Here is a 140,401-nt window from a genome sequence, read left to right on the forward strand (position 1 = left end):
GGACATCCCAGTACAGATAAGATTATGTCTCTATCTGGAATAATCCATCTATAAGGTAAGACAGGAAACGTTTTCTGTGGAAGTCCTGGCTAGAGAGGAACCTGAACAAGATTGGAGACCTGTATAAAGAGCGGGTGTTTCTGTCATTTTAAGAAATCAGTGCACATTTCAGCCAGGTAGAGAAAGGGGACTTTTGGCAGTACCTCCAGTTAAGAAGTAGTGGTAGAACCTCGGGCATTAAACCAGGTGAAGGGGAAAATATGATCAGACTCTTTTTTGAGTTTCCTAGTTCTGCTCACTCTGCCTCAGCCCTCTATAATATGGTTGTGGATGCCCAATGTGGAAAATATAATAATTTAAGACTAATTTGGCAAAGAGATCTAAAACACAATAACAAACATAAGGTGGTTCATCAGAGACATCCGAGGTAAATTCACACATTATAAAATTATTCATAGGTATTATTATATTAATTTGACCAGAATTTACTGACTGGCTTAAGCTGATGACGGCTAATGCCTCCTATGAATTGATGATAGCAAGGTTGAATGATAACAAAGGGAAATGTGACCAGGTCTGGGGCCATTTTCTGAATCATACAAGATGGGAATAGGTGCTTATAGCATGCTAGGGGAGGACGACTTGTGTGTGTGTGTATTAGCGTTGGGTGATGTGCTGCCCTGTTTAAGGGCTGGGGTTTGTGTGTATGTAAATATGTATATGCATATTTTGTTTTTATTATGTGTATTTTTGTTTAATATGGTTGATTTGTTTGTGCTGAAGTTTGATGTCTTCTGTATGATGTTTGACATACAACAAAACTGAATAAAAATTTAAATAACAAAAAAATGGCAGAACAAAAGAAGCGCAAGACAAATGAGTGAAGAAAATTTCCGACTAGAATACTTCTTCACAGAAAATGAGAAGTGTGTCTGTTTGATGAAAGAGGGTTAGTAATATACGAAACCAAATGTCAGACCTACTACATTCATTGCACAACATTGAAAATCTCTCTGATGGTTACATCATAAGACTCACTACAGTCACAGGATGAATGTTCCTGGAATAAAAAACAACAGTGTCAGCATGTCTAGAAACACAGTTGTGCTGAGAATTGAAGACCACTGATTCAACAGACACTGCACAGCTATTCATTTTTTACTGGGAAGTTGATGATAACTTACTTTGTATTACAGGAAAACAGATTAACAACCCAAATGACCAACAGCCATCCGGTAATGTTTTTCACATCTCCACCACCAAACTTAGTCCTGCTCTCCAACCATCCTTCAGTCCAAAGCATCACTGTTCCCACTGAGTACAACACTGTACTGCAAGTAACAATGAAAAACGTTTGGACACCCCTGTGTTAACCTGAACAGACAAGGCCGTCTCTCATACCCAGTTAGAGCAACAGAAGACCTTCTCTATCATGCATGAAAATGTTGGTTGTAAAAAAATATTTTTTTCATTTAAAGCTTTGTGTGGTTTCGTGTATCTAGGATGTTCACAAAGCATGTGTGGGGATTCAGGTCTGACTCCCATACGATCCTGGGCGGATTTTCTTCATGATCCTGTCATGCTCTGGTGAACGGAGCACTAGAGACAGATGCATTTATAAAACAGAATTAAAAAATAATGTCAATACATATGTCTTTGATTTCATTAAATCTCCTGTAGATGTTTATTTACTCATTGCACAATTCCTCATGCTAATTCCGAAGTTCTTTGCATATGGATGGATGGATGGATGGATGGATGGACTTTCAGACCACTGCTACGATGGCCCTGAGAGCTCAGCACACTTTAAAGTGTTGCAACACAGGTAAGTCCACCCCTTCTTCTTCAGAGCACCCCAACACAGTTCTGACCCAAAGTCACACTCACCCAAACCAAGCATTCCTGCTTAGTTCAGACCCGGTGCCACATGGAGACAAGGAAATAACCACAGCCACATTTTGGCTGGAGCTTCACTAACCAAACAGTCAGGAAAGAACGTTGTTGGTTTAATTGAGGCTGATCTCTTGTATGTCTGCATCTTTCACACATATGGTAGTTGACTTTTGTCTAGATGCACAATACTTTTAGTTGGTGTATTCTCTCCATTTTAATTTTTTTACATATTTTTCTGAACGGAACAGGCGTTTTATTTGTGTTTTTCACTACAAGAGGTAATTATTAGTCAAGGGTAGTTTTATAACTGTTTTTAAATTGTTTGGCACAACCACAAGGTCCTAACCCTTCCATATTTTAGTTTACAGTATAGACAAAAACACAATTATTCCTTCCCCATCAGCACTATTTCTCTTTGGTTGTTGTGTGCCCACCCACACTTTCCTTTATTTTCACCAAGGGCATGGGCGTGGTAGTGGGGGGAAAAGGGGACCTGACTACCCAGGGCCCGAGTAGGGAGAGGGCCCATGAAAATCCTGATTTTTATTTTATTTTTTTGGAATGAATTGGGCCCTCCAATTAATTGGTGTCATAATGTATTTCAAATATACTGATAACATCAACTGAGAGAATGAACTTTGTGTCACATTCTAGGGGCCCCCTCTTGCAGACGCAAAATGGTTTAGCCTGCTCATAGACAGCGGCCGGCGACAAGCACGTCAGTGAGCCCAGGTTGAATGACCTGGAGGCTAGCTGCCATCATGCTGTCCAAAAAACACAAATCGGGGTATCAGAAAAAGAAAAATAAATAAGGCAGAATGAGGGGAAGCAACTGTTAACTGCTTTCTTTCCAAAAGGTGAACCGAGTTTACTTGTTGTGTAACTGCAGTGGGCATTTACTGGGATGTAAATTACATCCTTACGTCTCGTGTAAGGCTTTAGCAAGGCTTTATTTCTTTTTCTGCAAGCTGAAGAACAATTTTATTGAAAAATGAGATAGTTTATTTGATTTTATTCTCTGTGTACAGTTGTTGGCTCCTGTTCAAGAATAAATGTTTATAAATCAAAATGTGTCATGGATCATCCCATGTCACAGGTGAGGAGAGTAAACCTACCCCCTCCCATTCTCACCACCTTCTACAGAGGTACTATAGAGAACATATTGACCAGCTGCATCTCTGTCTGGTCAGGGGCTTGCAGAGGCGGCAAGTAACGAAGTACAAATACTTCGTTACTGTACTTATGTAGATTTTTCAGGTATCTGTACTTGAGTATTTATTTTTCTGACGACTTTTTACTTTTACTCCCTACATTTGTACACAAATATCTGTACTTTCTACTCCTTACATTGGAAAAACAGGCTCGTTACTTTTTTAACCTCCACGGATGACAAGACGTAAAAGACGTGACGTGATCGGACATGACTAGAACATCGGACTAGAGAAGGAAAGTCGACGATGCGCTGCCTGTGTTCTTCTTCTACTGTTTTGAACAGGCAGCATGTTGATCAGTTTGAGCTCTGCTGCCACCTAGTGACTGGAGACTTGTTTATCGTTCAAGCATCAATAAAGACAGGAATACTGAAAGTGCACCTGACCCCACTATTTGAGAACTACTGGTCTAATCTGAAAAAAAAACTAATTCAGGTATGGTGTGGTTTCTGTTGCTATCATTAGCTTTTTGAGGATTTTTTGGAAGCTAGCTTACAACGTTAGCAATGCTATGGAAACACACCGTTTTGATTTAAAATTAAAAATTATTCAGATGTTCATGCAGGACATCTGGTCAATTCAGTCTAGATTATTCTGCTAGAACTTTTTCATTTGCAAAATTATCAACGGATGAATTGTTTCATTTATGGCAAAATCATTTTTCCTTTTTCCTTTAGTACATTTCAGAGCCTGTACTTTCTTACTTTTACTTGAGTAAAGGAGTTGAATCAGTACACAAGTATCCATACTTTTACTTAAGTACAGAATGTGAATACTTTTGACACCTCTGGGGGCTTGTCATGCCTCTGACTGGAAGTCCCTACAGAGGGTGGTGAGGAAATCATCGGGACTTCACTTCCTCCCATCCAGGACATTGCAAAGAAACGAAGGGCCCATAACATCACCTCAGACCCCTCACACCCCCAACATGGACTGTTCTCGCTGCTGGCCTCTGGAAGGAGGTTTCACAGCCTACAGAGCAGAACAGCCAGGTTCAAAAACAGTTTCATCCCGTATGCCATAAGACTGCTTAATGCATTATAAATAGTTCCCCCCTCCTCACCCACCCACTCCTATTACCCTGCAATTAAAATGTGCAGTAATATTTATCTCCACTTTTAAGTTTTATATATATATATATATATATATATATATTCTATTTTGTATATACCGTTCCTGTAAATTGTATATACCGTTTCTGTCAATAATTCCTGCTGTACTCTGAGCCATTGCACCGAAATTTCATTTTGATGAAAATCTAAATGACAAATAAAGTCTGTCTAAGTCTAAGTCTCTAAAACGTTAGTACACAAACCAGAGGTAGCCTGATGTTTATAGGTGTTTGAGCACAAGTAGGCCAAATGCATCAATTCAGGTGGTGAACGAAATAACCAGTCATCAGTATAATCTGATTTTAGCTTAAAATGCTATTTATGCTTGTTTATTTATAAATAAATGCCCCATTTTTTTTCCTTGCACGCTTCGTGCACTGGCATGGATAGGGGCCCACTGACATTAAGAGCGTACAGGGCCCAGAATTTGGTGCTACGCCCCTGACCAAGGGGACACAATAATTACGTAGTTCAAATACAATCTAGTATAACATCAGCTGTACACTTAAGAAAGATAACATGTCACCGCTTGCATGTTATCACAAGATGTGTTCACACATGCACTGCAACCTTAAACTTATCTAGACATCTAGACAGTACATGGAGGAGCTGTATGCGAGAACATCCTGTTCTTGGGAACTGTGGAGTAATGGTTAGAGAAGCAGCTTGGAGTGCACAAGTTTGCATCCCTCTGTGGACACAGAGTAAGCACTGCAGCACTGCATAGGTGCAAATAAATGCAGATGAACTAAGTCTAGTAGTGATATGCTGCATGTTTACATAATTTTGATCTCTCTCTCTCCACACAGAAAGGCCCCAGTCGGCCCATGGATGCAAACCTGGAACCTTCTTGCTGTGAGGAATCAGAGTGTTTTTTATGTGCAACAAAGCAACTGTGACCAGCAATTTCAATCAATGGATGTCTGTCTAAATACAAGGGGGCTTTCTGAGGAGCTCTGAAAAATAGGAATTGTTGATCATCAAGTTGGAAAATATTACAAAGTTTAGAATCCACAAATCCACAGTCAGACCATGTTCTTCATGTAAGGTGACTGTTAACCTCCACAGGAGTAGTCAATCAACCAAAAAAGATCACTCCAAATGCAAGATGCATAATAGTCAGAGAGAAAGGAACCCGTGGTAACTTCAAAGCAGCTAAAGCCTCTCTCACATTGTCTAATGTTAATGTTCATGAATCCACCATCAGGAGAACACTGAACAACCATGGTGTGATGGCGGAGTGCCAAGGACAAAGGCACTGCTCTCCAAAAAGAGCATTTCTGACAAACCAGAAGACTACTGGGAAAATGTTTTGTGGACAAATGAGACCAAAATAGAATTATTTGGTTTAAATGGGAAGTGTCATGTTTGGTTGCTTAATCAACAGTCCGTTCCAGCATCAGATCCATCTGTGAAACATGGGGTTGCTAATGTCCTTGTTTGGGCCTGTTTTGCTGCGTCTAGATCAGGATGGCTTGCCATCATTGATGGACCAGTGAATTCTGAATTATACCAGAGAATTCTAAAAGAAAATGTCGCAACATCTGTGCCCATGAGCTGAATCTGAGTCATGCATGAAGACAACAACCTCAAAGAGGTTAAAGAAGAACAAAGTGTTACAATAAAATGGGAAGTGTTTATCTTTTCTTAGTTTAATCATTTCTTTTAACGTTATCCTCACTATGCTGACAATAGTCAGATATAAAAGTGCTGCTGAAGTAGAAGGATGCCTTCTCGCTCAAGCCACTCCTGTTGTGTCTTGAAGACATTAAAACCTGGATGGCCTTGAACTTTTTTCTCAGCTCAATTACTGTGACGCACTTTATTTTGGGGTCAGCCAGTCCTCCCTCGTCTCCAGTTGGTTCAGAATGCGGTTGTTCGTCGCTGTTCGTTTCTGGAGCACAAAAGAGGGAGCACGTAACTCCTATTCTGGCCTCCCTCCACTGGCTGCCTGTGCATTTTAGAGTTCATTTTAAGATTCTTTTATTTGCCTTTAAATCTTTAAATGGTCTTGCCCCGCCTTATCTCTCCGAGCTTCTCCATCCTTACACTTGTCTCAGGTCAGTTGATCAGGTGCTCCTGGAGGTACCGAGGTCTAAGCGGAAGCTCAGAGGGGACAGAGCTTTTTCTGTTGCTGCTCCCAAATTATGGAATGATCTACCACTGCACATCAGACAAGCCCCCTCACTGTCCATTTTTAAAACTTGTCTTAAAACCCATTTTTATTCCTTGGCCTTCAACCCAGCATGAGTTTTTTTTATTGTTTTATTACTTTTATTGCTTTTATTGTTTCATTGTTTTTATTTGTTTGCTTATGTCTTATGTTATTATTCTTGCCTATGTACAGTATTTTGTTTTGCCTGTGGTCGTTTTTAAAGTATAAATACAGTTGAGTTGAGTTGAGAGTTGTAGTCCATTACGCACTACCAGTCATTATTTTGCAATTTAAAAGAGATTTTTTCTGTGATATCAGTATTATAGGAGCTCTCTGCTTTCAATCCAGAAAATCTGTTTTCCAGAGAACACAGGAATACTTACTTTGGTTACACAGAAGACCAAATTTGGTAACACAGAAGACTGGCATTACACAATAATCTGCCAGTGGTCCTGATAAGCTCACATGCCATAGCAGACAGTGAAGGTCTATGAACTTTATTATTTACTAATAAGACTGAATACCAGTCTATATCAAATGTGCAGTTTATTGATTGATTTATTTTGCTCAATGTTGAATTCTAACAGTTACCAGTATATCTGTTTCTGTATATCAGTATATTTGCCTGGAGAGTCCCATCACTGTTTAAAAATTGAACTGCAGTACTATAAAGACAGCTAGAGTGATGTGTATTATCCTGGATGAATGTAGCTAAGTGACTTTGTCAAGGTGAAGGTGAACGGAGATGAGGAACTGCTGTATTAGTTAATTGTCCTTCTCTTATCAGACACAGTCATACAGCAGTCAGACCACCCTTGGCAGAAAACAACTATGTATGGACCTTGAAAAATGGCTTTGCACGCATCATTTACAGTTGAAAGGCTGCCTGGTTCACATCTAAAAAAATACTACAAGAATATATGGGCTCTTGATGACAATCCAGTTGTAGAAGTTGCATTCATGGCTTTATATACATACAATTAAAAGTTAAAATGTTTTTCTTTCCAAATCCTATTTAGTCAGCTGCGGAAAACGTCTGCCGTGGAACTGTTACTGACTGAACATGATTCTTTTATACAGAAGGATGTTTTTTTTAAGGACAGAATAGCCTAGGTTAGCCAGTTTCATAGACTGCCATGGCCCATTATGTGTCAATATGGGAATTCATTTACAACTAAAAATACTGGCATGTTTTAACAAGTCAGTGTTTACAACACAGACATTTTGCATATTATAGGTCAGAAAAATGATTAATATTAAACAAAAAATCAACAACGAGGCAAGTTGAATCTTGCCACAAAGAGACTGTGGTTTACAACATAGCAGCATGGTGTAATGTTAGCATAGCAACAACGATTTATTTTCAGCTTTGTTCTGCCTCCATGGGAATGGCATGACATATTATCTTCTTAATAACGTTTGGCCACATGGAAACAAATGCTCTCTTCCTTGTTATTCCCGATGGTGGAAACTTTTCTTGAAAGCATAACAATCTCTCAAGGACACAACAACAACTGTGTTACTGCCTTGGTTATGATGGGTTTGGCAGTTCAAGTCAAAAAGTGACAAAACATCATTGTCAACACTGCACTCCACTCTCCCGTCAACACTGTGATACCTAAGTTTGTCATTTTTTGCATTAGTTTGATATATCAATAACAGCAGTAATCTCAATCAGAATCACATTCATGGGGTCACATGAACCAAGAACACTTGATGAGTTCAATGTCCCACGACACTGGGCGGTCAAAGGCTTTCCTGCATGATCACTCAGGGTGACTTACAGTTAATAGAACTTAACAGTTACACATCCCCAAACACTTTATTGGGTTATAAAATCAGATACTGATATCAAATATGTGCAATAGTCTGTTCGTCTGATAAACGTGTGGAAACTGCTTATCCAAGTTTGATCTGCTTCTGTGTTGGCAGGAATCTGCAGGCTGGTATAACTTTAACAGGTATTGCTGAAGGCCAAGAGAGAGAGAGAGAGAGAGAGATGAAGATAAGGTCAAGAGAGCAAAGACACTAAACGATAATCACTAAGCTACGACAAACAAAAACTTCCCATTAATTGACAGTTCAGTCAGCCTGGCCTTGAAACTCCTGATAAACTCCAGTCGTGTAGTAAAACAACCTGTATGATGAAAGAATAGTTGATAACCTTATCATCTTAATTAAGATGCTAAGTATATATCCTTTGAAGGCGTGGAGGGTTGACTTAGTTTTTCTTAGAAAGCAGAGAAATTATACAGAAATATTAAATTGTGCAATACAGTACATTGCAAAGACATTAGTTCCAGTGTTGGTGAAATATATTCATAATGGGTTTTTTTCATCAACATATAATTCTCCCTTTTTGAAGAATTTTCCCTGGTTGACAGAGGATACATTTGTGTTAGTCTCCTGTGCAGGAAAAAGTCTGGAAAATGTGGAACTTATTCTATGTCTGCGAGGATGACAATGTATACCAAGATGAGATGTAACACCAAGTTTGCTCAAAACCATTCAGGTATTTGGCACATAACACCTTATGGGGATCAACCCATGCTAAGTGGTAACAGGGTGTTCCAAGGTGAATCATAAAGCACAGAAGCTTTAGAAATGTCTATAAGACATCATTTCTATATAGACTCATCTATTTTGAAGCCCTAAGAATTATTTCATCGAGATCATCAACATCTCCACTAAAAAAGGTTTCTCTTGCAGAGCCAACTCTAAACCCACTCCCATGCATTTATTTCTAAAGTTAGAAGTTGTTGCAAGTCAACTATTTGACCATTTTGACAGGAAATGGGCAATTAGTATTTTGAGTATTATACAGAACAGAAACTGCTCCCATGAAAGAACCTGCAATGTTCTCATGGCCACAGACAATACTCAGGCTCATCTCTATGCTTGTCCACCTCAATATTTATTGTGCAATTGGCCACAACTGATTACAACATTTTATTACAGTGACTGAAACTTTAAAACTAGGGACTACAACTTCCCTTTTTGATAGAGCTCATAGTCAGGGCTAGCTGTAGTGACACTGAATCCTCCCTTAAAGCACATGTCAGACCACCATCTGACATGTGAAACTGACATGATATGGTGATACAAAAGTTGAGATATATGTTACATAAACACAAATCCTTAGCTTGACGTCAAGTACACACAGTACAGTGCTGACCTTGAAACTCGTATACCTTTCAGTGATCCCGTGTCTTATCTTTATCATGATACTGTGTTACTTTCGATAGAGTGCACAGTCCTATGTGTTGAACATTTCAGTCCTGCAAGATGTGCAGCAATGCAGTGCTAAATAGAACAGTAAATAAACTAAACTAAACTAAAATAAAATAAATAGGACAGTAACATAACAAAATGCTGGGGGTTCAGTGTCTTGCTCAAGGACACTTTGGCATGTGGCACGTTCCCAAGATTGAACAGCTAACCCATCGTTGACAACCTCCTCTACCACAGCCATCCGAATGAGGAAGGAGGAATTGGATTTGCCAGACAAGACATCACTGAACCCTGGAATGTCATTTTAAAGAGAAACGTGACCCTCAACTTTTACATATGTTCTGACAAAACGTGAACCCTGCTCTAAGAATGAATGCATACTGTATATATTCTATGAAAAATCTGGGTTTCCTATAGTGTGACAAAAATAACACAAACAGACAATTTAGTTTATTACTGAATTCCAGATCAATAAATAAGAAAGAAGAAAAAAAATCTACCAGTCTACTAGTGACAGAGCATGGACAGTCAGCTTTATGTCTTTTCCCCTTTTTTGAAAAAGCCATGATGAAAATGGAGCTAGAAAAGAAGAAGAGAAAACTCAGCTGCAATGCAAATGTGCAAAACTGATTCACTCTTGTCAACAGGCACCCCTGCTTGGGGTCCCAGGCCTGTAGGGAGCCCCTGAGGCCTGACAAACTTTAAACTACAGCAGTGACAGTGGGCTAAGTTTTCAATGCTCTTGTGAGACCAGCGGTCATATACCTTATATAACTCTGCACACTCATTCTCAGTACATGTTGTGTGCATGATTCTTTAAAGCAGTTAAGTCTGACACCGGTGCCCAATTCAAAGTTTAAAAAATATCATTCTGTGAGTGAAAAAAGAAAGAAAGCAAGTGAGTAATTACGATTAATGGTAATAATAAAAAGCTAACAGAAGGCTGGTCTAGTCTGATCTAGTGTGTCCAGCTCTGTTGTCCATGACCTATTGTGGATATTTTTGCATAGGGCCCCAGTAAACATCTTCAAAACAGTGTTAAATCCCTACTGTATCAATGTTTGTTCTTCACTTCAGGTGCCTTATTACTATTGGATTCATATAATAAAGTCGATTCATGTAATAATAATTGATCTCATCTCGTGCGAGACAGAATTTAGTTGTGCGGTTGCAACAGACATATCTGAAAGTTGTTACAGTAGTCATACCCAGATAGAGGACCTATTATTGATGTCTTGATTTCTTCTGAGATTACAGCTTACAAGGCCACAAGAGTAAAAGATAGGAGATGGGTTTAAATGGGCAAGGTCAACCGTGTTGATAATGGGTATTTATATGTGACCATCACCTTGACCTAATAAAGCCTGGTGAAACACAACTTATTCATTCAGGGTGCCAAAACAAAAACATATCTGGTTAGCAATTGACGTTAGCAATTCATATAACTGGTTGCTTATTAACAAGTGGACTAAAGCTGTCTTCTTCTCATTGCTCAGACCATGCTGACCAGTACCATGAAAAGACTGTGAATTAACCTGATTTGTTTGAACTCATCCTGCTCACCACTGAAGGTCAGGACGTAATGTATCTGAAGAATAAATCATGCTTGTTGACTGTAGATGATTATGTTATCAAGATGATACAGCATGAAAAGCCAGGATAACTCTCCTCTCATCATCACTCATCAACTCAACACTGTTGCTATTACTACGTCTGGTGGCCATCAAGAAATACTTTTAGACGGAATAATGTCAGCATGCCTAAAATTAGTGACAGTAAAATGAAAGATATTCGAATGAAAGCAAAGTCAGCATTTTATCCACACCATCTGGGTTACATTTACAGTGTAAGGTTAGCTTTCCAGGCAGGGACGTGCGCAGGAATTTTGAGGGGCAGTTGCTCTGACCTGAAAAAAGGGCACCCCCCCCCAAAAAAAAAAAAAAAAAACTCACGGGCTATATGAAGAACTGAAAATAACAGGGTCTTTATTAAAATATATATACACAAAGAAGTAAAACACTGAAATACAGCACTCAATCACCTTAACTACTGCTAATAATAACACAGAAAAACATGACTTGAGTCATGAAAATCCCTACATCAATATCCCTATCAATATCCTATCAAGTCACTGATACTGTAGGTTTCTCCAAATTTACATACTAAACATGAAAACTTACAATACAATGCATTACTTCCATCATTCATTCTTCTTGCTAAAACGAAATGTGAGAAACTAACTATCAGCAGACATGTAGCTTAGTTTGTCTAATGCCTAAAAAATAGCCTAGGCTATATGTGATAACGGGCTGCTTGTCTGCAAGCTATCTGTCTGATTATTTAGGCAAAACGTGGCAAACTCAGAATATAATAATTAACGTATTTTCCGGACTATAAGCCGCACCCGAATATAAACCGCACCCGACTATAAACCGCTGGTGTTTTAATGTTTAATTACCGTAAGGGTTTCTTCTACCACGGAGGGGATTGTCGGGACAGAAATGACTGTTTGGAAACGCAAAGCGTCCCATTTATTTACTTTTGAGAAACACAATAAATCTTTCGATCAATCAAACAAAAAATCAATCGATCAAACTTTCACATCTTTGATATTACAAACAGCATTCGTGCAGTGCACAAATAATACAACGGTGCGCTCCTAGCGCACTTCCTGCAGTCATAGTACCGTAGTAGTGCAGTATAACAAAAAACAAAGCTTACAACGCTTGACGAGTCAATAACGTTAAATGGCTAAATTTAATTTGTTTGTAAAAGTGCTTGCCTGTAACACGGCAGCAAAAGTGCAGTAACCCGGCTGCTCAACTAAATAACCAGCATCTTTTTCGAAAACAGCCAACACAGCAGTAAAGGTGCAGTAACACGGTTTACTGTATCAAAATAACCAGCCTACTATACCAGAAAAGTCAGTTCTTAATCCTCGTGTCATCGTCCATGACATGATAGTGCGCCCCTGGTGACCGTCCGCCGTTGTATAAGACGCAGGGTCCAAAGCAAGTGACAAAAGTAGCGGCTTATAGTCCGGAATTTACGGTAATGTGATGCATTACTTCCATCATTCATTCTTCTTGCTAAAACGAAATGTGAGAAACTAACTATCAGCAGACATGTAGCTTAGTTTGCCTAAGGCCTAAAAAATAGCCTAGGCTGTGTGATAACGGGCTGCTTGTCTGCAAGCTATGTCTGCTAAACGTGACAAACTCAGCCTGGATTTATGAAGATTTTAATTCATTTAATAAAACTTGATGATGATGATCGTTCGTTTGTTATACATCACAAACTCACCTTCTCCGACAACGTTGAGTCGTCTCACCCGACAACCCTATCTTTTACTGTCTATAGACAACCTCGACGTGCTCCTACTGGGGCCGCTGCCGGTCGTGTGCAGCGCTGCAGCCACGTAAACAGAGTTTGCCCCTACTGACTTTCACTTTCGGTGTCCGAATGGAAGTGAATGAGGCTTTGCGATTATTTTTTTTTTTTTATCTAGGCCTACGTGAAATTCTGCATCCATTGTACAATTTATTTATTTTTTTTTTCCCCTCAGAAGGGCAACGTGAGTCGAGAAGGACATATGGGCAGTTGCCCGAGCAACCTGAGCAACCCCCCTGTGCACGTCCCTGTTTCCAGGACATCTGAAAGACATCTGCCCTATTGGATTGAGATCTGAAGGCCGGGTCAACACCCTAAATTCTTGTCATGTTTCTCAATCCACATTGTTTTGCAGTGTACTAAGGGGCATTAGACTGTCAAATTAACACATGAATGCCAGGTTTTTGACAAACATCCCCCAAAGCATCATACTGCTTCAGTCAGCTTGCAGTCGTTCAATAATTCATCCTGCTGCCATCTATGCCCTAGGTAAAACCATACGGCCTATGGGTAAAACGAGTGTTGTATGCACCCAACTACTGACATGATCAAAAAGAGATTGTGATTCATCAGACCAGATCATCTTCCTCTAAAGCTGCATGGTCCAATTCTAAAGCTCACTTACCTTTTTGTAGACACATTTGATTGGGCAACAGGGGTAAGACTGGGTACTCTGCCTGCTCTGCAGCTATGCAACCCTATCCATTGCAAGCCAGGATGCAATTTGTGTTTGGACACCTTTTTATCATAGCCATCACTAAGGTGCTTGAGCTCTGCTGTGCAATCTGACCTTTTTTTTCTCATGTGCAACAGTGAACCTAGTGTTCACATAACACTATCGTTTCTTTACCTTTCTTGAGCTACTTTTGCAGACCACAGCATAACAGGAAGACTTCTTCTGACATGTCATTTTAGAGATGATCTGAGCAAGTCATCTTGCCACCTAGCCCTTGTCAGTGTCACTCAGGTCATTATTCTTGGCCATGTTACCTGCTTCTGTTTGATCAAATTCAAAAACTGATAACTTACTGCTTCACATTTCACACACCCAGCTAACCTTGTAACAAGATAATCAACATAATTCCCTCCCCCTGACAGTGGTTTTGATCACAGCACTTGACTGACTGTAGCAGTAAAAAGCACACTTTCTCATTTACTCATTGACACATAGACATGAATTAGTAACCAAAAACATTCAGCAAAAATATAAATTTGTTGTGTCAGATCAATTTCGATATAACTTGTGGCCTGAGAAAGAATGCATTCATTCATTCATCTTCTGTAACCACTTGTTCCTGTTAAGGGTCGGAGCCTATCCCAGCTGTTATTGGGCGACAGGCGGGGTACACCCTGGACAGGTCTCCAGTCTATCGCAGGGCTAACACAGAAAGACAGACAACCATTCACACTAACACCTACGGCCAATTTAGAATCACCAATGAACCTAACCAGCATGTCTTTGGACAGTGGGAGGAAGCTGAGGTACTCGGAGAGAACCCACGGAGACACAGGGAGAACATGCAAACTCCACACAGAAAGGCTCAGTCGGCCCATGGATTCGAACATGGACCCTTCTTGGTGTGAGGCATCAGTGCTAACCACCACACCACTGTGCTGCCCTGAGAAAGAATTAATCAAATTATTATATAATGATTTTCTCATATAAATATAAAAATGAAACAATCGTCAGTAATGCTTGATATGAGCATAATTCAATAATTCTTCAATAATGTAATATTTCACATGGTCACATGAGAAGCACTGTGGAGCACAGTGTGGGACAGTGTGGGATATTAACAAAATTGCGAATGCAATAAAATGCACAAGTATGGGTGATTACCGTGGAGTTGTTACTGTACAATTTGTGAATGTCAGACAGAAATCTTTATACCTCTATTGTAGCTTTATTGTTTCGTTATCTACCTGCAGTGGATATAAAAAAGTTTATACACCTGTTAAAACAGCAGGTTTGTGGGATGTAAAAAAATCAAAGACAAACCGTATCAGAACTACCGTGTCATGACACGACACTGAAATCTAGTGTGACAAATTTCAGAGAAGGAAAACAACAACAATAATAAAACGAGGGCGGCACAGTGGTGTGGTGGTTAGCACTGATGCCTCACAGCAAGAAGGTTCCAGGTTCGAATCTATGGGGCCTTTCTGTGTGGAGTTTGCCTCTCCCTGTGCCTGTGTGGGTTCTCTCTGGGTACTCTGGCTTCCAGTGTTAGCCCTCTTGCCCGATGACAGTTGGGATAGGCTCCAGCCCCTCTGCGACCTTTCACAGGACAAGTGGTTACAAAAGATGAATGAATAATAAAACAAAGCTGAAACAAAAGCTGTTGGACTGGTTGGATGTGTCATTTCTAAATGAATATAGTTTTTTAGAAACGTCTGCCCATTGCCCAACTGAAACTCATATGTTTCAAGACTGTTAATGAATAATTGGATGAATTTGTTTTTATTATTTTTGTTTTTGTACAAAATAAACACGTCTAGCATGGTGGCACTGTTTTCTTGTAAATAAATTGCTTTTACCAATTTAATGAAGTTTTAAGAGTCTGCGTCCTACACCACTCAGGCCAGGCTCCCTACGGCTTCCTTTACTCCTCTTTGAAACCATCTGTCTTCTCTAGAAGGCTAAAATGTGTAAATTGTTATCCTCAAAAGTGTACCCTGACCTTCAGGTGTTGGTGGACAACTGACCTGAAGAGCTTTCCTGTGTGGAGCATTGTGGTTGTGAAGGGGTTGTTTCCTAGGGGGGGGGGGTGTCGTAGGTCTGCGTGACAAATAGTGTACAGTGTACAAAATTAGAAAAATGCTGACATCTGCTGGCAAATCCTGGGGATTGCATTTGCATGGGTGGCGTGTGTGTCTCTGTGTGTATGTATATAGCCTGTTTGTTTTTATCAAATAAAGCCTGTATCATAGAGATCATAGAAAATTCTATGTTCGAAATCTGGGGAGTTTGTATATATATATATATATATATATTTACACAGGCTTTTTAGCACAAGATTCACTGTATACACTGACATACACAAGGGGAGAGCTAGTGCACAGCTCAGGGTCGTACCCAGTTAAATGGGAAACAATGACCTCTACGTGTTGGGCCACTCGTCAGTGCATGGGACCATTTTTTCTCTCCCTTTTATACCCTATGGACAGGAGGTAGTGGGATGACAGAAATAGGATGATGCTTGATAATACTTTGTTTGATTTTACTTATTTTGTGTGATGTGTTATTTGAAATTTTTAAATTACGTGATTAATAGACTGTGTGCAGTGTATTTCATAGCTGTTTTAGGTGGGGTAAGTTTGCAAGGTCATGATGTGGGGTTATGTATGTTATTATTTGGTGCTGCTGAAGTTATCTGTAAATAACTTCAGTGGTGTCTGACCATCAAATTAGTTCATTTCAGATGGTGACAGAACTTTTATTTTGTAAGCCTGCTGTTTTGTTTGTGATCATTTTGAGGAAACAACAATAGCATTATGCTCACATGAGCTCATGGAAATGGTGAAGAATTTTTAGATAAATTCTCCACATATCATTATTTCCTTCCTGGTCATTGCTGTGTGTCTCTGAACACTAGGTGGTGGCATTCCCTCAAGTAATACTTGTATGTATTAGAATCAGAGTCAGAGCAGCCTAGCCAGAAAACAGAGAAGAAACAACACAGTGTTCTTCATGTATAAATGTGCACCATTTCACTAATGTGTACATAACTAGAAAGCATTTACAAACAGCTCGTTGGTTATAATACAGGGCCAGTAATGTGGATGTTCTCAGGATACAGTTTAGTAATAGTCCTCAACATTAGAACAAATTATATGATTTTCTTCTTTTGTTTATTAAGTCTCTTTTTCTTTTTTTTACCATTTCTTTTCTAAACCATTTTAGTCTACCTTAAAGCTCATATTTGGCTGTTTAATCTGGTCCATCGAGCATTCATAAAATTGTAAAAATGGCTGCATTCATTTCACCTTTATCTTGCACCACTGTGCAATTCAGTCATGCTGGATTTGAGACAGTTTATTGTCATCCAGTATATCATGGGGGACCCGAATGTGCCATTACTGTAATTGACTTCTAACGGGAGCTATAACGGAGTGTCAACTGCATGACAGTGGAAGGAGATAATTAATAATGATAATAATAATAATAATTTTAACCTTTAATTGTCCTGCAATGGGGAAATTGCAGTTCCTGCTGTCTGACCCATCCATTCGTTGGGTTAGTGGTTCAACTGTACACAGTAGTAAGCACAGTTGGAGAAGTGGGCAGCAGCCTCTAAGGACCGCGCCTGGGGAGTTACATGCTTGCTCACCACAGCCATGGACACGGCAGGAGGCGAACCTGGGACCCTTCGGTCTCAAGCTTGGGACCACTCTGCCCTGTTTCTCCAAGAACCCAGTTTGCCAGCAACCCATCCTACATCTCACTTTGTCCTTCGGTCCCAAGCTGCACCTCTAACCACTACTCCACAACTCCCCCAGATATTGTATTTTCTGAAAATAGAGCAGATAGATTTATAAAACAAGTAATATGGGCTCTATAATGTAACCTTGAGGAACACCACAGATGATGGGGTAGATTTGAAGAAAGGTTTTCCAGTTTTGAAAGACAAAAATCTTTTAGGTAGCAGGTAAACCCCTAGAGGGCATTACTCCGTACCGACCTGGGGCCGTATTCCTAAAGATTCTTAGCGCAAAGAGTTGCTCCTAGTGGCCAAGTTCTAAGAAAATTCTTAGAATCATTATGTTTTCTAAGAATTTCCCCTCAAAGTTAGGAGTAGATTCTAGTAAAGATAAAAGTTATTCCTAAAGAATCTTAGCTCTTAAGAGAGCTCCTAAGGTGAGATCTGTTAAGAGCAGGGAGGAGGACTTTTAGGAGGCTTAGGAGTTTCTTAAGCAGAGGAGAAAATGGCTGAAAGAAGAGGCAGGAGAGATATTCTCCAAACACTGAATGACAATCAAGCTTGTTACAATCGCAATATCACCGGAAATGAAAGTCATCACAACACTGAGCTATTTATTCACAGGAAAAATGCAAAAATGCAACAATGCAGCAGTGATGACTTGGGGCTAAATCTACATCTCAAAACACTTTTTGACTAGTTCAGCCAGAAGCAACACCGTTCCTCTGTCCAGTTGGGTTTCCTACTTCATTTCTTCTCAATTGCTGTTCGGTTTGGGGAAGATTTGAACGGCAACCAACACTGCTTCTTCTAGGCCGGTTAGCAATCACAGAAATTGATTGAAAAACTGATGCAGTAGTACATTATCTGCCGTGCAACTGTTGATCATGTCTTGCTAGTAGTCACAAATGTTGGCCTAAAATATTGTACCTTGTACATGTGAGGAGAAAACCCCTAAACCTGAGCCCTTTTTTTATTTACCATTTTCTGCCATTATACTTCACTGACCAGAACAACTTCACATTTGGGAAGTGTCTTCTTTAAGTTATCAAAATTCTTACATTTCATATTCAAACAGCACCATCCAAAGACATTCATGAAAAGCGTTGCATCATCCTGGTTGCTTTCATGTACCATCATTCATGTTTTCTCAGGGGTCCTGTTGATTTCTTGGTCAAATGTGGCTTGAGGGCAGATCAGATAAGGGAGAGAGGTTGTGCCATTGGTTGCAGAAACAGGGGGAACTAAATGTGCTTTTCAATCCAGTCCCAAGAAAACAGAAAATAATGAGAGAATTCACAACAATCTCACTACTTGTCAAATAGTAATTTGTAAGTTTGGGAAATTGTAGTATGTTTTGGTATTTTTTCTAATCGCTAAAACACACACATTGCAACTGAAGGGGATACGTTTGATGCTGTGATGCGAATATGATGCTGTGAGAATCATTAGTGGTTATATTTCGTAGGTGGCTGGCAGGGACCTGGGAATCCCATCAGTCAGTGCACTGCTTACAGAACTGCTATTTGCACTGCACTCTTTCAGACCCCTAAGTACTTTTGTCATGAATTATTCATATTTTTAGTATGTGTTGAGGTCACTGTTGTTTTCAAAGACTGTTCGTAGATACACCAACCTCCCTAATTATCTCATAAATAAATAGATAGTACAAGTAAGGACTTGTGTAACAGCAGATTACTTAAAAATGTGACCTGAACACTGAGGAAGATTAACCTGAGGAAATCTGTGGGATCTGATGGTGTCTCTGGACAGGTGCTGAAGGACTGTGTGCACCAGCTGGTCAGGGTCTTAACCAAGATCTTCAACCCATCAGTCACCCATGCGTGAGGGAGCTGCATTCACTTGCTCACCTGTCAGGTAAGCTCTTCGTTTATTTATTTGAATATTTACTTTTATTTAGAATATTTCTTTGTGTTACTTAACTAAATATGGATCCTGTTTAGTTGATTAATACATTTACTTAAGTTAATATATTTTCCTCCAAATATTGATATCTGATTTGTAATCATTGTCTAGACTGCACCATCTAGAATTTAGAGGTTTCTTTTGCATTTTCTTTTAAGTTAAGCCTAGTAACATTAATTTAAGATTAAAATATTTGTTTTGAAGTTATCGTATTGAAAAGGGTTTAAATACTCTTTGTTTACATTTGTAGTTTCTTAGTTATGTTGTTTTTATTTTCAACCTTTGCATCTTAAAGATGGTTTAGTCCAAAAGGTATTCAAGATCATGTGTTAAGGCATTCTGTCACTTAATTTTTGTCTGTGGGTTTGGGAACCTGAGATCATTAACATCCAGTATCACCGCTGCCAGGTTGTAGTTTCCTTTTTTTTTTTGTATTAAAAACAGAGCTCTGAGTTCTGCTGTTTTATGGTCATCATTTTGGGGTACTTTATGCTTCTAAAAAAGGCTGCTCTTATTCTGTGGGGTAAAAACATCAATCCCTAACACCATCACAGTCCGTTATCCCATCCTGTCTGAAGTCCTTGACAATGGTCCACTGATGTCCACAGAGGACACTGTAGCAACAACTCTCCACACTTCTCTGACCCACCTAGAGCAGCAAGGGAGCTTCGCTAGGCAGCTCTTTGAGGCCCAGTGTCTTTGTGAGCTTGGTTTTCACTACCATCCTCCCCCACAGACTGGAGACCAAAAGTACAGACCTGGAACTGTCTCACTCCATCTTTTTCTGGACTAAGGACTTTGTGTTGGATCACCCACAGAGGGTTAGATGAAGCCTCCACATCTCCTCAGCCCTCAGTACCAGTTTCCCACATGGCTCAGTGCTGAGCCCTACTCATACATTGAGCATGGAGTTTATGGGTCATTACATACACTAATTGTGACAAAAACAGAACACCATCCAGTTTAATTTAAATAACTTCCTCTAATTGCAGGTGATTATTGTTTAACAAACAACTGACATGTAAGTTTCACTTGGCTACCACCCACACATAGGCCTAAGTAGAATCCAGAGTAGGCCATCTGCCACACCAGACCCAACAATAGAAAATAAGTCTGACACTTGTCAAGGACTACACATGGATCCAAAATGAATTAAAGCACATGATGAAGCCAATTTTCTGAAACCACCAGATCTTTTTATTCATTGAATAAAATATAGGGCATTGAGCTGCATTTCTTCTTGTTATTCTTCTTTTGACTAACAACTTTGAGAAAAAAAAAATTAATATAGTCCACTCACTGATTTGAAACGGGTCCGTGGGTGTTTATGTGTTGGTGTGTAGAATTGTAATTTATCAGAATACATACCTGTCAGCCGGCACAGATGACAGATAGCCCCTTTTTCCAATGCAGGAACTTCATTAGATAAAATATGTAGCCATTGCCTTGTGTTCTCATTATTGTTCTTTCTCTTCTGGCATCCCTCATCTCCTCGTGCCATTGCTGGTGGTGAAGGGTGGGAACAGTATATAGATTATTGTATAGATTACTTGGGGCAAAGTAGCTTTTAGTGAAATAGGGTTACACAAATAAAACTGACTTGACTTGATTTGACTCGATTTAACTGACTTAACGTGACTGGTTGGTAGATTTACTGTTGAAAGTTTCATTCAACATTTCGACCAAAGTTTACTTGTGCATTTATATTAATTAAACAACCAATATTTAACTAAAGGAGCCAAAATATAGAAGCCCGCATTAGTATTTGGAGACAAGAGGCCGTTTAGAGGAGGCTGAGGATCTCTCCGCCTCTGGCATAAATAACAGGCAGTCAAATTGCATGGAAAGCAGAAATTCATTCACATAGGAGTATTCCAATGCAAACCGATTTCAGGTGATTTGTGTCTGGAGACATTTTAGTAGTAGAAAACATTGGAATGGGATGTTATTAACTGTTTTATTAAAAGATAATCCAGGGATGCAGGTGCATCAGAACAAACTGCAAAAACACTGCAACACCCTGGATGAAATTTTGTCACTTTGCTATTTCAGAGGGGTCACATATTCACAGGAGTGAAACAAAATCAGGAATTATATCAGTGGATGTTTTAATGAGTTATCCGTCCCACAAATAATTTTACTTATCGGCCAAACAGCACATAAAAATGACTTCAGTTTTTCCTGCTGTAAATCCAAAAGTTTGTAATATACAAGGGAAACTCAAAAAAGTGACTGCTACCAATTCTCACAATGAATCTAATGCTCTGCCTCTGTTTTTGTCTTTGTATTCAGTTTTAAAATAGATGAAAACCATCAAGGGTGTTCTGGAAGGTTTATGAATAATGCAGGATCGTAGTAACTTCACGTTCCCAGACCCAGTCGCCATCAGAATTGGGGGTTTCATGTGTTCACTTTATTTAAAGTTGACTATTATGTGATGAAAGTCAAGTCGACTCAACTAGTCGCTTATGACGTCACTTATAAAAACACATTAGAAAGTAATGCTTTGCAATAATGAAACCCATATTCTTGACCTGTATACATGCTGAGAACAGACAGCTCATGAGCTGCATACTGTGCACTGCAGATATGTATAGCCTAATAACATTTAATAGTACTCTATAGCATGTTGTAAGATGGGATATGGTCTCGTCTGATTTAAAAAAGAAAAGCGGTACTTCTCTTAAGTCTTCTCGGAATACTGCAGCTAAAGATCTGATAACTTTCACCAGCAATCGTTGATTTACAGCCTCCTTCTCTCTGTCACCGTGGGGCGGTTGGTGAAGTCATTTGTTGCAATGACCCACCGGGCTCTTTACCTGTCTTCTATCCGTGTTGTTATTGTCACCAGTGACCAGTTGACATGATGCTTAAAGCGGCATGGCACTGCAGTGAAGTTGACAAACTGACTGGTCGACTTGTATGTACAACCCCTAATTAGAATATGATAGGACTTAGAATATGAGTCTGGTAACACACCATTTGTAATTTATTATGGAGCCTGTTTCCACCAATACAGAGAAAAGTAATACCCCAGCACGCAACTGGATATTCCTTCAACGAATCAGAGCAGGTTTATTGTAAACATAATCAACTCAAAAGCGCTCAGATGATGTGTACAACTGTAACTAATATCCATCACTAAGTAAAGCCTGATTGATTGTCCCTGCACATAATAAGTAGTCTGATCTACCTGAAATTAAGAGTAGCCTTCCTAAAATGACCAGTCTTCAGGCATATTGTGAAATTATCACTATTAAGGAAATGGTGAAAGGGGGTAGTGTAAACCAGAGAAACATTTCAGAAGAGGGATAGTTAATCTGATTGATACTAATATGAACATCAAGAAAGAGAGATAACCATAAAACAGTTGAATAAAGACAAACAGAAATTGCTTTTTTATAATCAGGCAAGGGCGAGGAGGCATTGTTGGAAGGTTCTCTAACATTAGAAAGACCTCTTGAAAACCTGAGGATGGATACGGAAGTTGCTCTGTTTATGCTTAATACAATAGGTGGGTAACATTAGTTGCACTACATTTCAAGACATTTTGTTGTTGGTGTGTTAGCTGTAGTATTGCTGTCTGGAACTGGGGTACTTTCATTCATTCATTCATCTTCTGTACCCGCTTATTCCTGTTAAGGGTCGCGGGGTCTGCTGGAGCCTATCCCAGCTGTCATCGGGCGAGAGGCGGGGTACACCCTGGGCAGGTCGCCAGTCTATCACAGGGCTAACACAAAGAGACAGACAACCATTCACACTCACACTCACACCTACGGCCAGTTTAGAATCACCAATGAACCTAACCAGCATGTCTTTGGACGGTGGGAGGAAGCTGGAGTACCTGGAGAGAACCCACGCAGACACAGGGAGAACATGCAAACTCCACACAGAGAAAGGCCCAGTCGGCCCATGGATTCGAACATGGGACCTTCTCGCTGTGAGGCATCAGTGCTAACCACCTCTCCACTGTGGGGTACTGGTTCTGCGAAACTGCCCAGTCCTAGATGTTTGTGTTGTAAGAGCAACTGTAGCAACAATTTACTAATCCACTACCTAGCTAACTGTTAGATTACTGTCTCTGTTGTTGTTCGATCTCTCAAGGGTTATGTATTGTTGAGTTCCTGCACTGGAAAAATGGCCAGGAGAGATCACATGTTATTTTTGTATCCAAAAAAGAGCTGAATCAAGGGTAACTGGACTTGTAGAATTTCCTGAAGAGGTTTCCCCACGCATCCAAGTGGCCATTGTTGGTGACCCATCATTGACCTGTTACTGGCCAGAGATTGCAGTTTTTGGCTGTTAATGGGTAGCCTGGCTGACTCGACTGCACATCTCAATGAGATGCTGGTCTGGAAACTACGTGTTTATTTTCTCGTATTTGAGGCGTGGTTTTACAAATGCCTAGAGCCGTTTATTGGGCGCTACGAATGTCTATCAAATGCGCCTGGTAATTCCCATGCTGCCTTGCGCGCGATTCATAGCCAAAGCAGGCCAAAGCCTGTTTGTAGCAGAGCAAACACATCCTTCTTGGCAATGAAGTCTTTCAACGCCAAACGTTGCTCTTTTTTTAAAATAAACTTGCGTTCTAAGCTACTTAAAACATTGTCTAAGGCTGCATCGAACGGTAACGTTAGGTCCGCTGCCATGTTGGATTAACACACTACAAGCTTCGGTGTCGCGCATAGACGTCGTCATCGTCTTGCTGCCCCCCCCGTTCTGTGATTGGTTCCCTATTTCAGGCGAAAATATGGGCGATGGTTTCCAGACTGCTTTTGCAGCGAGAATGAAATCGCGCGCAAAGCAGTATGGGAACACCCAGGCTAGTTAATGGGTAGTTAGTTTACCATTCAGTGGGGTAGCAAAACAGTTTCCTCCAACTACAGATAAGAATCTGGTCATTAATGTGGTTTTCTGAAGGGCAATACCCACAGTTCTTATTTAAACCCCACCTTCCCACCAGTCTTTCAGAATTGAAGAAGCTACTTGAAAAATCATCAAGAAATTCTCCTAGTCCAGCTGCCCTTGTTTCAGCTTGATTTTAATACCATGACATGGTTGACTGAGAACCTTCACAGACATAATATTCTTGGCGTTCTGGCCAAGTATTAGGGTCAAATGTCAGTAATATCACCTGGGAAACTATTGCTTCTGGATCCCACTGTCACATTGTGCATGCAAACATATTAATGGTTTTTGATCTTACAAAATTGGCAAGTAATAGACTACACCAGTTGTTAAAAGCCCTAACAAATCAATCACCATGTTTCCATAATTCTATTCAATGGATGAAGCTGAATGTAGAATGCTGGGACATTCTGAGGAGCATAAGACGACAACAACAAATCTCATTGGCATGTCACTTGAAAGTAATGCTCATCTGTCAGTTTGGATTTTGTCCATTTCAGCAAAGTACACAAGCTAGGATATGTTCCCATTTAGAGTGTGAATGTATCATATCATGTTTCACATGATATCTCAGTTCCTAACTCACTGACTGCTTTTTGTGGCAGTATTGTGTGACCAGGTTGAAATGGCACAAGTAAAATTTGCTTCAGCAAATCAGGACAAATGTAGAAAATAAGTGAAAATAGTTTTTAAGAATCTGGGTTAGCTTCGCAGGTAGCCACTTGCTCTCCAACAATTTTTTCTAGTGTTTGCCTCTCTGGCTCCCAGTCTTCAAAGTCTGCAGTGTTTAGTTCGGGCACTCCTTGAGTTAGGCCCAGAGAACTGACTGACCCAGCCAAAGACCCGAGGCCTTCATAGGCATATGTTTGAAGAGAGTCATAAGGTGGGCCCCGAGTGTCAGAGTCTGCTTTGGCCACCTTCTGCTGGATGATCTGCTGAAATATGTCATGACCATCTAGAAGAAGTGAAGGTGCTGACTGGCTGATGTCTCGAGGAACATAGTCAATGACAAACCAGGCAGGTTCAGACTCTGGACTATAGTTCCTGTAATCCCTCTCCCGAGCTTTTCTTTTCACTACGACGATCCCCTCCACGTCATCCCCAATCTCGTCATCCTCGCTGTATACGCTTGGTCCATGACTGAGGTAGGTGTGGAACTTCCTGCAAGGTTTGGAGCCTTTGGGATTTCTAAGTGCAGCAATGTCAAATGCCTCAGTGTCCTCCTCCCCACCTCCCTCGTCATCATAGGTTACCACATTTTCTCTGATGTCCTCTTCAGAAAGAATCAAGGGCTCATTGCTTGCTTTCTTATTTCGTAGCTGGGTGAACAGTGTCACTATGGCTAAAGGGAAATGATCAGTGGAAGTAAAAGAAAGAAAGTAATAACAAAGGGAAAGAAAGATGGATACAATGAATCAGAGACAATACATCATCCACAATACTTTTTAACCTGAGGAAAGTCACTGATTGCTATCAAATATGATTCTTTGAAAAACAGAAGAGGATCATCCTGAGAACCTACTTCCAACAACTAAACATGACACATTCTTTAGATATGTTGTACTGAGTGCTTCAATATAACATATCTAAAGAATGCGTCATGTGTTCTGTCTATGTCAATTTGAGACCAAGCAAGAGAAAATAGTTGGCTGGTTGAGGACACTGTGTTGGTTGGTGTATGTTAGCATATGGTATAAATTAATGGTTTATCAATCCAACACACAAACTGGAGAATTCTACACGTGGTTTAGTTAATGGCTCTCACACTGACTATGCAAACAAAGAAGGAAAAGCATGTGGGGAAATATAAGCCGCATATACTTACCTAATAATATAACAATACACAGAAGTATGGCCACAAAGGCTCCGGTGCTGAGGCCAGCAGATGAAAGGAAGGCCTGTGCCTGGCAGATGTTGCTGTTGCGCCCCCTGGTGTTTCTTTGACATGCACATACCCTGAGGGAGAGTGTAACAGTGCTGCTGAGAGGGGGCTCCCCACCGTCAGCCACCACCACTACCAGACTGAAGAACTCCTGATGTTTGTCCTGAATGGAGCCTTCACGCCAGCGAGATAGAATACTGGCTGTGCTGTCTGGAGACAGAAAGTAAGAAGGATGGGGTGGAAAGTAAGAAAAATGTTGATCGGATAAAAGAAGAAAGATAAAACAATTGAGAGGAACAGTTAATGAATGAAAGCTGGAAGAGAAAATAAAACAGCACTTTAGGAAGTTGCAGCAAGAAATGCTGGTTGCCCAAGGTAGCTCAGTCTACATAGACATCATTCCGTGTAATCGCGGATCAAGCGACATCATAATTTGAAGTGATGCAGGAGCAGAACAAGTAAAAATGTGGCAAGTGTACTGTATGTCAAAGATGGAGAAGTAAAGTTGCACTGGATAAATAGTTTTCAAAGTTTCAGAAAGTAGTAGTGCAATCTGTTTTCAATCAAATTATCAGTTGCTTTTGTGGCACTTAAGTAGTTTAAGTACTCTGAAAGCCCAGTCAAAGCCCAGCCAATTTCCTGAGTATAATTTGTTTTTACTTGAAAGTTGGGTCATCATATTAAATTGTAATTATTTTGTAAAATAACTCTGAGGACATCTCATATATACAGTATATGTATGCAGATGACAACCTGCTATACCTAAGAGACCCATCAACTGCAGCTGCTCTTAAGGGGTTGTTTGTCCCCATCTATTTTCCTTTCTCCGAAGCCACAGCCAGTTGCTCGCCTTCTTAGCCTCCTCTCCCAGCTCCTTCACGGCTTTTCGCAGACTTGTCCCCGTCATCCCAGCACTGCGGAACAGTTGAACTGCTGCCTTGCCGACAAAGCCCCTGCTTTCAACCTCCACAGGATATATCCTGTATTTCCAGCCAAAATCTTGGCACTCCGATGCCAGCTCGGAATACTTGAGGTGTTTCCTCTAATGGGCTTTCCAAAAAGGGTTCAAAAAAGGCAACTGGACTTGCCTTTTTTGAACCCTTTTTGGATTTACCATGACCTGGATGACTGAGAACCTTCACAGACTCTCATGGGCTGCTGTCATGCCCTCTTCCCAGGGGATAGTAAGCTCAATCATGAGGACTGATATCTTCCCTGGGTCAGTGCCAGCTTGCATCCTGACAGAATGGCATCCTCCAGATGTCTGCCCAGCTGATGCGCCTCTGCACGGTAGCCTCCCATCGCGTCCAGGCCCCTTATGTGGAAGCGCTCCTGCTCCACCCTGGTGACTTTGTCACCATGGTCTTCCACTGCCTCTTAGAGGCTTTGGACCAGAACTGTCATGGAGCAGGGTTGACCCCATCACCTCTTTGTGTTGCAGGCTGGAGATGGCATTCTCTACTTCAGCAGGCGCTTTCCACTTGCAGCCTGTGCGGACTTGGACTTTTGCATCTTATTAGATGGTCAGCGGAGTCCTTCATATCCAATACAAAGTGAGTCTTCTCCTGCTTGTACCCGAGGCTGATGGATTTCAAAGGGAGCTCCAGCATGTTCCATCCAAAGAAGACTGCATCTGAGAAGCAGCGGGGCAAGTCCATCCACTTCCTGTTGTAGTTGTTGGCTAGATTGTCCATCCTGCTGACCTCTGACATGGGGACCTTGCAGCTCTTTAGTGGCCACATCACACGTTGGTACAGTGTGTGCTGGTAGCTGGCTTTGGTTGATCTTTGCCAGTCCTTCAGCAAGTTGTTGTTTGGCCTGCTTCCCCATCTGTCTGTCGGACAAGTCTGCAGTATACTACCTCCCCAGACTTTTGAGTGATTTTTCCGCAAGCTGTGGAATTGGCTCTCCTCCAGCAACAAAGGAGGTCTTGTTTTGGGCACTCCTTTCCTTATTGAGAGACTTCTTGATTTTGCTGCCTTTACCTTCATTCTTGACCATGAGATCAGCTCATCAAAACGCTTGAGGAGCCGTGTTGTACATGGCTCCGTCTGAAGGATTATCATGACGTCTTCCATGTAGCTCCTTAGTGGTGGAAACCTCTCCCCTGATGGTAGTCTGATGACTCAGACTACCTGCCTGGCCCCTCTGAGGAAGATTTGGAAGGCTGTCAAGAACAGGAGGGGGGAGATGGCACATCCCATGGCGATTCCACACTCCAGCCTTTGCCATCCAGTTGTGCAGCTTTCCAGAGCAAAGCACATATGCAGATTGTTAAAGTATCTGGCGATGATGTTCTTAACACACTCTGGAAAAAGTCTATCAACTTGTGCGGTACTGAACCTTACGCGTTGGTGAGGTCTAACCGCACTCTTCTCCCTCTTCGCCTGCTGGATTTGTTCCCAAGTCAAGGGGGAGTGCTCGATGCATCCAAGGAAACCAGGGATTCCAGCCTTCTAGCTGCTTGTATCGATGTAATCATTTGCCATGGGGCAGTTGCAGGAACCATCAGCCAGTTCAAAACAGAAGTTATTGTATTTGGCCCTAAACATCTCAGAGATTCATTATCTAATGATGTATGTATGTATCACAGATGTATGTTTATCTCGTTCCTCCTATCCTCTCTCTTCTCTCTTTTTCTGTCTCTACCCTGCGGCCTTAGGCAGATGGGTTCCTCCATATGAGTTGGATTCTGCTCAAGGTTTCTTCCTGTTAAAAGGGAGTTCTGTAAAGCATTTTGAAAATTTAATGTGTAAGGAAGACTGGAACACTGTGGGTGGAAAGCTCACCTTGACAATAGCAAGACATAACATTAATTATCTTGGCATTTCCACCAAGCTTTCAGAGTTTTTCTTTCTGAATTTCGGACAATTACAAAAATTCGAGAAGAATACCTCACTCGCAATCTGCCCATCTTACTAATTGTCAAAGTCAAAGTCAGCTTTATTGTCAATTCTGACATGTGTAACACATTCACAGGATTGAAATTTCTTTCCTCAAAGGCCTACGATGCAGCAACTTAAACATAAAATGTACAAATATGATATTAAAAAAAGAGAAGAAGAAATTTGATTTGTATTTGATTACCATCTTACCTCCATTGTCCTTCACAGTAAAATTCGTGTTAGCTTGGTAATCATCAGGTACATAGAAAGAGAACTTTCCATTTGCAAAGTTGTCCAGATCTGCTGCTCGGATGGTTTGAATCACCTGGTAAATAAAACAAACAAATAAAAATGCTGAAGAGCAAAGGCAACAGAATAAGGGGATCATTGGGAATTAAAAATTAAATTAGACTGTAAAGACAGAAGCTGACCTGAATTATGTTTTAATTGTTCACATTCAGTGCACACAGCCTGAGATGACCTAAGTCAGTGACCTCTAGCAATTTTGTGCAAAGCATGGCCATAATTCATTGTTTACACAGCATGACCCAGTATGATAAACCTCCTTATTATGGCCTATAGCCTTATTCTTGCACCTAGTTTTGTGAAAATGTTGACATCATGTATTACTAATTGCCTTTCCCCAGGTTCTTCTTTTCTTTGATTTCATTATTTTTAGAACCTGGTTCATATGCTCTGAGCTGTTATATATTGTATCATTAAGATGTGAACAGATCATTTATGTTCAAATTATACTAATTCAGTTAATTTTACTTAAAGTTAAAGGAAGGTGTGGTTTCAGCAGCACTTCGTATTTTCTGTATTTGTAATTTTTATTGAACTGATTTTTGTTATTCATTCTGTCTCATGCCCCTGTGTGTGTGCATTTGGCTCCTACCTCCATTTTGTGAAGCCAAAAAAAAAATGCATTTGTGGTATTCATAAACCGTATTAGAGTCCAAAAACCTATAATCTGTTATAACCTGTTCCAGTTTGGGCTACAATGTAAATAATGTTTCTTCAGAGTAAATAAGCAAGTGTTTTTCAGTGTATTACTGAGCTTTAAGGCTTACATCTGACACAGTTCTCCATGGACTTAACACAGCAAACAAGAAATGAGTATTAAATACACTGGATGCCCCACAACCTAAACAGCCTGTTTGGCAATAATCAATTATGCATGCTATGCTGCTGAAGACCTAAATGCAACACAAAACATTTGTCACAACAGATGTTGTATACATGAATTTCTTGGCGTCAATTTCATGCAAAAAAAGAGTCCTCCATTGACTGTCCTAGCACGTGTTGACTGTTGCCTGAAGCTTAGCTAAGTGATTACATACAGTACTCAATAATGCCCACAAAACACACACGAACCGCTTGAGTGTATACTAGCATGAAAGGATGGTGGACAGATAATGAGAGAAACCAATACGTACACTGTAATAAGGCCAAGTAAATGCATGTGACGTGTTATCTGTGTGTGAAGGTGCACTAGAGGACAGTAGTTAAACTGCTGCAGGTCAGTGCCTTTCTTGAAAAAAGTGATTTATCATGCGTGGTTCTGAATTGGCCTTGCTGTGGAACAGAGAGGCTGGGAGTGAGGCGGTTGTGGAAGTAAGGCAGACCTGTGTTTGGGTTTAATGTGATCGTCTCTGCTGCTATCTAGCCCAGCAGCGGAAGCTCTTCAGACTGAATAATTTATGGGTTCAAGAAGCTGCAAAGTCTGCAGCTCAGCTGATAAATCCCCCAATGATGGTGTCAGACACACCAGAAAAAAGCTACACATCAACATGAATGTTTGTGCGTGCCAGCATGGCTTTTTAAGTGTGTGTGAGAGAGATAAATATAGGGAGGAAAATGTGTCTTTATGCATGTGTATACATTTCTACTTGAGAGATAAACGCAAGGTCGTGTTCATATATTTGATTTGCACATACTTTAGACATTGAGAGCTTTAGAGATGTTGTTTTGCCTTACATGGCTTGCAGTATTGATTTCTGCGTTTTCAGTGATGTACAATAATACATTTCAAAGTTAAAATTCATTAACTGTTAACATGTAGTGGGATTTTATGTGCATGCTATCATCACAAATCACAAACATTCACATATTTTTGGGTTAGAGCAGTAATATCTTACCTGTCCATATTTGGTGCTCTCACACACTATGATGGCACTGTTGCCCCCAAAGATGGATGGAGTGTTGTCATTGACATCCAGGACCTGGATTGTGACTGGCACATGACTCACCATACGTGGGTTATCTGGAAATGAACACAAAAGACTGATTGCAGTTGTTGCAACACTTTTCTGTTTTCAAGGAAAAGATGTTTGACGGCTTTCTTCTTACTGGCAAACAAGTAGCTCTCAGTTTTACTGGAAACAATTTTATATAATACTGAAGAGTGCTGTAGAGACAGGAGCCTCTTAATTACAAAAAATAGCAACAGTACCACGTCCATTTAGTCCAACAACATTGTCTTACAATATTTAAGAAGATTAAGAAAAGGAAAAATTTTTCTTTGACCAAACATATGCACATACAACATACAGTATATTCAGTATACTTTTGTTGATCAATTTCTTGTTCCAGAACATTTCAATTCATTCATTAAAATACTCCTATTTCTGCACACTTAACATGTCAGTTCACATTCACTTCCCATCCAGTTTGACAGTTTTTACAGAACCTGTAAAAATGCACCCAAGAAGACCCAAAATGTCGAATACTAAGAATGAATACTTCTGTAAATAAAAAAATTCCATATTTAGTACATTTGCATGGCTGTTGGCTACATTTTAAATTAACTCTACAATATAAGGTATGCAAAAACTGTGGGGGTTTGAATACTTTCTGGATTACATCACATTATCAACTGCAGTGCCACTGTTCTTTATACAGGAAATGCTGTACCTAAAATCAAATGTTCTGAATCTGATGACTGTGAGGAGTCAGTAGGTAGTTTCCCTTACATTTGCAAATGCTGAACTGGTAAATGGCAACACATCTGTTCATGATCACCATGGAATCATTGTAGATTCCACGGTGGTACTGTTGTACTGATGAGTTGTTGTCTGAGTAGAGTGATTTTGCATGCAACTTTATTGGCACAGATTGGTTAAGTGGTTAAGAGAGAAATACATATTCTAAAATGTATTTATTTATCAGCTTATTAACTAAATGATTTCAATGTGTCCCAAAAACAAACAGAACAAACAGAAAGCCTAAAGAATGGGCAAATATTTTTTTGAAATGCTTTCTTTTCACTACTACATTTAATTCTTTTACACTGCAACATGTAAATAGAGTAAATTGTTCCCATGGTTCAGGTGTGGTTCGCACTTAATATTATGGAGTTCTAATGGCAGGGAATAGAGACTAATATCTGCAAGATGCGCATCCACATTCAGATTGGAATTTACAAGTAGTGTTGCAAGACTTTGCAGTCCATGTTACTTGAAGACAATGGGCCTCATTCAGGAACAATGGGTACACACAGATTTGATTCTACATTGTCCATAAACACAATTTTAGAGCATTTGCGGCATTCATCAATAATAGCATACTCCTGGTTTGTTCTTAGGTAAGAGAAAGAGTGCTTTCACCCGTGCTTCAGTACACGTGGAATCCAACATGCATTTTATGATGTGAAATACTAAATAACGCCACAATAATTCATTCACTTGTTAAATTTAAATGTTTGCACTTATTCAATATCATGTCCACACACATTTATTTCTTTGGGACTTGTAAAAGAAATAAATGTGTGTGGTGGGTTGGTGAGACGTAGACTGTATAAATATGGATAACGTGTCTCCGAGTGTCACCTCACACTGGTCAAAAGTGAAATCCCCCTGGTGACATCACATGCATACTGCTGGTTGCAGTATAGGTCATAAGCACCCCCCCCCCCCCCCCCCATGTTTATGGACAGGACTTGGGCCAAACTAAAACACTAAAATACACATCAGTAATTTTAAATGAAAATGTGAGTGAGTCTGGCGTAAGTGTGGGCGAGTCATCGATAATGCGGCTCCATGTGGCTCCACTCTCATACCTTACTGGGCAGACTCTGGCTCCAAACTTGCAAGATGGCATTGCCCATATTCCTAGAATTGTAGCATCAGTTTGGCCAATGCAAAGAAGTGGGGATGCATTGTCCATATTTATATACAGTCTATGGTTTAGTGTTGATGATGGCTCCATGCACTCATCCATGTCAGTAGTTTTGACAGTGTCCCGGTCTCCTCCTGTGGTTGTAGTAGTTTGCATGACAGCAGATATTAGCTTCATTTTCAGGTTAAACTCCTTTTCCTCTACACATACATGCATGTCTTTGGACAGTGGGAGGAAGCCGGAGTACCCGGAAAGAACCCACGCAGACACAGGGAGAACATGCAAAAATCAGTGCTAACCACCACGCCAGTGTGCCCACTTGTTAGTACAAAATAATAAACATATTTTGCTGCACTTCATTCAGTAAAGCTTATATCACTGCATAGCATTTTCTTTTTGCTGCCCTTGTGTGGCCTTTCTCTTTCATTTCTCACTTTTGTTAGGTCAACATCTCCTTTCTGAATATAACTTTTCCTGTCATAACAGCTTGAGATTTGCACAGGGTACTTAAATCAGTTGTGATCAAATGTGAAGACAAGAGCTATTATTTTCATCTTTTTGCTTAACAATGAATATAGGTGAAAAATAGAACAACGGTCATGCATGAGGCCCAATAGATGGACTATCATGGACTTATCAGTGGACATCAGTCCATCATCCAGATATGGAGATAGCAGATGAGCTGATAAACCAGCTTCTTTGAGCTGTACATAGTTAATTAATAGATTCTATGAGGGCATATCAACGTTTTGTAAACTGTAATTAAGAAGTGGGATCTTAAATTGTGTTTAGCAGCAACCTCTGATATGTAATTTTGTGAAAATGTTTAATTTTAAATAAAACTTAGACCCCTCATTGATTTTGTGATGTAAGAGCTGTTATCCCTCTCTGCAGTTATTTGTGTTTGTGTCTTCTCTGTTGAAAATTCAATAAAATATTGCTAAATTAACTTCCAGTGAGAAACCTCACATCCTTTTTTATTGACCGTTTTGTAACTTTGAGAACATGGTTAAAAAACATCAGGACTAACATGATCCTGGAAACCTGGAATTTATCATCCAGTTATATTTATTGTAAATGTAAATACCCTTCAATATATTTCATAGAACATACTACACCCCCTATAGATTACACAGTATTGATAATAATATTTCCCCATGTGTCAATAGTGCAAAATAACAAATAATCTCCTACACATGCTTTGGAGGTTTTTGGAGACACTGTATTGCTTTAACTTCAAAAGTTGAAAAGAGCCCTAAGCTGTGGATACTTGGAGACATGCATTGTGTAAATGTCAACTATAACAAAAAAATACTTTATTCTGCCACTATCAATACGACAGTGGATCAATGAGCTTGTATCTTGTTGTACTTCTGAAAAAATATTGTTTTATGTAAGAAAGAAACCTTTAGCCTTTCAGAAAATCTGGATTAAATATTTATGCTGCCTCTTCCATCACTGTTTGTGACTGATAGTAGCGCTACGATTTCTTCTGGACCAACACTAGTGCTTTAGTAAAATCTAAAGAAATAGAGAACCATATATGGGAGGAGGTTGGAGGGTGGGATGGGAATATTTGGATGCTTTTCCCTTAATGGTAAATTACTATTTGACTGTACCTCAAGCATCATTCAACAAATAAATATTTACAAAAAAATAAAATGTCAATACCTGAGGCAGTCTGACTTGCATAAATTAAGAGTATACCCACTACTCCTGAGACTTGGATAAATCACTGATAAAAGTAAAACAGGGCAGGCCAAATATTGAGACAGTGTGAAACTCATGGACATTGTTCAATGATTAGTTGTGTCACTCAAATTGTTAAGCTGATATCTTCCGCCCAGGTCAAACTGATAACTGTTAGTGGACAATTATATTATTTTCTGGTGGTTTTGTTTTGTTTGTTATTATTTTCTTTATTCCTCGTGTCTTCATCACTAGCAGCCCTGACTGCTTCACACTGTTTGCAGTGTAGCCTGAAGAACACTTGGTTTTGCTGAGCTTTGAGGAAACAGCTTTTCTTTTTCATTCAGTTCATAATTTCAGTGTGCATGCAGCACCAGCCTCAGGCACACAGCTGGAGGCTAATGGGTTACCACAAAGCAAAGCGTCACGGGAGGAAAAAATACAACAACAAGAACAAAAAACACCAGAGAATAACTTAATTACCATAGCATTTTTGCCGTGTGTTTCTCCACAGCCATGTTTCTTAGATACATGTTCAGTGTTTTGGAAATGTAAAGTCGAAGTTGTTTACTTTTCATCAACACATCTGGTCCATAAAACCAAGGTTAAAGCTAAAGTAAAAATGCAATGCACTCTTTCATTCTGACACCTTGCTCAGAATATTTCTCCCCACTGAAATTACATCAGGATCAAGCTCTCATGATCCCCTCTCCATTGTGCTGTTGCCTATCTCATGATTGCTTGAAGCAGCTGGGGTCTGTAACTTCTATTTGTTTGTTCATTCATCTGTCACATTCAATATCTCACACACCAGTAATTCATTTGACCACAGCTCTGCTATGAGGATTTTAGTATTAAATGATGTGATACTTGGAAACTCTTTACTACTGCCTAATTGAAATTTGCATCCAGACATTTAATTTCATTATGACCTCTGGAGGGTGTAGTTATGCATGTTGAATATCTAAACAACCCCAAGAAACAGCACTGGGGTGTGAGGAGATTTTAGTGCACTGGACAAACCACATTTATCCATTTTATTTTTATTTTTTTCTGTTGTTAATAATGTTGATAATCATGATGTATCTCATGATAACAATCAAAGTGGACTGTAAGCTTTACCTATCCTTAAGCGCTCAATGACAAGGTTAAATATCTTTAGATAATAAGAACGGTGGTTCTTTGACAATTTTTATCCATCCATCCATCCATCCATCCATCAGTGGTCAGGTCAATGAATTCCAGACGTCTGTCTCCCAGCAACATATTCCAGCTACTCTACTCAGAGACTACTCCAGATGTCTTCCTTGCCACAATGCCAACCTTTCAGTCACTACCGAAAGTTCATGACCATAGGTGAGGGTTGGAATGTAGATCAGCTGGTAAACTTAAAGCTTTGCCTTACAGCTCAGCTCTCTATTCACCACGACAATCCAATACAGCGCTATCATTACTGCAGCTGCCGCACCTGTCCATCTCTTGCTCCACTGTACCAGCGAAATACTCCGTCTCTTGGGAGGGAACTCGTCCCCAACCAGAAGGATCAATCCACAGTTGGCCTTGGACTTGGAGGCGCTGACCCTCCTCCCAGCCCCTTCACACTCGGCTGCAAAACATCCCGGTGTGTGCTGAAGGTTATGGTCTAATGAAGCCAACAGAACCATGTCATCTGCAAAAGGCAGGGATGTGATTCTGATGACCCCCTCCGTACCTCAGCTGCCCCTTGAGACCCTGAATACCACAAACTGTTATTTACAGTTAGGTCCATATGTCCATATTGGACCCTGGCACAGGTAAATTACCAAAATCATGTCAGTGTCTCATGGTCTATATGGACCTGAGTGAATATAAGTGTATACACAATTCCAGGATATCACATTGAGCTCATCATTTCCTGCAGTGCTGGACATTTTTGCTGGTTGTCAGACACACTGATTAAAACATTTGCAATGTACGACCACCATTGCTTATTTGCTTATTTCAAGATGCCTGTCGGGGGCTAATATTGGTTCAAGTCATTTTTCCCATTGTGTATTAATCCTGTATATCAGCCCTACAGACTGCAAATGACAATGTCACCATCATGGTTTATCTATAGATACAGATTATGACATTAGACTACAGTAGCAGTCAAAAGTTTAGACAGACTTTCTCATTCAGCGGTATTTCTTTTACTACTTCTCTAGAAACAACAGGCCGTCATTTCTTTGCAGTTGCAAAAGCTATCAAGCCATCAAAAAGAAAGAAAGTTCAAGTGGCAGCCACATCTCAACATCAACTGTTCAGAGGAAACTGCCTAAATCAGGCCTTCATGGTCCAGTTACTGCAAGGAAGCCTTTACTGAGGAAGAAGAACTGAACTGGGCCAAGGAACACAAAGACAGAACCAGTAGAAATCTACAGTTTTTTAGTTCTACATGCCATTGTGAGATGCAGAAAAGGTGACAATCTTTTATACATGTGTAGTTCCCTGCGTGAAGTATGGAGGATGGCGACTGCAGCATTGTGCAGTGAAATGGCAGCATCTCTGGTTTGAGCTTAGTGGGATCATCATTAGTTTTCCAGCAGGACAATGAGCCCAAACACACCTCCAGGCTATTTAAGGGCTATTTGACCCAGAAGAAGAGTGATGGAGTGTTGCATCAGTTCACCTGGCCTCCACAATCATGAAACTTAAACCTAGCTGAGTGCAGAATGAATGCAAACCAGCCGACCAGTGCCCAACACCTCTAAGAACTCCTTCAAGACTTTTGGAAAACTTCCAGTTGACTACCTCATGAAGCTGATAGAAAAAACATTGAATGAGAAAGCGTGTTCAAGCCTTTGGTACTGGCCCATAGGTCGAGAGCTATTGTGCCCTGACATTTTGTGGGCTAAGTTATCTAGAATTTATTCAGCACTAATTGCCTGCCTGCACTGAGAGCAGCCGCTCAAATGCCCCTTGAATCAGGCTGTGGGTTGCCAGGTTGGAGTGACATGTGGTAAAATTCTGGTGTGAATGTAGATTGTGGGTGTTTCGGATGACCTGGAAACTTGGGTAATGTCAGACAAACATACAAGGGTCATTCAAATTAAAAATGATCGATGATTATAATAAGGAGTTTAGAAGAGAAAGCTGACATTCGTTTATGGTCAGTTCGGGAGAAGCCAAATATGATGCAGTGAGGGTTAACTACACAGTTCTTGTACAGTAAACTTCAGACTGCAGACCTGCTCTCTTGTTCAATAACTTCATTCTGTCCTTATCCCATCTATCTTATACTCCCATGTCATCTCTTCTATTCTAAATCCTCTCTCCGTCTCTCTGCTTTGCTCTGCTGGGCTCCTCCAGCTCTTTCCATTAGCAAAGGCTTACAGAGTGTACCTGGGGAGCACTACTGCACAGCAAGAGAGGCACTTTCTGATCGGACCTGAGGGGAATGGCAGGGGTGAAGGTCAGATACCACACACAAAAAACATCTCTCTATTTTCTCTCTGCTTAATTTCACCAGGGAGCTGAACTTTCTTTTATCCATTTTCAACTGCTGACAGGATGACTGTGGCCTTTGGTCCTGACCTCTGTGTACAAACCACTGCAAAGCAAATAAATAACTCTGTGCTGACTTTAATAATAAGAGTGCAGAGGAGATCTGTAGGTGTACGCTGAAACATGCACAAAGCTTTTAAATATCACATTTAGGTCTGTGGCATCCCAAAGCTAAACCATGGTGTGAAGACATAAAGTTAGACAGTCAACTAAAAAAAAAAAAAGAAGTAGTTTTGAATGGGTTTTTATATAAATGATGATGTCATTTTCATTTCATAATGTGAACTACAAACTGTTGGTAAAAGCAACCTTAAAGAAGAAGCACAGTTTTGCATACTAAGACGCAAATGAAAACATTGACTTCAAAGTTTCTATTTGTCATTTTGCATCCATTTTTACGTTATTTATTCCTTGCATTTTTTTCTGCCATCTATATTAAGTGGTATTCAAAAGTCTGCACATTGGAAACACTGGAAAATTTTATTTTTTCATGCCAGCCTCAAAATAATGGTAAAGTTGAAGGAGTTTGAAAATGAAAGAACTAAGTGGGAGTGTAAAAAGGTCATTGTAGGCTAGCTTCTCAATGCTTTCAAAGAACATTGGTGGTATTGACAGAAATATTCAGCAACACTTGTGTACTTGGAGGGTGGTTGTTTAAGGCGACAAGACAAGCTGACAACCACGACAAAACAAGCTGAAAGTTACCACAAGTAGCAAAGTCGCAAAATATTGTGTACTGCACTATTCTAAAACCTGCCAGTTTACACTAATGTGACTTGATGAGTACAAGTATCACTTCCATAGCAATGAGCTTTCTGTCTAAGAAATTGTATAAGATCACCAGACTAGCAGATGTAGGAAGAAGATTGCAATTCTTTACACTTGAGATTCACCAAAGCCATCGGAATAGTGTAATATTCAAGTGCATCAATGAGCCTATTAAATACTAATGAAATGAAATTAGCTATTTAAGTAATTTAGCTGATGATGATAATGAATATAAGTATTTCATTCATTTGGGTTGGTTTTCTACAGAAATAGGAGCTGGAGTTATGTACATATACAGTCTGTTTGGATGCTGACGTTATTTTAGCTTTTTACACTCAGTCCACTATTTTCTCTTATGTCCCCTGTGACCAAATCATTTCAGGCAATGACTGCCTGCAGTCTGGAACCCATGCAAGTCACCTAAGAATAGGTTTTTGTCCTTTGTGATGCCTTGCCAGTTGTATCCTTTACTGCAGTTGTATCCAGTTGTTGATTTGTGCCTTTTTGCCTTGCCTAGATTTGCTTTCAACTAATGACATGCATGCTCAGTCAGGGTGAGTTCTGGTTGGTCAATGTAGAATTTTTCCTGCGTTGATCTATAAACATTAAGAAAAGGAAAAGAAGAAGATGAAATCTGTCTTTTTATTTTGCTGATTGCACTTTGACCTTCATGTTGCGAAACTGGAGGTGCAAGTACAATAGACTGAATATGTTTGGGACAAAATAAAAAGACACCTACATCTTGCCATGTCACATGAGTTGATAGGCAAAACAAATAATCAGTTAATTAAGAAAATATTTGGTAGATGAGTGGATAATTAAATTATAATAAGTTGTCCCCTCTCGCTCTCTCCACTGCTAATCAAATAGAGGAAGAAAAGATGAACCAGTTGTTTTAAAATGTGGAATAATTAATCACTGAATAACATGAATGCTGGAGGAGCAATTACCCTTAAGGATGACTGCATCTGCAAAACACATGTGTTGTTACCGAGGCAATGTATTTAAATAAGTCATTTTTAACCTGACTACTAACACTGACAAACACTTAAGTGGATTGTTTTAAGTTATGCTCCAATGAATTAACCATTAAGATAAAGACATTGCAGACAGAAGTTGCTGTGAACTTACCAACCTCTGCTGCCATCACAGTGATGTTGTGCCATGCTGTCACCTCCCGGTCTAGAACCTGAGTAGTTCTGATGATGCCGCTGTTGACCCCAATGGTAAAGTATAAAGGTCTGTCCTCTTCGTTTTCAATGAAGTACCTGTGACGCAGAATGACATGAAATTTAGAGGAATCCTTTTAAACATTTTTTTAATTACAGGCGTATATAATATACACAATACAGTTCGACATGAAGCTTTTTGTTATTTTTTTGTTTGACTACATAGTTATTCATAGGTGGTAGAAATGAGCATTGTTTTGAAAGCATAGACAACCACAGCTTTTTAGACCAATGCAGGGCATTTCAAGAAAGAGATTAAAATTGGGAAGAATATTTCAGCATCCTGTAAGAAATATATAATATGATGGGAAGAAAATACAAACTTCAGATTTTTAAGGGTTTCTCCATACAGTACCACATAGCACTGCCAGGATTCTATTCTTTGACGTCTCCAGCTCTTTCAACACCATCCCACCACTCTGGCTCATAGACTGTATAAAGAAGGACAGTGGACCAGCTCCTCAAAAGTGAATCCAAAGCAAACAGAGCTCCCCCTGATGTCTGGCTGCAGTTTAGATCATGAGCTCCACCTCCTCCATGTTAGTGGATGAGACTTGAACCACATTAAAACACTACTGAAGTATACGTCAAATACTTTTTTTTTCTAGGATGGTTTCTGTCATTTTAGGTAGTTATTATAATACTGGTGCATACTCAAGTGTTAATTTTTTCTGAACAGGTTGTAACAACATGATGACAGCAATTTGCCTTGCCAACCACTCCAGGAAGCGTTAAAAAATAAATAAATAAATGAGTACAGTGTGGAGGTAGAGCAGAGCACAGTATAAATTAAACAAAAACGTGAGTGAGTCTGGCAGAAGTGTGTGCAGAAAATGTGGCTCCGCATGGCTACACTCTTGGACCGTACTGTGTAAATGGCTCCAAACTCACAAGATGCCACTGCCCGTATCCCCAGGAAAATAGCTTCATGTTGGCTAATGCAAGGAAGTGTGTCCATATTTATATACAGTCTATGGTCCAGCTGGCTGAGAAACTCTCTCCAGGTCTGCTGACCCAAGACCTCATGACCTGAATTACTGACTACTTTTTCACTGACAAGGGATACAACTCAGCAACAGACTGGAGTGGCAAGACAACAGGTCCTCTATAGGAAAGAACAAAGCAGGTTCTTCTTTCAGAGAAGGCTTAGGTCCTTCAGTATGTAGTGGTGAGTGTTATTGTCTTTGCTATGGTGTGTAGGAGGATTTGTGGTGCAAACAAACCAGGCAAATTTGCTGGGAAGGGATGAAGTGGATAGTATGTAGAGGGAAGCTCATGGACCTCCCTTCTCATCCTTTCTATACCAAACTCAGAGCCACATTCAGTCACAGACTCATCTCGTCACTCATTTAGGGGGCTCTATCTTCTTAACATCTATCATTTTGTTACAGTGTTGATGTTTCTTTTTCACTTTCCACACACCTAGCCTGGCGTAGCCTAACTCCATATTTATCAGAACTAAACTTGATTGTCTTGCTGCGCAGGATCACAACAGTTAAAACAAAGAAAGGTGGGAAGCAACATAAGTGGTGATATATATTGTGATCCCACTAAAACTGGACAACAATTATTATGTACACACACACAAATGCACACACATTTCTTGACTTGATCCTAGATTTATTGATTCATTTATCTTCTGTAACTGCTTGTATTCAGGAGGGTCGCAGGGGGGCTGGAGCCTATCCCAGCCCTGGACAGGTCTCCAGTCTATCACAGGGCTAACACAGAGAGACAGACAACCATTCACACTCACACCTACGGCCAAGAGGACGCCGGGGTACCTGGAGAGAACCCACGCAGACACAGGGAGAACATGCTCACAGAAAGGAATCGAAATTATTTTCAGGAATTTAACATCAAATTCTACAGATTTCCCTTACTCTTGGAACCCTGCAGAATGTTCTCTTGATTTATCAAATATCTTCCATCCTCTGTTTACTGTTCAGGGTACACCCTGGACAGGTTGCCAGTCCATCGCAGGGCTAACACAGAGACACAGACAACCATTCACACTCACACGCACAACTACGGCCAATTTAGAATCACCAATTAACCTGATGAGCATGTCTTTGGATGGTGGGAGGAAGCAGGAGTACCTGGAGAGAACCCACGCAGACACAGGGACAACATGCAAACTCCTTTTAACTTAATATATACTAATATTTGAAAATATGAATTGAAATTATTTTAGTTTATCGCAAATTTAAGTGAAAACAGTAATTTAGATAAACTCATTTATTGGGCAATCACAGTCAAAAGGATGTCATTCTTGTATGAACACATTTTATATTGTGAATTTCCAACTAATACCCCACTTATATCTTTGTCTTCTCTAACTGCTTGAGCTAATGACTCAATAAAAAGAGGGGTCAAAGTGGCATCCATGTCGGCATCCTCTTTATGACGTACAGTTTTGGATAAATCCCCACCTCATATGGATTCTGGTTGTTGGGGAACAAACATGCTGAGTCTGGTTAGACTCATTTGCAGTGTGAAAACACTCTGGAACAGAATGGTTGGCTGTGCAGCAGAACTGAGGCCAAGCACGTATCATTCTCAAGTTATCAAAACGCCCAAGTGTTTACTTTAACATGTTGGATGGTCTAAAAATATTAAATTACATGTGATCTATCATGCATATGTTTATGTTAGTCTTTTTTTCTCATAGTAGTCTTTTCCCGAACATATAGGAGTTACGAAAAATCAAACAAACAGAACAGAACAAAAACAGAACAGCCAATGAAACACTTGAGTTTCATTGGCTCAATGAAGACTCTTGGGACTTGTTAATGAAAATCTCTCTGCCTACCTTGAACTAATGGACCAAGAGCAAAACTATGTTTACTGCTAGGGGCTTCTGACCAGGACAACACCCACATATCAAAGAATGTCAGATTAGAGTCTGCCAGAAAAAGAGATCAAATATCTACCGACATAGTTATCAGACCTGACCAGTGTCCAGTGCTCGCTAGCAAGTCTGCATCCAGGCAGATCAACATTAATGATTACAGCACAGTACCTTTTACCTGCTAAGGCTGTGGGGAGAGGAGGCCATCAGGCAAACACCACTGTTCCCCTGCAGCTGCACATGCAGCAAAAGGACACATTCTGTAAACAGATAACTGAGGGAACTATTTTCAGAGAAGTGAAGATTTTTCATAGCCTGCAGTGAATTCTGGATCACTGACAAAAGTTCAAAGCAACTTTTCTTGGTGGGATACCTGATTTCCATATACTATAGTACCCAACATACACCTGCCCACTTAGGACATCTCTATTTATTTTACCTTATAGCGCTGTTTGTGCTGTCAGGGTCCACAGCAGTTACAGTGCCAACCTGGGTACCAATAGCTGAGTTCTCATAAGTGTCCATAATGTAGTAGTCCATGGAGAACACAGGAGGCTCATCCACATCCCCCACAATGACTCGAAGTGATGTGGAATCCTTAAACGGTCCCAGGTGTGAGAAGCTGGAGTCCAGGTGAGTGTTGGAGCCGTCAATGTTGAGTGTGTGCACTTTTCTCTTCTCATAGTTGAGGGGCTGAGGGGGAGACAAAAACACAGATATCCTACTTAGGACTTATTTCAAAGCTATATGTTGTCCCCCCAGTAATGATCCACTTCTGCTTGTTATAATTCATAAAATGACTATCAAAATTACAAATATGAACATCCATTTCTAACATCCATGGTCAATCACGCACCTCGCTACATTAGCTATATCTGACAGTTCTGTAAAACGTAGACTCCTACATCTCACATTTTTAATTTAAAAATGCATATATAAATGTTAAAAGCATGTTCTGACTGCCCCTTTGTCGCCCACAACAACAGACTGAAGCAGAATTTGCTTGCTTTACATCTGTTGACCTGAAAGGCTCCCTTTTCACTGGGCTGGACCAATATCTGGTGATGTTCCTGGCATCAAAGGTCTGAAGAGGGTCACAGAAATGTTTGCTGATGACGTAAGTGTAGTGTGGCTCTCTTGCAACAACTAGTCTGAACCCCAAATATTCCCATTCATTAAGTTCTGTTTCACAGTTGCCATCTTTTTTTTTTTTTTTTTTTTTTAAATCTGTCTGTCCAACTAGCTTCCTGTACCAGGGTTTCCACTTGGTGACACAAATAGTTCACTACAATACACTACGTCTATCAGTCCTTAAACCTGATATAGCACCCCTTCAAAAAACAATTTCCAAAGACTCTTTTTTAATGTCTAGGAAATCAGCAGAAGGCCAGTTGAGTCTTTTTTGTGACTCATTTGTTTAAGCAAAATAGAACACGGTACCAAGATGTTGCCATGGTTACTGATTGGACAGTGGCAAAGTATTATTTCTTGTTTAGAACCAGTGGTGGTAGAATATATTTTTTTCTTGCAGGGTCTGATTAGGCATGATCAAATTGTAATTACATCACTAAACTGGCCAGAAACAAACTGCTATATTTTACTCAGAGCTCTACACTGCTGGGCCTTCTTTATCTTTTCCATGAGGATCCCTCATGACTTATCAAGATTGTCAAGGTCTTCTTCTTCCCTGCAACAGTCAAAAGTGAAACTGAATCACCTGCAAAACAAACATACATAATAAACCTGCTTTCTATAGACTTAAGACTTTCCTTTAAATTTGAATAGCCTACTGACCATGAGGACGCATTCACAAGTTAGTGCTGTGATGGTGAAAGAAGACATCGTTGAAGTTTCAGTGGTCCTTGGGGAAGCAGTGATCCTGTGTCATCTGAAGGATGTCCTAAATGCCGTTGCCATGCTGATGGGACTTGCCCTCTACATGAACTACCCAAAACAACTGCAATAGGTTTCAAAGTCATTCAAAAGGTCCTCATGAACTTAACAGCAGTTCGCATAAGGACTTGGAGCTGTTGCCATGGTGATTGGACATCTTTGTTCTCAACAAAGACTATTACAATGGAAGCCAATCAGCCAACACTACTACTACTACTGATTCATTCAAAGGTCATCAAGAACATTGGAGAAAGTAAAAGCATGGTACCGTGGACTCTGATGATACAGTGGGAGTTATGACTTAAAAAAACAAATAATGTCTTTCGATGTGAGTTTGTATGAGGTCTCATTGCTTGTCAAAGTATTACCTGCAGTAAATGATTGTCATCCTCCCCTTGTGGAAAAGCAATGCATTGTTCTACCATGGGAGCAGAGCCTTGTGCTGCTGACTTGGCCAGTGTACTTTATATTTTGGACTTTTTTAGTTCTTTAGTTCTTTTGAGGGTTTGCAACAGCACAGTACTTTGCTTCTATACTTTGATGACACACTGCTTCTCCAAACAAGGCAAGCTGGCCATCATATAAAAACTCATAAAACCACATATCAAAGTACCCAAATTAATCAAACATAATGCCAAAAGTGATGTTTGCATTTATTCATTTTGCAGTTTTTGTATTTTCAATTTAATAGTTGATGTTTGGTACGTATACATTATTCCTTTAAAACGGCAATATCGTGACATTAATCCTTAAAATGTTTGTAGTGTTTTATGCAAGGTGCTGACCAAGTGACCAACTGATACGGTCTGTGGTGTGGATGTGTTTGTCATCCTTGATCTTTTTACAGTGTAGTGTATCCTGGTGCTATGTGTTCCCCAGGTAAGCAATGGGCACGCACCTGGCCATCCAAGTGATGATAAAGAAAACGTGATTCATTAGACCAGGCCACCTTCCTACATTACTCCATGGTCCGGTTTTGATGCCCACATGCCCATTGTTGGCACTTCTGACGGTGGACAGGGGTCAACACCCAGCACCCTGACTGGGCTGAGACTATGCGGCCCAAGACGTAACATGGTTAGGGTTAGTTGTGGATTGTGTTTTCCTTAGCACGGAATGAACCCTTCATCTGCTGCTTACAGGTGCCCTGTAGGCCCAGTTCCAGCATGCGCCCATTGCTGCATGTCATACTCTCTCTTACTAACCGTTACTTCATCGCCTCCTGTCTTGCTCCACTGATAACTGTCCAATAAAAGCACAAATGTTGCTTCAGATATGATTAGTATTAATTACTAATAGCAATATATACCAGAAATGAAAGATGCAAATCCAGTTCAATAAAATTTTATTTATGTAGCATTAATAACAATACAAACTGCCTCTAGATTCTTTAGAAGACCCGGCCTGAAACCCCCAGAGCAAGCACTAAGGTGACAGTGGCAAGGAAAAACTCCCTTTTAACAGGAAGAAACCTTGTGCAGAACCCAACTCATATGGAGGGACCTGTCTCATTGAGGCCAGTTGGGTAGAGACAAAAGAGGCGAGAGGAGAAGACAGCAGCAGGAGGAACGAGATAATCATATCTTTTTAAACCCCACTGATAGTTTTGTACAAAAAAGTAGACACAACTCCCATAATGCGGGCAGTCACCACGGCGTTACTAACGGCGTTATTTTTTTCAGCAACGGGTAATCTAACTAATTACTATTTCCATCGTTACTGACGTTGGTAATGCCGTTACCGCCGTTACCGACAATTACATGTGGTGTGTTATGAAGTGTGAATTGAAGCATCTAATACAGCTCCAGTAGCTGACGTCACCCTGCACCACCAATCACAACACCGCCATATTGGCAGGAAAGCACACGTTGCTAATTACTACTCAGTTGACAACTGCAGCAACTAACTTGTCTTTGTATCAGTTGCATTCAAAAATGGTCTACAGCTGTTGTGCCCCAGGATGTCAGAATAGTGGGGGACAAGCAAAGGGGAAATAATTTTATAGGATTCCCAAAGATCCTGCAAAACGGCAGATGTGGATTACTGCAATAAAACGCTCAAGAAGCAGGTAAGAGAAAATGGAGCGGTGGAATCCCTCAAGAAATGGATTTCGCTTGTGTAGCAATCACTTTATATCAGGTACAGAATCCAGCGTTTTCCAAGTGTAATGTCTTGTTTATTTAGCATGTTTTTAACACGATGTTCAACAGATTTCTTTTCTTAAAGTCAAATTAGGCTAATGTTAATAGTGTGGATTAGAAAGGGGTGTTGCTCATTCAGCATTAAAACTACTCACAATGAGAAAGAAATTCAGGATTAAACAGTTACTTGTTATTGTAGTTGCATTACTGTCATGGACCTCAGTTTTCCTGCCAATAAGGCGGTGTCAACAAAAAAGTAACGTAAAGCCCTGGAGCTCTATTGAAGATATCCGACTTGGCTCTCAGACTACAGCCAGCCACAAGCAAGAGCTGCAAAAAATCCAATTCTCAGACATATTTAAACTTCAAAAAAAAGAAAAGAAAAAAAAGTAATGCAATATTTACTTTCCCTGGTAACTAGGTACTTTTATAGTGGAGTAATTCAGTTACTAACTCAGTTATTTTTTGGGAGAAGTAACTGGTAACTGTAGCTAATTACCTTTTTAAAAGTAACGTGCCAGAATAGTTGGGGACAACAGCAAAGTTAAAACTGTAGGAAACAAATGAATAATAATAATAGAAAAAAAGATGTCTTCTTGCGACCATGAACGTTTTCTAATTTAAAGCTCAAGTAACTGGGGAGGAGGCACAAAAAAAAATCAAACCTCTTTTAAGTGGTGTTGAAAAATGGTAATGTACACTCCTGCCAAGCATGGGCTTCCCTGCTGTCATAGTTCAAAGACTGCAGAGGTGAATCAGACACACTAGACCATCTCAAAGGATTTTAACTTGGCTGAAGCTGGCACTATTGTATGGCCATGCATGCTAGATTTGATCCAATTTTGTTTCCTGTACAGTTCACTTCAGTATCTTTAAGAAGAGGAAGAAAAATCTTCAAGCTGTTGCTCTGTTGCTCAGTCCAGTATAATACATAAAAAAAGAATAACAAAATACAAAACTGGCTACAAGTATTGCATAATACATGAAATACAAAATTACAAGGTATGAAAAAAATACTTTGTAATTTAACCAGACATGTTGCACTAATCATTTTATCTATCTGCAAGATTTACTCAGCCTTATGGCTGCTGTGGAAAGTAAGAACCCTACATTGCCATGCTTGAATAACATTTGGAGGTATTAATGAAACATTAACTACATATATGAAATTATTTAACCAACATGTATTTCCAAATAAAATAGCTTGCACACCCATTTGGTTGTTGGGAAAATGTACATTAAATATACCCTGTGTAGGAACCTGTGGTCCTCTCAATTCTCCCCCTCTCTGGAATTTAAATTTACGGAGTTGTTTTGCAGAAGAACTCTCCTAACAGATCAACCTTTTACACCTTAGCCATAAAGGTGCCATGTCTGAACGCGGGACAGGCCCACGCTATCGGACCTCCCTGATGCTCTGGACGTCATCTGAGCCACAAGGGGACAGATTTACAGTTGTTTGTGATGTTATTTTACGGCAGAGAATGACTGGTACAAATTGTAGTAAAGGATTCACTCCTTCAGATATGCAAATTATTGAACTGAGACTGATAAATTGATTTAAACCGTGTTCTTCCTACGATAACAGGAGGTGGTGCCCTAACGAGACATTTAAAAGGTGTAGACTACCCTACACCTGTATACTAATCTCTTCTGGCCAACATAGACTAAATGAGCTACTGCATTGAGAAACTGTATGCTCCACCACAGGACTGTCTCCAGTTACAAGCAAGATTGATCATTCCAGGCTTTTACTCTCTCTCTCTTTCTCAATTGAGAAATCTGCTCCGAAAGTTAAGTAATTTGTGTGAACTATTTATATGTTTTTTTCGCACAATTATTCTATTGATTCATGCAATCATGTGTATGGATTTCTGTACCGCTATTCATTTCTGCCTTATGACACTTGACAGACTTTGTGATGATAAACCACTTTATGTCATTTGACTGACTGAGCTGATGTTCCCAACAGACAACAGAGACACCGTAGCATGATATTGTGTTGTTGTTGTGTGAACTGTCTGCGTTTGCCCTCCTTTGTGATTCGATGATTGGTTTCTCCTGGTGTGCAGTAGTTTCATCTGTTACTCATTAGCCTTTGTGTCTATACAGTATTGACACTGATGAGCCACAGCATTAAAACTACTGACAGGAGAAGTAAGTAACATTGACCAACTTGAGACAATGCAATTTTCTGCTGGACACTTTTGGACCTGGCATTCATGTGGATGTTACTTAGACAGCAGATGATACTGGACCTGTGCAGTGTCTAGTTTCAACATGTACTCGATGTAAGCTTTTCAAAGAACAGGATTACAGGGCCTGTGTATAGCTCTACTCACTGTGTCTTGATTCCTTCAGATATTGTGACCAAGGTGATTTTTACAGTATACTATAGGACAGTCTCAAAAATATTAATTCAAACAGATTCCTTAGCAAACCCTAAAAAACAAGTTTAGTCAAAATAAATAAAAGCAATACATATAATCCTTGATCAAACTTGGCCACCAATCCACAAAGACGAAATGAAAGTTCATGGCAGAGACAAAAGCTTCCTCTATTCACATCTGCACTTGAAACCACAGGTCTCATTTAAAAAAAACATGATGTACTGACAGTACATAAACACCAGTGCTGTGGTCTCCTACCTGCTTGAGGGAAATGATCCCCTCTCTGCGGTCAGCATCAGTGTTGATGGTGAAGATGGCAGCAGCATCTGCATTAGTGATGCTGTAGGTCATTTCAGCGTTCTGCCCCTCATCTTCATCCGTGGCTCTGATCCGACCCACTGCTTTTCCTACTGGAGCCAATTCTGGTACATACAGCTGGTAGCTCTCTGCAACATGAACATAATGTTTTTCACTTTTTTTATACAATAATTTAATAATATTTACTATTTAATATTTTACTATTTACATCTTCTGTATTTCCTCCAAATATATAGATAGTTATATCCAGTGTATATAATGTTTCCTCTTGACCTAATGCTGTCTGGATGATCACATTGAAATGAGACAATTGTTCTAGGTCAAGTTGTTTAGATAACCTAGATTGATTAGATCTAACTATATATATTAATATAACTACATGAAATGTAAAAGCAAATAAAACAAGACTAATTCTCACAGAAAAATGTTTTCTATTCCCCCCATCCCGTCACCAAAGTCAGTGAAACTGAAAATGTACAGCACATGTCACATTAATTAACCCACTTTGGAGGACAACATTTGCTGAAGCCATTCTTTTAATGTAAAACACTAAGGAGATTCAGAGACGATAGCTAAACAGTAATTGATAAAATGGGGACACAAACTATTAGAATAATGAGCAAATGAAAACAATCATCACGTGCACGTCTCTGCCCCCCCGCAAAAAACAAAAACTCTTGGCAGATGAAAGAAATAAAGACCACCACTTAAGTTTGAAGTGAAATATACATAAGGCAATCTACATGTAAATGCACTGTAAAAGAAAACTTAATACCTTGAATGTTTCATCATACAGGAAAAAAACTATTTAAATCAAGTCATTGATACCTTTTAAACTTGCAAACCATCCAAAGCCCCAAGAGTGTGCGTGTGGTAAAATTCTGAATTAGTCTCAACTAATGCAACTGCTCTCATGAACCAACATTTCTTACAGGATGAGGCAAGTTTTTCATTTCATAGCACAAGTCAACTAAATGTGATGTGATGCACGTACAGCAACAAATAACTTACACGCAGTTAAAATAATACAGTAGAGTCCACACGCAATCATGCAAGCACATATTCAGTTATTCACAAGCCTGAAAATTCAATTTGCTTTTGAATCTTAGGTCACCAGTCAGTTTGCTCGAGAGGACTGAAACTGTAAGCTGTCTGACCAGATCTGGGCCCTCATTTATCAAAAGATGCATTGGACCAGATCTAAATGTGTGTGTAAGAACCACCTGTGAGAACAAGAATACTGGTATTTATCAAAGTTGGCCACGCACATCTGTAGTTATAAGCCTGATTTGCTATGTGTGCATTTGAGCATTTCCAGACTCATTTGAAATACAGAACTGCCCTCAAAATACAATAAATGCATCCCTTTGAAGTATTGGTAAATGTAATGTAGAGTTACTTGCTACAGACAAAATAGGATGTGAACTGAATGTAAAGCTGGACAGGTAGGGTAAGAATACTTACACAGCATTTCATACTGACTTATGGCCACATGTGGAACTATTGTGATTTTCTTAGTACAGTATTTCTTAGTTTCATTAATTGCATTAATGCATGTGATATGTCGACCCAATGCCAATGTAACATGAATTTGCATTCTAGCCATTTGGTGTATTTTAGTGTAGTAGTTATTCTATTTTGATTCTTCTGTTTGCTGTGTCTATAGTTCAGTTCAATTCAATTTTATTTATATAGCGTCAATAACAATACAAATTGTCTTAAGACACTTTACAAAACCCGGCCTGAAACCCCCAGAGCAAGCCTGAAGACAACGGTGGCAAGGAAAGACTCCCTTTAGACAGGAAGAAACCTTGAGCAGAACCCAGCTCATATGGAGAGACCCATCTGCCTAAGGCCAGCCGGGTACAGACAGAAAAAAGAGAGAAGAGGACAGCAGGAGAAACAAGATAAACATACATCTGTCATAGATACATACATCTGACTAAAGCATACATATAGAATCTGATGATACAAATACAACATACAGCTGATGATACAGTGTGTTTGATAAATATAGTGTTGTCATGGCATTCAAGATGTTAGATTTCCCCACAACTTTACTACTTTTATTATAGTGTTATAGTATAATACTATATTCATATGGGCCTGAAGCTATTTGCAAAAAATGCTGTGTTTGTGAATGAGCTGGTGTGTGTTTAGGTTATTAATCATAGTGTGTGGGCACACACACTACTCATGAGTAGTTCCATTGTTTCAATGCATAATCATGTGAATATCCTGTAAATATATGATCTAATACACAGATAGCAGGACCAGTAATATCATGGTTCTGTAACAGGTCAATAAAAGCTGTCAGGAAAGTAACTCATTTTCCACCATTTTTGTAGTTTTACATGTAATAAAGACCATTCATAGAATTAAGCAGTTGAGTGCTGGAGGGCTCAGTCAGAGACTGTATATAAATATGGACAACGCTTTCCCACTTCCTTGCACTGGTCAAATTGATGGTAGAATTCCAGGGATAGAGGTGGCGCCATCTTGCGAGTTTGGAGCCAAGGTCTGCACAGTACTGCAGTACTACAGTAAAGTGGAGCCACGTGGAGCTGTATTATTGATGATACTACGCTCTGCTCTACCTCCACCAGTTACAAAGAGATGTTGGGTTATAGACTGTTCTACATAGCATTTACTTTTTCCTACTCTCATGGAGCAGTTGGCGTGGCAGCTTGTAATCATCATGATGTCACATCCTGTTTCTACTGCGTCAGATTCACTTTGTTTGAAGCCTGTCTATGTCTCAGCAACACCTCCATGAGATCTGGAAATGCAGATGTCCCTTGAAAAGTTTAAATAAAAGAATGCTGCCAAAACTGGATTGAATGTGTTTTCCAGTTTCTTTCCTAAACATATTTCAGATTCTGAACTGTTTCCGACTCAGAATGCAACACATCTGCTTCTAGTTGACTTGATACTTTTCAAGAATATGTTCATGTTATTCTAGCTTGTTGAAATGTTTCTTTGTATAATTGATGTATCCTTTCTGCTACCATTACTTGTTTTAAATATTTTATGACAAATAAAAAATGTGAAAATGGGATCATTTTGCTAAAACGCTGTCATGTAAATTGCATCTGCTATATCTGGTACTTGTTTCACAATCAGATTCTACATGTACGCTTTAGTCAGATGCATGTATGGCAGATGTATGTATATCTTGTTCCCCCTGATTTTCTCCTCTCTTCTCTCTCTTTTTCTGTCTCTATGTGGCTGGCATCAGGCAGATGCGTCTGATCTCAGGCAGATCCCTCTTATGGAGGGACCCATGGGTCTCATGGGTCCATAAGAGCTTGGTTCTGCACAAGATTTCTTCCTGTTAAAAGGTTTTTCCTTGCCACTGTCACCTTCATGCTTGCTCTGGGGGTTATAGGCCACGCATCTTGAAACAGTTTGCATTGTTATTGACAGGCACTCCGGCTTCCTCCCACTGTCCACAGACATGCTCATTAGGCTAATTGGTGATTCTAAATTGGCGGGTGTACACTGCCTCTCACCTGATGACAGCTGGGATAGGCTCCAGCCCCCCTGTGACCCTTCACAGGACAAGCGGTTACAGAAGATGAATGAATGAATCAATGAATGAATGAATGAACTGAATTGAAATCTGGTGGATGGAATGAAGTCCAGAAGCATACATCTAATGTACCTCTTATGTGGGATGGAAACAAATTTGAAAGTTAAAGGATAATGATGAGACAACACTTTGTAACGTATCACCGTCAGACACTGTATACGAAAGAGATCACTCACTCTGTGGAAACTTTGGACTGTTGTCATTGACGTCAGTGAGGGTGATGTTGACAGTAGTGGATCCTGACAGTCCTCCAACTGAGCCTGCCATGTCTTTGGCCTGAATCACCACAGCGTAGTTGTCCCTGCTCTCACGGTCCAGGTTGGACACGGCTGTACGAATGACACCTGAGGTAGAGATAAAAAGGGATAAGCGTACTAGTGTTAGAGCAAACCTCACGAAGCAGCAGACGATAAACAATGTTTGATTAAGGTTAGGCTTTAGAGAGTTGCTTCAAGCATTTCCTAGCAAAAAATGTATTCAGTTAATAACTTACACAGTATAGAAACGGATAAAAGTGTGGGGGAATGAAACTACTTCCCTGCATGGAGAGACATAACTTGAAGTAAGGCAAGGTTTCTTTAGCACATTTCAAACTTATTGAAAGGGCTGGACGTAAGCAAAGAAACACACATTCAATAGTCAGGGTTTCTGTTGTTTTGCTTCCTGCCTCTGTGGACTAATGGCTTGTTGAGCTCTAATTGTGACATTGCCATTCCTATAGTGCTAGCAGAAAAAAAAAAAAAAACTTGCAGTGATAGCTAATTAACAAAGTCACAATGTCCGTGAACGTTTTGTACACACCACTTGGCTGCATTTATCAAAGCTGGTGTGCAATTCTCTGCATATTTGTTCAGCTCTGACAACTATAGCAGCACCTGTGACAGGCAGCTGGCCAAATGTCTACTCTATGTGGATGACCCCCGAGACAAGAGACACAGGCTGGTTATAGACTTATATAAACTTACTGTTTTACACAACACACAGTGTGTCTAAATAAGTAATATGATTTAAAACTGAGGCTATGATCCCTTTCAGATCCATTACATTTTCCACTGATATTTAAATATACTGTATACTGGTATATTGATATTTAAAAAGAAATTAAAGCTATATTACCTAGAATGTGAAATATATAAAGGAGTAATAATTGCCAAACACATTTAGACTTGTGATTTTTATCGAAGTGAACACTGACAATTCTAATTTGATGGTAGGCTAAAAGCTAAAAGAGACTGCCATGCTGAAAAAATGGAACACCACCAGCGCAAAACATTTTCAACTGGGTCACTTTGAATGGTTGGATTCATTTGTCAGTGACTATACAAATGTGATGTAATTATTCAGTATATCATTATTTTATACATTATATAATAACACAATTACCCATTTAAATAATATTGCAGTAAGCACTGACATAGACCGTGCCTCTTAGCTCTAAGATGCTTAAAATGTCATAGCTCTCTTTACACAAGGGAACTATTATAAATAAATTCCAGGATATTCAAATGAGAACTGGTGTCAAAAGCAGTGATCCAAAAGACAATGGCGCATTATCCTGAGGAAATAATCCTGCAATGACTGCTACAGCTGCATTCAGGAAAATCCCAAAGGATAGATGAAGACGCTGAGCTCCTCAGTCAGCATTGTGACTGAAGCATGAAGGGTGAGGGCACGTAGTAAATTTTGCAGGAGCAAGAGTGATTGTTTCCAATATATATACAAAATTATAATATTATTTGGCCACAGGGAATGGTAACTCATCTTTATAGCTTCTATTCTACTTCTGTTAAAACACCTTTACCCGCACTCCTGCACCCAGACTGACTGCCTTTTTGTTGGCATGCAGCTGAAATAGAGAATTTCTAGAACCTACCAAGCTGAAAATAAAATGTATCTCTTAGACTAAATATAATAAATAATAATAATGAATTTAAATTATTATTTTTTTTTCGTACATTTTCATAGTTGGTCGAGCTCTATGAGTTGTGAAACATGTTTTCCTGTCTGTACCTCGTCGACTCCCAACAATAACACTGTTAACTAGCTATTAGATAAATGTATTGCATACATTTTACAACATTTTGCATATACCTGCTTGTTACTTTCTCTCTATATATTACAGTGCATTCACATATACATGATGAAAAATATGTAATATCCTCTCCAACCAAACCAAAACACAACATACTGTAAAACGAGTCACCAGGTTAAAGAAGGGACATTGTCGAAAAGAAGCAAGTTTAATAAATATGATTTCTGATATATTTTTCCATAGTTTTTGATCTGTGATCACCTCCTGACAGTGTTGTTGGACTCAGGATGGAACGAAGATTTAATGACATTTAGCATGATGTGTATGTTTATTCTTCCAGCTGAATGTGCAGTCACACTCACTAGTAATTTACCTAAGACGGGGGGAATGAATTTTATGTTGTGTTCTTGTAGGTTTTCTTTCTGTCAGTTCATAAGCTACATGCAACACATATGAACAGGTTGTTCATATGTTTAGCAGTTAAGTAAGGTCATGGTCATGGTCATATTACTGGGTGTATTTACTGCATTTCACCTGTATATAAATGCCTTAAAAAATGTGCAAGTTAATTGAGAGATAAGGACACTGATTCATGCTTCTGAATCATGGTAAGGCTACATGACTATTTCTGTTTTCTTAAAGAGCTCGACACAAGGACGGATTCACACTGAGTGGTGAAACTTGAACAGAGGAATCTGAGTACTGAAATGTTAACATTTAGATTGAATTGCATTTAGTTTGGTGTTGAGTTGGTATTGCAACTGACATGTGCATTACTGCAATTCCCTAACTTTCTGGTTGAGTTGCTGGACAAGTAGAAGTGAATTATTCAACAGGGCTAATAAAGATAAAAGAGTCGCAGAACTTAGTTATTAAAACAACTTAAAGGAACTGTAGAAGTTAAAACAGTTAGCTCAAAGAGAGTTAAGGAGAACTGCCATCGAACAAACAGATTCAAACTATAGAGAGTTTTGTTACTATTACATAGTATGGCGTCTCTGACCCACTCTGCCTTTGTAAAAATGTGAATACAGATTTTGTGCCAATTTATTTATCATAGGTGGCAAGCCACAATTCATCACATTTACTGTAATAATAAAATTGATTGGAACTGAACGGAAAATACATTCATACTACATACATGTTCCACAGTGTTAAAAAAAATATAGTTATTTAAATATCTCATATTGGTCTTGTATTTATATCGCATGTTCTACCTCGAAGAACTTTACAGTCATGTGACACATGTACCCATTCATTCACACAAGTGTACTTACATTCACACAGCCGTGCCAAGCTTGGCAGCAACTTGGGTTAAGTGTCTTGCTCAAGGACACTTGACTATGTGATCCATATACCGGGGATTGAACCGCTTACCCTCTGGTTCTATGGTTTTAACCACCAGTTTTATTGTTATTTGCTGAATAAATAGAATTGAAGGGAACTGAGTAGATGTGTCTAGACTTTTTTTGGAGAGCCTAAAATATTTTATTTTCTCTTATATTTTAGAGAGAGAGAGTTTTCCTTGAATTCTTACTGGCAGCTGTCAAGTGTATGTGAGCAAGTGTGTCAGAGTGTGTAGTGAGAGTGCTCAATACACTTCTACTTGCAATTACCTGGGCATTCTGTATGCAGCACATATAGACGCAGATGCACTATACAATGTTTTGTAACGTTTTACAGATAAATGTTTCATCTCTTGTCTTTTATCGACAAGAATATCGACACTGCTTAACAAAAGTGAAGCCCAAAGCAGCAGCTTGAAGCACTGAAGACTGGTCAGAATGACCTCACTTTGCAAAATGTCCACACTTAGAAGGTCTGAACCTAAACTGGCTCTTACACACACAGGCACACACACACACATAGAGAGAGAGAGAGAGAGAGAGAGAGAGAGAGAGAGAGAGAGAGAGAGAGGAGCACACCTCTCCCACATGAGAAGCAGACAGTGTTTAGCCTGAAGGCTCTGCTCCACTGCATTACTCGCTTCAAAGGCTTACAAAGCACAGAGCCATCTGGCCTTATCAGCCCCTTTAGACTGAGCAGAGAGACAAGGTGCAGGCTGGACAGGACAGGCAGCACATTATGCACCTGTATCACAGAGATTGAACCAGGAGAGAGACATATATATTGTAGGCTGCCAAAGAGAGGCAGAGAGAGCAGCGGATGTGTGAGGACAAGATAGAGGACAAGGGGAAGCATAGAGTGTTTGAAAGTGACTGGATGGGACTTGAGTGAGAGAGTGAAAAAGCGAGATGGTTGAAGAAATTCTACCTCTGGGGTTACAGGAATGGAGGCCAAGATTAACTCTCCTGGGCCTGGGACAACACTCAACACTCCTAGCCTGTTGGAATCCATTTTTTTTTTCTGCCAATATTGAATTTGATTGGAAGGGATTTATTGGGATGTCTCATCCCAGACTGCAGTGTAATCCCAGATTCAGTCCTTCAGAGAAAATCACACAAAACGTGCTTCCATCAGCAAAAGGTCAGGCAGGAAAACATAATTGCTTAATAATATTTCCCATTAAACGTTATCCTGACCGAGACACTGTTGCTCCCAGTGCATAGCATATGTGTGTGTGGGCTTGTGTAAAAAAAATGGGTGGATGTGTCATTGTGTCTGTAAAGTGGTTGAGCACCAATACAAGAGCATAACCACTACCATTCTTCTGCATGCCCTCGTCTCATTTTTCTCTATAATCCCTCACACATAGACACATGCGAGTACGGAAGAGAGGGCAGATTAGAGGATGTTTTTTTTTTCTCCACTATAGATCAGAGAGGCAGGGAGAGATCAGAAAGTAAGGGCAGGAAAGCTAAGCTAAGCATACATATTAGGGCTCGACCAATGTTGCTGCTTTGAAGATTCCAGTGGATCATCTGTGCGTCCATTTAAATCATTATATCAGACCAAAGATACATTCATCTTTCAGCATTTCTATAGTCACACTATACTACATAAGTGAAAAAAAAAGTAGAATAATTGTCATCATAATGCTTTTATGTTTTCTATACTGTATATACTGCAGACAAAGTATACAGTGTGTAACAATGTATACTTTTATTATATGGTGTGCTTACTGAGCTCTATTGATACCAGGAACATCATACTAATGATGTATAGCACCTCCCTTTGGTCTTAAGATACCTTTAATTCATCATATGATGGATTCCAAAAGATGTTGGAAGCAAGCCTTTAAGATTCTGCGTCACGTTGACACACCTGTATCAAGTCATTTCTGCAGATTTGTCAGCAACAACTGTTCTACTCCATTCCAAAGGAGGTCAGCTCTATTCAGATCAGGTGACTGTGAATGCCACTGAAGTGCACTGGCTTTTGCTTTTTTGCATTTTCATGCTGGAAGTAACTATTTGGAAGGAGCGTCACTATCTAAAATATCAGCTACATCTTCATACTCCATCACTATATGACTGTGATCTTCAACAGTATAGAGGGCTCTGTCTTCCACTTTTTCCATGTTGTCTTATAATCCTCCTGATCAATTTTAAATGCTTTTTGGAAGTTTGAGACAATAACTTCAACATTTTTCAGAGCCCTATTCACAGGATTAGCATTACATGGGGATGTCAAGTGAATTAGAAATGACCCATGTGTCTGTGTTGTATATGACACATTCGCACCGGATGATGTACTTTCTGCTTGTACTGCACTACATGTCAGAGCTAATATTGTATCTTCTACCCTACTACACATTTTGACAGCTTTAGTAAGTTTGTATATTCGGGTCAATAGCCTAATATAAAAATTATTGTATTTAAAAAAATGAGCATAACGTGATAAGACTGCATGGATTCTGAGAGAGAAGTGATAAGTTACCAGAATGGAAGTCCAGTCCATCTTGACGGATGTGATGAATGCATTAATGCAAAGAAATAAATAAACAAATAAAAATCTAATGCAAGAATCCAGTACAAAAACCCAATAACAATACATCTAAATGTGATATCACGCACCTCATTCAATTGAGGTGTGTTTTTATTTTTTCAAGGTTTGGACAGCTGTTTGGTGCAAATCAGGAGGATGCCGCTGCACAGGACGGACCCATTGATAGAAAAAGCAAGCTCAAAACCATCAGAAGAGCGACATGACGGAGAACGATGGATTGAGTCCGCTAATCAAACGTGAAATTGCCACAGGCAACACAGACATGGGGGTTTAATTCTTAAATCACATAAAGTCACAAGATATCAGTCCTGTGTGAAAAATCACTTACTTAAAGAACTTAAAGCTACTGCAAAAAATAGAAAAATCAGTATAGAACATTTTGACATACTGAGTTACATTGAATACTCGTAGAATGTCCATTAGCGTTAGAATACATGTTGTACTGCAGTTGTATGTGTTCCTTAACTAGCTTAGCCACCCATCAACTAATCAATATCCATAAGTGGCCACCATGTCCTGCATTAAAAGACACAGTCAACCACGAAAACCGCCAACCGACTATGCCTATGTCACTTTAACACCATGTATGCTACCTGTTTTAATGCAAGCTACTTCAGAAGGATTGTCTCACCCCATCGTTGTCATTTTCTCAGTGGCGAGGCAGAACTAAACTTTTAATAAAAAACAAAAATATTTTTTAAAAAAATCCAAAAATTTAAGCAAATGATCTGTTTTCCACAAAATGCCTAATACTGTGTTGTTGTGTTACTGAGGTATTTAACCTCATATTTCGGTTTCTTTTTAGTGAAAAAACTGAAAATCTTGTTCTGTCAGTCCCTGTTTGTCTTCCTGTCTCTGTCTTTGCAGTCACTTGGCTGTTCTAGGGTAATGTGTTTTTAGAGATGCTGTCGATAGCCGTCTCTGTGGAACAGCTGTCTCTTTGGACATTTTGCTGATGGGTACACTGTTTAACAATCAGCATTTGTTGTTACTGAAGCTCTAGGAGGTACACAGAGGAACAGTATATCAGACCTTTGCAGCTTTTTAGGAGCACAACAATACAACAATATGCACTCATTGTTGTGTTCCTCAAACCATTTCTGGCTTTCCCTCTGGTTTCCTCAAACTGGTGCTGACTTGGCCTGTCCCCAAGAAGTTTCATCCCCATTCATGCTTAGGGACTAGAGTCTCTGACTGATAAAGGGTCATTACAGCACCATTCATTAGGGAAATAGGACAGGGAGAAACAGTCCCCCACTCAACGACAGGTAAGTATCTGGTAATCATCAGACATACCCACCTTGCACGTTGCAGGACTTAAAGGATTGGCTGCCAGATATCACAGCACACCTTAAGAGATCCATACTTTTATGGATGACTGATGCAAATCTATACCACTTTATCTTTCTTTATTGCATTGTATAATACACTGTCTGGCCAAAAAAAAAGTCAAAAAAAAAAAAAAGGTGGTGACTTCTCTCTCACACACACACTTTATTTGGGAGTATGAAAAAACTACTGATGGTCCAAATTGTTGATCAAAATTGATTCTAATAAAATACATCAAGTTTGTCGTTTATAATTCCCATCTTTGATTTCTGATGGATGAACACTATTGTATATTGCACCCATAGAGGAGGTGAACAGACCATTATATCACACATTTGTTTCAGTTTTTTTAGCACAGAGCAGAAGAAGGAGGGCAACGATGAGACAGGAAGACTAAAGAGAATATAGCAAAGAGGACTTTTACATTGAAAGGACACCCCAACCCCCACCCTGCTACTCCATCCTCTCATACACACACACATGCATAACATCATGTGCACACACACATTTACACACGCACATAGCTGTTTTGACACACGAAATGTTTTGTCAGTCTGAATGTTTGGCTTTCATCCTGTGCTTCTCTCTGCTTCATAGTGTCCAAGGTTAGCCATCCTTTTCTCTCTCCTGATAATTCATGTGCTCATGCAAGCATGACGGCACAGAGCCGGCACCTCCTTTCCAAGGCCGCCAGAGAGCTGCACAGAAAGGAAATTACTGTATAATATCAGCATGACACAGATAAGAAAAAGAAAGAAAGGGTGTTAGGTGCAGCTTATGACAACAATATTTTTGTGTGGTTTTATTTTGTTCAATAAAAACAGAGACATATTGAGCCTCCGCACCTGCTAGTAGCTTGTCTATCCCCCATATTTTTGTATCCCCTAAAGATAGCTTTCATGTACATTAATTCAATTCAGTTTTATTTATATAGCGTCAATAACAATACAAATGGTCTCAAGACGCTCTGAACATCTGTCATAGATACACTTATCTGACTAAAGCGTACACATTAGAAAAGTGCCACGTACAATACACAGATGACAATCACTTCTCTGCATCACGGATTTGGTTTCCTCACCTCACAATCAAATATACACCGATCAGCCACAACATTAAAACCACTGGCAGGAGAAGTAAATAACATTGACCATCTTGTGACAAGTCAGTGCTCTGCTGGGAAACTTTTGGACCTCGCATTCATTCATGTGGATGTTACTTAGACAGCACCCAGGTGTAGCACCCATCTAGACCAGACCAGGCACCCCCACCCCATAGCAATAACACTCCTTGATGGCAGCAGCCATCCCCAGCAGGATGCAGCCTGACACAGACACAGACACAAAAATAGTTTAGAAACAACTCAAAGAACATGAAGAACAGCACAAGGTGTTGACCTGGCCTCCAAATTCACGAGATCCCAAACTGATCAAGTATCTGTGGGATGATCCACAGAGGCCCCTCCCCTCAACCCATAGGACCCAAAGGCCTCCACTAACAACATTCTGTTACCAGACACCACAGGACACCCTCAGAAGGTCCATGTCCATTCTCTGATGAGTCACAACCGTTTTGGAGGCACAAGAGAGACCTATACAATATTATCCAAGTGGTCATAATGTTTTGCCTGACTGGTGTAAATTATTATACAGAAGCAGATAGTGGCAGTGAAAGGATAGTACAGACTGAATGTGATCTCTCCAGAGACACCCACAGCAGAACTACAGCTGTGTGTCATAATATGATGCCAGATCCTTATCAAACAAGGAAAGCCTCCTGATATAATCTGCATGTCATTTCTTTTTGCTGCTACACACACTTTGGAGTGGGATTTTCGATCCACATTTGGACAGAATCCAGGTGAAGCTGAGGCAGCTGTGGAAGTAAGGAGTCATATATTCAAGACAAAATCCATGGACACTTTTAAAAAAGCTCAAGACTAATCCTGTGTCATATATGTATATATCTAGTTTTCTGCATTTAATGTCTGTTGCTTTGTCTATTATTTATTTACATTTTGTCATTTTTATTTTGTGTGTGGAATGTGCGACTGGAAAAACTAATTCGGTGTGTAAAAATATATAAAGCTAGATAGATAGATAGATAGATTGATAGATAGATAGATAGATAGATAGAGGGGGGGGGGAGAGAGAGAGAGAGAGATACTTCAATTTTATGTTGAACACCCCTTCTTCCCACATCAAGAATTTGTGTATTGTCCTAAAGTGTGTTTGTAAAGCTTAGAATGCTTCAGTGAATCCCAGCCAACATGTTGTGTTTGGCTCCAACCTGCCTGAACCACTAAGTTCACCTGTCAGCCAACTGAGATGCCCTGCAACCTTTAAACAAGCCATTAGCATTCATCTGATAGTCTCCAAGATTAACTGGCTGCTGAGTGCATGACCAACACCTAGAATTAATTTCCTGTATGTAGTATAAAGGAGCATCCATTGTCCTAATCACACTGATCAAGATGGAGAGCAGTGTTTTAAAGCTGCCATGGGCAAGGTTTTAATATGAAACTCCACCTGTCCTCCACATAAATGCTGCTTATTTGTTCGCACAAACTGCAGTCTAATGTCCATGGGCTTGCTAGCTGTCAGACAAGTTTGTGTGATAGATGGTGGATTCTCAACATGCTTTAGGGGAACAACAGCCAACCAGAGACACTGATGTAAACAGACCTGCGGACTGTAGTTGGCGTAAACCAGTAATAGTGAACCTAAAATGTCAACTCCCATTGTACTATACTGGATAAATAGCACATATTGAGCTGGTAATTATCAAACAGATGTGAGTGACTGACTTGTTAAAATAATGTGCACTTGCTGTATATACTATCCCCTGGAGCAAATCACATGTACCCTTTGCATTGATTTCCACTACTTCATGGATGATTTATGATTAAAGCTGCATCCCGCTGATGTTTTACGCATTATGTCCTGTCATGCTGAAATAAAATTTCTGCAGTGGAATGACTCTAGATTAGGAATTAATATAATTACTCCTCTCCTCTCATCTGGGTACCTTGTAAATACAATGCCTATAAAAAGTATTCACCCTCCTTGGATGTTTCACTTTTTTCTTGCTTTTATACATGAAATCATGGTCAATATAATTTGTCTCTTTTGAAAAAAATTGCACAAAAATATCTTAGTTAAAGTAAATGATTACATAAATATTTACCCCCTTCAGGTCAGTATTGCACCTTTGGCTGCCATTACAACACTGAGTCTGTGTGGATATGCCTCAATCAGACTTGCACATCTGGACCCTTTAATTTTTCTCCATTCGTCCTTGCAAGTTGCACAGGGATTGGGTGTGAATCGTCTCTTTTCAAGTCCATCCACAAATTCTTGATTGGACTGAGATCTGGGCTTTGACTTGGACAATCCAGAACATCCACCTTGTTGTAAATGGCCTTGGTAAATGGCCTTGTTTTTATATAGCGTTTTTCTACCTATTGGTACTCAGAGCGCTTTACAGTCACAGACACATCGACCTCACACAAGCACACACACATTCAGTGCCCCGCACTAGGAGCAACCGGGGGTTCGGTGTCTCGCTCAAGGACATGTAGCACATTCCGAACCGCTAACCCTTTGTCCACAGCCGCCCGCCCGTTGTCTTTGAACCATTTCTGTGTTGCTTTTGCTGTATGCTTGGGGTTGTTGTCTTGCTGGAAAATAAATCTTCTCCCAAGTCGTAGTTCTCTTGTAGACTGAGTCAGATTATCCTCCAGGATTTAGCGATATATTTCTGCATTCATGCTCCCCTCTACCTTTACAAGATGTCCAGGGCCTGCTGCTGAGAAGTATCCCCAGAGCATGATGCTGCCACCATCATGTTTCACAGCAGAGATGATGTGTTTGTGGTGACGTGCAGTGTTTGGTGTTCGCCAAACGTAGTGTCTAGTCTGATGGCCAAAAAGCTCAACTTTTGTCTCATCAGACCAATGAACCCACATGCCTTTGGGCAAATTCTAGGTGAGATTTCATATGAGCTTTTTTCAGCAGTGGCTTCCTCTTTCTCCCGTACAGCTTCGACTGGTGAAGAACCCGGGCAACAGTTGTTATATGTACAGTTTCTCCCATCTGAGCCACTGAAGCTTTTAACTCCTTCAGTGTGGTCATAGGTGTCTTGGTGGCCTCCCTCACCAGTCTTCTTCTTGCCTGGTCAGTCAGTTTGTGAGGACAACCAGCTCTAGGCAGTTTTAAACAAGTGCCATACCCCTTCCATTTCTTAATCATGGATCTAACTGAACTCCAGTGAAATATTTTGGAGCCCACTCCTGACTTTATCTTTTCTCTGAGTTTCTTGAAGTGTTCTTTTGTCTTCATTTTTTAATTGTAGTAGAAATACAGATGAACCAAAGACTGGACCTCCCAGAAACAGGCGCTTTTATACTACAATCACTTGACACACACCAACTGCACTCAGGTAATTCCCATTTCATTATTTGTGACAGTTCTAGCGTCCACTAGTTGGACCTCTGTTAAATCATTTTAAAAGGGGTGAATATTTATGCATTTATTTTACACTACATATTTTTAATTAATAGTTAGTTTGTAAAAACAGTTTTCACTTTGACATGAGAGAAGACCTGTTTGCAAATATTTGTCAAAAAAGCCAAATTATATTGACCATGATTTCATGTATAAAAACAAGGAATGGGGAAAATTTCCAAGGGTTGTGAATACTTCATATAGGCACTGTAATGTGAATCCCTCTGTGTCTTTTTTTTTCTGAACTGAATTGTCTTTTGATCCTTTTGTTTTACTCAACTAAGAAAGCAACCACAATCGGGTCATTCATTTCTCCTGCAAACTTAGAAAAGGCCATTCAGGCTTTTATCTCTTCCAGACATGACTAGTGCAATGCAATTGGTGTCAACAGGCAAAGCATCCAAAGACTGCAGACTGTGAGTCTGATTTTATTTTATTAGAAGAACAGAAGACCTTTAGGATTCATTAGTAATAACCAAGCGACAAGCTTAATGTTGGCATGTCAGTTTGTAGCTGACATGACCCGCTACCGGACTCCGGGTTAGTGGGTTTGCATTCTTCTCCTCAAGAGTGCAGTTGCAATTTTGTGAAACAGTGGTAGAAAAGGGGCTTTGGTAACACACACAAATACACACACTTCTCACTGGCATGATTAGCTTCCTTAGTGCCTCAAAAACACTACTTCAGTCCAGATGGGATGCAATCCTCTGAACCAAGAGAGTCAAGATAATATCCAGAAGAGGGTGAAGGAGGAGCAGAAGTAGAATGGTGAAAAGATAAAAGGCAGATTTGTGGCGAGAGATGTGGAGGACAGCTCGTGCTGCGCTCATTTAGTCTGAGGTTTTTATTATACAGCCTGAAAGCCCAAAACACTGCTAAGAGAACATGCACCTTGTATTTCTGGGTGCACTGTGTGGTCTGTTGCTGTATGCTTTGAATTCATATGGACGCCTGATCAAATATTGATGAGGCAATTCCTGCATACCTGCACTGATAAATCTTTAAAACATCAAACAAGCAGAATTCAAAGCTGAAACCTTTTTTTGTGTATACACAGGTTGTTACCTCTAAACCAGGCTAGATGAGCACACAATACTTATTAACAATAAGAATGGCCCAGTGTTCTAGTAACATTTTACTTTACAGTGGTGTACTTCCTGCCACATGTCCAAATATTTACAAAAAGGTGTGAAAAAGGCTTACTATCATTTACTGAATGATCATACTTGTCATAGTCCGACTCGTTGCTTCGCATGGGAGACACTTTCAGATTTACTCAAGTCAGAGGGTGGATAGACTAGTGTGACAGTGGTATACTGAGTATAAAATTTGGTCAGAAAATGTATTATCTGATTAGTTTTACCCTTAAAAGCAGGTGACAGGAGGCAGAATAAAGTGTAGGGATGAGCTATGTGCCAGGTAAATAAGGCAAATTAATTTAAAAATTACAAATTAACTGATAAAAACTGTGGCCTCAGTAATGCCTTCTAATTGGTTTGCACAACTTGGGATTTTACTAGCACAAGTGGACACAGTTTTCCTCCTGTCAAATAGTCTATATGATTATAAACTCTGGCTTGCCAGCTTTTGTCTGCTACTTTTGCCTTTGTGACAGACACCCCGTCTGCCATTTAATTTTAATTTGGACGGCTTAGCCCTCTGGGCCTGTTATTTTGGACATCATTCAAGTTGTCAGCTGTGAATGGTTCAGCCTGGTATCTACTTCGGTCTGTGTGCCATGTGCACACTGTCTGTAACTTGTGATGCGTGGAGGATCATGCAGGAGTTGCTACTGGACTCCAGACATGCAAAATACGGTGACATGAAAGCCAGATGGAAATCAGGTAACAAAAACTGCTGACAGTTTCAGTTATTTCGTTTTCATTTTTGTGTGAAGAGTCCCCTTGATCTTCCCCTGCCATCTGATGATTCCTGGTTGATGACCACAGTCCTTTTCCAGTTGATGCTGTCATCAGTTTTGGTCTGCTGCTCCTCGTCATCTTGGTGAGCCTGTCTTCAGGCAGAACCAGCTGAGATCTTGAAGATTTTTAATTATTTGTAAAAATTAAATCTTCCATGAATGAACTACCATTGCCAAATTCCAGCAAAGTGGAAGCAAGAAATGTTTAAGAGGCAAATCTGGAGAAGGGTTTCAGGCCAAATAATCGTCTATTTGCAAACCTTACCACAGGGAAAGGCTAAAACATGTTGATAATTGATCACATTTTCTATTCTTGTAGCTAAATGAGCTAACATTATTCTAGTCAAGTAAGCACAAGACTCACGCTTGGCATATATGGGAATATAGTATACCATGTGTAAAATGTGTAGCTATTTAAGAGTTAAGGCCATTCATATTGAATGGAATATGCTTTGGAAAGCACTGTCACTGGAGGCACTTTGAAATTCTGTGTATACCGTTTCTACAAGGCCTTCCCGTTTGTGTCTTTAATGGACGGCGCAGTGTTTCATGGAAAGCTTTTGTTTGGAAGAAATAAAGAGGAGAGGAGAGGTTGGTGGCACAGGGACAAAGAGCCTATTTTTCCTGCACAGCCTCTTTTCTGAATTCTGCTCTGACGTGTTGTCAAGAGCAGCAGCTGTTTGATTTACAATGCACTAGTTCACTGCTGTGTAGCAAATCATTCTCACAAAGTAAAATTAAAGTGCTGATGTGTTATTGAAAAGATGGGGGTGTATGAAAAGATTGAGATGTCATCTTTGATTAAAACATGCTATGATTCCTTCCCCTCATACCTCTGTGTATATTAAGTCCTACATGGTCCTGTTAGGGTATACAGTGTATCAGCTGATTTGAGGTAAGCAGAAGTGGAATGTATTCCACAGAAATGTGTGCACTGCTCCTCGTCATGCCAATAATGTTACAGTGACTGATTATGTAAATAATGCCATCTACAATCATGGTCAGCTACAGTTATGCATGGAAAGCACACTGTGTGACATGGATCTAATAAACCAGACTGTACAATAGGCTATGGCACAAGGTAGGAAAAAAAAATAAAAATAAAAAGTCATACGCTTGCATTATCCATCTAAAGTCCACAGTAGTAAATTATATATATTAGAAAAAGAGGATGTGGAGAATGTAGGCCTGGCCATGGCTCATGAAAAAGAAGCCTTGTGATGCAAATTTTGGGAAGAAACATTCCAGGTATAAAGATTAATATTTATATATTATATATTTATATTTGTGATGTCACACTGGTCAACGTGTCGTGTCATGCTGCATTCCTTTTGCTTTGTTAGTAATATTTTGGTGACAAGACTGTTCAACAGACAACTTTGAATTTGTCTAACAATGCAATGTATGAGCTCAGTATTGACACAAAATTGCCACATTGCCACAATTCTTTCATGTTTGTTATCTGTTCATGTGGGACACCAAAATAAAAAATAAAAATAAAATATATATATATGTATATATATACGTATATATTACCATGTATATCAGGATATACTTGGCTTTGTGTTAGGTTCCCACCAAATCTCAACATGTTCTGATGATTTATTTTTTTCAAACAAACCCTACCTGCAAAAGGCTTCCTTTTTAATTTGAATAGATAGCCACCTTGTTAGGCTTTAAGATGTTATTAAAGTTTCTTTAAACACAACGGGACAGTTTTGTTTTAGTAAACAGGATGTAATCATGATGACTACAAGTTGCCATGCCTGCTCCATGAAGTGGTTCCGTACTTAATAATAATAAGTACAGTGTATAATCCAACATTTCCTTGAAACTGGTGGAGGTAGAGCAGAGAGCAGTATTAATCAAACGAAAAAGTGAGTGAGTCTAGAGGAAGGGTGGGTGGGTCATCAATAACACGGCTCTGCGTGGCTCCTCCCTCGGACTGTACTGTGCAGACTCTGCTCCAAACTCGCAAGAAGGCGCCGTCCATATCACCAGGAAAATGGCATCAGTTTGGCCAATGCAAGGAAGTGGGGATGCGTTGTCCATTTATGTACAGTTTATGGTATACACGGATGATGTTTTGAGCCAGCATTTACTGCTGAATAGTGAAAATATGAAATAAAGGTCCCTCTCAAGTTTTTTTTTTCTCTGCCACTAATGCAAATAAAGTCCCCAGTCACTATTTCGCATGGCTACTTTTTATCTGACCAGAAACCTTCTCTTCCCATTACCACTGTTTCACCTTCACTGTGGAACAGTTTCCATATGTGAAGATGGAGAGTAGTTGATATAACTACTAAAACTACACAAAATCATTGGTACAGCATACACCAAGCATTCTGTACCAATGATTTTGTTGTTAGTATACACTGTATACTTACATGAAACTTTTTATTTGTACTTTTTTGTCTATAGTATTTGTGCTTTCCTGAGAAAAAGACTAATAATACCAGTAGGGATTCATGAAAATCATTGAACTAAACATAGTTAACAACCTGCGGTGCAGCTGGTCTTTCACCAAAAATAATGAAGCAGGTGGAGATTTTCATTTTGCACTGTCTCCCCCACCTGTGACACCTGCCTATTAAAAAATCTACCTCCAAAGCTGAAAGCAGTTCATAGGAAGTCACCACCTGCACCATTAACACAATCTGGAAAGCTCCTTCATTAAAGTTCTCATAAACGTCTAGCCGACAACAAAGTACAAACCAAATAGCTTCATTAGGTTATTTGCAGTAATGCTTGTGCATGGTGATTCCTAGTTCCCTTTCCCCAGGAAGCAGTAAAACATATTTAAATTAAACACACAGGCCATGTTACCTGTCTTGGCATCAACAGAGAAGTAGGGTTGTCCCTCCAGGATGCTATAAACTATCTTGGCACTGTTGCCGTAGGTTGGATCATCTGCATCTGACGCTGTCACCTGGAAAACTGACGTACCTGCACAGGAAAGGATGACATAATGAGTGATCAGGTAGTGATTAGCTTAGTCCAGTAAGTACAGTGTACAAGCTAATAATAGGGAATCTAGGGTAGTTTTGCAATAGTTAATAGTTATTCAGTAATCAAATCAAATAATAAAACAGCCATGTTAAAGTTGATATAGTGGCTCAACAGCAAATTCTTGAAAAGTTGATCTATAGCCACTGAGGTCAGTATGTGATACCGACATTGTAGCAGACAAGATACTATTCATTTGCACAAACACTATTTCCAACAAACTACAATAACAATAAACTAATCATGTAGAAGCAGCTAAATCAAATTGTTGCCACTGCTTGCTACACATGACTGAGGAAGAAAAACTGGCTGGCAAAGATATGGGACCTTAAAATGACTGATGTGGTATACCATTCGAGGATCTGTTGGGAAATTTTATTCTACCTGGCAACCATTCATATCCTTCGTTGAGAATGTGGCTGCTGCCAACTTTACTGAATAATTAATGTAACTGTGTACAGTAAATATGTGACCCTGTGAAATTTGCCTGTGGAACAGAAGGAATATTTGTTTCTAAATGCATAATTTTTTCACTCACCTTTATTTCTTTTTTTTCTTATGGGGTGGGAAGGGTTTATGTTATGTTTGTTCAGATTGTGTCTGTCCATGTAGTTTTGTATTGTTTGTGCTGTTTTGTATAATTGGACAATTTGGAAAATAATAATAATAAAAAGACTTTGATCAAAAAAAGTATTTAGCAAAACTAAACAAATCACAATTGCTGTCCAAGGAGGAGTTTAGAGTCTGAAAGGCTAATCTAGCCACAATATATTTTCTTCATCAACACTGAAGAATCTTGTCTTCATGTACATATGACAGTTAACATCCCTGGATGAGTATCATGAGCTGCAGTTAAGCCCAGCGTGTTTTACAGTGCTCTTAAATAGAGCCAGAGTCCATTAGCCTGAACGTGTAGAAGCAGACTGGAGATGCCAAAGGTATTATCCATCTCATTCATCATGGTAGACCTGCAGCACATTTGCCTCAGAGCAAAGGTAGCATACAATGTCAGGAGGAGTGCTTCCTTCCAGAGTGGCAGTGGTTGAAGAGTCAAACACTGCCACTCTGGAAGGAAGCAACTGCAATATATCGTATAAAATGCAGCAGCATATTAATCAAACAAAACAGAAATGAATAATAATAATCATTTGGTAACACTTTATAATAACTGTCCCCTATGAAGCATAAATAAATACATAATTCAGTATTGTCACTCCTACACGAGTTAGTTAGTATGCTTACAATACACCTCTATAACGTGTTTGATAATGGTATTAATAAAAATACATACATTATATAGTTTATAAATTATTAATTAATTATTAAGTATTTACAAGGTATATAAGATAATTTAGAAAGTGTATGTAAATGGTTAATAAACTATTTAAATGTAAATTTATACATCTATTATTTACACATGTACTAATAGTTACTAACATGTATTACTGTATTTCATGGTAGTTATAAGCCATTTATTGATTGTTAGTAAACTAACTATTTGTGAGTTTATGTAAAGTGATAAAGTGAGGACTACCTACGCCTTGTAAAGACTCTACAAAGGAGATTTAAAGCATCAGTTATCTTTGAGACAACGAGACAAACACAGGTGATACAGAACAATAATACTACTTAGTGAGTATATGTATTATTTATTAATTAATTACAAAAGAATTAACGCGTTAAAAATAATAACGCATTTAACCGCAGTTTGCATTGCAAACAACGCAGAACTTTTGTCAGTATGCTATAATATGTATGCTTCTTTGTAAATACTTTAATATTTCATTTATAAATGATAAACGGATCATTAGTAAAGTATGAATACTGCTGTCATTTTTCTGTAAGTAGGCTAATAATTCTTCCGAAGTAGGATTCTGAATGTTATTCCTCTCAGTTAATCCTCTTGGTCTGACATACAGCCTGATGTAGAGCTCATAATTTCAAGGATCTAGACTGAGAAAAAGCAGCTTTTCTTAATCATATAACAATCACTATTTGAAGTGAACACACAACTACAAGCTGTTTGCATAGCATTTACGTAGTGCTGACCTTCACTTACCAGGGTTACCAGGGGAGAAAAAAAATATCAGAGGGAGTAGGTAGTAACAGAACCAAGTGAAGGTCAGGGGGATAATGACTGAATGAGAGAGGATGCCCCTGTGAGGAAACAGAATGGTTTGGAGGGGAATTAATCATGGGAGTTCGGAATTAGATAAGAGAAAATAGAGCGATTTTTATATAGATTTTTGTTCAATTGATGAATCTTGAAACCTGATTTTGAAAGACACTAATGTGGACATCCATTTTTGATTTTAGTTTTGATTTGCTTTACAATAACCAGTGAGCAGTCAATTTTGAAAGACATATTCCAGATACAAGATAACTCAGACTTAACAGAATAACACATTGTCTGATACTGTATCGGGTTTCCACATTCTTTGTCCGCATTTAAGAATTGAGAATAACTGAATAAAGAAATGTTGGACCACTTTGGTTTGGGAAACTTGAAAAACAATAGATCCACGACTTTGCTCTCTGACAGTATCAGCTTGGGGCATCAGGATAGACCTTCTGACCACTCAGTAATAAAACTGGCTATCATGGTCTGGGATATATTAGACAGTAAATGAATGCTCAGTTATCTAGGTCAATATAGGAGGAATGGGCAATGACTAAGATCTGAGACTCTGACAAGGACCTGAATATTATGGGTCAGAGCATCACTGAAACAGCGAGACTTGTGCCGTGCTCACCGTAAGTAAGCAACAGTGAATACTACCGACTGTCGCTGACAGTTGTCTGAGGTGGGAAAAACCATGAACTGAAAACAGGATGTGCTGGATCAATCTGATCCACATTTGGTAGAGTTAAAGTTGAGAATGTTATGAAGCTTATTATTCTTTAATTTACACATTTTATTTAGTGGAAGTCGTATTTATTTATTAATTTTTTTAATTTCTTCATTTGCTGTTTCTCAAAAATCTCACTCTGAATAGTGGATTAGGACAAATTTAGACTGACTATTTTAGGGTTTAATTACCTACCTACAACGTGCAGTGCACTAGCCAGACTCAGTCCTTATCAGAATATGAGTCTGGTAACACACAACTGGGATTTCATTATGGGGTGTGTTTCAGCCAGTGCAGAGAAAGAACTACCTCTGCACACAATAAGATGGACATAGATAGACATTCCTGACAAATATCTCCAATATCTTTTACAACAGCTCGCTTCTCTGACAGCAGCCAGAGAAGCTCCACGTTGCTCAGATCATTTATATGACTAGCTACATCGCTGTTACTCTTCTGACAGTCACTGCATAAAGCCCTCCCTAACGATTTGATTGCCCAGGCAGATTTTTGCTGGAACATAATCAGTACCAGTGCTGCCAGATATATGATAATTATCAATGACTACATGACATTGATAGTTTTAGAGCCTATACGGTATGATAAATATATATATGATAAATACTTACATAGTTTTGGCATTTCTGTGCACCCAAAAAAAAGTTGATTGATTTACCACACAAAACTAATGTCTGCGCATGCCTGATCAGCTCATACCTGCTTGGCTCCACCTCACTGCTTATCACATTGACAGCGTTCAGCTCAAGTGTGTACACTGGCACCGCAACAAACTTAAATAATGAACATGAGGTCGGACTGAAAACAATTCCGTTTCTCCTGTTGAGGCAGTTCTGCATGCGGTGTGTAGTTCCGATGCTTTTATTTTGATAGCTAAAGATGGAAGCAGTGGTTGTACAAAGAGGTGTAATTTACGGAGTGGGTGGGTGTGTTTAATAGGCGGTTCAGGCTTCTGCGCCAATTTGACGCCGTAGCTACAGTGAGCATACGCAGATCCTGCGCAGACATTAGCGCCGTAGCTGATGTGCACCTCACCAGAAATGTAACTACACGCCAGGATGTTCGGAGATACAAACGTTTGTACGACTCATCTTAGGTGTAATTTCGGCAAAATTTCATCGATGCTTCGGCATTTCAGTCGCCATTGTTGAAAGTGAAGCAGGAATTTGAAAGTGAAGCAGTTAGTAGGAACAAAATTTAACCCGAATGGCAAAAAAGACACAGCGCCAACTAGCGTTTGGGTGGTGTTTTTACAGAGCGAGCAAGACTGATCAGTGCACAAGTAAATGGCTTGTACTGGCGTAGGCTTCACGTGTGAGTTACAGTGTCTGTGTCCTGCAGTACCCTAAATGAGTCTTAAGTGTAACAATGCATGTGACTTGTCAAGTTGTTTTAGTAGTTGTTGGGATCAAAATACGATAACTTTAAAGCGACAGTACGATATTTCTTCATTTCCCATCTGGCAGCACTGATCAGTACCCAATATAGGGATTCGACTAACTTTCCACCACAAAAGAAGGAGACGTTTGTCTGACTTCCAGGCTAATGCAGTGCAGCTTTGTCGAGTAACATCACTGTAGGATAAATTAAAGGATTATCTTATCTTAATCTTTGAACATACTGTATATTGCCTGCTATTTTGCCTGTGGGTTCAATAATGTGGCTCACTAGGACAAAGAGACATAATTTAGATGATTAAATGATTAACTACACCCGTGTGCTCCTACAAAATCATTTAAAAAGATGTGAAATGTTTCTTACCAACATCAGACATCTCAGGCACCGTGGCTGAAAACGGTCCATTGGGAAATTCTGGAGCATTGTCATTTACATCCTGGACCTTAATGATGAACTCTGACTCTGCTTCCAGTGAGTCGTTTGTCCTCCTGTCAATGGCCCTCGCGTGTAGGACATACTGTGACTTCTTCTCACGGTCCAGGCTCTTGGTAGCACGGATGTCACCCGTTGTCTCGTCAATGATGAAGATAGATCCTGCCCCCTCACCAGACAGGATGTAGCGCACGGAGCCATCGCCTTTGTCAGAGTTGGAGTGGAGCTGGAGATGTGAGAGGGAGAAAATGAGTGAGGTAGGGAGTGGTAAAGTGTCTGACAAGTGTGTGATGCAGACTAATAGCCAAGTGTCAAGATGAGTGGTCGGCTAATGGTGAGGAACAGGCACAGCAATCCAATCAAGGAAGGAGAAATAGGACTACTTGAGGATTGTAGTGTGACATGTTGTACAAAAGGTTCAGTATCTGAAACAAGGTGCTGTCACAGTAAATGGGAAAAGGACAGTTTGACAGAACATGTTCTATAACATGCAGTCTGTCTTGACCTGGAGGTGTCACTGAGGAAATTAAGAACTGACGAAGTAAAAATTAGACAGCAAGATAGATTTACGTACATTTTCCATGTTTGTTAAATAGCTGAATACGTCCTCTGTTTGCCTACTGTATGTCCTACAGCAAAATATGAAGGAATATTTTCCGTTCAGTGTGATTGCCTGCTTGTTTCATAAATTTGTGATGCAGCCATAGGCTTATAGTTAGTAAAATACTACATGGTGTTATTTTCACATCAACTCAAGAATACTGATGTGAAATTGGTTTGGGTAGTATTGTGTACGCAAGATACTTAATTAGTACTGTTTAAGAACATCTTCTTCTCTGGGGAAACTGTACCTGTGGTGATAATGACAGGGATTCTCTATTACCATGGTTCCCAACCTGGGTCAGACATAACAGCGAGGGTGCAAAGTTTTATTTGCTTTCAGGTTATGAGGTTTACTATATTAAACTTGCACATTTTAAATAAAAGCGTGAGTCGACCAAAGTATTTCACACATTGTAAGACAGACAACATCAAAAATATGTGCGAAGAGCTGGATAGAAAACTTGATCAAAACTTGAAATGAGGATGATGTTGAATATGAGCCTGAGCAAGAAGACGCATCCAATGAAGAGGAGGGATGACACAGATGCTCAAAGAGAGGTCTTGGTCATCGACCCCTTATAAAACGCTAAGCAAAGCATCAACTGAGAACATCATCAGAATGACCCTGAAGCCTAACAGATATGCTGTGTCACATGTTCAAGACATGAAGACAGCATTTGAGCTGTTTATACCACCGTATGTTGAGAGGATCCTGCTTGAGGTGACAAACACTGAAGGAAGAACGGTGTTTTGCAACAGTTGGTTGGAAATCGACAGGACACCCCTAGATGCTTACATGGGGCTGTTGCTTCTTGCTGGGGTGTATAGATCCTGTAGTGAGGCTACAGTCATCTTATGTGATGCTGTGTCAGGCTGGAGTGCTACCATGTCACTTCAGACCTTTCATGTGTTGAGTTATTCTCTTTGACAATCAGGAAACGAGAGCTGCTCGCCGTGTAACATACAAACTCCCATTAAAGATGTTTGGGACAAATGGATGGATGTGCCATACATGTACAATCCAGGCCGTCTATTTGCATTTCAAATTTCAAGCAAAATAAAGTTTGGTTTTGTAAAAAAAAAGAATGGACTTTTTTACCTCTATCCTAACATTAATATGCACAGGTCAATTTTGACCCATAACACAACAGATGTCACCATGGTTAATAATACTGAGTTAAAAAAACACAAGCAATTTACTTTTTGTGATATGTTCTAATATTATAGTCACAAAACATAATTACCTGTTGTCTTCACAATAACAAAGATAATGAGTGAATTTAAAGATAAAAGTTCTATTGGGCCAAACAATGGATATATGGATATGAATGCATAACAAGATATGAGGTGAAAAACAATGCTGGCTGATAAAAAATGTTCTTTGACAATTTTGGGACGGGCTAAGTTGGGTCAGTTTTGTCCTGCTAACAGAAAAGACGTGGGCAGCCTTCTAACACATAACAAGGGTTAAATGAAAATTTGTGACATGTATGTCACACTACAGAGGCAGTTAAGGATGGATGGGAATATGTGTGAAGTCCTCTGGATTTAAAAGCCGGCATATCCATGTGTCATTCACCTCTAAGTGGAAAGACTTATTGTGGACCCTTGAAATGAACAATTCTCCAACCTGCCCATGATACTGTCATTGATTACTATGATGTCACATCCTGTTAAATCACTTCTTATTTAGTCACTTCCTGTTTCACCATCTTACTTGACTCTGAGGTGGTATGCATGTTACCATCTACTTTGAATCACCATGGATGCGATGCCGTGAGTTAATTGATTCGATTGTCTAGTATTTGTTTAACAGGTATATTTATGGTGTATATACTAGACTGCAATGTTTTTGTATTCTTTAATTTGCAGTTTTCTCTAACATGTTAATGAGGAAGTATGACAGTAAATGCTTGAACTTACTATGGCTCTTTCTTTGCATCTTCACTGGCAATGGTTTAACTTGTTGTTTAGGCAGAGTTTCCATACACCCTGTACGAGAACACTACATAGCTTATCAATGATTATCAGGGTTTTTCTACTAAGTGTTTAATAAAGCTTTAGCAAAGGTTTCTTAAATAACAATGTATGAGTTGTTTTGATCAGGTCTCTTATACATCTCTCCAGTCTTCCCACACAAGGTGCTCACTCGAAGTGATGACCTCCCATGCGGAAAAACTCCACTGTTGGCTGGCAAGGATTTGTTTTGCAAATGTGGAGAATATTATTCAAGCCAAAAGGAATATAGTGCATATGCAGACAACCTGCATGCCTCCTCACAATCTGCTTTTCCAAAATATTGCTGGAGAGAACAAAGAGTCAAAGGAGGCAAATCTTGACACAGCTGGTACCATAAAAGGAAACAGTATGGCAGCATGTCGCAAAGAGCTGCAGAGAAAAAAAAAGAACAGAAATTCACTACATTATGTGCTCCGGCTTGTACTCCACGTGGCAGTATAAAGACAAAGAAAATCCATTTCCCTGGCACGAAATAAAACATTTAAAACCAAAAAAGGGGAGACGACAAGGAGAAGACAAAGACAAGAAGGGAAGAAGGATAAAAATACAGCAGCATGGAAACAACAGTGTTTCTAAGCAGCAGCTGGCAGGGAAGGAGCGGTAACTGACATTTTGAGGCTGAAGTATTTCCCCCTGCGCATATGTCTCCAGCTCAAAGAACAAAGGCTTTTGAGGGTGTGAAATATGAATCAAAAAGCATGTGGGTGGGCAGGAAGCCACAATTATTCAGTTAAACAGGTTAATTACCTACTGGTGGGAGTTACAGGACCAGCTACACTGTTCTATCACTAACCATGAAAGTTGAGACACAATACGCTGTTTTCAATAGGATTTCATGCACGCCTTCCACTTATGTAACATTAGTGAATCATTGTGTTGACAGATAATGAGCCAATGCAATGAGGCCTTCATGTGTGATGTTTCTGGGTTGGGTGTTTTATTTTTTTTTTTCTGTCTTTGACCTTCAGCAACACAGTCCTCAGAACTGGACTCAGTCCCCTAGGCACTGTGCTTTAGCTGCACGCAGCTTCCTGGTAGATGTAGAGGGTCAAATGTAGAGACAGAATGTGAAAAATGGAAAGATCATTGCAGGGATGTTAGGGCTAGTTGTTCAAATTAAACTAGTTAAGTTGAAGTGTTCATATACAGTACATTTTATTTTAGGTGCAGCAAATCTAGAATATCTAGGATCGTGCAGCAAATTACATTTACAACATTTACAATTCAGCCATTGCACTTTAAGACAGTAAATGAAATCATACAAATAATTACGGAAATGACTACTCACTTATTTTTAAAATGTGGTCATCTCTCTTTCAAAGCAGCAAACTGATCAATGAGCCTCTTACTGAAATCAGACATGTTCCCATTTAGTTTGACCTTCATGGAAATGAAGTTCAGTGAATTCAGACATTCCTGGCCAATTGCATGCCTTGATCACTAGCTTACTTTCTGCCTCGACAATGACAAAAAAAAAAAAAAACAGGTTACGTAACAAAAGCACTTTAGGGCAGGGCATCCCAGAACTTCTGCAGTTTGAAAAAAAAGACTTAAAATGAAAGTCTATGAGAGGGATCAGTGCAGTTTGCAGTTATTTCAGTCTACAACAGTGACAGTCACTAACAGATAGATAGTTGAATTTCATAGGGCATCGCCTCATCACCGATCAGCCATAACATTAAAACCACTGACAGGAGAAGTAAATAACATTGACCTTGGGACAATACAATGTTCTACTGGAATTGACATCAATGTGGATCTTACTTAGACATGTAGCACCCACCTAGACCAGACCAGACACCCCCACCCCAATGACACTCCCCCAGCAGGATGCAGCGCACACACACACAAAAACGGTTTAGAAACAACTCAAAAAAACATGAAGAACAGCACAAGGTGTTGACCTGGCCTCCAAATTCACTAGATCCCAAACTGATCAAGTATCTGTGAGATGATCCACAGAGGCCCCTCCCCTCAACCCATAGGACCCAAAGGCCCCCACTAACAACATTCTGTTACCAGACACCACAGGACACCCTCAGAAGGCCCATGTCCATTCTCTGATGAGTCACAACTGGTTTGGAGGCACAAGGGAGACCTATACAATATTAGGAAGGTGGTCATAATGTTATGCTTGATCGCTGTATAAATTTACTTTAGTCCAGGGACTTGAGGTCAAGTAGGGGAAGCTTTGATCTGACTGCTCCCTGGTCACCTGCCCACTGCTCCATGTGTGATCACCACTCTCTGTGCATGTGTACATACAGTATATACATTGCCAATAAAGCAGTTTTTTTATTGAGTGGCAGAGAATTCCACTGGCAGAAATATGCCAAATACTGTATATTTGCACTAAGGTAAATGTAAATGTAAATGTAAATGTACTTTATTTATATAGCACCTTACAACAACCCACAGGTGAACTAAAGTGTTTTACAAAAGATTACACAACGATTAAAGGTGTCTTTGTTATGTGGTTTACAAATGCTGATAAAATTTAGTTTCTTGATTTATTTTACAAATGTAAAACTCCAGTAATACTTTTTTAATTTCCTGAATGTTTCATGCCAGCAATGATAAGATGACTAAATGAAATGTCAGCCTTTTATCAAAAACATCAACATCAAAAACACAGTTGTCATGGACATCCATCAGTGAATGGAGATCCTGTCTATTCCTCTTGACTACATTCAGAAAATCAAGAACATGCTGCTGCCGCTGCTGCTGTACGTGCTGCTGTGTGCTGTCTCAGAGAAAGAGAGACAGAGAGAGTCTGGTCTCAGATGTGAGTATGTATTTCAGTGAAAATGTAGTGCTAAATGAATCATACATCAAACAGATATTAGCCTTCACCAGCTTGTCAGACCAAAAGCATCGGGCTGATGGTGTCATGTCTGGATCTGGAGCCGTGCTCGTCAAGAAACCTGAGCACTCACAGAATCACACCAGAAGACAGCACACAGGCTTTCAAACACATACACACACACTGGGAAGACGTCAAGGACACACAAACAGACACACACATATACATGCTTGCTACAGTCTTTAATTATTGCCAGAAACTCTATCCCCTTAATAGGGTGTGATTAGTTAAATGAAATCAACACACACACAGAGTTTCCGTGGGCAGGGTGCAGGGCAGGAGAGAGCCCTTCATATTGGCTATGCCATTATTTTGATATTTAGGACTGCACTCAGAATGATTGCATCAAGCCAGTGATGAACTGACAAAACGCACACATACACACATAAAATATTGCAGAAAAGGTTTTACATTTCATGTACTGTTGGTGTATGGTGACTGGACACAAGGGCCAGCCTTGGGAGAGGCCAACAACCACTGGAAGAGTGCTTGACCTGGACCAGATGGCTTGTAGCACCAGGGCTAAGGAGCAGATTTCCCTTCTAGCACCCTGGAACAAACTTTCCTGGAGATGCCGTGCAGTGTGAAACACTAGTATCTGGATCACGCCCTCCAGTTCCTCCAGTTGAAAATTGGACCCACTATACTCCATCTCCATGCGATACTGAAGATGTGTGTCATCCAAGACAGCCCAACAATGTCCAGAGACCTCAACATCTCAGGGAATTGGAAACCATTGGGATGATGATTTACTGATGGTGAACGAATTGCTTTGATTTATAGATCTACATATAACCAACTAACATCTACGTGAGCTTTAATCACTCAAACACTCAACAACAAGGTAAAAAATGTTCAACAGGCAGCCTCAGTCATGAACCCTGCAGTTTTTATTTAATCCAAGTGGTTTTATTTTCATAACTGCCGGTCAATGTCTCAAAGTTGATTAATGTCATTTGTCCAACACTTCTTCCCCATTAAACTTATCAGCATGAACTCATTTATTTCTCATACCTACATGGATATGATTTTGGAGTGTGGTTATGGTGTCACAAGCTAGCCCAATGAATCATTAAAATCATGTAAAAATTATAATTAAAAATGATGATTAACCAAAATATAACTAAATAGAATATGCAGTCATTTCATTTGTAATGTTCGTAGTGTTTGGATGTGTGGAAATCAAAAATCAAAGAGGAAGAAAGAGACTAGCTATGTTTACCTGGATAGTATTTCTTCAACCCAATTAGTGGTGGCTACAACAACAATTTTGTTATTTGTTGTTTGATATATATTTTTTTTAATTTAATTTTCTTTTTTTATCATTTTAGAGAGTTTCATGTAAAGCTTTGACAAACCCATTTTATCAGCTTTTGGCTAATACTTCAGTGTTATTTACATCTAGCAGAAACAGAGCAACATTGGCATCCCAATGAATCACCAGGACACAACAACTAATCACTTCATGCTCAGAAATATTCCAAATTGTGAAGTCTACTACACAGTTCGTTAAAAATAGTTAAAAATAACTATATAAGACAAAACATGGATTGGACTATAAATCCACACTGACACTCATAAAGTGAGTCAGAACACCACACACAAGAGTGCTGATATTTTGATTCTTCGTCAGCCTAATGGCCAGCTCTGACTGATGTTTGACACAGGGCAACACGCACACACACGGTAGTTAACATTAAGGAAAGTAGTCCCAGAAATATGTCAGAAATGATGATTTTTCAATAAAAGTCTTAAAATCAAGAAATAAGCAAGTGGCAGCACCTGGAGAAAAAAAACATATTCCTCTACACTTTCAGAGCATCTGACTCCCAGATCAAGATGTGTCTGTGTACACTGTACTTCTCTGAGCCATAACTCATTCTTAGTCTCAAATTATTTTATCTCAAATTATTTTAGGCTTTCAGCATCCTGTACACATTATGGATTTAAAATATTTAGCTACACAAAAACTCAGTAAACTCAAATGCAAACTGCTCAAACTGTCTGAAATGCTTGGATTAGAATGCTTAATACCATTTCCATTTGATCCTAAGCTCACATTCTCACCATGCACAGTAATAATCATAATCTGTCGAAGCGGATTTTGCACTACCTATTTCTCAGCAAAGTCTCATGTTTTAACAGCTGCACATCCATCCAGCTAACCTCCCTTTCAAACACATCCTAATAGTGTTCTACTGGATTCAGGTCTGGTGGTCCCCTGACCACTGTTAAGGTCATAAAACTAGTTTTAAGATAACTTCAGCTGGTGCATTATCATACTGTTAGCCTAGAAGATGATAAATTCACTGTTTTCTCTTTGAAGGATGAGCCAAGCAACACAGCTACCCTAGGCAATGAGGTGCCATTATTGATTTATTTTGATCCATTTATTACTATGTCTCTTCATGTAATTTAAAATGATGTGATAAGATATAAGCATTTACATGCCCCGTCAATCAGAATACAATTGTGTTTGTATACAAGGTGTGTGCAAAGTGGTTCTGCCCACCATGGAGAATATCTGATTGGAATATAAGAGAAGAAGACTGAAATACAAGACAACACTGAATTCATTCAACAGAAGATGGTAAAGTGGTTCTCTCCAAAGTCCTCTAATTTGAAATAATTTCTTTGCACCCAAATTTAATAATACAAAGTTTGATGACTGATGTGAAAAAGACATGCCCAGAAGAACGGAGGCAGATGGAAGGTTGCACCAGCATCATTACATCATATGTTCTGGAGCTGTCGGAGCAAATCAGATTATTGGAGATTTTTATTTGACCCACTGATTTAGATACTTTGATGGCTGAAATGAATCAATACTGAACAGAACGTAGTATTATAGTCAGCTGGCTGCCACAAAGAAAACTGTACCAACACTCAAACCTAATAAATCAACTGACAAAATAACTGGAATTAGAAAAGATTGAATTCACTGTGAAAAAAATTAATAAATAAGAGGAAAATGTCATAAGGTCTGGTAGCCTTTTATAAAGTACTTCTGCCAGGTTAAACTTTCTATAAAACCTTCTGTTTACTTTTTTAATGTTGCTCTTGTTGTTATGTCTTGTTGTGTCGTATGTTAAAAATGAAATAGATACAGCTTAAACCAAATAATTTCATGTTTTGGTCCCCGCTAAGCTTCTCCCCAGAAAGTCCCTGAAGCCAGAACCTTTCTGCTGTGAGGTAACCACAAAGATCATTCCTCAAATTGATCCCTCTCCATAACTCTTCACTCTCCCTGAGTGCCACTCTGTGGGAAGCCACACTCATAGCTGTGGAGGGCTCTCAGTATTGAGACAGAGGGTATAAATAAACATCGGGAATAACTCTCCACAATGTCACCATCTATATGGACAGATCATAACAGCTAAGCTGTACTGATTTGTTTATTGCAGTACATCAGAGTCATACATTTATACCACCATACAATTCATGTACAATATGCAATAAAACTGATTACACCCTTTGCAACATCACTAAAATGTTGAATAATTGAAAATTGAAAAAATTTTAGCCAACCTGAGTACAATCTTTATGTAACAAAATAGATTGCACCAGTGACCACTGTAACAAAAGTTGAGTACACATGCGGTTCCTGTTAAGGCTAACTGTATTTAGAAAGAGCCGAAGAATGCCACAGCTTTGTTGGTTTGGGTCTGGGTTGTATCTAATGCCACTCAGCTGCCTGAAGAAACCAGATAGTGTGACATCGTAAGGCATCAGCCTAAAGAACAAAAAAAATATACATCACTATTTATATAACCTTGCATTTATCTGTTAATCTGTTGGTTTTGACTGCCAATGGGTGAGGTCCAGTCTGGTTGGGATATTGTCTTTGATGAACTTGAGATCCAGCATTTCCTCCAGTGATCATCATTTCCACAAGACGGCTGATATTTTAGGTACGAGGAAAATGGTTGATGTCTTGAAGTAGGTGGAAACACTCTAATGTGCAGTGATATGGCCGTCTGACTGCCACACAACCAGGCTGTTATCAGGCACAGCAGCTTTCCTCTTAGTCATTCTCAGTAGAATTCTTCTCACAGTCCCTCCGGTTGCTGATAATGCCATGTCCTCCAAAGGCAAGGTAGTCTTTGTTGAGAAAAATTAAAGGATGAGTAAAATGTATTTTGCTCATCTGGCTTTGTAGCCCTGCACACAGTGGGGGCACTCCTGCTATTGTGGCTTGTGATCCACACATCCTTGCCACATGCCTCATATCCTTGGTGAAGAGATATTGTCCTTTCCTACTTGATGACAGCATTCAGTCTTGCTGAGGAGGCGTTTGATCCCTTGTGCCCTGACAGAATGGCAGCTTTTGTAGCATTCATCCAGGGGTTCTTCTTACAGAATGATTTATTGTGTGATCACCACATCATCAATACATTGTATGTATGATGTAAATCTTACTGTATACTCCTCAAGATAAACTGTATCTGCTTCTCCCTGGTGGGCTTTGTAGTGCCAGGTATGTCAGTCTGAGCATTGTTCAGTGTATTTTTTCCCCTGGTTAATGAGGTGAACTTGGTGGTGGAATTTAGCTAATCAGAGCTCTCCAGTCGAAGAGTTGATTTTCTATTTTTAAAGAAAAGATTTTTGTTTAATCAAAAGCACTGGCTAAAATAAGAATAGGATCTTGTGCCATCTTTAAACTGGCATCTAGAGTAAAACCAATATTAAATTCTGTGGGCAAATAATAAGGTGGACTAGAATAAGGCAGGTGCAGCTGTGACTCAGTAGGTAGAGTCCACGGTCCTGGTTGTCCAAGAACCAGAGCGTTGGCAGTTCGATCCCCAGAATCCTCACTTGCTGAAGTTGGGACACTGAACTTTCAGTTGCTCCCTGTGCATGGAACTGGTCTGTGCTTGTGTGAGGGAATGGGGAGATGTGTCTGTGACTGTAAAGTCAAAGTGCTTTGAGTACCAATAGGTAGAAAAGGGCTATATAAATACAAGGCCATTTACTTCTATTAAAACGCTTCACCACTTTAAAAGTGTTTTTGCATAACTGAAAATCATAAATTAATATTGTGAACAGAAGAATTGATCCCAGTGACATGTTAAAGTCTCTTTAATAAAATATTGGGATCAGTGGTGTCAGATGCAGCACTGAGACTGAGCAACACAAGTCCATTTTCTGAGGCAGTCAAATGATTATTGGTAACTTCCACCATTCTGTTGTGCAGCATAGTCAGTGTGAGAGCAGCAAGCTAATTCATGCTGCATGCTCTCCTCACACATTTTGTAGTATGGACGAGTCAAAATCCAGATGAATGTTATTAAACCTAACAGCTAGCTCGTTCTGATACTTTGTTCAGAAAATTTGGTTTCAGCATTATCAGACATCTAGAATAATTCCTGAGATATGAGGATTATATTCAGCGTCTATGCCGCATAGTATGCAATGTCAGAACAATGTCAGGCATGTAATTAAAGCAGTAATGTATATCTACATCATTATCAAAGTCACCCACTGTAATTTAAAAAAAGTTATTCAGATATAAAGAGAAGGCGAGTGGACAACAGTAAGTTCAGGACCTTTCTTCATCCAGATACACATTTAAAAAATACCCTATATCTAACAATTATACATTCATACAGTACACTCCGTATATCCTTCATGCCTAAGTTGAGTGTTAAATAATATGCCTAATACAAAACTAAAAGACTCATTCATTGTATTAGTTAATTAAGCGGGGCTGAATCATTTATACTAACATCTTCCAATTTTTTGTAAAATAAAATCAAATTAATTTGATGATCAGCTATTACAAAAATATATTTAGACAAGAAATATCCAGCATTTAACAGACCATATTTAATTGTCTTCTTATTGTTATTGTTTAGTTTGTTGTTCTCTTCTTTTTTATTTGCTTCTCACAAATAACTCATCTAGAGATAATTTGTGATCTATAATTTAGGTCTGACATCAACCCCACTGACACTGCAGAGATTCCTCTTGCACTAACACTCTGGCAACTATGGTCAAATGTGACAAATCCAGTTATCAAAATTGTCAGTGTAATCCACAAACCACAACCTCTCTCTTTAACAAAGCACTCACTTTAACCCAAAGCATCACATCATCCTGTTAAAAATGCTTTTATGTGTTGTTCTGAAGGATATGGACAAAAAAAATGTATCTTCTTATTTTAATCTGATGGCTGGACTGTTGTGGTCATAAAGTAGTTGTACTGAAAATGAACAGCATGTTCCAGTGATAACATTTTGTCACTGCAATGCAGTGTGTGAGAGTATGGTGGATTCGACTTTATTTACACCTTTATTTATGCTCCATTAGGTGAAAATGTACACACTCCAACCTCTGTAAGTGGAGGTGTTTATGTAGTTGTGTATTTATTGATCTAATAAGGATGATTGGATGGGCTATGTTTCTTCACACCGACTACCATTTACAGCATTTTTCATTGGTCTACATGAAACCTAATTTACTCTCTCACTTATCATGAATAAACCAATTATTAAGACATTGTTGACTGAGCAATTACAGCTAGCTTTGAGTACAGAGGGCAAAACTGATGATCACTGCTGCAGTATTTAGAGTTTAATAAGCCAGGTATTCAAAAGGAAAAGCAGGAAGGACAAAACACCCTGTTTAACATGCGTGTGCTTCACTTTTTCCACATTTTGTTTTGTTACAGCCTTATTCCAAAATGGATTAAATTAGTTTTTTTTCCCTCAAATTCTACTCACAACACCCCATAATGACAACACATTTTTTTATTTTTTTGAGATTTTTTGCAAATTTATTAAAAATAAAAAACTAAGAAATCACAGAAGGTGGGATACTGTTCCAGTTAATTTTCCTATAGCTTCATTTGATTTTCTCAGCAGCAGACGGTAACTGAAAATGCATACGTAATACATTTCCACTTCAAACCTGCTGCTGAGCCAAATGAAGCTAAAGGAAAATTAACCGGTACAAGAAACTAGTCCCCCACCTTCTGGACACATGGGACACATTGCAAAAAATAAAAAATAAGAACAATAAATATAAGAATAAAAATAAAAGTAAAAACCAAACTGAGCACAAAGGCAAAGAGCTGACCCGATATGATTTTCATTTGAATGTTGCAGGCCTGGGTTACTCTTACGACATTCCCTGTTTTTGTGATTCTGAATAAAATATGAATATTTGAATGAAACACCACACAACAAAACTTGAGATGTTAAGACTCTTATATTCAAAACAGAAAATAAAAATGAAACAGAAAATAAAAATAAAGCGGCACACAAATCCACGCAGCCGAAACAATCCACAGCTCATGCACGCAGCAGGAATGGACGTAGTTCACAGGAGCTTTGCTTCCCTCCGACCTTAATGTCGGCAAAATGTCCGTCTTCCTTTCCTGAATTAGATACACAAGCTAAATTCCACGTCCGCATGTTGTTTCAGGGTGATTTAGCATTAGCTCAAATCAACCAACCACATTTATACAGAGCAAACAGCAAGTGAATCGCATACAACGCTAGGCGGAAGCTAACGGCCAGTCACGATTAGCAATAACAGTTTGTTTTTACACTGTTCCGTTTCCAAAATACTCACATGCTCATAATTACCTCTCCGTTGGTCACAAAGTTATTCACATCAGGTAACAGGCCCGTCACCATAAACATAAGAACTTTGGGCCACCAAATCACTCCAACATAGACTCGGTCAAGATAACTCATGTCTCTCCTCATCTCGCTCTGCTCACCCGAGCCACAACATCCCGCCACCTCCCACCCTCTCACCTCAGGCTGCCCTGTGATTGGCCGGAGTCACCGGAGCTTTACACATGTCAATACAATCAAAGAAATTAGTGACTGACAACTCACCAAATAAGTAATAATGCAGTGATCCTAAATAACATATAATGACTCGTATCTCACAAGCACTATCTAAATCAGTATGAACTAAAATGACATAACTTATTTTAACCTCACTTCTTTTACATATTTAAATTGTTCTGTATTTTAACCATATTTATGAATTTTTACACCCTTCAATACATAATGAACGTTTACAAACTATGAATCTCTTTGTTATCGAAATAAATCAATTGCTTTAGCAAGGGCTACACACATGTATGTATGTATTCACACCCTTTGCTCAATACTTTGTTGATGCACTTTTGGCAGCAATTACAGCCTCAAGTTTGAACACGATACCACAAGCTTGGCACACATTGCTCTTTGCAGCACCTCTCAAGCTCCTTCACGTTGGATGGGAAGCATCAGTGCACAGCGGATTCAAGTCTTGGCTCTGGCTGGGCATTCTTCAGTCTAGGACATTCACAGAGTTATCCTGAAACCACTCCTTTGATATCTTGGCTGTTTGCTTAGGGCCGTTGTCCTGCTGAAAGATGAACCATCGCCCCAGTCTGAGGTCAAGAGCGCTCTGGAGCAGGTTTCCATCCAGGATGTCTCTGTACATTACTGCATTCATCTTTCCCTCTATCCTAACTAGCCAGGTTTCCTCCTAACATGATGGCTGGTATTCATGCCAAAGAGTTCAATCTTTGTCTCATCAGACCAGAGAATTTTGCTTCTCATGGTCTGAGAGTCCTTCAGGTACCTTTTGGCAAACTCCAGGCGAGCTGCCATGTGCCTTTTACTAAGGAGTGGTTTCCGTCTGGTCACTGATTGGTGGATTGCTGCAGAGATGGTTGTCCTTCTGGAAGGTTCTCCTCTCTCCACAGAGGAATGCTGGAGCACTGACAGAGTGACTATCGGGTTCTTGGTCACCTCCCTGACTAGTGCCCTTCTCCCCCGATCGCTTAGTTCAGACGGCCAGCCAGCTCTAGGAAGAGTCCTGATGGTTCTGAACTTCTTCCATTTACAGATGATGGAGGCCACTGTGCTCATTGGGAACTTTAATGCAGCAGAAATCTTTCTGTACCCTTCCCCAGATTTGTGCCTCCAGACAATCCTGTCTCCAGTCCAGTCACCAGACAGTTTCTTTGACTTCATGCTTGGATCGTTCTCTGACATGCACTGCCAACTGTGGGACCTTACATAAACAGGTGTGTACCTTTCCAAATGTCCAATCAACTGAATTTAATTAAGCTGTAGAAACATCTCAAGGATGATCAGTGGAAACAGGATGCACCTGAGCTCAGAATATATATAATATTATATTATATTATATATTATATAATTCTTGTTAATATTGTGTATAGATTTTGTTTTTTTAATTCTTTATTTTAATTATTATAATTATTATATTTTTTACTGTTTTTTGTAATATATCATGTATGGGTGCATGTGAGTGTGAATGGTTGTCTGTCTCTCTGTGTTAGCCCTGCGATAGACTGGAGACCTGTCCAGGGTGTACCCCGCCTCTTGCCCGATGACAGCTGGGATATGCTCCAGCCCCCCCGCGACCCTTAACAGGACAAGTGGTTACAGAAGATGAATGAATATTATGTATGGTGTCGAGTGCCTGTACATTGCTGCTGTAACTGTGTGAAATTTCCTGGTTTGGGATTAATAAAGCATCTATCTATTCTGGGCAGAACAGTAATAATACTTGGATGCAGCGGGTTATAATATGGACATGTGTAGAATGTGGAAGTTTAAATCTATGGCATTATGATATACCACATATATCTGTACCCTTTCTTAACATAGTTTTATTACCATTCATTTACAAATGTGAGCTATATTACTGACCAATAGGTGAAAAAAATACATTTTCTGATAGTTTTAAACATCCTTTGAGCTAAATGGACAAAGAAGAGCTATAATTCTCCTATTATTATTGTTGTTATTATTATTATTTATGAATACAGCATGATATCCTAGGGCGTTTCAATTTAAAGGTCAGCACTTATCAACCTGTTTAATCTGCTGCTATGGCTGCCTGCCTCCAGCCTCAGTCTGCGAGAAAGGATTTATGAGGCAATCACACAGAAACTGTAGCCCCTGTCTTATTGCCTCTTATTGCCCCTCAAAGGCTCAGATATGTTGGTCTTACCTCAGGCTACTGCATGGGAATGAAATCAAGTCATTTCTGTGAAAAAGAGAGAAAACATATCGTGGAGTAAAACTTTGTTATCAGGGAGACCCGCCTGGATGTGAGAAGAAACTAGTGTCAATCTAGAGATTTTTACAATAAATCTCCCCAGAGAAGCATGACATCTGACTGACAGAACATGGAGGTGATAGAGGAAGTAACAAGAAAGAATAGATTCACAGCTACCTGGCAAATTCCTTTTGCCAGTGACACAGTGGCACTTCTGAATCTGGAGTAGGAAGAGGAAGGAGAGAAAGTGAAAGGGACACAGAGTAAGATAGTGTGAAAGAGAGGACCAAGAGTGATGAGGCTGTACTGCAGAAAGGTGTGAAGCATAGCACAGAGAGTGTCAGGTTTCAGAAGCAAACTGTCTCACATTTACTGCCCTAAAGGAATCTATAGACACAACTTTCCTGCAAGTCTTTTTTTTTTATTTTCATCTCTGCTTCCCTGTTCTCCCTCCACCTCTTGCCTCAATGCATCTTGCTCTCCTTTCATCATCCCTTCTCCTCTCTTTACCTCACATCATCTTGAGCCTCCTCTCCTTTTTGTGCATTGCCTTTCATCTTCTCTCTGTTGCTTTTATCTCCTCTACTTTTTCAATCATCCTCTCTTCATCTCCCCAGCAGTCCCCTCTTCTAGCTGGCTTAATTTCTCACAATTTCTCCCATTTCTTTCTTTGCTTGCCCTCTGCTAGCACACATACACAAAGGTAAGGCAGTGATGAGGGATAAGGCTAAGACTATGAGGCATAACCATAGACTGGATATAAATATGGATAACGTGTCCGCACTTCCTTGCATTGCCCAAACTGTTTCACTTTTGAGAAGCTGCTCTGCCATCCATTTTTATGCAGTCTATGGGTCTAACAGTATAAATTATGGCATAGTTCTTACACCAGCATACCTGGAAGTCATGTTGACAGTTGTTTATGACCGGAGAACTCAATGAATCCTGCTAACATGCATTATACATATGTAATTCTTATATGATTAAGATTTGATGACCAAAATAGTATATTGCCAAGGAAGGATGTTGATGCACAGCATACCATGAGGGAATCATAAACTCTGCTTATATTTCAATTGTCAGGGGTGTTTACGAACCAAAAGAGCATGGACAGGCAATTTTGATATTGTTGAGATTGGTTGGGAAGACACTGAGTTTCATAACTGTTCATATTTCACTTTAGTGTGGATATAATTTCATCTTTCCTCCAGCTATCTCCTTGATTTTCCCAGCCTTGCCTCAGCTCTCATTTCTACTTCCTATTTTTACCTCAGCTTTCCTTTCTCCACTGCTCTCTTCCTTTATTCTTCGTTGCTCACTTTTCTCCTGCTGTGCTTTTCTACTGCCTCCCTCCTCTGAGAACAGCTCTCTCCATCAGTCAATGTCAGTGCTCACTCTATGAGTTTCTGGGCATCTGTGTGTTTGTGCACATATTTTCAAAGAGTTTGCTGGGCCTGCGCCTCAACCTCAAAGCAATCAACGGAAAGTGAGGTGTCATCTGTGTGAGGAAAACCATATTTTAGCTGTCACAGCCCCGTACAAAACAATGACTCATTGTGTCCCCAGCAGCTCTGAATGTGCATACGTCCCAGTCCGACTTTATTTGCGCTTTTTTGCACATTAAGCACATCTATTTCCACTTTCAGTGTGCCAGCCACATAACATAACGCTCACACATTTACACAGACACACACACGCTTTGACTCCCTGGGGGTCTCAGACCCAGCTCAAGTCCTCACCTTCACAAAGAGTGCAGTGTCAATGTCACGCAATGTTACTGTCAGAGCAGATTAGATCAGCCCCATTGCATTTATGCATCTCAACTGGCCACCGGAAAGACTGACAACTGGCCACTCACTATGTTGCTACAAAGGCAAACACACAAGCACATAGAAATTAAGCAAATTAGCACCAGTGTGATATTAATCCTTTTGCTCCAGGCCGATCTTCTGTCTAGACACTGCTTGAACATCACAACCTCTGTAGACTCATCCTTCAAAAAGTCTGTCCCAATCACCTTCATTCCCTGTTAAACTGGCACGTCTGACAAACTATTCATGTTCACATAATAATAACTACAAACTATACTATGTGCAGAGGTCAACTCCTTGATTAATTCGATATAAGGGTATTTGGAATGGTTTGCCAAAATTCTCTTTTTCTACAATATGTGATCATGGCTACTATGGCAAAGTCGGAGTAAGGAAACAAATGTGGTATTGTTAAAGTCCCTATTTTTAAGGTGTGTTTAAGGTTATGCTATTAAAATAGTTGTTCACTATTTTTGCAGTTTGTTGTTCATAATAGTCTATGAACTCAAGTCTCCCACATAAAAAGTCAACAACAAACCGAACCATCCATAACCCATAGTGATGGGAAGTCTGGCTCGGCTCCCTTAGAAGAGACGGCTCTTAAGGCTCCCAAACAGGTCTTCATTTAGCTTTACTCTGAGTCTTCTATTTTATCCTAATTCAATTTAGTCTTTTTTGCTGGGGCTTATCCCGGCTGTCATTGGGCGAGAGGCGGGGTAAACCCTGGACAGGACTAACACAGACAAAAACAACCATTCACACTCACACCTACAGCCAGTTTAGAATCAAAAGTTAACCTAACGAACAGGTCTTTGGGCGGTGGGAGGACAGTGGAGCATCTGAAGAAAACCCACGCAGGCAAAGGGAGAACATGCAAACTCCGCACAGAAAGGCCCCAGTGAGTTTGAACCCAGATCTTTCTGTGAGATGTCGGCGCTAATCACTACACGACTGTGCTGTCCACGGTTTAGTGAGAATTAATTAATTCATGCACATGAAGGCAGTGGTTATCAGTGAGTTCTGTGAGTTTTTATTGAAATGGGTGCATACAGACCTCCCAGGTGATAACTAGACTCTGCCTTTAGGCAAACTCAGGTGATTCAAAGTGTTAACCATGCAATGGGAGGGACTCACATGACAGCTGACTAAATCTTTGCTATGTTTTCTTTTTTTTTTTCCAAATTTGGATTTACCTTTTAGGATTTGGAATCCCTTTGATCTGTTGACCATAAATGCCTAAATATATCTGACAATTTAATTCAGTTAAATTCATTTGTTTATGTAGCATCAATAGTAGTCCAAATTGTCTCAAAATCCCCAGAGCAAGCACTAGGGCAGTAGTGGCCCTAATATAGTTACTATTGTTTGACATTTTTATCAAAATGTTAAACAGACAACAAAAAGTTCAAAGGGAGTACAATTTCTGGTGTGGATGTAATCACTATGACTGGATTAGGTCTACTATGGCAAAGACCAACTCAAATAGGATTACCTCAACAAAGCTGCTCTTCCAGTTGTAAATGAAATATCTTTGTGTCAGACCAAAAAAGCAGTACGGTACATACTTTGATGCAATAAAGACTTGAGAAATAGATTCCAGGTTGGGAAATGTATAAATCCGTGTTCTGAATGAAGCTTATGTGTTTGTTCAATACGAAAGGTCTGTTCCCTAATGTTGTTTTCATTGCTCTAAGGTGAATATGTTCTGTTGCTGCTGCTGCTTCATTCTCTTTGTCACTTCCAATTTCCCACACTTTATTCTCATGTCCGTGAAATACACTTTACTCCTAATTTCATCATAACTCACAACTCTTACAATGATTTAATGTATTTGCTCGTCTTCTCTGAGCTAGTCATCATTCTTTAAGTACATTGCAATTCTGTCTACAAAGGTAAGTTTTGAGGCATAATTTAGACTCCTCATGTGAGGAGCTGTGCGGCAGGGGGGTTCTGAAAGAGAAGAGGTGTTTCCTTCTGTGAAGAGCTGTGGAGTGACAGCAGTGCGAAGGGATTTACCTGCTAGGAGCATGAGCAGAATCATACTTGTTATGGTCAAATTCTGCCTTGTATAATTGCAGGACTCTGGGATATCAGGGGTTGTTCTAAAATGTGTATTTAGAAAAAGTGCATGTGTTTCAACTCAAAAATATGCAAAAAGATGATCCTCATACTAACGTACCAAGGAAAATCCTTATACTAACTGTGAAGCCTTACTGCCCCTGGAACTGTGGATCCACTAGAGAATGTTGCGGAGGTCCCTGCAAATTGCGCATATTTGTCAAAGCTGTTGTCAGTATTAACAAGTCATAACATTGTCATTCAATCAGGAAAAAGAGTAACATTTAGTCAAAGAGCTAGCTTACAGTGAAACTCTCTAGTTTGTCTGTCTCCCTGACCTAGCTGGGCTGTGTATCTCTCTCTGTCCCGCTTACTTGCCGGCCACTTGAAGGGTTGTGTTCAAGAGGAGGCCTGTCCAAGACCAGCCCTCTTCTGGGTTTAACACTGACACATACTGAATGGAGAGCAACAGACTGAAACTACTTACTAATTAAATACTGAATCTAAATGTAGGTGAACATACTGGGTAATAAGAATGCATGTATAATTCTTCAATAAATAAAGAAAAGGAAGTATTCATCTAAACCACAATATAAATACTATTTCATAAATCATCTGTCTGAAAACTGAGATTGAATGGCAAGTTGGTCTTTCAACAGAATAATGTTCCTGAGCACAATAACAAATCCACCAAGGACTGGCTTGAAAAGAACTACTGGAGGCTTATGGAATAAGCAAAAAAACAAACAAACCCAAAAGCCAAAAAAGCCAAAGCCAAAACAAAAACGCCCAGACCAGAATCCACCAGAAATTATGTAGGGGGGAAATGTGAGACGAGCAGTTCAAGCAAGACAAACCTGAAGCTGAAGTAGAGATAGAACCTCCTGAATCCATCTCCTAAAGGGCGGGCATTTGTTAGATTTCCAATTCATTAAAATCACCCTGCGCACTATAACACTGAGGAATGCTATTGCTGTCTTTTGTGTATTAGTGGTACATATTTCTGAGGGTGTGACTCCAAATACAGCAGTGAGTGGACTGGGTTTGAGGGATGAGTTGCATAGCACTGATAGACTGTCAAAAATGGAGGACCAGAAATCAACTAGGGAGGGACAAGACCAGAACATATGGCCCAACGATACTTGGTTGCCACACCTAAGACAAGTAGGGAGAACGGATGAGTATATTTTAGCTAGCCTATCATTGGAGTAATGTAACCTACGGAATACTTTGAATTGTATCAGTCCGTGCCTTATACATATAGAGGAAGTGTCGATGTTGGAAATACATTCAGCCCAGACATCCTCCGGTATCACCATTTCCAGATCCCGTTCCCAAGCCACACGTGTTTTAGTCTATGATGGAGGGTCCATATTATGTCTTATGTTATATACCTTGGAGAGCAGACCCTTGTTCCATGGATTCAGATTTAACAAATCATACACAGAATCTTTGTTTGGTGGCTTGGGGGTAGGTAGGGAAGTGTTTGGAGGCGAAACTGCGTGCTTGGAGATATCTGAAGAAATGAGATCTCGGGATATCGTAGTCTTTTACTCGGGCTTCGAAGGACAGGAAAGAGCTCTCATCGAACAAATCACCAAAGAATATCAGTCCGTGCCGATGCCAACCAGAGAAATTCCGATCCATCTGTGAAGGTGCGAAGAGATGGTTGAGTGAAAGATGAGAGAGGCTATTCATCTGATCAAGGTTAAAAGGTTTGCGAAATTGGACCCAGATTCTAATGGAACTGGACACAAAGGGATTAGAAAAGGTCTTGTTATTTGTCTGGATTTCCAATGGAGCAGAGAGATAGGGGATATCGATGGATGTGATGAGAGAACGACGTCACCCAATATGCCAATTTGGAAATATTTGATGCCCAATAATAATGGAGGAAATTTGGGAGACCCAATCCTCCTTCAGACTTAGATCTTTTCGTAGCATGACTCCATATAAATGATGAGATATATTTAGCCAATTTAATAAATAAATGTTTTGGGAGCCAGACAGGGATTGTTACAAACATATACAGGAATCTAGGCAATACTGACATCTTGACGGCATTAATGCAGCCTGCCAGCGAGACGGGGAGGCGCGACCACCTCCCTAAATCTTTTTTAGTTTGTTCTAGTAAATTATCAAAGTTTGTCTTTTTGAGTGACATAAATTAACTTGTTACATGTACACCAAGGTATGAGCTTACCGTTTTAACAAAAAATTATTACATGTATTTTTGTTTAATAAATTATTCAAACTGCTGTTTTTCTTGTAGTACTTACTTGTCCCTATGTCACAAAAAACATGCATTCAAAGTAGAGGAATTAATGAAATCATTTTTATGGTATGGAACAGTGTGCATATCTCAGCCTGTCCTAACCAATGCACAGCTGTGGGCGCACAGCAACCAAGCTCCAGGATGACAGTAAATCCTTAAAATTAAAACCGAAGATGTGCTTATTACAAAAGAAAAAAAGAAAAACGACCAACAAAAGGCTTAGATCTAGCTTTTACACTATAATATGATTGGTCTTTTGGCTTTCCGTTCCATTACGCTGTTAAGTCCCATATGTTCTTGTCCGGTTTTAACGTTTTGGGATTTAACCTTGCATTTATAACTGTGTATTTATTTTAATAATTCCATTGCCAAGCAGTTATTTTTGTAAAAGTGAAAATCATGCAGCACCAGGATATTTAACCCTCATACCTGATATGGACAAAAGTGTCCTTTTCTGATTTTATTTTTTTGATTACTCAGTGTTAGTTATGCTTGCTGCTATGATATTTGGTCAAGGTGTGTATTTTTGAACAAATTTTGATATTCCAAAAACAAATCCCATAATACTCTATTTTTACAGTGTAATCTAAATAGTTACGTTGTTACCACTAAGGGACAAAAGTGTCCTCTTTTAAAATGCCATAAAAATGGCATATGTTAATATTTTTTTCTGCTTTTTTTTACATAAATCTTTTCATCTACTTCAGTCCTAATCATAAATACCAAATGTTTGATTATTTTCAATATTTTAACCCTTTATATGCCAGTGTTTGTGATGGCATCCAAAATTTATCGTAAAAAAACACACAAAAAATGAAATATTTTCAATAATCTGAATGCAAAACTGATTTTTCTTGGGGGGATTATTAGAGCCTTGGATATGACAATGAACAGTAGCAAGATTGATTTTGATGGATTTTTAGTTTTTTTGTAGTGTCAGATTTACAAAAATAGTTACGTTGTTACCACTAAGGGACAAAAGTGTCCTCTTGTAAAATGCCATAAAAATGGCATATGTTAATATTTTTTTCTGCTTTTTTTTACATAAATCTTTTCATTTACTTCAGTCCTAATCATAAATACCAAATGTTTGATTATTTTCAATATTTTAACCCTTTATATGCCAGTGTTTGTGATGGCATCACAATGCATTACATACAATGCATTTCAATTAGGAGTGCAGTGTCCAACAACTTCGATCGCTCTAGAAGTAAAACATAAATACATAAATATTTAAAAATGTGGAACAGAAAAGTACATGAATGGCATCAGGAATGTTGTGTGTGTTTGTGCATGAGTTCAGTTCACCCTCATACACAGGAACTGCAGCAAAAGGATGTGTGAACTTTGCAAATGTGTTTTCCACAGTTGCTGTGATTTGCAGCTCCCAAGTTTCTTATGATATAAAAATGATGTTATTGGTCATGAGGAGAAAGGGATCCTTGCATTGATTGTGTGTGTGTGTGTGTGTGTGTGTGTGTGTGTTCAAGATTCAAAGAGTTTATTTTCATGTGCTCAGTGTAGAAACATGTTTCCCTGTACAATGAAATTCTTCTTTTGCCGTCCACCCAAATGCCTACGAATATAAAAAAATCTTACAAATAGAATATAAAAAGATACATATAATACAAAAATATAAGATAACTAGTGCAAATATTGTATCAAGTGAAGGTAGGAGGAAGCAGGAGATCACCAGGCGGATCGGAGCAGTATCTGCAGTGATGTGGATACTTAACCGGTCGGTCGTGGTGAAGAGAGAGCTAAGCCGAAAGGCGAAGCTCTCAATTTACCGGTCGATCTACATTCCAACCCTCACCTATGGTCATGAACTTTGGGTAATGACCGAAAGAACAAGATCGCAAATACAAGCGGCCGAAATGAGTTTCCTTCGTAGGGTGGCCGGGCTCAGCCATAGAGATTGGGTAAGGAGCTCGGACATACGGAAGGAGCTCAGAGTAGAGCCGATGCTCCTCCACATCGAGAGGAGTCAGTTGAGGTGGCTAGGGCATCTGGTAAGGATGCCTCCTGGACGCCTCCCGGGAGAGGTGTTTCGGGCATGTCCCACCGGAAGGAGACCTTGGGTCGGACACAGGACACGATGCTCCTCCCCGCCTCTCGACGTGGAGGAGCATCGGTTCCTCTCGACGTGGAGGAGCATCGGTTCCTCTCGACATGGAGGAGCATCGGTTCCTCTCGACATGGAGGAGCATCGGTTCCTCTCGACGTGGAGGAGCATCGGTTCCTCTCGACGTGGAGGAACCGATGCTCCTCCACATCGAGAGGAATCAGTTGAGGTGGCTAGGGCATCTGGTAAGGATGCCTCCTGGACGCCTCCCGGGAGAGGTGTTTCGGGCATGTCCCACCGGAAGGAGACCTCGGGTCGGACACAGGACACGATGGAGGGATTACATCTCTCGTCTGGCCTGGGAACGCCTGGGGGTTCCTCCGGAGGAGCTGGCTGAAGAGGCTGGGGAGAGGGCTGTCTGGGATTCCCTGCTGAAACTGTTGCCCCCGTGACCCGGACCCGGATAAGCGCGAGAAGATGAAGACGAAGTGCAAATATCGATATGCAAATGAAATGAAAACAATGTACTGAAAAAATGTAAACAAAAGCTGGAAAGTGAACATGGCATGATTTTAGTCTGTGATTGTAGACTCCTGTCAGCTCTTGAGGACTCTGATGGCAGTGGGGAAGAAGAAAAGTCTCGAGGTCTTATATTTCACACTCCTGTACCTCCTTCCTGAAGGTAGGGCTGTGAACAGTCTGTTCTTGGTGGCAGGTGGGGTCTTTAGTTATGGAGGCAGCTCTCCTGCGAACTCTATGCTTGTAGATATTCTGCAGAGAGGGCAGTAGAGTCCTGGTGATCCTCTCTGCAGGCGTTTGGGGTCCCGGCCATAGTGCTGCCGTACCACACGGTGATGCAGTATGTGTCTAATTGAGGCGTTTGATCTATAACATGTATCCTTTTACTTCAAAGACACACAGGTGCAGGTGCAAAGTACAAAACAGTGGGTTCATTGGATTTCAATGGGAGTTGTTTGTACACAGCACAAAAAAACAATACTAATACTACTAATAATAATCCATCAAAATTAATCTTGCTTCCATTTATTGACATATCCAAGGCTCTAATAATCCCCCCAAGAAAAATCCACTTTGCATTTAGATTATTGAAAATATTTCATTTTTTGTGTGTTTATTTACGATAAATTTTGGATGCCATCACAAACACTGGCATATAAAGGGTTAAAATATTGAAAATAATCAAACATTTGGTATTTATGATTAGGACTGAAGTAGATGAAAAGATTTATGTAAAAAAAAGCAGAAAAAAATATTAACATATGCCATTTTTATGGCATTTTAAAAGAGGACACTTTTGTCCCTTAGTGGTAACAACGTAACTATTTTTGTAAATCTGGCACTACAAAAAAACTAAAAATCCATCAAAATCAATCTTGCTACTGTTCATTGACATATCCAAGGCTCTAATAATCCCCCCAAGAAAAATCCACTTTGCATTCAGATTATTGAAAATATTCCATTTTTTGTGTGTTTTTTTACAATAAATTTTGGATGCCATCACAAACACTGGCATATAAAGGGTTAAAATATTGAAAATAATCAAACATTTGGTATTTATGATTAGGACTGAAGTAAATGAAAAGATTTATGTAAAAAAAAGCAGAAAAAATTATTAACATATGCCATTTTTATGGCATTTTAAAAGAGGACACTTTTGTCCCTTAGTGGTAACAACGTAACTATTTTTGTAAATCTGACACTACAAAAAAACTAAAAATCCATCAAAATCAGTCTTGCTACTGTTCATTGACATATCCAAGGCTCTAATAATCCCCCGAAGAAAAATCAGTTTTGCATTCAGATTATTGAAAATATTTCATTTTTTTGTGTGTTTTTTTACGATGAATTTTGGATGCCATCACAAACACTGGCATATAAAGGGTTAAAATATTGAAAATAATCAAACATTTGGTATTTATGATTAGGACTGAAGTAGATGAAAAGATTTATGTAAAAAAAAGCAGAAAAAAATATTAACATATGCCATTTTTATGGCATTTTAAAAGAGGACACTTTTGTCCCTTAGTGGTAACAACGTAACTATTTTAAAATCAGGTATGAGGGTTAAGCATACGGAAACAAATGTCAGCATTGTTTTTGTTTAAAAGCCAGCATGTTGGCAACAACATTGACAACTGCTGGCATGGGGATTTGTTTCTTGCCAGAGAATGCAATAGCTGAGAAAAGACGGTCATTTGGAAGGATAAGACCTTCTATCTGAGCACCACACACGCTTTATGGTTTTTACAGTCATATTCACAGTGCAATATAGAAAGCAGTACTAATTCCTCTCCTCGGATCTACACAGAAGGAGAGTTCCCCAGGTTGGTTGTACTAAATTATCAGCCTTGGCATATTTTTTGCTTGATTGCTCTACTGAGGTTACTCTCTATTTTCTTCCAGAAGAATTTTTAACACTTTCCATTTCGACCTGCAGGTCTGCAGTTATTTGCATTGTCTACAAAAAAAAAATAAATGTGTTTTATACTGGTTATGGTGAAACTGAAGAGTCAGTTTGAAGAAACACCAATAATCAGAAATATGCATGCTCAATAATAAAATTACTAAAGTAATACCTGAGAGAGTACAGAGCAGCGCTGTAACAACTCATATCATGTGTTTTATCTTTTCAGTCCAAATGGTACATACATACTGTAGAAATCACTAGCATATTACTGTTAATAATGTTTGCCAAAAACATGATATGTTCCCTGCTAAATTACTGATCTGAAAGATGAAAATAATTATTTCATGGTCTGAAGCCAGCCCTGACATCTCAATCAGGAGAGAGACCTAATTAGAGAGGCTTTTTATCCTTAACATGGCAGTGTTGTCTTACTCTATCATTATTACTATTAGAAACAAATAGACTGCATTTATTTTACTGTTTCATTCAAAGTAATTCCTACTTTTGCTTATCACTTCCTACACACACCAATGGTAGCGAGTCAGCATGTAAGGTTTGTTTTTGTTCTATGAACATAAATACACACTTGCTTGGAATATAGCCTGCCAGAGTGTAAAAAGCTTGTGAATGAATCGAAATCTCTGACAGATAAGAACACTGAGGTCATGAACCTGCTGTGTCCATTCTTTCCAGCATTTGTCTTTCCCCAGTTCTCCTCACTGTTCATAGTAATAACCATTCTGCACCTGCCCTCAATCCTTCAGCTTCATTTCATTTGACAGCTCACAAAAACGTTTACAAAAACAGTCTTTACTTACTCACTACCCTCAAAATAATGTGTTAATTAAATGCACAAACATCTGCAAGTTTGTAAAAAAAAAAAAATATGTTAACTTAGGAAATCAGTGTTTGTTTATTTTTTCTAGGAGTTCTAAAAATTCTGAATTTGGTCACACCTTGTGGTAATATTAAAAAAAAAAAATAAATAAGTGCAATGGAGTAGTGGTGAGAGAAACAGCTTTAGGGTTGTAAGGTCACAAGTTTGAGCAATCACCCAACCCACAGACCTCTCACCAGGCGCCACACCAGTGTGCAGATGATGGCCCAAGAGTAAATGTAAATTAAGTAAATAGTAAATTAAATTAAAAGAACAACAACAACAACACATGTCTTCTGAACAGCTGTGTTGTGGATCCTGCATAAAAGATGCTGCAGCCTCTTCAGTTCTGCTTCAAATTAACACTAAATGAAAAAAGCAACATCTGCATTTCCTGTCCCTAATTTTATATCAAATTTACAGTAAATTCACTTGGGTCAGCACATATTCTGGAAAGATATAACAAGGTTCAGGTAAAAATTAAGTGGTTTCCTCTGGGCAATTAATTGAATCAGAAGAAAAACAATATCTTACCTTTCCGACGTACTGAGTTTCAGATCCAATGTGTTCTTCCAAAACAAAGAACTGATTCCAGATCCAGCCTCTCTTGGGTCGCTGTTGAGAATCCTTGTCTGTATTCAACAACTTGGTCTGGTTTCTTTGTTCTCTAAAGGATGTTCTGGAGTTTGGAATGGAGATCCTGGAGTCTGGTTTGGCATTTGTCTTTGTTTGTGAAGAAGGTCTAGATTTAGAGTAGGATTTAGGATAGGACAGTGAAGTCTGGTTGACTCTGTTGTAGGTCCTGGGGTTCATAGTGTCCAGTGTGTTAGCCTTTTGATTAGGACTGGATAGTGAAGATAATCTGGTGTTGGTGGCCAACTCAGAATTGCTCTCAGGCCTGGTCACAACCGACTGTGGGACTGCTTTGGGGTCTGGCTGCAACAATGATCCAGTCCCTGGTTTTGGATTAGTTTCGGGGGGATTTGAAGTTTGCTTTAAATTGCTGAAGATATGTCTTGCTACATTTGGTTCATGCTGTGGCATCAGTTTAGTGTTTGATATTGATGCAATTTTGAAGACAGACAATGTAAAGTTTGTGATGAACCCATGATTTTCTGTAAGATTGGATGTCATGTCAAGTCTAGGTATTACCTGAGACTTTCCCTGGAGGGTCTGGTTGGATCTCAAGAGCTGGCTAGGCTTCCGTAGAGACATGAGTTTGTCAGGACTGGTGCTTGGAAGTAGGGTTTGTTCAGGCAGTGTTTTAAGTCTCGGGTTTGGGAACAGGTTGGGGTTAGTGTTAGCATGTGGGCTTAGATTGACCTGGGTCCCATAACAACTCTTGGAGATAATACATAGGAAGACCACCAGAGAACAAAGACAGGAAGCTGCAGCCACGCCAGCTGGACCTCTCATTTTAAAGAAATAATGATCCAGAAATGTCTTCTCTCACCTCCACTGTGTCATACCCCCATGGGTATACACAAACACACCCACAAATACACTCACAGGTTTACAGTCCTTTTCACAGTGCACAGTAGCTTGAAGTTTGCACATGGTGGAGTCCAAAGAATCTGTTCATATAGTTTCCTCATAAAAAGAACTTTGTTATCTGGTTCACTTTGTTAATCTTTGTGTGGTCAATAGATTTCCCTTAATATGTGGTGGTTTTCCTCCTCCCAGCATTGTCACCACATTTGGATTGTTGGATTCTGTAACACCAAACCATTTGCAGTAAAGTCCAAACTTGTGTTTCAGCTCTGTATATATTATCAGCTATGACCAAAAGCTGAAGTCCCTTTTCTTCATGTTGAATGCAGAAAGCCAGCAGTAGATAACTGGTTCAGAAGCTCCTCAAATGACTGCAGTTCCTGCAAGAGAGAAAATTAAATCAAAACTGTTTAAAGAACCAATTAACTCTCAGAAGAACAAAGAGGAACAAAGCCTGAGGACGTCATCCTTGCAAACCTCTCCCATAATCAGTTATTTGTAGCAGCCCCAGCTCAAGAAAATTCAATCAAGAAAATAACTCAGCAGTTTGGTTTTTGACTGTTTTGTTGAATCAGACCAGGTGTCAAATTTAAGCTCTAATAAAAGAAAGGGCACTTCACTTTCTTCTGAATACATGTTTCCCACATCACAGTTGCAGTCATGCAGGTACAATGTTCAAATTCCTTCTGACCAGAAGATCCACCCTACCTGAATCTCATCGGAATGTTGCTTCAGTAGAATGATACAACATGAACAAAGGTATTACACCGTCAGTGCCACAAATTTGATGAAATGTGATTGATGACCTAGAGATGTTATAAATAATAGGGTGGGAATGATTGTTCTGAAAGAGAGAAGGCCACCAGCTGTCAAGGTGTCATCTGCTGAAATTTAATTGTATGACATGGTTGTATCATACCTTGCAAAATGTCATCCTCAAATGGTACACATACAAATTAATATATCATTGAAAGGCATGAGAAATTCAGCTTTACATCATTGCTTCTCCTCAGTATAATTGCTCGTGGTGAATTCCGAATCACAACGTCAGTGTGCAAAGCCATCTGCTAAATCTGCACTTGAAAGCATGTTTATTCCCATAGATGTTGGGACAGTTTTTTCCATAGCCCAGACAGATCAATGTCAGTTGGTGACAACGCATAAGTGGAATACACACTACCATCTGTTCATGATTTTGGAAAATAATTAAACAGATCTGACATTGTGCTAATGGCAGCATTGTGCTAAACCTGCCTTAAGTTCGCTGAGAGATAGAAGAGCAACTTTGAAGCAACAATAAAGTCAACTTTATTGTCAGTCCTGCTACAGGACATACAGACATTGCAACCCCACAGTGGAAGCCACAGCCAGTAAAAACATAATAGTAAATATAGAGTATAGAGCAGAAAAAGTGTAGTAATTACAAATGTCCAGTGCAACTTGCAAATTACAGTTTTTTTACGGTTTGTTGACTTCACTGCTGTGCCATGATGTTTTAAGCATCAAGTCTACTAGTCACTGATCAGGTGACAATAAAAACATGGACGACTATTGCAGCAAACTACTACTCACAAGCATAAAAACATAAAGGTAATAGAAGTGACAGTTCAGTTCTCATGTCATTTGAAGAACTTCAAGTATTCAAGTTCAAATACACAATTTCTTCTAAACATTTCTTTAAATATTTGCAGCTAAAAAGCTTTATCCTGAGCAGACAATGCAACAGCCTCCCTTTTCCACTTTAGAAATTTTTACATTGAATTCTTGCACTCCAGGGGCAGATTTCTTTATTGTACAATCTCTTTGTAAGTAAATCTACAGAATCAACACATAACATCTTACAAGCTTGGAGGACAGACTTAGAGAATGTTAGGAGAATATTACTGAGGAAGAGCGGTCAAAAGCATGCATTCTAGCTCAAACCCAAACCATAAACACAAACTCTAAACTTTTACAATAAGCCACTAACACTAGCAGAGGAACAGTCCAAAACTCTTTGCTTCTCTCAATGGCAGTCAGTTGAAGACTTCACCAAATGTTCTGCAGTAACAGAGCCTGCAAATTAACAATTTGATGGTGAATTTCATTGTAAAAAATTATTGTTATAATTATTGTTTTTTAGCCCCTACAATTTCCCAACAACGCTGTGGAGTACTATTAAACACCATTACAACAGCCTGTTTTTATACAGGCTATCCACATCTGCAGCGCACAATATGGAGCTCATAAGCTGTCCTCTGCATGTGTATTCAGGTCAAGAATATAGATTACATTGTTGCGAAGCATTACCTTCTTCTTTTTCCATATTATTATTATTATTATCAGGTAGAACATAACATAGTAGCATTCAAGTACCCTCTCTTGAGTTGTTTTCTTCATTTTTATCAATCAAATCCCTCCAGCCCATAACACCCACATGCTGCCAAACAAAACAGAAAGAAAGAAAAAAGAAAAGAAAAAAGAAAGAATAAAAAGAAAAAAATTTTGACATTTTTGATAGTTTTGGATTTTGTGCAGAAGATTCTGTGAAAGACTTTGAACTGTATCAGACTGAGACGGGCACAGGGAGACGTTCCATTAACTCTAGTCTCAGCACGGTCCCAGACAGCATCAGATATTTCCGTCCCAAGTTCTTCAGCCCACTTAAATCTAAGCAGGTCCAATAATGTATTTTGGAGGGAAGTAGCATTACTTTCTATTGTGTTTTTATTAGTGACATCATCAGTGACCAGTCGGTGTTGAATTTAAAAATTCTGAACTCATGCAACCCCGAATACCCACAAGTACACACCGTACTTTTTGACGAGCTGCTGGTCAGATTCAGTCACAGCTGGCTTTAACCTGAGAATATTGTCTCGATCTAAGTTACAAGTTACCAAATACAGTTCGTCGCACTATAAATGGTTAAGAGTGCTGGTCTGGGTACCACAGTCCTCATATCCTTTTATAGGTCTATGGTCGAGAGCACCTTACACCTCTTGTGTCACTGTGTGGCACTGAAACTGCCCAGATGCTGACAGAAAGGTTATGCAACTGGAACACACCTCAACACCTTCCAAGAAGTGCTGACTGTCATGGACTAGACGTCAGGTGACTATGGAAGGAACATTTATTGTAGACCTGCAAAACTGAGAAAGCCAAGCATAGCACATCACGAAAGACTCTTTGGGACATTATGAAATAATGATCAGGTTTTGCACTAACTTGGAGTTCATGGCAGATTGCATATATGATGTCTTTAAGACTGAATACTAAAATACTTTTGTAACAAAAAAAAGGAACAGAGAGCACTACAGACCAGTCCTTTTCCACCTAGACAGGAAAGGAAAGAGGTGAAGAAAAAAAAACTCAACTAGAGTTAGAGTAAGACAAAGAATATAACTAAAGGTAAATCTAGTTTTTGGACAAATTGTGTTAAGAAGGAAACCAGTTATTTATTTAAGTAAAAGAAGAAGCCAACTGGCTCTACTGATCTTTCCCAGGAGGAAGCAGATTACAGATTATAGGACTGTAACATGGTGGGCAGCAGTCTTAATGGGCTAAATATGGACTCATATGTACATATCTGTGACCTTTTCATTATGCACAGGTACACTTGTATATACACATAAAACTGTATTTCTAGCCTGGTGTAACCCAACTCTACTGTTCTGTGATGTAGATGCAAATAAATATAGGAAAAGACTGTCAATACATTAACTTTAGCTAAAAGGAGAATTTAGGCCATATGCCAACTCTTAACTCTCCTCGTGATTGAAGATATTACTGATCTAACTGTTTGCTTTCCCCACTCCATCTTAATGTATAACGTGATTTACAGTGTCATATTAAATTTGATGTTGTGATTTGAATTATAACATTCATTTAGTAACTATTGTAACCATTGTGCTGTTTATTCTGTTCATTCCATCTCAACCTCAAAACTATTCAATGTTATTCTTTACAGCTACAGCTACCATACATTATGCAATACATGTGATCATTGTATGTAATAGTCCAAATGTAAGCATATAAATAAATTAGAACTACATTAAATATTAAAACAGTCTTTCTTCCCTGCTGAATAGCTGGTGAACACATTTACTCTCAAAGATAATAGATAACTAGACTGTGTTATGCTATTTTGCCTTTATTAGCAGTCATTTAGTTTGAGCTTATAAATGCCCCAAACTGCTGTAACTGCACTTACATGAATACATTTGACAGATCAGGGGCCAATCAGCTTTGACTGTACGAGTAGTTAGAGTGGAAGCTTCAAGGATCTAACAAGCTCTAATGAGAGAAAATGTCATGTGTATTTAATGTCCATGGATTATTATTTTAATACTTTGTAGTACAAGTAAAAAAAACAGAAAGGCTGCATCTTGTAACTTTAAGAGTATCATTCTTATGCGCCCCGTTTGTTATGTTCACTCCTAGCTCTTGTGCTCTACCCATCAATTATTTGCCATAACCACATTCTCCCACCTAACTATAAGAAAAGAGACTGTCGTTGTCTTGTAAACTAACAATGATTCTGTACTTTTTGCATACCTTATTACGTGTATTCCTACATGTGTAACATTTCTACATTCCATTCATCATAATTAGTGGGGATGCCCCAGTACCAGCATTAGCATCTGTCCAATACTGTTCTCCTGAAACAGCTCTAATATAACTATGTCCAACATACACTCTTAGAATCTATGATTAGCTGTGCAGTGGAGAGCCTCCAAGCTGGTTTTTCAATGGCTTTTAAATCCAGATAAAAAGGTAGGTGGCAGCAGGCTGCTTAGCTGACTGCTAACAGAGGTGTTTTGGCTGTGAGTATTGCTGGGTGGAGATCAGGCATAAAGTATTAAAACAGCCATTTTAAACATTCTGCCTCAGCCTACTCCGTCAGGCGCACATTCAAGTGCATCTCAGCAGCAAGGCTTTAAAATAACTCTGGCAAGATGTGCCGGTCCAATAGTGATGACACAGTCGCTCATCTGGCTTTTGGATCATTTGGGTCCATAGCAGTGACCATCTGAGGTCACTGCTACTCATTAGTCAAATTTGGAAAATATGCTGTCTGGTTTTAGAGACCAGAGGAGTGAGCTTCTGTGATAAAATACCCTTACATGTACAGCTAAATGCTAAATGCAGATGAATTAAATCAAAACTGTTGTGACCTTATGGAATGTATTGTAACTTTAACCAGTGATCCAACAGTTCATGGCCAGAGAAAAGAACAATATAACTAACCTCTCTGCTGCACTCCAAGGGCAGAGGCTGCACTACAGTTTCTTTTGGTTTCTGGAGATCTATCAAAACAAATTAGCCAAGGATTAGTATTCAGTGTTGCTAATTATGATGCTAATTGGAAGGGAATACACAATGGACCTCCGAAGGAAGGATGAGGCTGTGACTTGAATACTGACACGATTTCTGGACTTCCATTTAGACTGCTCTCTCTTTCTTGGTCCATATGTAACTTCATTTACTATCTATCTGTTTGCCTTTGTTTCCCAGAATGATTGTTCTGTCGAAGGTGTGCGTATTTCACTCACGTTACTTCTGTGCTATTGCAAAATAATGTGATATTTCAGTCTTCAACCGACCAGTTTTGGTAAGCCTGCGCCCACTGTGTTTTCATTTCTGTACTTGGCTAATTTGAAATAGCTGCTCACCACAGATGTAAAGGATTTTTATCTGAGTGACTACAATGTGTGTTTAATTTTTGTTGCTCAAACCAGCCCATCTGGCAACAAGGGTGAAACCATGATAAAAGACCACATCTTTCGCACATTCTGATATTGGATTTCATGCAGGGTTTCAGGCTTTACATTACCACCATATGATTTGCTGATTGGATAATTGCATGAATAAGTAGATGTAACGGGGTTCCTAATCAAATGTTCAGTGAGTGTACCTACAGTTTGGGACTCTAAGTACTAACTACTTGGAAGGTCATTATAATCAGTGCCTGGAAGTGTCTAAACTGCATCACTATGTCTTTTACGAGTGGAAAGAGTGGTGACATATTATGGCATCATCCTGATAAGAAATAATGGGCAGCATCCATGAATTTGTGCCTGTGCACAGATAAAAAAAAAATGTAAAATTTTTGTAGCATTATAAATGCCTGTCTATTCCCTACTTATCCTAAAATAATATCAACATTTATGATTGCCCCAGGCATCAGCCTATACACGCAAAAGTTCATTTACATATTCTGCTGGGAAATATTATTAATGATGATGGCAATTTACTGTGACACAGAAGACAAACATTTCTGAAATCATTCACTCATTTAATAATTTTAATTGTTTACAGTTATTAACAGGATATTCCGCTTCATAGGTCCCGTGTACGAGTAAATATAACAGAAGAATAAGTTAACATTTATGCAGGAGGCCTACAGAATTCAGCACACCAGGCCAGTTCAGACCTTGCATTAAGATCCAATCTGTGCTATCCGATAACAAGTGACCAGCTTTAGGTGTGTGTGTTCATTAGCATGCGTCTCCAAATGCGTCTCCAGATATGATCGCAGTTTCGCGCTCTGTGTGCAAATAAACCCCGACATCATCTGGGGCTCAGTAGAATATTTTAACAGCTGCTGTCACTAATGGATCTCTACCACTGCTGCAGAACCGAGAACAGCTGTTTTATGTGTGTGTGTGTCAGTTTTTTGGCACACGTTACATTATTATTTATTGATCTTCGCCCTAATGTTAGTTAGACCTGCACAAAATCAGAATATGACTCCAATCTATACTATAGGCAGCCTTTAATGTAACTCAGGACACACTGCGTTCATACCAAGAGGAAAAGTGGACACATGCGCTGGTGTGCTTAGAGACTGGATCTCTCAAATGCAAGCTCAGTGCATCCTGAGGGTGTTAATGCCTGTTTTTTATGTGATTGGATCGCCTACTGACTGTGATAAAAATACAATATAATTCAAAGTTGCCATCTCTGTTTTCTATACAACACAAACACAAAAAGAAGATAATAAACCTGACGAAGAACCTGCCACTCTTTACATCAATGGGAGATGTGTGGAAAGGGCGCGCACATTTAAATTCCCTGCCCTCCACATTTCTTGGACACCAGACTCCACAAAAACAATCAGGAGAAACCAACAAATGCTCCACTCTCTCAGAGTGTTCAGACAAAAGTGGTGGAGAGGAAGCTGCTGGTGGCACTCTGCAGGATGACCATTGAAAGTGTCCTCACATATTGCATCGTCTGGTGGTCTGCTGCAGACAAGAAAGCACTGCAGAGACTAAGAAAAACCCAATGCCCCCACTGGGAGACCTCTCTGTGCCACAATACCTTTGAAGGGCTAGAAAGATCATTAAGGACCCTACTTTCTCTGGGCACCACCTTTTTGATTCGTTACCTTCTAGTTTGTGTTACAGGGCTGCCGAAACACGTACCACTAGACTCAGAAACACACTGACAGAACATCACACTGAATGAACAATGAATTATTGGTTTACCACTGCCAAAACTCATATACTCTCACTGTGCTGCACTTTAAAGTTGTTATATTTATTTATCATATATTATTTCTAGATTATTATGTTCCTATGGCATGCACCTATACAATGACAATAAAAATTCTGATTTTGTTGCCATGCAGCTCCGAAAAGTTAATTGCATTTGAATGTGCGCATGAACTTGCTTCATATGCACATGGTCAAATTCAAAGGGGTCTCAGGTGTGGCTGTGACCGTGTGGAAATGATCCACATGGCTCACACGGGTCAAGTAGGAGAGCTCCTAGGCAGAATTTTGCTTAGGGTCCTGGCAAGCGCAGGATTAGCTCTGGCTGACAATAAAGGAATGTTTGTGATAATGAGCCTTAATCACATTCACATTTAACACCTGGATTAACGTCCCAACACAAATCACATTAGCGCAGAGTTCTCTGCTGACAGTGTCATACTGGGGATGATTTCCACTTTTGCTGGTCTCTAATATAATTTGTAAAATAATCATTGCAGTATTGTTTTTACTGTGACTGAATAACTGCCAATGTAAATCAAATACTGTAACTACCTTTGTGTCTGTCAGTCAGGCTAAAGTCTATTAAGCCATTGTCTACCTTCAGTTGATGTGTTTTAAAGGTACAACTGGGAAGCATTAGCTTTCATCATATGATTTCCTTTCTGCTCTGTGCTGCCTCACTGTCCAAACTAGGTTTGTGCTGACCACAATGAACTGTAGGTGGTACACTCACTATGCATAAGTACCTCATGCACCCATACCTCATACAAATACTGTACTTCAAAGAAACCAAACCTGCCTTTAATCTTTCTCAATCTCTGATTTTGCTTCTTGTAAAGTCATTCTTCCTCTTTTAATGCTTCTTCCTCTTCACAGTCACTTCTTGTTTTCATGTAAGGGCCACAGTCTTATTTTATCCATAAAAGTGTAGATAGAACACAGGAACATGGTTCATGCATAGTGTGCAGTGGTCCAGGTCCACATCTTTGTAAGCAAAACTAAAGTGTTCCACTGAAAAGTCAGTGGCACTGAAAAAGTCCTTATAGAGACAAAATAAATAAATAAATAAAATGTCATTTGCTTTTTTAACTAATGGTAGATTTGAGACAGATAAAAGATTTTTAAGAAAAACTTTATCTGACAACAGTATAGTTACAATAAGAAGTGACTTTCTATATGACTGTTAAAATATGCTAAGTATATCAGTTGTAATGTTTCACGTTTTAGTGAAAGTAAACTCAGCTGTTTGTGCATGTCTGTTTTGAGGATTTTATTTCAACAAGGCAAAGACTGATCAATAGAAGAACAACTTTGACGTTTACATTTACATTTTGTATATTTCTGCTCAGTCAATTAAATGGGTCTGTGGGAGTTTCACTTTCATTGAAGTTTGAAGAGAACCAGATGGCAGGTTTTAAATCGCCGTAGCAAAACAACTACTGGAACAGTGTAAACACTAAGCAGCACTAATTTACTCAACGGGACAAAATGTGTGAAAGTTAATGCAGTCAAGTACGGTACACCGATAAGGCATAACATTATGACCACTAACAAGAGAAGCTCTGCTGGGAAACTATTATACCTGTCATTCATGTGGATGTTACTTAGAGATGTACGACCCACCTAGACCAGACCAGTCACCCCCACCCCATAGCAATGACACTCCTTGATGGCAGCAGCCATCCCCAGCAGGATGAAGCCTGACACAGACACACACACAAAAATGCTTTAGGAACAAGTCAAAAAAACATGAAGGACAGGACAAGGTGTTGACCTGGCCTCCAAATTCACTAGATCCCAAACTGATCAAGTATCTGTCGGATGAGCCACAGAGGCCCCTCCCCTCAACCCATAGGACCCAAAGGCCCCCACTAACAACACTGTGTTGCCAGACACCACAGGACACCCTCAGAAGGCCCATGTCCATCCTGTGATGATGCCTGATCGGTGTATGTGAAAGCAAACACAGCAAGTATCCAGGTTCAGTCTTATTAAATACAGTCAGCCTTGCTAAAGGGAACATTACTGCAAGTTATTGTAGTTTGAGGACACATGCTGCCAGTGGGTCTGCTCACTCGCTTTAGTGAGCTTTCAGACACAGCCTCACTCATTTAAGCAAAAAGCTACTTCCCTCTACACTTCAGAGACATCCTGTAAACGTACTAATGCACTGATGCTACCTCGGTTGTTTTAGGAAGAATGCACTTTCACAGTAAGTCAACAATTTCACCATCTACAGTATATTCACTATTAAGACGTCCCCTGATACTACACGAGGATCTGTTCAGAAGTCATGTGTGAAGCATTTTACATTTATATTCGCCCATTTTCACAACACTGATACACACAAAACTTCACACTCTATCATCCTGACAAGTTGACGCTCTTAGCAGAATATATTTTGAAATATGGTGAGAACTGTCACATACAAAGCAAAGCCTTAGTTTGAACCCCAACAGGGTTGGCTGGGGGATATCTGTGAATAGTTTGTACGTTGTACCCCTGTCTCTGTGAGTTTCCAAAGATATGGATATCAAAAATTGCCTGTAGGACTGAATGCCCATTAAGTGTGGATATTTTTGTCTGTACAGTAGAAGTGCAGGACGGTGTACCTCAGCTACCCCTAATGGACTCAGATGGTCCTATACAGGATAGAAAAAATTGTAATTGTCATAAGAACATCAAGTTAGATATAACTGCTGTCAGTTCTCATGAACATAGACTGCAGAGACACTTAATAATTCAATTCAGTTCGATTCAGTTTTATTTATATAGTGTCAATAACAATACCATCTATTTCAAGATGCTTTAAAAACCTTGCCGTAGCAAGCACAAAGGCTCTCTAGCCACTTCACACATTTATATTTATATATGTCTTAATTTCTTCTGCTGTCTGCTTACTGGTTTTACAGTGTATGCCACTGGTTTTACAGTGTAAAGACAGATGTGTGGCATGGTCCTAGTTCTTTTCAGTGAGAGACCAGACAAGATGTTTCTGATGTTTTGTTTGTAACCTTTGTTTGCTCTGTTAAGTCAGCCTGACTTTGCTACAGCAGCATATGAAAAAACCTGGGTGTGTATCATGTGAGAGCGCACTTGCTTCTCTACAGTAAAGACTTATTTGTTGGTTGTATCCACATGTATGTGGGGTGTGACAATTTGTAGCGCAGCGGCCTGTGATTAACCACCCACGCTTCATTTAGGGTTTCATCTACAGAACATATGACTAGTCCCTTTCTGAGAACCTTGCCAGAACCTGAGTCAGAAGCTTTGAGTTGTTCTGCTTGTTAGACATACTGTCATACTGTATGTACATCTGCATTCATCTGACAGAGGTGTATTCAATTCTAGGACTGTTATTTCAGTAGCAACATTAAGAAGCCTCCCTGGTTTAATTTGCTTTTGATGCTGGTAGCTGTAACTGCAGAGTCAACACTTCATCCATGTGTTTGCATATTGTCTTGGTAAATTTTGTGAATCATACAGTGCATTTACAAGCCATTAAGCAACAGCACAACATCAGAGGAATGTGATTCTCCATACAATGGCTTCACTGTCTCTTTTCAACTGAAAACCAACTGCTTAATATTTATTTCACTTTCATTTTCCTTCCTCATAGATTTTATAATACACTGTTGTGCTGCTGTTACAGTAAGTAAATACAGACATAAACATACAGCAGTTTGTTTGCTTGGCTTATTAATAGAGTAGCATGATGGCATAACAGCTAGATTAGTGCAGGGTAGTTTTGATGACTTCAGTGACCTAATATACATTTGAAGATTAAAGGTGTAGCAGCAGATACTCTCAGTGTATGAAATTTAGAGTTGTATAAATAATTTAAACTTACTATTAAGGAGTAGGTAAGAGAAAAACAAACATTTCATTAAAGCTGAAATGTATTAATCTTGTATACACTCTCACACTCAAGCTGATACATTATCTGTCCTCAAGGGACCCAGGTACACCATTGTACAGTATTTGCATTATTTCTTCTTTGCCTGTTTTCGTCTGGTTTAGTATGCATAGCTCCAGCTACTCCATAGTGGATGGGACTTAGGCCAAACTAAAACACTACATGTCAAATAAGTTGTTTTCTAGGATGGTATCTGTAATTTTAGGCAGTTAATATAATACAGACTTATGTTCAAGTATCCATTATTCTGAGAAGTTTTGTTTTAGTTAGTTATTTGACGCTATTAAAACAGGATGTGACATCATGATGACTAACAGTTGTAACAGCTGCCATGCCAATTGCTCTGTAAAATGTGTTCAGGTCATCGATATCGCTGCTCCGCATGGCTCTACTCTCGGACTGTACTGAGCAGACTCTGGCTCCAAACTGGCACCCGCAACCCATATTCTCAGGAAACTAGCATCAGTTTGACTAGTGGAAGGAAGTGGGGACACATTGTGCATATTTATATACAGTCTGTGGTTGGAGCTAGTCACTTCCATAGATTAGTAGATAGCAATCACAGTGTGTCCTTTGCTCCTTTTTGACTCAAGCCATAATTACTTGAGATGGTTTTATCCACTGAAGATAAACATATATTTTGGGGAATCTGCCTTTTACATCTGCTACTGTCATTTGTCTTCAAGAGGTTCACAAATCCAGACAGTAGGCTACATTTCACACGGTCAAAGAAGTAACTCTAGAGAAATGTGTTATTGTTGAGACATTATGAAGCACAGTTTTGTCACAGGTCACTGACTAATCAGTGAACTAATGTTAGTCATTCAGTCAAAGGAAGAAATGGGGCAGTTTGAAATAAACATTAGGCCTACATGTTTTCATGATTTTATTTTGTAAATTCATATGAGTTAAGACAAGATAATCCTTTAATTTATCCCATTAAAGTGGGAAGAGTCAATACAGTAATTCCCTGTACGCCAAAAGTAAACAGGGAAAAGGGAAAATAAATGGAGTATTGATGTGTCAACATATTTAACATTGAAAGGTATAAAAATAGAATATGTGTTTGTTTGATCCTCGATGAGTGAATATCCTCAGGGATTTTCCACACAACCAAGTGAGTTCTTTCATATTTGTAACATGTTCTGTCACGGGGTGAAAACAGATTTTTCTTTTTGGTAAAGTGATAACTGATTATTTTCGTGGTGAAACAAAATCCTCAAAGCATAATAAAAATACCTATAGTATATGGAATTATTAGGCAACTACTTTAAGAGTGACAAGTGAACATTTTGTCCTCAAAGTTGATGTCTTAGAAGAGTCTAATTTTGATGGCCAGACAACTGAATCAGAGCATCTCCAAAACTGCAGCTCAAATGAGGACATCCCTGTCTCCAGGGGTTACTATCAAAACAAAGCTGAAAAGTGACAGGGTCATAGACAGCTAATTGATGCGTGCGAGGAGCAAACGTTGGCCCATGTGGTCCAAACTGACAGATGAGCTCCTTTGGCTCGTATTGATAAAAAGGGTATGGTTGCTTCTGGTTGAAGCACATAGGAACCTGGGGAACATATGGCATATGGATGCAGGGAATACTCCCTTGCCATTGCCATGGGGACAAGCTTGGTCTGCAACAACATTAAGGTGGTAGATATTACAGGAATATCCACATAAATGCCAGAACACTGGTTTCCTAAAAGATCATTACATGGTGATCATCAGTGATACTCTCCTGTTGGTGGTTTTAATGTTGTGGCTGACTGTTGTATATACACATGTGCCGTTACCAACCTTATCAGCTGTGGCTTTATACGTCATATTGAGCTGACATGTTCATTCAGTGCTGCTGTGTCCACAGGGCTCAGAGTTTGAACCAAATGGGCGCCACATGACAGTGTCTGTCACTACATTCATTTTTTTGTCATATAACAGCTGATGTAAACAGACAAGTCAGAAAGTGTAGAAAAATGTGGTTTGAGTTTCAGACTTTTATTTTTACTTTATCAGTTAAAAAATAGCTGCAGCGCCAATGGTTTACTTGTTGCCTATACGTCTTGACAGAATCTCTACAAAAAGAACTGAGTCACAATCTAAATGGAAAACAAGAACATCTATTTCTATTTAATACAGTGGGTTTCTCATGTTTTGTAAAGTGTAATAATTTGGAGTTTAGTTTCATTTGGACATTTTCATCCTAATATATCTGGTGTCACAAATGCTGCCTGTAAAGCTCCATCAATGTGGAAGCGACAAAAGTTACAAATGTCAGCGTTGCCTGCGACATCGAGTTGCCTTTGGAGTGTCACTCAAGCGCTTGTTGGCGTCATGAACTGTGGTGTTAGGAACTTGTATTGGCTGTGTACAGAACACAGAAACGGGGGAAGCACTCACATATGATCGGTTTCATCCCACCCCATCCAACCCTTTTATCCCGTCTCCTCGACCCTTTTCCTCCTTTCCCCTTGACCCCTTTCATCCCCCTTCATCCCATACCCTTTGACCCTTCTCATCCCGTCATCCATGTTTACCAATAAACTTTTTCGCATTAATCAAGGCGTAGTCTTTGTTAGTGAAGTTGCATTTAACCTTGGTTTGGCTCATGTTCATACTCCCTCAATACTATGGGCCTGCAAACAAATTCAAAAACAGGACATCAGCAGTGGTGTGGTCACTGGCATTTATTGCTGTTCTGTGGTTTATGTAACAGTGCTATGTGTGAATGACATCTTCCTTTGGATCGAGCATCCAGGCTACTCATAGAAAACACCATTTTAATGAACTCACAAAGACGCACTCTGGAGGCTCACAACAACCTATTCAACTGACATTTTCTCTTCCAAAGATGTATCTGGTAAAAGGCTCGGTTATATAATTATTAGCTTTATGGAGAGATTGCGAGCAGGCTGGGACCACTTTGTCTAACCAGTCCTAGTCCTAGAATGGAGAATGATTGCTGTGTTCGACCAAGCCCAAATTAACTGACCTGGTGGGGAAATGCTAACAATTTTGAAGCAACATACTATGTGAAAAACACTAGACCATACAGACTACGTGTAGTGGCCATTTTATCCAAACTACCACAGCAAAAACTTGTATTGTTGCAAACTCTGATGATTTCTGAAGGTTCTCAAAGCACCACCTGCTCTAATTAAATACGTGAAAACTGCTTTGTGGCAAGCACCTGTTCTAAGTGTTGCCAGTATAATTAGACCCCATCCTAGGGTCTCACAGCAGAGTAACAAAAGTAGAAACATCATATTAACACAGTCTGGCATTCATTAACTGTTATTTGGACTACAAATGACAACTCAAATGATATCCTTAACTGTTTCACAAATACGCATGTACACAAGTGGCTCCTACACTACACATTTTGAAAAATCCATAATACCAAAACACGGTCTGTGAAGCATTAAATTGGTTCTAAATTGTGTATATTTACACACACACAAAAAAAAAAAATCTAAATATTTATTTCCTTAGCGATTTACACTTTTTATTCCTCTGGGCATTTTCAAAATATCACTCTCTCATTTATCAAAATGAACTCTTTCAAAAATCCAAAGAGATGGATGCTTTAAAACCCAACCCCCAGGTCTGCACACAAGACAGAGAAGTGATCACAGTGTAGTGTGCAAATGATTTCCTTTAAGCTCAGCTCTGCCTGGAGTCAAACACTACCAATACACTGGTCGTTAGGGCTACAGGAGTGTGTGTGTGTGTGTGTGTGTGTGTTTATGTGTTAACACCACACATATGTGCAGTTATATAAATAATATTCACTACAGAGCAGTAGCAGCAGCAGCTTCACATACATCTGGAGTGTGAATATTTATTAATATACACACATGCTCTCAAATGATTCACACAGAATGGATATGCAATGTTTTTCTGTCTCTCATGCAAAGACATACACACAGGCACACACAGACACAACACACAGTAGTCAATAAACTGTTCCAAATGCAGACTCTTTTTGTCTCATACACACAGCACAAGCAGCTGCAGCTTAACAGCATTCCAGCCTCAACTGTGAAGCTGGAGTGAAAGGATGATAAAGGAGAAGAAAAAGGAGATGGGAGGAAATCAGAGAATGGATGGTAGAGATGAATGGAGTGGTGGGCTTTACCTCATGTGGACGGATGTCCCCCTCCTTACGCTGCATTACTCTCATCTGTTTCTCGCGCTTGCTCGCTCTGGATCTGCCTTGCCCGCCACAGTGGATGAGCGGATGAGCAAGTGTGTATCCCTCTCTCCCTCTCCTCTTCCTCTGGCTCGCTCTCTCTCACTCCGGCTCTCTGTGGCTGTAGCACTGAGGAGAATAAAAGACCGCCTCTGTTCAGTCTGTCCCCACCTTCTCTGTCTCTTCGCACTCTCTCCACCCCGCTCTCTCTTTCAGTTCCCCATCCATTTACGTGTAGTGTGAGACCATGTTCTGATGGATGTTCCACATACATGTGCTTTCTGCTTGTCCATTTTGGGTTATGATCTCAATAGGTAACAACAACAACAGATGTTGAGTGTTTTTTTAAATCTAACTTAAAGTATGTTGTAGATAGTCTGCAGAAAGTACGGAGACCTGGATCAAACTAAAATGGTAAATGATTTTGTGAAAGGCTGCTGCTTAATATGCAGGTTGAATGTGTCAGACTTTTATTTGGGAACGCTGCAGGAAACTCTCATTACACTATACTATTACATAGACATGCTGTTTTCATTACAGGGTGAGATAATTTGGGATAACAAATAAAAAGGACATGCTCCTCAGCTCTGACTTAATTTAAACAACTGACAGACTCGGTTGATGATGATTCACAATGTTTTCGATTAAATTTGTAATGGGCGGTCAAGCTTTTGTCGTCTCTACACGCCCAGGGTAAGGTTCTTACTGAGTACAGTGTTAGTAGCTCGAACCACAACAAACGTCTCAGTTCACACAATGCACTGGCTGTTTCTTTTGGCTCGTCCATCCTATCAGACTACAGAATTGTATTATTAGTTGGAGAAATTGTTGGTGACTGTTGTTACCTTCCAAGCCTGAAAAATGCTTGAAAAAACATTGCACCAGCAATATTGTGTAGCTAATCACATTGAGCCTGCAACATAATCACAATGCTGTGTGAGTTTCAGTGATTTTATTTCACTTTGTACAGATTGTTTTTGGAGTGATGACTGAGGGGGCAGAAAATAGGATTTCAGTGAACTGTAGGCGAGAATATGACACAGGTTTGTGCTGTAAGGGGCATGGGCATGAGGGCTGCATATAAGGCACTGTGTCTGTCAACGTGCTGACCATTTTCCCAGTAGTCAGCAGTAGGTGGTTGATGTAAATAAGAGAAAACGTAATTTGGTGTTACATTTCCATCAAAATGTATTTACTGTTGAAAATTAGTCAGACATAACATTTTACTTCGAGGAGACAGTGTTGTTACATTATGTGTTAACATAATGAGACATACAAGCAGCAGTTATTCTGTAATTCACCTTATAAACTGACTGTGACTGTAAGTAGAAGATAAGTAAGATAAGTAGAAGATAAATAATTTGGACATGGCTGTAAGCCAAACAAACATACCTCATGCCAATCATACCAATTTCATTTCAGCTGTTCCATTCAGGGGTTACCACAGTGAATCTTCTGCTTCCATCTCGCCCTATCATCTGTATCCTCCTCTCTCATACCAACTACCTTCATTTCCTCCTTCACTACATCCTTAATCCTCTAAACCATCTAGACTTCCTGCCTGGCAGCTCTAACCTCAGCAGTATATTCACTATCCCTCCTCTGAACATATCCAAACCATCTCAACCTGGCTTCTCTAACTTTATCTCCAAAACATCTCACATGACCTGTCCCTCTAATATATTCATTCCTGATCCTATCCCTCCTAGTCATGCCCAGAGAAAACCTCAACATCTTCAGCTCTGCTACCTCCAGCTCTTTCTCCTGTCTTTTAATGAGATGACTTCTCAGTCATCCAGGTCATGGCATATCCAAAAAGCCTTTTTTAAACCATTTTTTTTTTTGGATATTCTGTCTCTAAACCATACAACATCGCTGGTCTCACCGCTGTCCTGTAAACCTTTCCTTTTATTCTTACCGAAACTCTTTTATGACACCTTTGTCCACCTATTCCACCCTGCCTGCACACACCTGTTCATCTCCTTTCCCCACTCCCCGTTGCTCTGACCGTAAGTACTTAAAGCTCTGCACCTTTCGTACCTCTGCTCCCTGTAAGCTTACCATTCCACTCGGGTCCCTCTCGTTCGCACACATATATTGAGTCTTGCTTCAGCTAACCTTCATTCCTCTTCTTTCCAGAGCAAACCTCCACTTCTCCCGATTTCCCTCCACCTGCTCCCTGCTTTCACTACAGATCACAATATTTTCCGCAAACATCAGTCCATGGAGATCCCTGTCTGACCTCATCTGTCAGTCTATCCATCACCACAGCAAACTAGAAGGGACTCAGTGCCTATGGAGTGAAATTAGTCTCAAAATGGTCACAAATGCATGTTTCATGAGCCACACATGAAACATGAGATTCACAAATGCATACAACGATTTGTGTGTGCGTTCAACAATTTGCGTGTGAATTTGGGGGGTCACATATGCAAACAGTTTGGCTTTTACCAGGATACAAATGTAAGAAACCCACGTGCATGAAAAACTCAAGTATGCAGGACAGTTTACCTCTTTTTAAACATAGTTATTTTTACAACCATGACTGATGAACTGCCGATATGAAATGCTAGAAGTAGTGTGTGTATGTGCACAAGTGTGTCAAAGTTCTGTTACATAATAATGCAAATTTAAGAGGGTGGCTGGTAAATTCTTCACACACACACACACACCCATACCCACGCACACCCACACACACACTTTTTTCCTTATCTATTACGGTAGTTGCAATAACAAGCACATAAGCAAAAGCTGGGTTCACTTCAGTCTCACCAGCCAGCAGGTCTATACAAAGCAGACACAGACAATAGAAAATAAATCTGTGTTGATGTGTGATTACAAATGATTTTCATACAGTTCCTTAAGCAGTCTCATTGCTTCATCCATTCTTTTGTACAGCAAATACTAAATACTAAGTCTTGTCATAAATGGTTACAGAAGCAGTTTTTAGATTCAGCCCATCAGAAACTTGTTTGACTTGTTTTTGTTAACGACCAGATACAACTAGTGTTTAAGGGGGGATCTGTTTGTCCCTGCTGTTTTTCTCCAATGAATGGCACTCTGATGACCCATTATCAATCAGAGGCTCCAGTCTCAAGGTATGAATAGGTGTGAAACTTCTTGGGGACAGAGGTTAAGACTGTGTTGTAAATTGATAGCAGACTATATCTCAGTCCAGCTCCTCTGTTCAGAGAAGGATTTTTTAATTTGACAGTGATAGCTTATTTTACTCTTCTTTCAAATCAGTTGAATTCAGTTCTGACAATGTTCAGAGTTGCCCTTACGGACACACTGTCACTCAGTGGTGGGCCGTGCATTTTCCACCTAGGCCTTCTCTGACCTCCAACCTTAAACAAAACACCTCTTAATACGATCGTTATGATGCCAGAGCTATCATCAACAACATACGGGTTTGCAATAAAACAGGACATTTTGTCTCATAGCGAGATGAATGTCATTACTAAGGCAAGAAAATAACTTAGAACAATTCAAAAAGTCTCCTCTCACTCACTGCAGACACAGCTGTGCTACAGCTGCGCTACAGCTTCGCACCAGTGCCACATACCTCAAATCCAGCAGAAGTATCAATATCAATCCAGTAAAATGGCAAAAATATGGATAAAATATGTAAATATAATTTATTTTACTCAACAGACCTTAAGAAACAATTTAGAGTTCTCCTTGGAGCCTGTCAACCAAGGATCAGTCAGGCTAGCTAGCTCCAGGATTGGGTGGGCTTTCTTTACAATATCCAGCCGTGAAAATGTCTTTCTAAGAAGATCTTCAACCAAATCGGTAGCCTCTCGTCGTTCCACCATCGTGAGTTCAAAAACATTAACGGGGACAATTTGCTTGTGCAGCTGGCAACAGATGAACATGAACCGTTAGCTTGGCTCTCTGACCGTCATCAGAGGATGCGAAAATGTTGACACTACCGTAGGCCACAGAGAAGGCCTAGCAATACAAACTTGATACACTATATTACCAAAAGTATTCGCTCACCTGCCTTTACTCATTCTATGAACTGAAGTGCCATCCCATTCCTAACTCATAGAATTCAATATGATGTCGGTCCACCTTTTGCAGCTATTACAGCTTCAACTCTTCTGGGAAGACTGTCCACAAGGTTGAGGAGAGTGTTTATAGGAATTTTTGACCATTCTTCCAAAAGCGCATTGGTGAGGTCACACACTGATGTTGGTCGAGAAGGCCTGGCTCTCAGTCTCCGCTCTAATTCATCCCAAAGGTGTTCTATCGGGTTCAGGTCAGGACTCTGTGCAGGCCAGTCAAGTTCATCCACACCAGACTCTGTCATCCACGTCTTTATGGACCTTGCTTTGTGCACTGGTGCACAGTCATGTTGGAAGAGGAAGGGGCCCGCTCCAAACTGTTCCCACAAGGTTGGGAGCATGGAATTGTCCAAAATGTTTTGGTATCCTGAAGCATTCAATGTTCCTTTCACTGGAACTAAAGGGCCAAGCCCAGCTCCTGAAAAACAACCCCATACCATAATTCCTCCTCCACCAAATTTCACAGTTGGCACAATGCAATCTGAAATGTACCGTTCTCCTGGCAACCTCCAAACCCAGACTCGTCCATCAGATTGCCAGATGGTAAAGTGTGATTCATCACTCCAGAGAACGCGTCTCCACTGCTCTAGAGGCCAGTGGCGGCGTGCTTTACACCATTGCATCCGACGCCTTGCATTGCACTTGGTGATGTGTGGCTTGGCTGCAGCTGCTCGGCCATGGAAACCCATTCCATGAAGCTCTCTGCGTACTGTACTTGGGCTAATCTGAAGGTCACATGAAGTTTGTAGCTCTGTAGCAATTGACTGTGCAGAAAGTCGGCGACCTCTTTGCACTATGCGCTTCAGCATCCGCTGACCCCTCTCCGTCACTTTACGTGGCCTACCACTTCGTGGCTGAGTTGCTGTTTTTCCCAAACGCTTCCATTTTGTTATAATAGAGCTGACAGTTGACTGTGGAATATTTAGGAGCGAGGAAATTTCACGACTGGATTTGTTGCACAAGTGGCATCCTATGACAGTTCCACGCTGGAATTCACTGAGCTCCTGAGAGCGGCCCATTCTTTCACAAATGTCTTGTTTCACAGTCTGCATGCCTGAGTGCTTGAATTTATACACCTGGGGCCAGGCCAAGTGATTAGAACACCTGATTCTGATCATTTGAATGGGTGAGCGAATACTTTTGGTAATATAGTGTATGTGATCGGTTAAAGGAAAAACAGCGTCATTACAATGTATTTCAAGCTTCAGTCACCTGCAGTTTTAATTGTGAAGGCCAAGACAGATTACTTTGACTCTGGCAACACGTGATAGCTGAAATATGATTGGATAAAAGCTCTAATGCCAAGTTTAGGCCAGCAGAGAACATCTTTTTTTGTTCTACAAAAACTTTACCCGCTAATGCATTTCATCACATTAAAGGCCCAGTTCACACAGTTCACAAACAAAAGTGGCATTTCATTGTGTTGGCAATTTCTTGGCAATGATACAAGGGCTATTGTGGACCATACCAAAAAGAAAGAGAAAAAATCTGTTATCTTTGCTATTAACCTTCTGAACTAACCTCTTGTTCTTCAACTAGCAGAAAGAACATCCACCTCTAACGCCTTGCAATAACAGGTACCTTATCTCACTTAAACCACTGTGAAAAGTGGCTGCAGTGATGGACAGGCTTCACAGCTTCTAAGGTCATAACATGTTTGGTGACACACTGGGAATCTCAATAAGAACTGTGTCAATGCTTTTTATCTTAGCAGAGCTAGGTTAGGTTTGTAATTTCATTTAACTTACCTTTGGCGTAAATCCATGTAAGGTGAGTATGCTTAGACTGGAAGCCATCCCAGCTTCCCCCACCCACAAAATCTTTACAGTGGAAGGTGCATCTGGAGTTGGTTCAGTGGGAGCTAGGATTTGGGCAGGCTTTATACAGCGATAGACAGAAGAGTAACATCGACATCATCTGAGAATTTAGTTTTTTCATGACAAGATAGCTCTGGTTGGAGGATTATTCAACTGTTGTTTTTTTCTCGGTTGAATCACGTCCCATTATGAAATCCAAATGGCATGTTATTTTGGAAGGTGGTGCCAAAATGAATAAAGGAAAACAGGGTAAGGAGCCTTTTTTGCCATCAACTTCTGTAAAACAAAATCGGACAAATATGGACGAGGAAATTAACTGATGATGGTGACAAAGAAAATGGGACCTTATCTAGACTTATGGGACCTCAGTTACTTGTATACCATCATTTACACAGGTTGTAATTGGATTTATTGGTAATATTTTTCTGACATTGCTGTGTTTTGTTTCAGAAGAACATTGAGATTTCAGGAGAGAATAGGCAAGGCAAGATAAAAAGAATTTCAGCTAGGAGGGCTGATGCTGGAATTTTCATGCTAGCACCCTTGGTAAGTGGAATAAGGTATGTAAATTGATACATGATGTAAATTTGTAAGCTAAACCAGCAATTTATGTTCTGCATCACTCCAGTGTTAACGGTGTTCAATCGAAGGAAGAATAAACAACACCTGTTCGAGACTCTCTGCATACCACTGATTCAACCCAAGGGACTGCTACAAGTGGAAATGTCCCATGTTTTGTTTGTTGATATTGACAGCTACTCATAACTGAATCAAACATTGTTTTGCCAGCACAGGATGAAGGTGAGGCTCTGCTTTTTCTAATGGAAAACAGAACAACAACAAAGTAGTTGTCTGAATACTTACTCTGAAGTACTTTCACCTCATTTGAGGTTACACTACTTCCCTTGGACCATTTTCATGCTCCCCACCCCCATCACCTCCCCTTGTTCAAAGCCTTTCTCAGTCCCTGTCATACCTCTCTCCATTACATTACAAACTGAGGTCCAGTGTCTTACACAAACTTAACACGCATTCACATTTCCTTTTCATTTCTACATTTGTGCTGCTGAATATTATTATGTCTTTGTAATTTACTGAAACGATTCAGATGTCAACCAAAAAATAATTTGACAATGAAAGCCACTTATTAACTGGCAGTGACTATGAATGTCAGGGGGAGCAAAAAACTGAATAAAGGAATGCTTTATCAAATGTATAACACATCAGGCTGCATGCATAATTCATTGTTAAAGTAAACGTTTGGCAAGAATACTCTATGGTAAGACAGAAATGAGACCCCCGGTGGAGACATACAAAATGCTTTTGACAAAAGAGTGACAAGTCTTCTTGAAGTTGGCAGCTCTGTGAAAATATAACAGCCTTCTGTTCTGTTTTACTTTCATCTGAGTTTATGGTGTCAGATGCATTAACGAATGACAGATGGAATCTTCCACATACCTGATAGCTGCCCTATTCTTTTCCTGTCCCTTGTTCTCATATATCTAGCAGTGTTGTTGAGACAGCAGTGATGCAGTACAATACCATATGTTACAGTAGGCACAAAAATAATATAGTCGAAACACATATTTACCACTAAACATCTATTTGCATAACACAACACATCCTTTATACTCAACAAATACATAATACTAAAAACATAACCATGTTTTTCAAATGTGTTGTTTTTGTGAAAAGAAAAATAAATAAGAAATCCAATGGAAATACCTAATTCACTGGTGTGTGTAAGCCTTTCTCTAAATTCTCCTCAGTCATGCTCAAAACAGAAAAGCAGCTCACAGATAGAGGACTGAATAATTAACAGCCATGATTTCTTGGAGACAAAATCTTTTGATGAAAACAAAATTAGAATAACAAAATGATCGTATTTAAAGAGAAGCCATATCATATATCAAGATAATTTATCCATCTCAAAAACATTAAAAGTCTGCAATTTTAAAAACAGGCTCATAAAACAAAGATAAAAGACAATTAAAAGAAAAACAATAAAACAAAACAGTAAACAGTAAAACAATACAGTTAAAACCGTAATTAAAATCTCAGGCGATCTGATGTCCTTATGTTGGCAGGTATGAGATAGACATCGCAGCACCTAACCATTCATTTATCATGGCTACAGATCACCATGGGCTTTTGCAGTACATGCAGCACTGGAGTAGGCCCACTTCCATTCATCACGCTGCACTTTGCAGTTCTAATACAAACAGCCATCAGTCACACAGGAGTGCTGAGAGTGACTCTGCCTGCATGAAAGGAGAAACAGGTCAGCTTATGAATGCTTACATGTTCCATTCGTCTGTAATGGAATGCCAGGCTTGGGGCTCTTAATTAGCAAGGTTGAATTATTGTGACATAGGAATGGTATCACAATGCAGATGTAACTTTATTTCCATGTAGTCCACATTTCGCAAGCAAAGAAAAATATCTAATGTTATAATAACTAAAGAAAAAACACATCTTTGTAATCACTGGTTTTGTACTGAATTGTAGAATAGTAGGTGAAACTGAAACAAAGCAAAGTATTTTATTTGTTGAATGCCTCTTGTGCCATGCCTTGTGCCATATCTCACATAGGATGGTGAGGCTGTCTAATAGGAAATTGTTTCCCAGGAAATTGTGCTTGTGCAGCATGAGACAACAGCTGCTGTGGATGTAGCTCTAGCATTTTACAGTGGCTGCAGCACTTTAAGAATGCTTTGTATTGCTTGTTTAGTAGCTAGTTGGTAAACAATTGTCATTTCTAAGAATATGACAATGGTGACACCTTACTGGCCTGATGTCCCAAATTGATGATACTAATGATATTTTTCCTGTATTATAACAGACTTGATTGTTATTTGATTCGCCTGTGGTGTGAACGATGTGAACCCTTGCAACTAAATAGTCACACAGGCACAGCCCTGGTGACTCTAGTGAATGAAAGTCCAGTGAAAGCAGCCTAATGAGCATCAAATAAATGTAAAAACATTTCATTCATTTTCTGTAACCGCTTGTCCTGTGAAGGGTCGCGGGGGGGGCTGGAGGCTATCCCAGCTGTCATTGGGCAAAAGGCTGGGTACACCCTGGACAGGTCGCCAGTCTATCACAGAGAGAGAGAGAGAGAGAGAGACAACCACACTGACACACAGAAAGGCCCCAGTCAGCCTATGGATTCGAAACCAGAACCTTATTGCTGTGAGGCATCAGTGCTAACCACCACACCGCTGTGCCGTTCAAACCAACATTTGATAAAGAACAGTTTTGCGTGTGTGTATGACATACAATGGGGGCCATCAGCACAAGGCAGCTACAGTACGGTAAAAGTCAAGGAACACATGAGAACAATCCATTCACCACAATTTACGCACTTATTTGACAGTTCATGACGTCAGAATCGTTTGAATGCTGGACCTAGAATCAAATTGTGCAATGTAGAATAGACCAATATTAATGTAATTCTAAGATGCATAGAATATACACCGATCAGGCATAGCATTATGACCTAATATTGTGCAGGTCTCCCTTGTGCCTCCAGAACAGTTGTGACTCATCAGAGATGGACATGGGCCTTCTGAGGGTGTCCTGTGGTGTCTGGCAACAGAATGTTGTTAGTGGGGGCCTTTGGGTCCTATAGGTTGAGGGGAGGGGCCTCTGTGGATCATCCCACAGATACTTGATCAGTGTAGGATCTAGTGAATTTGGAGGCCACACCTTGAGGTGTTCCTCAAGCGTTTTTGCGTGTGTGCCTGTGTCAGGCTGCATCCTGCTGGGGATTGCTGCTGCCATTGCTATGGGGTGGGGGTGCCTGGTCTGGTCTAGGTGGGTGGTACATGTAACAGCCACACGAATTCCAGGTCCAAAGTTTTCCCAGCAACTTCACTTCTTTACTTCTCCTGTCAGTGGTTCTAATGTTGTGGCTGATCGGTGTACTGTATACTATACCCACTGCTCCTTCCCAGTTTCTAATGACACCCTTGGCAGAGTATTCATATTCAAGAATGCACACACACACACACGCATGTAATCTCAGGTCTGTATATGTGCTGCAAATGCCATCAATTGCCTCTTTACCTAATCATCATCGTGTGCTGAACACCATTTCCCATCCAAACTGCTGCTCATACCCATCCCATACAGTTGCTAATATTATGCCAAACACCATTTTTCTTGCTGTTGCTGAAGCAGCAAAGATTGGCTCTGCTGAGGCACTGCTCTGTGGGTTCAGATTTTATGCTGAGTGTACTGTCACTGTAATTGGACAAGAGAATCCTGAGACAGAAAGGAATAAATAAATAAATAAATACCCAAAAGAGTACTAGGATAACATAGATAGTGTTGCTAGGGACAGGAGCACCACAGCATGGTCTCATATCATTATTTCAAATAAACTGTGAGATGCAGATTACAAGGTTTGGACACAAACTATATGAATGTCACATTTGTTCTTGCTATATTTGATCAATCTCACAAAAGCAAAATCAGACACTATCTTCCATCTTTTAGTGTGGGGTTGTATTATTTACACTAAATATATGAGTTGCCATTATAAATGGCAACAGCAACAACAATGAACTGAGTAAAAGGACTCACACTGAGCAAATCTGCCATAAGACTTGCTTGAGACTTAAAGGCAAAAAGCAGTGAGACGTGACTTGGTTATCATACAGGACGAACATACTGAAAACTGTTCTGTCCTTTGGAGTTGTGCCAAGCTGTCATGGATAATTAATAACACAACCAGGATGAGAGAACACCTCCACGAAAAACTTGGCTTTAGCTGCCAACAAAAGAATAGAAGAGTGAAAATTTGTAATTTAGATGAGAGAGAGAGAGAGCAGTATTTCAGTGAAACTCTTTATCTGTCGTGCCTAATTTGACCAACCAGGGATGAAGTCTGATCTAATCAAGCAGAGAAACACTACAAACGCAGCAAATACAAGCCGACATGAAACAATCATTACAACTTCCAAAACTGGAAAAAGGATCCTGAGGCCCTTTTTTATTCTTTGGGGTTTTTGTTTTGTATTTGGTTTGCAACACCGCACAATCAGGTTTCCTGCTCTAATGATGGAAACACTGCGTACATACAATACCTTTTCCATATTCTTGTTATAGTTTCTTTTTTATTTAGTTAGTTTTATTTTTTCCTACTTAGCTTGCTTGGGCAGCTTTGCCCATTTGTTTCCTGTCAAGAATATTCCACTTTACATGTGTCTTTGCTGTGCAATTATATATGGTCTTCCAGAACCCTAAACACCTATAAAACTATACATCATAAGTGAAAGTAAAAGAGTAGAGTTATGTTATACTGTACAGTTATGACCACTCAAGTGAATGACATTGAATTATGCATTGCAGTAAAGAAACTAAAGATCTACCGAAGATCCACCAGCTGTGTACACCATTAGACAGCAGTAATCGATCCGCACATCTGGATACAAGGCTACTATTTCAGCACAGTTCAAGAAGACCCGGAAATCCTGACCATCAATGAACAGTTTTGGCTGGACAAGACTGTTGGGGTTTCAAGGAAATAGTGAGCAGCACATTTTCCCAGTTGTGAGTATCATGGACCACCTTTTTAAAGAAGCTAAGCTTAGTTTCAAACCTCATGGTCCATAGTTCAACTAAAAGCCCATTGCAGCAAATGAGATGTGGGTAGAGGTCAATGAAGTAGTGTTCTGGTCTCAGTCTAAAGTCGGGAAACATACTGGTGAGCAAATTGCAGTGTTCTTATTCTGCCTAAGCTATTCTAGACAAACTGTTGTGTTAATTAACATCCCAGTTACAGTTTTCTCGACCAAACACAATTTCATCCAACATACAGTTTCTGGCCATCCAAGTAGAGTCTCAAGTATATTAGTGAGAATTTATTTGCAACCTCTTACCTCTGCACAATTATTCACAATATACAGAGGTAAGAGGTTGCAAATAAATTACCACTTCAGACGCCGTTAATTTATTTGCAACCTTTTAACTCTGTATATTGTGAATACTTGTGCAATATTGTTTCTTTTACTTTAAATGCATCTTACTTTATTTTTTTATATATTTTTGTATTACTTTTATTCTATTGTATTTTCTCTGTCACCTTGCAACTGCCACTTTATGGGAGCAACAGCAACAAAACAATTTCCTTGAAGGATTAATAAAGTATTCTGATTGTGATTCTGGTTGTGACTGTGATTCTGAGTTGTTACTCTAGTTACTCTATGGGTTCGATTATAGAAAAAATGTACATTGAAATATAAAGTCCTTCATATAAACATACTCCTGTAAAGATTGTTTCTAAACTGTATAGAGGTCTACAAAAACGAAATGGAAGAAACTCATTACATGTGAAGTTGAAATGGGAGAAAGAATTGAATATTATACTGTCAGAGAGTGATTGGCACTCAATGTGTAGAACTCCACAATCCTCCACCAGCTCTAAAAGATGGAGGGAGTTTGGGTGGAAGAATTTCATTTGTTTCTTCATCCCACCACACATCAAAAATAAACAATTAGAGGAACAGCAGCATTGCTGGAGACAATGTGGACAGATTAATGTCAATCACACACATGTTTTTTGGGCATGTGTAAAATTGCAGGGATTCTGGGATACAGTGGCTTGGACCTTAGAAGAGATTTTTTCCTACCCCAAAATCATGTACCTGGGTTTGACCCCAGATGACACTATTCAAAAGAAGGACCTGTATCTTTTCAAAATACTGATCTTGGCATGCAAAAAGGCCATAACAAGAAATTGGCTGAAAATTGACCCCTCAAGTCCAGCAATGGCTGGAAGTTGTTGAGGAGATTTACTCAATGGAAAGACTATCTAAGAACGTACTATCTAAGAATGAAAGCAGGGACACTGGACCAACAGTGACATAAATGGATGGTGTATAAGAAAAAAGTTGGGTCAGTTGCTCAGTAAACTCAATGTACAGTGATAAAAGCAGCATGAGAGTGGTGTGTTCCACTTCCATTTATTAATTTTACGATTTTTTTCCTTTGCAGAGGATTATGTTCCTGTTTAAAAAAGCAAAATAAATAAAAAGTAAAAAAAAATATATATATGTATTTATATATATATATATAAAGTCTTTATGATCTTTCTGTGCTAAAAGCAGTGGACTAATGTGAAGTATAACATCAGAAATGTCGTGCAAAATTGTATCATTTACTTCAATTTTACGTTTCAATTTTATGATCACTTTGATACAGTCTGAATGCTAGAGAAAGAAAATAAGTCATGCAATTCCTCTGTAATCTTTTGTGTTACACCTTGAGAAACATGCAACATTGTCTGCTTACATAAAAAGAGAGAAGCCAAACTGTGCTCAAGTGTCTCACTATCCAAAGCTTCCACTGTCTTTTCATTCTTATTTGGTATCACACTACTCTGATTACGCACTCCATTGTTCACCAATATGTGTTGCACTTTCATTATCAGCTCTTGCTACAGCTCAGTGATCTTTTAGTGATCATTGTGGTTGGTTTTGAAAAACACACAAAGTGAGAACCTATGCATCACCATGCTCAATGTCCAGTTTCCCACAGTCAGTATATGGACTATTTAAACTGGCTTTGATGTGTGGTGCAGTGAAGGCATTGGGCCTGCAGTGAAATATGATTGGGTGATAAAAACAAGGTGACTTCCCATTTATCCAAAAGTGTTGTGTCATAATTTACCACATGATGTTATATTTCTGTTAGAGCAAACAAGTCAGTGTTGTGTAATGCCAGCGAGAACAGGAAACACAGTGCCCTGTGGATAATATACAGCCCAGTGACACAATCTTCATGATTTGGGCTCTGCATGCCACCACATTAGATTTGAAAGGAAAGAACTGAGATGCACTGGAAGTGCAGACTTTCAGGTTTAATTCAAGGGACTGAACAAAAATACCCTATGAAATGTTTAGGAATTGCCACTATTTTCATACAAAGTCTCCTAATTTCAGGGGCTAATAGAGCAAATTAACATTAACATAAATAAAATGTTCAATTTTTAATACTATGTTGAGAATCCTTTGCAGACAATGACTGCCTGAAGTCTGGAACCCATGGGTTCCCAGGGTTTCGTCCTTTGTGATGCTTTGCCAGCCCTTTACTGCAGTGGTCTTCAGTTGTTGCTGCTTTGTGGGTCTATCTGCCTTAAATTTTGTCTTAAGCAAGTGAAATGCATTGCAAAATGTTCATCTCCCTTGCCTTATAAAACTCCTGGGTTGCTTTTGCTGTATGTTTTGGGTCATTGTCCATCTGTACTGTCAAGCACCGTCCAATTAACTTTGCTCGTTTGGCTGGATCTGAGTAGAAAACATATCCCTGTACACATCAGAATTCATCCGGCTGCTTCTGTCACATCAACAACAAACATTAGTGACCCTGTGCCATTGGAAGCCCTGCATGCACATGCCATCTCACTGCCACCACCATGTTTGACAAAAGATGTGGTGTGCTTTGGATCTTGAGCTGTTTCATGCCTTCTGCATACTTTCCCCTTCCCATTATTCTGGTACAGGTTAATCTTAGTTTCATCTGTTCAAAAATGCTGTTCCAGCTTCCTTTGATGTTTTTTTTTTTTGGCAAAGTTTTAATCTGGCCTTTCAATTTTTGAGGCTGATGAATGGTTTGCACCTTGTGGTGAACCCTCTGTATTTGCTTTTATGAAGTCTTCTCTTTATGGTAGGCTACTGATAGGCTCAAAAAAAAAAAAAAAACACTAGCGGAGAACACTAAGGATGGTCTGTTTTATTTTCATCTCCTTTGGCCACATGTTGTGGGTTCACAGATAAAGGGTATGTACTGTGTTAGAACTCCTGGTATAATGGGAAAAGTCTTGGTATATGGTAAAATTAAGAAGTGGCGGCCCACTTATAGCACTGATGACATCGTCATGATTTTACACCAAACTGTTTACCAAACTTTGATTTGTAATTGTCAACAAAGCCTTCATAACTCTCAAGATCAAAAAAGGTAGACAAAAGTCTACACATTCTCACCCCATTCGCACAGGACTGGTTAATCCAGTTAATCCAATTTGTGGTTTAAACAGGATGCACTTAACTAATTGAGAGGCGTTAAAAGTAAACACCAATGTCAGGTGTTTATTGACATGGTCTGAGGTGAAACCTGGTGGCATCAGATAGACTGAAACATAATGCCCCAGAGGTGTTCCATTTGATTTAGGTCAGGCAAGTGGGGGCTGGCAGTCAATGGCCAATTGATTCACAGTGTCGGGCAGTGAGCAGAGGGCCTACTATAGGATGTCGGTCCCTAGTGCCACCCTCATGAAGTCTGTTTGTGATTGTTTGGTCGGAGACATACACACCAGGGGCCTTCTGGAGGTCATTTTGTAGGGCTCTGGTAGTGCTCGTCCTGTTCCTCCTTGCAAGAAGGAGCAGATACTGGTCCTGCTGATGGGTTTAGGACCTTCTACCGCCCATCCGGCTCTCCTAGAGTAACTGCCTGTTTCCTGGAATCTCCTCCATGTTCCTGAAACTTCTGGCAATGGTACATATTGATGTGCCATCCTGGAGGAGTTGGACTGTCTGTGCAATCTCTGTAGGGTCCATGTATTACCTCATGCTACCAGTAGTGACACTGACCCTAGAAAAAAATCAGTAAAACCATTCCTGTTTTGAGGGTCATCTCATTGTTGCCCCTCTAGTGCACCCGTTGTTAGTTTTATTAACACCAAAGCAGCTGAAACTGATTAACAACCCCCTCTGCTATTTAACTGACCAGATTAGTATCCAGGAAGTTTAATTTACTTAATGCTATACTCTGATTAAAAAGTGTTCCTTTACTTTTTTGAGCAGTGTATCTTCTTCTGTACTTTCTACTATCTTGTCAGCCTAGGTTACTGGATCCCAAACTTTTCCTCTCAAGCCCCCCTTGATGATATAGGAACATTGTAAGCACCCCCTAAACCTCCACCACACCTGACCACACCCACCCCAAAAGTGTCATACTTTCTTTGTTTTAAACTTATTGCATTATAATATATAAACTGTATAAAATATGTTTTTCTTTCTAGAATAAGTACACATCACTTCACTTTTCCACTTCACAGTTTATTGTTCAGCTTGTTTTCCTGAAACTAAATAGTGATAATAAAATCAATTTCCAAACATATTGGACTTTACTTTCAAGTAGTGCTTTCAGACATATTATTTAGATCATATTCTTGAATATATTTGTGGTAAAATGAACTTGAAATGTTAAAACTGAAGTTAGGATAAGTGCAATAACTTACATTTCCCCATTTTTCAAACTGAATTAGTGTGCCAGAAAACAAAACTCCTACTTAAAGAATAATGCCCGATCGAAGACAAGATATGCAAGTTACTCGGTGCCTTGGAGAGAGGAAATGGTGAATACCAAAAAAGTAAATGGATTTGACTTGGGTACTGTACAGTGGGGTCTTCCATAGTGCTTGTAAAGCTCAGGGAGAGATATGCCGCATTATATTTTTATTTTTTTTGTGTCTTTGTTGTGGTGGTCCCATCTCCTGTTACAGCTGTACCAGATTTGCCATCTGATTTATACTGCTTTATACCGGTCACAAATCTGTCCTCTCTTTTTCTTTCTTTGTGGCTCTGTGTCTCTCTCTCTCTCTCTCTCTCTCTCTCTCTCTCTCTCTCTCTCTCTCAGATTTTGACGCCAGTAGGTTTGTAAGATGAGCTGCTCTGGGGGGCGTAGTTGGAACACAGTGCATGCCAAGTCGGTTCTGCTTGATTTATTTCTATTACCTTATGATATAGTGCCTTATCTGTACAACTTGTTCGCAATTGTATTTGTTATAATTTTATTTTATATTGCTTTACTGGTGTGTGTGTGTGTGTGTCACACCACCTTGTAGTTACATGGCCCTTAGCGTGCATGCCCCCCAGTTTGGGAACCACTGGCCACATGTAACCACATGTAAATCACAGCAGTAGATCTAATATCTGTAAAGTTTAGTCCCATTTAAGATATGTTCAAAAGGTGAATTCAGCTTTAAGTCCTTTAACAGTAGGTCATAATAACCCAGACACTGAGATGATCAAATCGTCAACAGTCACAGCTCCTTCACAAAAGAAAAATAAAAAATAAAAAAATAAATAAAAATCAATGACAGGAGGAAGGAGAAAGTAGTGTCTAAAAGATGGAAAGGAAGGAGAATAAAGGCAGCAGAGAGGCTCACAAATAACTGAGATATGGTAGTTAACAGTGATGAGGAAAATAGTGAGAGATGGAGCTTGTTTAGGACTGTGACTCTTTAAATGAATAAATCTGTTTAGAATATTAGACAAATGAGAGACATAAGAATCATTATCATTAGGCACTCCCTGGGTTGTTGAGACAGCTAAAATTATCTCTTGTTAGACATAAACACATTCTGTATCTGACATCTGGAAATTTCACTCGCACGTCTTATCTCAGCTTTGCTAGCACGAACATCTCATACTCTCATACTTGTTACGAAACATAAACAGTCAGAGTATTCAACGGGTGGTAAATAAATAATCTTATGGAGCTGCTGGTAAACCAGTCCCCATACCTGTGCCATCAACTATGTGGCTATGACTCAGTAGGTAGAGCGGGTTGTTCATGAACCAGAGGTTTAGCAGTTCGATCCAGTTCGATCACCGGAAGTGTCCTTGAGCTGTGCATGGCACTGGTGTGTCAATGTGTGTGTGTTGTACCCTTTACGTACCAATAGGTAGAAAAGCGCTATATAAAAACAAGGCCTTTACCATTTACCACATGGTGACTTGCCTGACAAAATCTGAGCCCATGTGTTTCAATTTCATACATGGTCCTTTTCCTCCATCTAGTAGTGTAGTGAACCACATTAAATCTGTTCATTCTATCTTTAGTAACAGGCTATATAGTACATGCTTTTAGGGTTGCTACAAGTAATCTTCTTAAAAACTCACTCTTCATTTATGTGTTTTAGCTATATCCAGCTTTCACTGTATTTCGACTTTGTATTTTTTTTAAAGCTGTTGTAAATCAGTTATGTAACCACTTAAGCAGGAATGTTTTTCAGCTGAAATTTAGGACACGTTATACTGCTGAAAAAAAGCATGAGTGAAAGCTGGCAATGGTTCTTCTCATTGCCCTTGACTGTAGATGTGTCTTTACAGTTGTCCAGCTAAATCTTAGTCATGCATTGGACAAAGCTTTGGGCATGTCACTGGGATTAGAGGGAGCATACTACGCTGGTTTGGATCTTATTTATCATTTTTTTCATGTCAGTGTTGATTGATAGTTGACACAAAATAATCAATAATACATTTACAATCAATACTAAAATACTTTAGTAATGCCTTATACACGTTTCCCTCAGGCAAGTTATTAGGAAACACCATATAAATGTCCACTTAGGCACAGATCACACACAGCTATATCTATCTGTGTATCATTTAGGCAAACTGACACAGGGTTGGATGACCTGTAATTGTGTACTTAAGCCACTTAAACCAGTACTGCTCCATATTAAATGCAACGTTATGCTTGCAATTTCCTACTTCTGATCTTCAGTTGCTAGCCCCACAGCCCAGCATTTGTCTGTGGCTTCTGCATGCTTATCTTGTCTCTCTCCATGCTCTCTTACCCTAACCAGTCGAGGCAATTGTCTGCCAACCGTGACTCGGTTCTGTCTGTTCTTTTTAAAAGGTTTTTCCTCTCCAATTTTACCAAGAGGTCGCTTGTGTTTGGTTTCCTTCTTTCTGTAATATTGTAAGGGCCTGGCCTCTTTGTGTAAAGTGTGCTGACAGGACTTGTGTTTTGGTGGTTGATAACAAAATTCAAACTTGAAAATATGGCTCATCCATGAGTCCTTATATATATATATATATATATATATATACATATATACGCACCTCACAGGTACATAAGCAGACTCCTTGGTGACCAGATTTTGGTTGATGGGACTCAAATGCATTACACACAAAAAAAACACAATACCGAAACAAGCAGATTAAAATCAGAGGTTCACAAGTTCTAAGCCAGGCAGACAAACAAAGGAAACATGCAACAAGCATGGAACCATGGAAAACTTAATGTTGCATGCAAAGGCTTGGAGCACATCTGTACAACCTGCCAAGCAGTGGCAATTCTAGGATCAGACCTTTAAGAGGACTGAGACCCCAATCAGAATACCATACATAGTGTACTGAACACAAGCTAATAATTTCTAGCGAACTAAGCTCTATTACACAACTATCTATGCTGTGGGGGAAAACATATATTATATATGATTCCAATGACTGATGCTGAACGTTAAAACATGGAAAACTAAAAATCATTCTTTGAAATTTTGAAAAGTTGAACTACATGCAAGAAAAACAAAACACATCAGAGTTTGAGTTTTTTTTTGTACATGATCAAATGCAGTGTCTTCCAATATTAGCTTCCAATAGAGAGTGTTTTCCTTATTTTGGGCATGCCATTATAAGGCTTGTGCTCAAAAAAAGGGGTAAAACATATTGACATGACTTTTTTCTTTTTTTTTTTCTTTTGTATTTTCTCAAATAGGAGCTTAATATATACATTATCAGAGAAAAGTGATAAATGTATCTGTCTTGTATACATCCCTTCCTTTCCTCTCCTCTTTGTCTCGCAGGCACTATCATCTTTGTATGTGTCCTACATGCTATTCAGCCACCGGTCACTGGCCTATATTCCTACAGTCTACTTCTTCCACCCATCTCCTAAAAAGCTCCCCCACTCTTTTATGTAAAAAAACGCCCCTCTCAGTGTGCTTCTTCACTTACATTGCCAATCACCAATGTGTGTCTTTAATAATCTTACCTCTGCATTAAGCTTCTCAAAAAGTAAACTGTACACAAGCTGCATGGTGAGTAAAGATTTCATAGAAGAAAACAGTGAACTTGAGATGCTGCATGGCAGCAGCTGGAAATGTGGTTTGGCATCTGCAGTGAAGAGTGTTTATTCACAAACAACACAAGTATGATCATCTTTTAGACCCTGAAGAAGTGATGTGTCCTTATTTGAACAGACATGCAACAGCTGCAAAGGAACTAAAAAGAACAGATGAAAAAGCAGAGCTAAGTAAAGACAGAAGTTGATCATTCACTTTGGATAAGAAGCAGATTTATACGTCCTCTGCTATGTGATCAATGAGAGTAGGAAAGAAGACAAAGGCTGCTGCTTTTAACCAGATAATAGATTTAAAATGTCCTGTACTGTACTGGCTGACTGGAATACAATCTTGAAAACCAAACAGGTATTTTGTGAAAACACACAAATCAAATTGTCTCCTCTGATGATTTGGAGCTCCTTTGCTGGTTTTGAAGATCATGTAAAGTTGAGGCCATTTTACATATAGTACCTCTGCATCAGCATGAGAACTTTCTGAAATCTTTTATTTCAGTTGCACACACAATTTGATCAATACTTACCTATGTAGAACATATGGTATACTCATTATGTTTTGATATATCTAGTTTGTCTCTCCACACATGATGCAGTGGTTTTGTTTGGTCCTCCACCTTTTTATCAAAGGGCAGCTGAGTGCCATGTGCATCATGTGCTCCTAAATGAAGTCAGCTGCAAAATAAAAATCCAAAGGCATTTCACATCCCATATATCAATCGCTTCCTCATCCAGACATGTTCTGATTGGAATGATCATAGTGCTGGCGTAATTTACCTTCTAGATCAAAATTAACTCACTGGTGAATTGACCCTGTCAAGCAGCTGTTATCCATTGTCACAGCTGAGATCAAGGCTTGATAGAGTGAAGGTCATCCTCACTGTCTGAGGCGATCTGTTACGCCGTAGCAATCAACAAAATCTATTTTCCATCTCAGAGGTTGCGGAGGAGAAGATGGATTCGCTGCACATAGACGGGTATTGATTTGGCAGTTTCCGAGGGACAAAGAAAATGGTCTCCTGACTGTTTAACTGTTCTTATTTGCCTCGAAGTAATGTCTAGGTTCTTGTGGGAGTTCTGCGCATTTTTTAAGCACAAACAAACTCTGCTGACAGGAGGTAAGTTACAACCCTTGTCACATTATACGTGCCACAGTTCAAAAATCGGAAATCTGAGCTGGTACTCATAACAATATTTTAACAATGTACAAAAACACACACTGGTGATTTTCTTAATAGTCACTCCTTTCATATTATCCATCACAATCATTTTTCAGTTGTTAATGTAAATATACACCGATCAGACATAACATACTGACCACCTTCTTAATAATGTGTAGGTCTCCCTTGTGACTCCAAAACAATTCTGACCCATCAGAGAATGGACATGGGCCTGCTGAGGGTGTCCTGTGGTTTGGGTTCTGTGTGTGCCTAGTGTCAGGCTGCATCCTGCTGGGGATGGCTGCTGCCATCAAAGAGTGTCATTGTCAGGGTATTTTGTCATTGCTATGGGGAAGGGGTACCTGTTCTGGTCTAGGTGGGTGGTACATGTCTAAGTAACATCCACATGAATGCCAGGTCCAAAAGTTTCCCAGCAGAACACTGAATTGTC

The 140,401-nt window shown here is 39.5% G+C and overlaps 1 protein-coding gene across 1 annotated transcript; it reads right to left on the bottom strand.

Moving 5' to 3' along the window:
* Positions 1-24,684: 24,684 nt before the first annotated feature.
* Positions 24,685-104,617, bottom strand: LOC311489230 (cadherin-18-like). Its single transcript, XM_084546205.1, has 11 exons — positions 102,497-104,617; positions 74,860-75,154; positions 70,052-70,171; positions 53,706-53,873; positions 49,878-50,065; positions 43,635-43,888; positions 40,247-40,383; positions 31,156-31,280; positions 29,225-29,339; positions 26,073-26,339; positions 24,685-25,589 (listed from the first exon to the last, which is right to left on the bottom strand). The coding sequence occupies exons 1-11, from the start codon at positions 103,376-103,378 to the stop codon at positions 24,937-24,939; spliced, it is 3,204 nt and encodes a 1,067-aa protein (XP_084402331.1). The 5' UTR covers positions 103,379-104,617; the 3' UTR covers positions 24,685-24,936.
* Positions 104,618-140,401: the final 35,784 nt, after the last annotated feature.

The sequence above is a fragment of the Chelon labrosus genome, assembly GCF_963514085.1.
Source record: "Chelon labrosus genome assembly, chromosome: 6".
NCBI lineage: Eukaryota > Metazoa > Chordata > Actinopteri > Mugiliformes > Mugilidae > Chelon > Chelon labrosus.

Bases quoted from the DNA above. Each gene is read 5' to 3' on its own strand.
- LOC311489230 (XM_084546205.1), bottom strand. From the start codon at position 103,378: ATGAGAGGTCCAGCTGGCGTGGCTGCAGCTTCCTGTCTTTGTTCTCTG. The intron at 75,155-102,496 runs GTAAGATATTGT...TCACATCTCCAG, and splicing joins AAACTCAGTACGTCGGAAAG to CTCCACTCCAACTCTGACAA. The intron at 50,066-53,705 runs GTGAGTGATCTC...TTCATGTTGCAG, and splicing joins CAGTCCAAAGTTTCCACAGA to AGAGCTACCAGCTGTATGTA.